Source organism: Sinohyriopsis cumingii, chromosome 11 (assembly GCF_028554795.1).
Source record: "Sinohyriopsis cumingii isolate HCF-2022 chromosome 11, ASM2855479v2, whole genome shotgun sequence".
Classification (NCBI taxonomy): Eukaryota; Metazoa; Mollusca; class Bivalvia; order Unionida; family Unionidae; genus Sinohyriopsis; species Sinohyriopsis cumingii.
The window spans coordinates 75,871,143-76,009,727 of NC_142971.1; the positions used below are offsets into that span (position 1 = coordinate 75,871,143).

The window sequence follows — 138,585 nt, forward strand, 5'->3', positions numbered from 1 at the left end:
GTCTCCTTTTTGAGACTGTATGTTTAATAACGTCCCGTCACTCATTGTATATATTTAGTAAAGTCCCTTTACTGATACAGTATGTTTAATTACGTCCCATCACTGATATCGTATGTTTCATTACGTCCCGTCTTTGATACTATATGTTTAATAACGTCCCGTCACTCATAGTATATGTCTAATAAAGTCCCGTTACTGATACTCTATGTTTAATAACGTCGCGTCACTGATACTGTATGTTTAATTACGTCTCGTCCCTGATACGATATGTTTAATAACGTCCCGTCATGGATACTGTATGTTTCTGAACATCCCGTCACTGATACTATATGTTTAATAACGTCCCGTCAATGATGTTATATATTTAATTACGTCCCATCACTGATATCGTATGTTTCATTACGTCCCGTCTATGATACTATATGTTTAATAACGTCCCGTCACTCATAGTATATGTCTAATATAGTCCAGTTACTGATACTATATGTTTAATAACGTTCCGTGAATGATGTTAAATGTTTAATTACATCTCATCACTGATACTATGTGTTTAATAACGTCTCGTCATAAATGCTCAGTGTTTAAATACGTCCCGTCACTGATACTGTGTTACTTTATGTTTAATAAGGTCCCGTCACTGATACTATAGGTTTGATAACGTTCAGTCACTGATACTATATATTTAATTACGTCCCATCACTGATACTATATGTTTAAAAACGTCCCGTCACTGATACTATATGTTTTGTTACGTCTCGTCACTGATACTGTATGTTTAATAACGTCCAGTGATTGATAACTTATGTTGAATTACGTCCCGTCAATGATACTATATGTTCAATAACGTCCCGTCATTGATGCTGTATGTAGGACAAGGTAGCATCTCTGATACTATATGCTCGGTTGTGTCCCATCGCTGATAATGTATGCTTTGTTGTGGTCCATCTCTGATACTATGTGTTTGGATGTGTCCCATTTCTGAAGCTATGTTTAATAACGTCCTTAGTTGATGCTCTCTGTTCGGTAACATCCCATCTCTGATACTTTGTGTGCAATAACGTCCCTTCGCTGTACATCCCGTCTCTGATACTCTGTGTTTAGTAACGTCCCATTACTGCACGCCCCATCTCTCATGATGCAAAATAAATCTGATATTGCTAACCTCTCATTTTTGATATCACACATATGAATGTATGTGATATTTTGAGATATTTGCTTGTATGAGACAAATTGATCTTGGTAGGACAATACTGAAACATAGGCATTTTAAAATGCATATTCTGTGAGACATAAAATGGTTAACAAAACAATATAAAGCCTGCAATTTATGGTTTGTGAGCTTGTTCATATTTACATTTTAAAGGCTTTGTCTCTGTCAGAATTGTGCTAAGACTCCATTGTATTATTTCTTATTGCTTTAATATTTAAATGAAAGGCCTGATAATTTTGTAGTCGACATATTTCAAAAGTGTTCTTTATTATATTATTGTTTCATGTTGGTTCTTTAATAAAATTCCCATGCATTCGTACACTTTGACTCTTTTCAGTTATATCAAATACACCCTGATTCAGTTATGTAATAATACGTTAATGTTTGTTACTTTAAAAAATTTATATTAGCAAATACGGTAAATGTATTCATATGGTATTTATACTAATCTTGTGCAGATACTAACTTTGAGCCATTTTATCTCTCTTTATAGGTCCTACATTGGATAGGTTTTCTTCAATTCAAAGGTGGCCGAATTAGAGCATATGCGTTTGGTGCGCACGCACATACCGTAATAGAAATTTTTTTATTACGTGCTGAGGGTGACTGCTGGTATATATATATATATATATATATATATATATATATATATATATATATATATATATATAAAATTTTCAGGCATTATATAATTTCACACATATGCGCACAAACACAAACACACGCACACACACACACAGATATATATATATATATATATATATATATATATATATATATATATATATATACGCATGTATAAGTATTTTGTGGTCTACTATTAACTCAAAACAATTCATGTTGATTGCTACGAAAGTGTAAATACACTTTAACTTTCATTTGTTTATATCAATGTCCAAACTCCATGTGGTCAAGTACCCTCTTCTTATCTCTATGGGCAGCATCCGATTTACACTTAGTCCTGCATTAAGTTTTCGCACTTTGTCACATCTACAGTTGCTACTTTATGGCCAAACATAACATGTCTATCAGATCAGAGGTTAATCAGAGAGTTTCGAAGGATACGAAATATGATAAAAATATGGCTTAAGATTTAAGCTGCAGTTTGGACGAACGTGTTCGAATCATTCAAAAGAAGCTGTTTCAAATAACAACTTTTAAGAAAAAAAACAAACCAAACAAAACAAACTCAGATGAAACAATACGGTGCATCAAAATTCGGATACATTCTGTGTCCGTCGTATGATATGGTCTTCCTCCTAAAGCAGGGCAAAATTTTTATTATATATACTAATTGTTGTTGTTGTTGTTGTAGGGTTTAATGCCATTTTCAGCACGTGAAAGGCTATACATGGCGGCCAGTATTAATAGTGGAGGAAGAACCCGGAAAAACACCGGAAAGAACCACCGACCCTCGAGAAGCTAATGGCAAACTTTCTTACATACCCACATTGGCTGAATCCGAGACTCGAACCCACGCAGACAGAGGCGAGATGGCAGTGATCCGTAACGGAGAGCGCTTTAGACCACTCGGCCACTCGGGTCCCCCTTCTAAATACTAAACTTTTATTCTTCCGTTTGTTCTGTATTCCGCTGACACGGCCGAATAAATGAAGTTCTCGTTTCATAATCACTTGTCTCTTTGAGTTTCCACACGGTTCGGGCCGTTCCTAATATCCACCTGTGTTACCTTGTGTTACCATTTGATGTGTAGAAATTGTCGGAAAGTACATCAATGAAAAGCCAATAACTGGTCTTTGTCTATTTTCCGCAATGTTTATAATTTGCAGTCACACATAATAACACACAACAACATGGACGTTGCTTATCTTGATCATGCCTGGTTTGGTGTGCTTGCTTTCCCAGATACTGTTGAATTCCGAAGTGATTCATATTGCCGTTGCTATCCATCTCGTGATCTCATTGGCTGATTGATTATTATTGTTAGCAGAGTGCAAAGATATTCGAATGCAACTACGTTTTCGATCGTGATAGTTCCAACATCCGACCTTTTTGAATGTCGTCTCGTCCGAACACCATGTGTTTACATTGTACAATTGTATTCTTTAGTCTGATGTTTCCACTGCTGTTTGTAAGGTATTCACATCCTCCTGTACTACTCTTCTTTGGTCCAATAAATGGTCCATTTGACCAGCAAGCCTCAGATTGTTCATGAAACAGCCATATATCTACGCTCTTATTTCTTTGCCCCTTATGTCATTCAGGACATTTCCAAGTATGTAAAAAAGTAGTTACATCTATCGGTTATCCTTGCCGTGTTCCCACTGATACGCTAAACCTATTTCCACTTGTAAATGCCGACCTCGAGGACAGCATCTGTATTAGTCGTCTACCAATACCGTATGAATTAAATGTTGCCCGTATGAAATTTTGTCGTAAGGAATAGATGTCTTTCTGGAAATGGATAAAACAATCATATATGTGTCTGTCCCTCAGCAAGACCTTTTCTGCAGTCAGTGTCAGAATCAGATATCCTTCCTGTTCGCTTCTCAACTAAATGTGGTTCAATTTTTGCTTTCATTCATTCAAAGATGAACATCAGCAGCTTGTTCAACTGGTCCAGTAGTGCTATCGTCGTATAGTTACTGAATTCGGCTGGGTGTCCTTTCGTGGGTGCTGTCGCTATTGCAGAGTGTGTTTACTTTTCTGGTTTCTTGCTTCTCGCCATTCTTGCTTGCACATGTTGTGGATTTCTCTAGTAAGTACTTCTCATACTGCTTGGACCATTTCACCAGCGATGTAATCAGTCACGTTATTATTCTTATTTCTATATTGATTTCTTTGCATTGAATATTGTCTTCGTCATCCGTGGACGACAGAGACAAGCATTCACGTTTTGCTGTTATTCCACTGCTGTTTCCATTATCTTGCTATAGATTACTTACAGTTTCGCAATTTGTGGCATCCTCTTGTATTTTTCATCCTCCTTGTGTCTTATCTCGGATAGCTAAATGCATCGGGTGCCACTTTCGTATTATAAGCTTAATCATTCTATATGCTTTCGTACATTTATTTCCCCAGCGTAATGTCAAGTGTCCGGACATTCATTCGGCGGACACGTCTCTTTATGTTGCCTAGTAAATTTCCTTACTTCATTACACAGCCGTCGGTATTCGGCATGCATCTGATCTGAGTATGTCTTAACCAAGATCCACGACTTGTGAGGCTCTCATCACCTCCAGTGTAGCTGCATTTAGCCTATGTATGTTTTTGTTCACCATCTTCAGTTTTTGTTGAATACCTGCCTTAAATGTTTCACTTATGATGCACCTTTTTGCTCCGGTTTATTGCTTCAGTGTCTGTCGCCGTGTTCATTTTTGTAATGGCTTCATTTTTGCATAGAACCAAACTATCATCTGATGACATCTGATGACATGTCTGCTCCTTGACAAGTCCAACATGTCTAAACAGATTTGCGGGAAGGCTCATCAACCATTACCAGAACAATCCTCTCGTGAGAATCCCATCGAAGGATATCCTATCCATGTACTCCCTTTGATGGATTATAGCTTCGCATATTTGCACATCCTTTCTCTATGGAAATTTCAGTAAGCGTTATATTCGCTCATTCAGGACACCTTTAAAGTTCGGTCGTCTTTATGTTTTAATAGACGATGATATATCCAACCTATCGGCCAGCCCTCACCCTTTTTGCCAGGCCTTGGCTCACATTGTTCGGTCAAAAGAAGGACCGAACCTTACTTTATCATATTGGTATAGCTTTATGGTAACGTTTATGAAAGATATTGCGTAGGGATAAATCTATATTATGCATTTAACATTCAGTTTTGGTGGAGTTCGACAACATGTTTGTGGTACTGATCAAAAGTGTTTCTAATACAAATCTGACAGAGCAACGGAGACGAATTAGATAAAGAGTTTAACGTTATCGTTGATGATTCCATATGCATTAACTGATGTTAAGAAATAATGTCATTAAATATATAAAGCTGATAACAAAGTGCAGTGATATATTTACAAATAACTTTTACTCATATAAACATCAAATTTCATCTGATTAGGAAATGGAACTACCATTCTCGTTGGGTATTAAACTTTGCAGTAATTAAAATATTAATCGGGAAAATGGTTTGTAAAAAAATCGGAAGACACGCCACTGTCGCATTATAATCGAAAGTTTGAAATAACAAAGCGTCCAATAGGGACATTTCCTTGTACTTGAAATTGCAATAAATCGACAATTATCGAGTTACGCTAACAGATAGTGTCAATACACCATACAATAAAACTAGCCATTCTTGACTTCCGCTAGTGTCAATAAATTACAATACAACTAGCCACTCTTGACTTCCACTAGTGTCAATAGACCATACAATACAACTAGCCATTCTTGACTTCCACTAGTGTCAATAGACTATACAATACAACTAGCCATTCTTGACTTCGAATAGTGTCAATAGACTATACAACACAACTAGCCATTCTTGACTTCCACTAGTGTCAATTGACTATACAATACAACTAGCCATTCTTGACTTCCTCTGCCGTTGTTCATGCCCTCTATACAAACATTTAAGAAAAACCATATTTATTTACCATTTTACCGAATACCAAGAAATTTCATATTAATAATGAAGCTGTACATTCATTTTGTATTCTTGCAACACAATATCTTATCTCTTTAGTATCAGCTCTATTGATCACTGCTGATGATGATGCAAATGTAATAGTGAAAAATATTTGAAATAAAGTGCCAGTGTCTGACCAAGTATATTTTTATATTGTAGATGGGTGTGATTGTTTATAAAACTAATTACTAACAATATCAAATATCATATGAATATACTAACAATGCTATGCCCTGAGTGAAATGCGTACGAGAAAAGAATTAACATTGATGCATATATATATATATATATATATATATATATATATATATATATGATTATTATAATAGGGTGTGATTATGATTTCTATGTAAATATCTGTTTGTATTGGTATGACACGGATGTAGTTTATTTAATATTCTCGGCGCTAACCTTGACCTTACCGAGCATTGTCTTTAGCACACTACTGATGTAAACATGTTGAGTGCGCGTTGATATCACGTGACTTTTTGCAATGATCCTCCAGCTGTTGTTTAAGTTATTGGAAAATCTTTTTCCTGCTTAGTTATTGTATTAGGTATCTGGTATATTAGATAAACTGGGAAAACAGTGGTACAAAAGGAAAATTAGATGACTTTTAAGGCATTTTAAAGTTACAAGCAATCCTCTCTAATTATTTCATTCTGGTACCACAGGATAATTATATTTCAGGTAAGACTTTCCATATATATATATATATATATATATTCCTGTGTAAGTGCTTTCACTGTAATAAATGAAGATAATAATAATAATAATAATAATAATAATAATAATAATAATGCTTTATTTATAGAGGGTGACTAATTAGTTAAGGACTGTTCTCCCTTGAGGCCCTCTTAAGGAGTGTATAACAATGTACATTATATGATGATATCAATAATTACTGTATATTTTAACATGTTTGGTATTAAAATACTAAATTCCATTTATGATTATTATTATAGTTATTATTATTATTATTAGCGCGGCATATGTAGTCTCCTTCGTCTTTGATTTCCAGCTTTGTAGTTATAATCATAATTATATGACAGGTAAGACAATCCACATTTGCATATAATCATGCTTAATTGTTTTATTGCGTTGCAGTGTAATAATTGTACGACAGGTAAGACATTCCATACTTGCATCTCATCAGTGATTTACAAGGCTTATTAAGGTCAGTTTGCATGGGCCAATATGAGCGGAAGTTAAATTTACCATTTTAAGATTTGAGCTTGCCTTAAACATGATATTTCATCGTTAGTAAGAGTAAAAGTAGAACACATGCTATATTTTAAGGAAATGATTATAATTATCAAAAAGTGTGCTTCTTTTATATCTCTTTTAGCACCTTACAACCATAAGCCGACATTAAAATTATATATATATATATATATATATATATATATATATATATATGTGTGTGTGTGTGTGTGTGTGTGTGTGTGTGTGCGTGTGTGTGTGCGTGTACAACATATTCTGGAGAAAGAGAGAGAGAGAGAGAGAGAGATAATTAAACTAAGTCTGTTTGTAATGATTTGCTACTACTTAATAACTGAAGGACTTTTGGAAGCTTATTTTGTCCATTTATTTAACAATTTCCATATTGTCACCCCCCCCATTCAGTGACATGCATCAACATATTTGAAAATCCAATTTTGAAGAGTAATTTGAGAATACTTATTTTGTCCATCGGATTGTTTTCCAAGCAGTATGTATCGAGTCTCTTCAAATTATTATGCACATAAAATATAATAAACGACCACTGTGGGTGGTATATTTCGTGACAATCAATCACGCTTTGAACTAGATCTACCTTATAGTTATCAATATAGACCAGTGCATTTATTTTCCTTCAAACACACATCTGTCAAAGAAAAACACACGATGCACTTAACAATTAACACCTACTCGCCTCCAAAATGGCGACACGCGTCTCCTGCGTGAGAAAATACAAGATGGAGCTTGAAATTGACTGCAGGATGGAAATGACATATACAATTGATAAAATAAATTGTAGCCATGCATGCAGAAGAGGAATTCACTTCATGTAAATGCCAAGTAAGGTGTTGATAAATGTGTTTACCGTATTTTCCCGCATATATCCCGCAGACGCAGATAATCCGCACCCTAATATAGCCCGCGGGTTTTGGGGTTTTGTGTAAAAAATCGTTGGAATAACCCGCACCTTTGTATAACCTGCAACCATAGATTGATGAACTTTTTTGTGTATGTTCACATTGTCTACCATTACTGTTTTTAGAAGGACCGAATTCGTCAATGCTCACACGTGGATGACGAACGATACTACAACTACTACATTTTCACTCACCCGCCCAACATGCAAATTTGTATATATGCTATCAAGTCAGTCGGCCTCGGTCCATATTCATCCCTCTGCATCAGTTCAAGTTAGTCACCCTGCCTCCACTATATTCCGGCTGGCAGCCGGCAGATTTGAATTTTGAAGCCAGGTACTTGTGAGCCGGATATGCAATGGTGTGAGGTCCTGAGGCTGAATGCCACAATTGTAAATTTCGAATGTAGCTCGCATGACGTCAATTAACTACCGGTATTCAGGCTCGGTACACAGTGCTTGTGCGCGTAGGCTGTCCATAGGAGCTGTGCCTCAACTACAGGCTACATAAACGCGGACATTTCTAAATAATCTTGTATTCTTTTTAATTGTAGATTCGAGTTTAAATAATTTCTTTCTGTTTAATTTAAAAAATGCCAAAACGAAAGTCTTACACAGACGACTTCAAGCTAACTGCCATTGCGTATGCTGAAGTGCATGGCAATAGAGCCACGGGCAGAAAATTTGATATTGATGAGAGTGTAATCCGAGGTTGGAGAAAAGAAAAAGGAACGTTGGAGAAGATGAATCCACGAAAACGTGCTCGTCGCGGACCTAAAGGAAAATGGCCTCACCTTGAAGCTGACCTGAAGCAGTGGATCGTGGCCCAGCGGGAAAACAACCGACCAGTCTCGACAGTTGCCATCAAACTGAAGGCCAAACTCATGGCAGCAGAGAAGCACATTGATGATTTTAAAGGAGGAGTGCATTGGGTATATAAATTTATGAAGAGTAACTAATTGTCAATCAGAACACGAACGACCGTCGGCCAACGTCTACCCGAGAATTGGGAGAAGAAGATGGATGATTTTCGTGAATTCGTCGCCAGGGAAATTCAGAAGCTTGACCTTCCCCATTCTGCCATTATTAATATGGACGAAGTACCGATGTGTTTCGACATTCTGGCAACAAGGTCGGTGGACGAAGTCGGCGTTAAAACCGTTAAAGTGGCAACAACCGGGCACGAGCGAACCTCTTTCACGGTTGTACTGGCTTGTGCTGCAAATGGAGTGAAAATTAAACCTATGGTGATTTTCAAGCGGGTGACAATGCCTCGTGAGAAACTACCTTCAGGCATTGTTGTCCATTGCAACAAAAAAGGATGGATGAACTGTGATGTAATGAAAATCTGGATCGATAAATGTTATCGAGCCAGGCCTGGGGGATTTTTCTCCCCGAGATCTCTGTTGATTTTTGATTCGATGGCGGCACACAAAGAAACAGAAGTTCAAGCAGTTATAAACTCTTGTGGTACGCATATTGCCGTAATCCCTGGAGGTCTAACGTGCAAGTTGCAGCCCCTGGATATTGCTGTCAACCATCCCTTCAAAACTTACGTGCGCGCGGAATGGGAAAATTGGATGGCGAATGGGGAACATTCGTTCACCCCAGCAGGCAGACAACGCAGGGCAACATATGTAGAAGTGTGCAAGTGGATTGTGACAGCTTGGAACAAAATAAAACCGGAAACGATGCGAAATGGATTCGTCAAAGCTGGATTGATCCCTCCTCCTGTTGAAGCTGCAGCAAGTTCCGACAATACTGACGAAGAAGAAGAGGATCAACATGTCACCGAGCTGCGCCTTCAGAATGCTCTTGACATTCTGGACAACGACAGTGACATTAATGAGGATTTTGAGGGTTTCAGTGTTGCCGCCAGTGATGAAGATGAACCAGATAATTAATTATGATATTATTAGTTTTAAATTTTATTATCAAGATTCAAGTTATTACTCATTAGTATACCCATAGTTTATAGCAAAATAATATCACCCAAAGAAAATAAAGTTTGATTCTTTGTCTTCATCTTTGCTATTTATAATGTCTTTGTTTTCAATCGTCGGAAGCGGTCTTTTTGAGACGAGTCGACAAGATAAACAACAAAACACGTGTTTTTAATTTTTATCATTAAAATATGTAAAATTAGGTAGTTATTTCAATTGGAAACAGAAAATATTGATTATGAAAACATGACGGATACGAAATTTTAAGTTTTTATCCCGAAATGTTGATTTGGTCCCGATACCGTAAGTTGTTGTGAAGTCACCGTAGTAGCCATAATATCCAACCCTAGCAAAACAAAACTAGAACAATATATAAGTTATGTAGTTATGTTTTTCAAACAATATATTGAAATATTATTACATGTAAAAAAATTTGTGATATAGCCAGCACCCTTATATAACCCGCACCCCCCCCCCCCTGCGGGGTTTGTAAAATCTGGTATAACCCGCGGGATATATGCGGGAAAATACGGTAGTTAGGATCGCATGGTTAGAAATTTGCAGAACATAAACATGAGATATTTAACACAACCCGGTGTTAGTTAATGTGCTCGAGAGTTTCTGTATTGTATCTATACATCGACGTTCAGTAAAATGTCGCGAATTTTACATCCCTCTCTCAGTTGTGTGGACCGCTCTGATGGTCTGACTGGTTAGAACATCTACCTAGGATGCAGGAGGTTGAGAGATCAAACCCGAAATGGTCATTCCAAAGACACAAAAATCGTACTAATCTCTTTCTTGCGTGGCGCACAACGTTTTAGAAGCTAATATCAGGACAGGTCGGCCTGGAATCGCGCTAATGTGACAGGTGGGATATTAGGCAACATGTCTGCGGCATGATGCCCCAGTGCTAGACATCTCTATGAAATGCAACACTGCAGAGACCATAGCGATATGACTAAACATCGTGAAAGCTACGTTAATATTCTAAATCACTCACACACACACACACACACACACTTTTGTGGACTTGCATGCTAGCTAGTGAGCAGCAGAGAGACTGAGCCCACCAACTATTTCGTCAAACAGAACCTTCTATCGAAAACACTCTTGACAGAAGTATTGTCTTCACAAAATAAACCCTTCTAGTCAGAAAACACTGATAAATAGGCTTTCTTCGCTGACCAGAAGGGTTATCTCATGAAAAATGTCTACCTATATAACTACTTCTCGATACAAGGGTCTACTAGACGAAACATTCGGTGTTGTTTCAGTCTCTCTGCTGCTAGAAATACAAAGTATTCTAAAAATCCTAGGATTTCTAACTAAAAATTGTATCTAACCCAACTCGATACCGTGTCCGAGGATCATGTAAATTTATCGTTACAAATCCGTGTGGTTTTGCCTGAGCACGACTAAAGAAATTTCTGAATTTGTTTATGTCCATGTCACCGCTGCACCAAGTCTGATGAATATTTCGTAACGTGTGTGCGTCAACGCCGTTAAATACCGCGAGAACGTTACAGTTATCTCTGATCACTTTTGGTATTTGTGTATACCGTTGAGTTACATAAATCACATCAGTGTTTTTGTGTCGTCCACGTGAAAATATCCTGGCAGGGTTTGATTGTTTGTCCAACATCACATCGTCGTATACGACTAAATTATCAATACTCCCATCAATGTCATCGATACTCGGTGCTTTATCAATATCAGTTATAAAATCAACAACATCTTCTTTACTTATCGATTTTGCGCTTTCGTTAAAATCTTTTAACACGCTGTAGCATCGCTGATCGTCCACTGACGGTGCTATCAAATATAATTTATCCCACTTCATCCACTTCGTTATTAAATTAAGTAACAACTGTGTCTTACCCGACCCAGATGGGCCTATAATAATCATTCGAACAGAATTTGGTAGTACTGAGTTATGTTTAATTGGCTCTCGTCGCTTTGACGCAGAAAAGTCAGTAATCTCCATTAGATATATCATAAAAATAATATGAATTTATATTGTGTGAAATGTCGTGCACGTACCCCAACTGCGGATATGACAACAATTACAACAAAAAATAATCGACAAGCGCTTACAGGCAAGTGTGAACGATGTTGCATAAAAAAGTTTAAATTTATTTTTTAAAAAAGGGAGGTGATATCGCAGCCAATTTAGCCAAGTTACCAGGAACACCGTGGGCTAAATACCCAGGAGAAAAACATCTTCCAGGATATAATTACTGTGGTCCTGGAACCCGACTTGATATCAGACTTGATGCTCAGGATCAGCCAAATCCAGGTGAGTATCCGATAAATGCTATTGATAAGGCGTGTCATGCGCATGATGTAGCTTACCGAAGTAAGGATTTGCAACAGCGCCATCTCGCGGACATGAAGTTAATTCATGCGTTAAATGCCATCACTGATAAATCTTTCAAGGAAAGGTTAGCATCCTGGTTAATAAAATCTGCAATGAAAGGTAAATTAGCGCTAGGTGCTGTAATATAATGGAGTCGATTTATTATTCCCCAAAGGGATATTGGAGAGGTAGCGCAGCAGTTAGTAAACTCGCTGAAGCAGCAAAAGTTACAAAAGTTACTGCTAAAAATTGGTTATCCCTACAGGCAATATGGCAAATTTATCTACCGCGCCCTAAACAAATTCACTTTGCGCATTTTGATGTTAGTGTGCCAAATGAAGTTCATCAGGCTGATATATTATTTCTGCCACATGATACTATCCGAAGACGTACATACAAGTACGCGTTAACTGTAGTTGATGTTGCAAGTAGATACAAAGATGCGGAACCGTTAACGACTAAAACAGCATCTGAGGTTGCTTCTGCGTTTGAACGAATTTATCAACGTGGTTTGCGATGGCCAAATCTATTACAGGTTGATCCTGGCAAAGAATTTCAGGGTGCAGTATCATCGTTGATGAAGCAACATAACGTCACCATCAGACGAGGGCATACTGAAATTCATCGCGATCAGGCAATTGTTGAGCGATTCAATCGAACACTTGCTGAGCGGTTATTTGGATATCAATACGCGAAGGAATTTATTCAGGATACGAGATCGTGCGAATGGGTTGCAAGATTACCAAGCGTGATAGCTGCGCTAAATAATGAGATTACACGAACAACCAACGTGAAACCTGCCATCGCAATCACGAAAACACAAGGTGTTTTTCAAAAAAAAAAAAAATACCACGAAAGAAAGAAAAACAAAAAATACTGGGTGATGTTACAGTTAGATATTTATATGAACCGGGTGAACTTGAAGGTGGTAAACTAGAGCGACTGATCCTGTTTGGAGTGTTACCACACAAGATATCCACCGTGACAAGATCTACTGGTAGACCAGCAATCTACAGGTTGGATTTAACTGCTCCTCAACGTGGATTCACACGTGAGCAATTACAGGTGATTCCTGAGGATACGCAATTACCACCGCGATCACTTAACTAGCGCTAGCGCCTCTACGTCGATTGCACTCAACACAGGTCAACATGATATTATCGCGTGTATGACCGCGATTGTTATCTTTTCTGTCTACGGTGAATTGTCTTGGATTATTACTCGAGTACTGCCATAGCATTATACAATTACAGCTCGCGCAGTGATTATTCTGCTGTTGTTTCAGAGCAACAACGAAGTCAACATCAAGGTCGAAGTCGCGATTATTTTTTTTGTCACTCTGTTTGTAACCGGCGAGTTTTCTTTTTATTACATCACCATCGGTGATGATGTTGTTTTCATTATTAATTTTATTAGTTACTGACTCTTCCAAGACAATTCTTCGCAGTTGAGATATTCTTCTGACTCTGGACACAGCCAAGTAGACTAGGTTTGACCATTCGATTCGATCATCAACAATCCAGACAGTTGCATCACTGATAGTTAGTCCTTGAGATAAATGAATTGTCATTGCGTATCCTAGCGTCCACGGAGATTTATTCATTTTTAGTGCGTCTTTGACAGCATTAATATTAACTAACACAATATCATTCAATACTAAATTCTGTTTCCCGGACTCTGACGCAGTCAGGCGCCCTGGTATATCAACATCTATATTTTGTAATCGCGTATCAGCTGGTTTACAACATAACGGCACTGGCAGCATTGGAAACTTTTCTTGTTGTAATTGAAATAACTGCTGTTGAAGTGTGTCTCTGACTATCTTTCTATTTGCCACTATCAAATCGTCTGGTTTCCACGAGCTCCAAAAGTCGCTCATTGAAGTTTCAGGAATCATCTCGCGCATAATTTCACATTGAATTTTATTTGGTTGTAATCTGATTAATGTTCTAAATTCTTTCAACGTTGCATCAAGTGCTCTATGATCATCAGACACTTCTTCGTAATAATCAACAAAATCTTTTAACCAATCATGTGGAGATGCGCCGACAAACGGAGGTGGTTGACCGTGATCGCCGCACATTATCACTGCAGTATTTTTCGTTAGCAGCCAATCAAGAAATGTTTTTAACGTTTCCAAGGGCACCGTACATATCTCATCCCAAATTATTTTCTCGGGAATATATTTTGTTCCCATTCGATCTGACGTCCACACACCGTCGCTGTATTTGAAAAAGCTGTGATAAGTACAAGAATTGACTCCTCGTTGCTTCATCTCCCTGGCAAGCCTATGTGTAGGTGTTAGCACAATCATATCGGATTTTCCAAATAATTCTATCGCTCGAGTTGTCTTACCAGACCCACCCGGCCCGTTTAAATAAACGGTTTTGTGTCTAGTGATTGGATCATACACAGATGGCAACATTGACTTTGTCAATGTCGTTGACATTTCTGATAATTTACAATAATCATCCTTAATTGCAACATCAGCGGATTCACAATATTCATGTAACATCTCCGCTTTTATTCTCCACGAACTCCATTCATCGTTGCTTGTAAAAGCCAGTGATTCTAAGTATCTTTTACTTAGATAAAATGAATCCGTTGCAACTCTAACTGCGGTGTCAGGAAATCGATTTATCATTGATAGCAAATTTATGGAAGCATAAGCCAGCATTGAAGATCTTAGATGTGTGTATTGAGGCGATTCTCCATCGATATAACTTACAATTGTGCCGAACTTTTTCCCGTCGGACAAGTAAGCGTCCTCCCGATTACAAAATATATTTCTCGCAACAGCGTCAGCAGTTATAAAATCCAATTCAGCATCATCGATAATCAGTCGCGAGTGATGTAGTTTGTGATCATATGCAGCACCTTGAGTAAATTTACCAATTATTCTTCGTCCAAGATCTTTTGCTGTTTTTTCACTATTGCTATGTTTGATCTTGAGAACTTTAGAAGCTTCTTTAATAATGACATCCATGGGAGTATTTGGACTCTCTCGTGCATACTCGCTAATAACATCATCGAGACTGATACGCTCCGGTGTTGGCAACCAAACTGAGGTCTGCGGTTGATATGATATGATTGCTTCACTGACAGTCAACGATACCAGTATTCGGCTGTCAAGCATATATCGCAATAACACTATTGGTACCCAGCGCTTTTCACTGAAGTGTCTGCCAAACCAAACATAACAGCACGGATGAAGTCCCACGGCGAATTCAAACGAAGTCACACGAGCAAATCCTGTCAAATCAAAGTCGGGTAAAGGACCGTTTATAGCAACTCGTGTCATCGAGTTCGTGGGATGTCCAAATCGCTTAAAGTATTCGCGACACTCGCCCATCCCGAGAAAGCTTCCTGGGTAGCAAGCAATCATATCCACGGAAATCATATCCCGGTAGTCATACCGGGTATTCCACAACCCGCCATGTCCATACTCGACACAACTCAATTGTATATCCGAAAGAAACTGACTTCGGGTTGGTCTCCACGAATTTCTTTCTCTTGCGGCGTGAGCGGCAACACTTGGAACTGTAAAACAATTAACCAATAACTGCTCAATGTTTTCTTCGATTTTCACATATTTCTCTGCGAGTTTTTTCATTTGTTGTTGCAACGACTCCGTCCAGTATAATTCACCGTTGGGTTTTACAAATTGATCATATTCGCCATCTTCGGAACTCTTAAATAACCACACTGACACAGGGTCGGTTTTACTCAGTGTGTAAATAACATCAAATATGTTTTCCGAGTAAAGTTTTACAACACGATCTCGTGGAAATATTGTAACTGCATCAGTCCAGGCATGAGAGTTATGATCAATAATTTCAATCGGCGATCCTGACTTTTTATAATGCTTCGAATTATGTAATATTTCCCCGGTTAGTGTTTTTACTGTTATTGAAAATTTTAATTTACTTGATAGCACAGCAACATCATTTATTGATGCCCCAGTATCCTTGACTTGCTCAGCCCATGCTGCTATTTTTTCACGTCGCAGATCGGTTAAACCGTTTCCTCGTTTTGCGTTTTTAAAATGTTCCATTACTCGCTCGGCTACACAATTTAACGCCAACGACGAAGTCGTTCTCATCGGGGTGAGTTTATCAATTTTTGGCTTTTTTACCGGATAGATTCCATAAATGACTGCGGTTACAGGATACGCTCGAGCGTAATATGGTTTATCAATCCCGGTCAGCATTCCTGGTTTGGAATCTCTACTTAACAGAATGGTCTTTCCGTTAGGAAGAACAGGGTCGAGTTTGTCACGGATAATCCATATATCGGAATCTGTTTGCACAATAAATTTTATTCTGAAAAAATATTTCTTACCGCGTTGATGTTTATCAAGGGGAAGATAATCAATAATTTTTTTCGCTCGTGCATCATTCATTGTAGAGTCAACAACATTGACTTCATCATCCTTGATTTTAACAACGACATTGACTTCATCATCCTTTATTTTATCAACGACATTGACTTCGTCAATGTTACGGATAATTTTAAATGACGACCATACATGAGATGCGCCGTCGTCGCGGAATTCTTTTTTGGCATTCCTGATAATATTAAATAGATCAGTTAGATTTCGTCGTCGTGAGTCTCTGTTTAGTCTGTCAAGATCGAATCTCCCGACGCCAAATAACTCCTTCATATTATATTTAAGACAAGTATTTAAATAAGAAATATTATATATACAAATGAATAACTGCAAGTGGTTAAACGTTGGATCTGTAACAGTCTGTAATAAGCCCTACAGGAAGGAATTCTGCGGTGAACACATACAAAGCATCAAACGAGGAAGCACAGGACCTATACCATGCCTGCGATGTGGCATTGGGGTCAGGGATAAAACACAGTTATGTGCAGGATGCGGAGGAAAGCGATACCGTGAACTCAATCGATATTACAATAAAAAAAATAATGGAGATGCGCTGAAATCCGAGAGTGATTATATAACTAAGTTTTCAGACAAATTATAAATTAGACAAATATATTATTATATAAATGAATCAAGAATTTGTCCCACATCCAACCATTAAGAATTATGAAGCATCTCTCGAGGGAATAGTGAGACATCGTAAATTGAAAAAACCAGTTGGTGTCGTTGAAAAATCTGGTTATCTAAGATTTACTGCTGGAAAGAAACGTTATTATAATCATAGGTTTGTGCACGAGTGTTTCTTTGGGATAATCAAAGACGGTCTTGTGATCGATCACATCAATGGCGTCAAAACCGACAACAGTTTATCCAATCTGAGGGTTGTGACGCAGAGCCAAAATTGTAGGGCTGGTAATACTGGCTGTAACAATAATAGCGCCAAGAAAGTTGTATCCATAAATTTAGATACAAATGAAGAAATAATATTTCAATCAATATATGTAGCTGCCAAGTATTTCGGTATTTGTAGGGCTTCGGTCCAACGTGTTGCAGAAAATATCATCAAATCAACTTTTTCAAGTAAGTTTGATAGCAGGATCATATTTTCTTATGTAGATAACTCTACAGCGACTGCGTAAAAGTCAATGATACAATTATTTCCCCCTTGTCACCTTGACAAAGTCAAGGATGACAGCGCGCTATAACATTTCCGCGTTCACAGGTACGAGCAGACGGTTTTCTGTGTACAAGGAAGTAAATAACTTCCCTTTATTTTGTCACCTTGATAAAATCAAGGGGGACAGCGTCAAGAATGACAAAGTCAGGGACAAACGCGTATTTATCTTTTTTTTCCTTGATGAAATCAAGGATGGAATCTTTATTTTATTACACTTGTTCGGGGTTATGGTACATCTGTATTTTCAACACGATCATATTTAAGAAAAAACATTTTAAACAAATCACGCTGAGCTATTTTTGAACTTCCAAGTATTAGTCGGTTTATATACGATATCGTCCGAATAATATACGGGGTTTCGAAACCCAACGAAGTTGCTCAACTTTCTCCGTTATCGCCCCGTCAGGGGTGGTCTTTTACCACCCAACGGGATTGATTTTGGGGGAGGGGGTGCAACTTTGTTGGACGTAGAATATAACTCCGCATCTGTCTGTGCTGTCTATATGTTGTACCGTCTTAAGATAAGTTAGAATTAAGTACCTAGGATAAGTTATATGTTATTTGTTGTCCCTATATGAACCTTGCTAGCATATCAAATGGTAAGCTAGGGGTTCACAAATGGGGAATGTCTCGTCGTTCGCAAACACACCCTCTGGGCTCTCTAGACTGTTATTGGACAGGTTAGGGGCTCATTGGGGGTCGTGTTTCCGCTCCTGAGTTAAGACACCCTAGAGACTCAAGGAGATGTGATGTTTTTTTTTTTATTTTAAAGATATAATATTTATATAAATATGAATCACGAAAATATCAATAATGTGATTGATGCTATTAAAAAATTAGAAAAACAAGGATTTAATATATCACTAAATCCTGAAACAATTCTGTCTGATTTTGAATCATTATATGAAGCTAAATGCGCAGGGCGTTATATTCTTCCTGCTCAATATCGATTCATAAAGATGATCCAAAATAATTTGTATAAATCGCTGGCCAGCGTAGAAGAAGCACAAATAAATGAATTTGTTCCATTGTCTCGTGCAATTGAAAAGATCAGGCTGGCATTGGCAGCCGAGTATGAAAGAAAAAAGATAATAAATAATCGCGTTAGACAATTGAAAAATTGTATGTCCCTTGACAAAGTCAGCGATGACAAAGTCAATGACGAAATTAAGGACGACGAGGAAGTAAATACCTCTCCTTGACTTTGTCAATTACTTGGAAGTGAAATCGAAAGTAAAAAAAAAATATATTACTTTTTTTTACCCCCCCCCCCCCCTTGACAGAGTCAAGGATGAAATCAAGGTGACAAAGTCAAGGAGATGAACTCAGGGTGATTAGTTGGTTGGGTTCAATGCAGGAATGTGCATAATTGAGAATTTGATCTCTGTCACATACTATTGCGGTAATATGCTCGCGTCTGAGACTATCTAACTGTTGCTGTGTTAGTAAGAAATCTTCTTCTCCGTATTCATCAATGAGCAATTTAACGTTAATTTCTTCTTGTGCAAATGCAGCCTTGACTGCTTGCTCGAGTGCTTGTTTGTCATACACAAAAACATTTATGTGGTTGTACATATTTGAGATTTATATAAATCTAACCATCTAAATAAGCATATATACTCGAGGATTTGATGTGCATCGCAATGCGCGATCACAACATGATCTTTTATGAATACTTTCAGTTGTGCATCAGTCAGTATAAAATCGTCATGACCGTATATATCAACAATTATTTTTACCGGGGTAACTTTTCCGGTTCTGACAGCGTTATCAAGAAGTACTTTATCATATACGAAACATTTCACGTGGTGATACATTATATGATACTTGCTTGATTAATTGTAAATTTCTGTGATTTTTACTAGAAAATACCCCATCGGGTCAAGGAAATCTGTCGCCGACGCTGACTTTTACTAGCAAATACCCCATAAAGTCAAGGAAATCTGTCGCCGACGCTGACTTTTACTAGCAAATACCTCATAAAGTCAAGGAAATATGTCGCCGACGCTGACTTTTACTAGCAAATACCTCATAAAGTCAAGGAAATCTGTCGATGTCATTGACTTTTACTAGTAAATACCCCATCGGGTCAAGGAAATCTGTGATGGCAGGAAAAGCATTATAATAACTGAGCTAACTGAAATGTCTCTGGGATTTCTGCGGGATTTGCAATTGTTTATTTGTATAGCATCAAGGAAATTTGTCGATTTCAGTGACTTTTGCTAGCTAAGACCCCCTAAAGTCAAGGAAATCTGTCACTGGCGATGGAAAATGCAAGGAAATCTGTCGATGACACTGTCTTTTACTAGCTAAGACCCCCTAAAGTCAAGGAAATCTGTCACCGGCACTGACTTTTACTAGCTAATACCCGATCAGGGTTGAAAAATTAGACGATTTCTGTGATTTTTACATGTAAACACCCTATAAATTTCAGTGAATTTGTTAGTGTTGCAGAAAATATATATATAAAGTAAAATATTTTTACTGGAAAATCGTTTCACGATTTCGCTTGCACAAAAAAAATACTTGCTTGTGAATTTCAGACGATTTCTGTGATTTTTACTAGTAAATACCCCATAAATTTCAGTGAATTTGTCAGTGTTGCAGAAAATATATATAAAGTAAAATATTTTTACTGCAATATCTTATTGAGACGATCTCGTGAAATGCATGAGTCATGTTATATTTTTTATAATTTATTGAAATATTTTTTATGTTGACGGTGACATTACTGCTATCGTCTTCGTCGTCGTCGGTGATGTCAGTGACATCATCGTCAGTTACATCAGTGCTATCGTCGTCAGTGACATCACTGCTGTCGTCGTCAGTTACATCACTGATGTCGTCGTCAGTTACATCACTGCTGTCGTCGTCGGTGATGTCACTGCTATCATCAATGAAATCATCATCACATTTTTTCGGAAATTCTTTGCATTTCTGGGAAGTCTTTGGAAAATGCTTTGCATTTTCGTTGAAAATCGAAGATTTTTGGGACATTATTATAATATAATATTATTAATTGAAAAATAGTTTTACGATGAAAGTCCCGAAAATCGAAGATTTTTAGGACTTTACCAGGAGACTAATATGTAGTGTTTCATTCCGTAAATCAAGGGGATTCCCAGACTGGTCTGTCAGTGTGAAATTTATTCTGGTCAGCCATGGATTATGACATCGTAGATAGACCGGATTGATTGGCTCTTGCACAATCAGAAATCCAGGTGGTTCTTTCGGAGTAAATGAATAAAGAATAAATCCTTGCTGGGCTTGATTTGATACTGTCGTGTCTGTGCTGTAACTGCCATCGATGACATCACACACAAGATTGACCGCGACCACTGAAGTTATATTTACGATGCCCGGGGATACATGACGGCCTTGCCCTTCGGTGTTATTGTTGTGTCTGAGGATAGTTGGCTCCGGTAGTGTTCGCCTGTGCTGTGCGAGTATGTCGTGAAAGAATTCATTGATGATTTTGGTGGTTGATTTTTTTAGTTCGTCTGCGTTGTACCAGGGGAATTTATAATTTGGCAATTCAGCTTCTGTTATTTTGTAATAATCGAGAAATCGTTGTTTATTGACAAGAGTTTCATCGTTAATTATTGCTTGAATTAATCGCTGGTGATAATATTCCATGTCTGATACAAGCTGATTTAATATTTCAATTTGTTTAATGATTTCAGCGCGTGAACTTGTTATATCAAAAAGATGCTCCTGGAAATGTTGCCGTAGTCGCGTTAGTTGTGTTTCATGTTCTTGATTAATGTTTTTAAAATGATTAATAATTATACTTAAATTAAGCGCATAACCTCTTCCTACGGGAGACCATACTATATCATCCTTGCTGCGAAATATAAACCCTGGCAACTTTGATCCTTTTATGTCAAGTAGGTCTTGCTTGTACGATGGATCAACTTCGCGATATGATTGTTTATCAGTGACATAATCAGATTTCACTGGCGCTGTTAGTATTGGTTCTGCCAGTGGAGCGACTTCAGGCCATCCCAATACTTTTCTGATTGAACTATTATATATATCCACGGCGTAGTCTGGGGTGTTTATTTCGATCGCAGAAGACAGCGTTGGCTCATGAACAGTTATTTCTATTTTGGATTCCTTTGTTGTGATATTTTTTATTCGACGTTGTAATTCCTCATTGATTTCTTCGATTTGATAAGACCCGGTTGGTAACCCAATGACATTCCAGTCAAGCGTGCCATCGGGTTTATTTTTATATGCAAACACAAACGAATTATTTGCTGGCAATCCACCAAACGATTTTGATCTGATATTGGGCCAACTGTGATATACTCGTAATTGCGCTAACGCGATTTCGCTTACTGGAATCGCAGTTGAAAAATTAATACTGAATTCTGGCTTAGTTGATGTTACTGTTAACAAAGATGTTCGCGCCGGGCTTGTATTTGCGACTATCTGCTGAAGTAATTCCGTCATTATTTATCTTTTGTCGCTTCAAATGACCAGTGTAGTCTTCGTACATCTTTGCCATTTCGGCGAATTCGGAATCTGATATTGTTGTATCGTCAAGACTGGATGATATCAACGACGACAATTTCGAATAGGTGCTTGTGGCCCCGCTGTTTAACTTTTCATACTCGTGCAATTTTGTTAACGCACACGAGGATATTTTTTTCGCAATAATATTAGCAACTCCTGCAATTGTCGCTGATGTTGAAACTGTAATTGTAATCGCGATTGCAGTTGTCACTGGTGTCAGCGCTGATAATAGCACCCCAGTAGATGCAACTACCGCGGACACCGAATACACTATTGTGTCTAATACAGTTACACGCCGTTTGTATTTTTTTATCTTTGTTGCGCATTTGTCAATAGTGTCTTTTAACTCTGACTGCCATTCGCGTACTTGATCATATCTATATTGCTGAGCATCTAATGTTGTCGTTGATGCTGATTTCATTTTATTATTTTACGCGGTAACCAATTGAGGCATTTCAGCTACAAATTCCAAACACCACCAGTAAGATGTTGCGGTTAATGTCTCATCAGCTGCTACCAACATAAAATCCTCTTCGGTTCCCTTGTTTAATATGATAGTCACAACCCCGGAATACTTGTCAGTGGAATGGCTTCTCCAGGGATATGTTATTGTAAAAATCTCAAATTTAGTTGCACTGAACACAGACAGTCTATACACGCCAGTGGCTGTTGCTGTATATTTGATAGTATTATTTTGTTTGGACCATGTTGCGAATCCCGATGATACCGTGTGTACGATGTTGGTGATATGCCCCGGGGTAACTCCAGTGGGGACTTTAATCAGACTGGTTTTGTTAACGATATCAGGAATACCCGATACGATATCCTGCTGTTTTTGTTTGATCGTGTCAATGTCGGTCTTGATATCAGAAAGTTTCATGTCGATAACTGGAGGAACCCCAAAGAACTTATCCACGGCATCATCAGTTTTTGCGAAGTTTCTTCGAAGTCTTGTAAACGCGCCCACGTTAACATCATACTCGGCCCGCAACGTGGTTAGTTTACCGTCAACGGCGCTAGTGCTTGTGTCGACACGAGTGTCTACATATTGTTTGTCTGCGGCATCTTCCGGGGATGTTGGATTTCTTAAAACCACTATTTTGTTGCCGTTCATGCTGAGTTCACCTGTCATTGTATCACCGGACTTACTTACACGGGCTAGTGCAAGTTTTTGCATATCATCTCGGAGAGCTGCAATTGATATCAGCGAATCTCTGATTTTTCCGCTGTCGGTGAACACAGGAAGGTTACCCGGAGTAGCTCCAATAACCCTACGAATTATTTCATACCATTTGATATCGCTGGTTTTTACTTTTCCGTGCCGGTCCTGAAAAATAACAACCTCATCTGGGTCTATCCCGGTCAGACTTAAAAGATTATCGATTTCATCCTTGGTCACATATCTTGATAAATCCACATCGGCGCGTTTTTTTTGTCTTTGTTTCGAGAAGAGATCTTCCGTAAATATCAACCATTATTTGATAGGAAACTGTTTAAATCGACCCATGGTATACTCGTGCACGATTTTGTGAGGAGAAATCTTTGATTTCGAGATCGCATCAAGAACATTTAATACTTCACGGCCACATATCGGAGGATCGGTCAGTGTTTGTGTTGGTAACGTTGAATACCAAACCTTTGTCGGGATGTTTTTTTGTATATCAAAGAAATTCAACTGGCGGTGCTAGCCCGTAGGAATCAAAATAGATAATTCCACGTGGATCGATCGCGTAAGCAACCCAGTGAGTTCCTGGACCATCGCTGTTATCGAGATTAATAATTCCGGTTTCTGGATTATTCGGTCGTGTTGGTAATTGATCTCGCATAAAGACGCCTCTGAAGTTCTTTATATTTAATTGTTTAACAGCATCGACCAAATCAAAATTAGAAGCTGGAAGCTTCAACATCGGTGTGAAAACGCTAGCGTTTTTCAGAACCGTTTTGGGTATCATGATGGTGGAGTTCCTGGAAGTCTTAGCCCTGATCCGCGAGCGGATCTCCCCTTTTGTTTTGTATCCTTTCCCTGTGGCTTTCTTTAATGCCATTCCAGCAGCTGTTCCAACTGCTCCTAACGCGGCTGCTTTTGCGACTGCGTGAGCATCAGCATCTATCAGTGCTGGTATCGCGGCGAGAAGAGGAAATATACCGCCAGTTTTAACTATATGTTTGACAGCTGCAGGAGAGAAATCAAGTTGAGTTCCAGTCGTTGCTTGCTTTGCTTTATTGAAATCTTTTAGTTGGGTTTTAGTTAATGACAGTTTGTTTGGACCGCCCATTAGCTGATCGTGTTTTAGTGTTATTTTTGTCCCACATGTGCTCGCGTTCTTCGATTGTAATTTCTTCACCTGACCAGGAGTCAGAGTGACATTAACATGACTGTATGACATTTTATTTAATACGAGATTGATCTAATTGTTACACATTGCTTTTAGCAATGTTACATATTTTCCACTGGTGCATCAACAACTCTCATTCGTCCACCAGCACATTCAAGTAGCATTGTTTTATTAGAGAGTATGACCGCGATTGCTCTGTAAGGGTTACCTGAGTTTACGTTAGCTCTGAAGTGTAAATCAACAACAGATTGTTTAGCTAAATCAAGATGCTCCAGCGAAAAGTAATAAATCGGATACATACTCGTAAAATCCAACTGTGATATTTGCAAACCAGTATCAATATTTTGATCACGTCCCATAAATGTCATCAAACGGTGATATACACGTGCTACATTATTAGTGCCAAAATTCAATATTATATCCTCGGATGGTACTTGATGTCCGTTTATTCGCAAGGATACTGCAGTGATACCAAGTTGATCAAATATCATATGAGAACGTTCTTGATTGTTTAATCGTAAATTAAGTTGAAATGCAGCAAAGACATGTCTTGGTGCTGCAACACCTTGCGGTGATGATATATGCCACGTGAATAGCCCATCAACATTGTTGTTAGCCACGACAGTATTGATTTACCACCTTGATCCATGAAAGAAATTAACCGCTGTTCTTCAGCGAGTGACGGAGTCATCACCGGCATCCACAGAGCAAGTCTTTTTATATTTACTTTACCGTCAGCAACGCCAGCTGCTCGCCAGATAGCATGATTGTCATCACCTTTTCGATGAAGAACAACTGTGTGTTTGGCTCCAAAAATGGCCTTTCTAACATTTCTGCAAAATCCAAAGACGTGAGACAGTGGAATCGCACATGAAAATTCTCTATTATTACCTTTCAACATTGATTTTCGTATTCCAAACCCTAAGTTGTACTCTGGGCTGGGTCTTAATATCGAAAATGCATCACCTGGTCTAGGCGGCATTTCAGCGGGTTGTGGATCAACCGCAGTATTTCGTGCTGTTTGTACCTCCAAATACGGTCTTCCATCAGGAAAGTTAGAATTGTCTTTGGCGAACATCATAGTTGGGCCATCTCATCTAGTGTAATCATCTGAATATCTTGCCAGCCCAATAATTGTCGTAGCAACATCAACATTATCTTGAATTGTCTCAATTTCTTTGCCGTCTATGAGATATCTGGCGCTGGAAAATAGTGCCATGATGCCATTATTTGCAAACCCAACTTGGACATCAGCTGCATATGGTGTATTAACGACAACATTTGTTACGATTTCACCTGTAACTTCAATAAATGCTTCCGCGGGCAAGAAATATCTACTTGTATCCTGCACTTGTAATTCAATTCTGCCCCGCTGATTTGGTTCTCGTGCTTCATAAGAATAGTACTGATAATCGCTCACAGACTCATCCTTGAGTACTGGTGCATCCATATCGAAAGCTGGATCAGACACGCGTTTAAACATTTTATAGTAAATCATAGTCATCTAAAACGAAAACCACTTCCTGATATCACACTTATATTTATTGGTTGATCCAGTATCTCTGCTAGTTTTTTATTTGCAGCTTGATTTATTTCTTTACTGACATCTGCAGGCATCTCTGCGGTGGCTGGTAATTTGACTGGTCTGCGTAATCGTGCTAATCTTTCCTTGATTGCAGTAAATGCCTTGCTGGCAATATTACCGATAGCACCAGGAGCTCTATAAATAGGTAGTCGTGAATTTATTACCCTGACCACGACGGGTCCACGGTGAGCGTTATGTATGATCACTATTATTTTTTTTTATATCTAACTCGATGACTTTAGGTCAATGATTTCATCGATAAGTTCTCGATACGCGTGAACATCCATGATACCACCCTGAAATAATCGCTGACAAATACCAGCTGCTTCATTAATTATTTCCGGTGAGTTATTACCAGCTCGTCTGCCTCCGCTGAGAACTTCTAACCACGATACATCATTGAGAACACTATCAGGACAAGTAATTTGACTACCAAGACCACTACCAGTAGCACCGGAAGGTTCCCCTTCTTCAAATTCCTTAGCTAACTCCCGCCGTCGTTTTTCTAATGGTGGCCGAGGTGTAGTAAGTTGATATGAAGACGGTAGAGGTGTATCAAGCTGATGTAAAGGCTGCAGGGATGGAATACGTTGAAGTGAAGGCGATAGCTGTCTTTCTACTGATGGCGGAGGTGACTGAGTGGATAGTTGTTGTTCTGCTTGTTTCACTTTCTCATTATAAAGTCTCTCTACTTCTTTAAAAAACCCTCTGAATTCTAAATCATCATCTCTGGCTTGCTTTTTATTTTTATTTTACGATATATCCATTTGGTAAGACTATCATCGTTTATTTTTTCAAAGCCAGGCTTTAAGATACTGGATTTATTAAATATACTAATTAATGTTTTTTCAGGTAGTTCCTCACTTTTAGTATTTCTAATATCTTCGACAAACCCTTCTCTAAATTTTTTAATCATTGCAACATTTTCTTTCATTGGTTTAGGAGTAAGTTTTTCTTTACTCCAGCTACTTCAGTACGAATTTCACTGACCCCTTTAAGTATTTCTTCACCAACAGGACGATGAGCTGCAGCTATATCAGTTGGAAGTTTTTGTAAAATCTTTTTTGTTTGTTTAGTTCTCCTTGCAATTTTTTCAGTTTGCTCAGCGGTTTGTTTTAGCGTTGGAAGAATACCTTTTTTCTTTCCTCTTCCGTAATATCTCCCAATTAAGCTCTTTCAGTTACCGCCGCAACCTTTTCAGTAGCTGTTCAACGGGTTTAAATAACTGTTCTGTACCCGTAGCAAATTCAACTTGTGCTTGCTGTCGTTGTTGAAGTTTTTCTCTTAAACTATCGCGGACAGGAAGAAATTTTTTAATTGCTTCTAATCGCTCTTGCGCTAATCTAACACTATATGCTTCTCCGATATTTGCCATTATTATTGATTTTATAATTTTTTAATTCACAGAAATCCTTTAGGATTAGAAATGCAAGCATTTCTAGCAGCAGAGAGACTGAAACAACACCGAGTGTTTCGTCTAGTAGACCCTTGTATCGAGAAGTAGTTATATAGGTAGATATTTTTCATCAGATAACCCTTCTGGTCAGCGGAGAAAGCCTATTTATCAGTGTTTTCTGACCAGAAGGGTTTATTTTGTGAAGACAATACTTCTATCAAGAGTGTTTTCGATAGAAGGTTCTGTTTGACGAAATAGTTGGTGGGCTCAGTCTCTCTGCTGCTTAGTGCCTTGCAAATTTGAGTTTGTCCGAACCAAAATCGACCTAGTTCCGGGAATCGGGCAAGTGGATTTGTAAATCCCCTGCATAAGTGGTAAGGCAGTGTAATTATATGACAGTCAAGATTTTCCATAGATGCACATAATCCTCAATACAAACTGAATCGCACATTTTGCTTTCAAGTTTGCTATAACTGCATTCTTATAAAAGGGTTTTAGAGTTTAAATTATTTTGTAACAATTATCAACCACTGTATATCTGACCTCTGAGCCACTCTTGTCGACGTATTATTTCTCGGTGATATGTATTACATGTACCAATATTCATAAAATTTGTAAATATCTCCAGAGCAAATGTGGAGAAAGTTCTGCTTAAGATATAGCATCTCCCGAAGAAAGCGAGAAGATAAAATAGCCATATGCTTATTCCATAATAATCACTGACACGTTCTGACAGTCCTATGGAGTTATGTGGTACTTTAAAGATGGTAAAGTGTAATCTTAAAGTATTGAATGGGCCTTAACTGGATTGTAAAATGCAAGCAACATGTTTCCATTATGTGACCAGGGACAACTGTACAACCTGACGTACCATGCACTGTGGTTACTCTCAATGGAACATATACATATTACATAGTGAACAAACGTCTGTAAAATAAAGGTTGGTCTGTTAATCATGTAATGGCTTATCATCGGATAATTACAGCAAATTATAACACGATTAACTGCTAATAAATTACATTACCATGCTCGCATTTCTTTTCTGAACTAAGTGAGTTTCTGATAACTTACCTTTCAGGCACTGACGTCCGCAATATTAAAATCGTACAAGTCAGATATATGAAGGAGATATAAAGTAGAGGGTAAAGGATCTGTGGAACACTTGCTTTCTCTCTAACATACAGTCTTAAAACATGTTTCACATATTGCACTGTTGCATGTCACAAAACATGTATGAATGTGTAGAAAATGACTTGTATGGTTTTGTTGTTGTAGCTTTCAAACTGTTACAAATACAAATAATTTCGTTGTTAATTGAGTCATGTTATGTACAATTGTGTAACAAACAATGGTGATTGAACTTCAAGAATAAAATTAAAAAAAAAATGTCTGTATCCAGATAAGAAGGTGTGGACATACTGATGGCGCAGAAATGGCAGTGCATGGCTAACATAAGAGACAAATTCATGCTGAATTGGTACACATCGATAATTGTCTTTGTTAACATATTTTGTCAAAATCCTTGTCAGACATGTTTACAATATACGTGTGTTCATCAACATGTTTATCAGCTGTGGCATCAGATCTAAACATGAACAATTACATTTTTCATCGCAGCCTCAATTAATCCACATTAATCCCAGATTGATAATTCATATCTAATCTCCAATCTTAATTCGTACCTCATTGAAAGGCCCACTCCAAAACGTGGGGTTTATAACAGGATATAACTAAGTAGTGCTCACGTTATGTGTGGAGCTAAAGTTACCTGAGTAAAATTTGTATATTACTGTTGGAATTAGAACACTATATTATCCATACCTAAAAGGCCTGAATCAAAGATTAAGTTCTTGACACATGTTCTTCTAAATGTGTAGCTCTTCTCGTTTCAGACCAGACTAGCTATATCGATATAAAAGAGTCCATCATCTGTCCGCCGTCATCATAGAGTAGAATCTTGTTGTCGCATTTAGTTGCATTGTAATAAAAGACCAATCTGATGGCCTAATTGGTTAGAGTGTCCGCCTCGGATGCGGGACTTCTCGGGTTCGAACCCGGCCGAGTGATACCAAAGACTTAGCAAAATGCTACTAGAAGCTGCCTCGCTTGGCGCTCAGCATTAATGACTGGTTGACCTGGTGTATGGAAAATGTGACTGGGTGGGACATGATGCAACATGTCTGCAGCATGATGCCCCAGTGCTAGACATCACTATAAATTGCCACTCTGCAGACTTCGTAGCAATATGACTGAAAACATGTTAAAGCTAAAGTTTAAAAACGTTTTAAAAATATTGAACGAATATTGACTATTTTTCTACAGAAGGTTTCAATCTGATATTGCATGACCTTTTGTGAATATTGTACTGTTTTAATACTTAGCTGAGCACATTATGCCGTACATTACTCTCATCTATCGGACAGCAAAGGTTTCGTAGTAGTTACAGCATCGGCCTCGGATGTAGGAATTTGGGGGTTCGAAACCCGGCCGCGTCATTCCAAAGATTTATAAAATTGGCACTAACATGTGCGTCGCTAGGTGCTCAGCATTAAGAGGTTAGTGTTAGGAATGGTATGCCTGGTGTTAGGATAATGTGTCGGGGGGGGGGGGGACAAAATGCTACATGTCTGAGGCATGATGCCCCAGTGCTAAACATCACTATAAACTGACACACTGCAGACATCGTAGCGATGTGACTGAAAAATTGTTAAAGCTACGCTAAAATTCCAAATGACACAAATTGATCTTATCTATATTGCATCTTTATTTGGTCTTCTTTCCAGATAGGCTTAGCAGGTTTAAAAGGTGAATAGAGAAGATAACCCAGATTGTTTATTTGCGCCTGGAGGCGGTAAGAAGACAGGTGATACAATGGAATTCAACTCTCTTTTTCTAGGCTGCTCTCTCCTGTTAGTTGGATTTGCAATTGGTAAGTTTAGTTATGCATTGCATAAATGAACCATATAAAAAACTTGCACAATAAGTGATGATAATTGAAACATTAGATCACGACTGAAGAAGCCATTAATTATTCGGACTAATCCTTCTTACAAACTCCCAAAATGTACACCAAACGTTGAATCGCAATCTATTAAAATGGATCATCCGAATGACCGATTTTCCTGAGACATCATCTCCCAATATCATTTTCAATTTGGTCATTGCTATGGTTTCTTTGTAAACATTGTCTGGAAAGAAGACGCTCCCGATTCCGGCACAGCATGTGGGCATTGACTAATATATATTTGAAGATAAATGCACGTAAAACACAGCCACATATAAGATTCATGACCATTTACGGGGTTGTGAAGAAAGATATGACCATTCGTTACAACATATACAGTTTGGCTCATGCCAGAAACCTTTCAGTGTACTTTCCATCTATCTTAGGGTCATAATTAACCTTGCGATTAAATGAGCCGAAGCATGCGTAGACTGTGTCTAGAATGAGTGATATGCATTGGTATAAGTATAGGATGGATGCAAAAATAATTACGCCACGGTCACTAAAATGCTTAATGTGTATTACCATCAATGAAAGACATATAGGGCTAATGTATGATGTCATGAGTTTCCTATATATTGTTTAGGAATGTCTAGAAGAGAAATATGTTACGTACTAATTAATAACACTTAATGATAACAAAGAATAACAGTTTGATAATAAAGTGCGTCTGGTGCCTTCCTTGAGATCTTAAATTTAACCTATGCTGTTTATTTTGACTACCATCCAATTTTAAAATTTATTTGTCAGATCTAGGTTGGAACAAAGTTCCGTTGCAACACGTATTTAGTAATCATAATATCCTTCCTACCTTGGCTGAAAGAAGCAACATTTTGTTTCATACTTTATATCTACCCACATTGCCTACCTGTCTATTATGTCCATGATACACTTATCAGCATTCGCATTGAAGTGACCTATGCGCTCTTTCTACTGTCACTGAAGGAGTTTTAAGACAGTGTACAAAAAGAAGAAAAGTGTTAGAAAATGTCAGTTATAGAGAGTAAGAAGGGTTCATCCAAAATGAATGATTATATTCTGGACAAGGATATCTTCTAAAGATAATTTAATAGTATCGGAAGACTCTGCCAAGCATTAAATATAACGACAGTTTGTGAAACACTACATCTTGACTCTGAGAGAAAGATGACACTGATTATTATCAAAGCAAGACAAAAATGAGGAAGCTTGATGATTCGATAGCGCAGGAATGTATATATTCTCTTGTGTTGTACATCTGCATTTGTCTTTGACCATGACAGTCTGATGACAAACCATGTTATAACTCATAAAAAAGGTGTAACCCCACACAAAAATCATCTTCTCATTATAGGGGCAGTCCCTCCCAACATGTTAACACGTGCTTTCAACATCCAGTATGTGAAACCGGGCTCCACTGCAACTGAAGCATGTAAGGCTACCGGAGATCCTAAGCCCACGTAAGTACCTCAGTACGACTATACCATTCGTGCATTAGTCCATATGAGCTGAAATATCATTTTATCAGAGCCTTATGAATGCCAGATCACTCTCTGAGGATATAAGTGAGTATCACTGTAATTTTTCATGGTCAGAAGTTACCTTGATACTATGCCAAGGCCATATAAGTAGCACTTTGATTTGTCATGGTGTCATACTATTTATTAGTATAATTTGTTATAACATTACTTTTTGGAAAGATCACATGAGAAATACAAGACTCAGTCAGTGCCTCTTGAGTTCCTCTATATCCAATTATCGCTTGATTTAAGCAATTGCATTCAGGTTTGGGTAATGTATTGGAACCAACATGACTATGCTATTAGAATGAGAGTAACCGTAACACGACGTTCTCTAAAACTTATATTAGGACCATAACACATTGTTACAATCACTCAATTACTATTATACTCCCTTATAACATGATTTGTGTGCTTGGAGTCGGTTATGGTATCGATGACGAAGTTTCAAAAGTGAGCTAATTTTGACCGGGGTTAATTGTCCATGATATCTTTACAACTGAATTCTATAATACCGTTTTGGGCCATACGGGTATCATTTTGATCTGTCAAAGTTACAGGTACCATTTAAATTAGTTAATGGTCCGAATGTATCATAATGTTGTGTTATGGCTATATCAGCACCACTTTGATATGTGAGGTTATACAAGTATCACACTAATTTGATACTTGTCCAGACTCCCAGAAAATGCATCTTTACTGCTAACAGGATCGATCAAACGTGTCAACGTACCAGCACATCATGAATGGTTGTGTAAAAAGACAAACGTTTCGTTCCAAGTTAGGGAATAGAGGAAGTATGACATGGTATGGCAATATGTCGAGGTCATCAGACCGAGTCATATTCAGGAACCTTCAATGACCCTTTGCTCTAAGTTGGAAATGTTCTTCGCGGCAGTAAAGACACCAAATTAGTTCCTATCTGGTATGCTTAACAGAAATATGGAACATCCTTATTAAACACATAAACATCTATGCAAGATTAAATGTGAATATATATATATATATATATATATATATATATATATATATATATATATATATATAAGTAAATTATAATCATATCTAATTTAAGGTATTAAGTATCGATGCATTTTATGGTGTTTAAAACTATCACGTGTAAGTACCAATAACACCATTGAAATTTGTATCAACCAAAAAAAAAAAAGAAAACTAAACGAAGATTTCACTGAGAGAAATTAAGATGTAATACAATTTATTGGACAGTATTTTGTTATAGGTATGCTTGGAAGAAGTATGGAAAGGTACTGTCCAATGATGCAAAATATGAAATTAACCCAACCACTGGTGTCATAAGAATCAACGGTGTGCCATTTATTTGACTTTTTTACAGGTACATATGGAAAAAGGATGGAATTGTACAGTCAAACGATGCATATTATGAAATTAATTCAAATACAGGTGACATAAAAATCAAAAGAATGACAGTTGTAAATGGAGAGGGAACGTACCAGTGTTTTGCTCAAAACAGCCAGGGAACAGCATTGTCTGGATTTTGGGAAGTCAGAGTGGCAAGTAAGTTTAATTTTGTATCTCCCTTTATATGCATCAGAATATGTCTTTGTCTCTATTCCCGAAGAGTCCCATAACTGAGTTTATAAAGGTAATACAAAATATTATCATTTTTCAGACAGCTGAGAAACATTTATCCGATCGATGAAACTGCAGAAATTATATAACCATACTAACACATTAGCATATATATATATATATATATATATATATATATATATATATATATATATATATATATATATATATATATATATATGGTTGCTTCGGGTCTTCTCAAAGTCAGTGTCATTGACAGGGCAGAGACGCCGTATTCCTTTTCCTGTTCCCTATGTCTCTCCATCCTCTTATGAACATCAACTGTACATGGTTGTGGACTGTCTTGTGTCACTACATGGTGCATATATGGAGCTATTTTTCCATGCACAGATAAAAGGCAACCTAAAGATTTGTCAAGGGTTACTTCTAGGATCTAACATTTGTTTGTTACATCAGTAAGTCAGTAAGTCAGAAACTAAGGCTTTTACGGGTCAGTTCTTAAACTGACGATAATACACAACCCTATTATCATAAGATTAATGTCTTTCCCTAGGGCTAGCCGCATCCTAAATGGAACCATACCATAACTAGACATCTTAGCAAATAGTACAAATCTCTGTGTGCTATAAATCACTAGCTGGTGGATGCGGTTCGGCATGCGCCGATTTCTCTATTCAAAGAATTCGGAACTTAAATGCTCAAATGAATTAATCGTCTTTACGTCTTGCGTTAAACATATTACTTTCTAACTAGCAATTCATAGCAATAATATATCTAAACATAGAAAAATAAATTCTTAGCACACGTGATTCACCTGATTTAAAACCGATACATTCAGACATTTTCAGAATGAAATTCCTATTACACACACACGGGTAAATTCAAAGAAATGTTTATGATATTTTTTGAATACACGAGTCGCACAATATTCAAGACAAATGAATGAAACATTCAACTTCCCAATTCACCGAAAATTGATGGATGAATTTACAACGAAGAAATTCGACAAATAAGTACAGACTTATACCAATGAACATCTTATAAGCGATTGAGACAAACTATGTTCTTTCCAAGACAATTCTTTTCTAGGAAGCCGAATCTGTCCTTTCCTTAAGTTCTCTGTCTCTCAACTTCCAGACACCCATCCCTTGTACAATTTAATAACGAGATAATACTTTATACTCCACAGTCAAGACCCGTTCCGCATAAAGACATGGACTTACTAATATCGCGAGGGAGAATACATAAAACATCGAATTTCTCCTGGAAAGCATATCCCTTTATTTAGCATTGCCAGTCAGGACTAACTTTAGCAAGCCCATCTCTCTAGTCTACCTTTATTGATAACCATTCTGGAAAATTCATTTTATTGCACCTATTTCAAATGGCCCAAAGTTTTCTCAGGATTATATCAAATTTGACATTTTTTCCGCTAATTAACCCCAGGTGAACATATCTGTCTGACCGTTATTCCAACTGATTCTAATTAAAAATTGACCATGCCCCTAAAGCAGAGCATCGATTCCTATCATCGGCTAGCGATTTATTGCGAGGCTATCCCATACGTCATTGTTAATTGTCACGTGTTACGCTGACCTCAATAAGATTCCCTCAGTTATGGGGCAATGCATATCTGAAGAGCAGAAGATTTATTTTGTTTTTGAAATTATTATCAATAAATTAGAGGCACATTCTAGGTTGATTTTTCAACTTCAATGATTTTGAGCTGATAAAGAATGAAATTTTAGCAAAAGGTTTATACATATTGCAGACCGACACGCTTGTTGTAGACAGGTAGATCTTCGGTATTCTAGTGAATTTCTGGAAATCATGCGAGACTGATTTTTTTACTAACATAAAAAATATTTAATCTGCAGGAAATTATTTCATGGACAAAACGTATCTATCCAATTATGGTATATTCAGTACATTTGTTGTGCCATTTGTATTAGTTATATTGTATTAGTTATATATTGTCTTTTTAATTACAATCATTATTGCCTATAACGTTTGATATTACCCATAGCTAGCATCAGTGTCTTCAATTCAACTAATTACATTTGCAAATTTAACTGTAATTTCAGCTTTGACTGGTTTTGAAGAAGTACAGACCAACAACGTATCGTTGAAAGAATACTCATATTACAGAATACCATGTGAACATCAGCCTAGTAGCACGCCAGCGTCAAAAGTAGACTGGCTAATTGGAACTGGAGATAACATTAATGTTCCAACTTCTGCAGAGGACAAACGTAGAATTGTCATAGATGCCGAGGGTGCTATGATTATTCTGTGTGTTTTTGCGTGTTGATGTTTAAAATAGGGTCGTTAAATGCCTTATGTCAAATTACAATAAGTCCATGTTTGGGGAACATTCCACATTTTGCTGATAACAATATTCTTGAAATTTGGAAAGGATGTTACTTTCCCCACAGAAGGAGCATTTTGTTGTGTGTGCCTTTGGATGTTTGTTCTCACCACGACATACATACAAATCTCACAGAAATTATGATTTTTCTGCCTGCTGATTTATTTCCCTCCACCTACTGGTATCTTGTATCAATGTCAATTGTAACATTTTCCTGTCTGTTCAAATATTGTGCTAAACACCGAAACTGAAACAAATTCGGTAAATTGACTTTCTTTTTATGGTGAATGCATAAACTTTGAGTCCTTATCTTTTCAGGATCATCGAAGCGCACTTTGATGCATACAGTAATTCCTTTTGCGAGAAAGTAATTTTTATATTTATTTTTGCCAAATAAATTTGCGAAACGTGTCGAATAATTTGAATTTTATGGTCATCAAGATTTGCAATATATTCAAATTAATCTGAATGCTACATGAAGTATGTAAATTAAAAGTTAATATAAAATCTTCTATTTATTCAGGTCAGATCATACTAGTAGTTCATCTAAGTAGTTCAAGTTGATCTCTATATTTTACTGTTATTCGCCTGGGGTTTTATTACTCATGTCAGTATATTGTTCTCCTTTCCTATTTGCAGGAACCCTTCATTTTCTGTTTGTGAGGGCTTCAGACAGCTCAAATAACCCTTACAGATGCCAGCTGTTTAACAGTGTTGTTAGTATTAAGGCCGTATCCCTGACAAAGTTCAATTTGAATGTTCAAATAGGTAAGTTATGACGTTGTGCTATTTTCTATAGATCAGTTTTTTTATTGTTTCCACAGCTTGGCTTGAGGTCTCCACCAGTTGCTGCTTGAAAATGTGCAATAGTTAGAGTCTTGGTGCAAGGAATAGATTTATTGTCTGTGGCTTCTATGGGTCAAAAGCTAACATTATGGGGATTATGTGATAGAAAAGGACTGTTTCTACACAATAAATGGAGTAGAATGACACTCAAAGAAGGTATAATGTCTTTGCACATCATACAGAGCTCGTTATTGGCTACTTAAATCAAACATTTTGGCTGGCTAGTATTTGAGGTATAAAAGAGATTGTTAATTTTGGAGGTAAAAGGCGATTTGTCAAGTTCAAAAAGGGAGTGAATGAAGGAACGAAGGTTGCTACATAATATGAAATGGCGGATGCATAATATTTCTGCGTTCCTGTTTTTAATATCCAGCCCGAGTGTTTGGAATTAAGTTATTTTTTATAGAACGGCATTATCAATAACGTCTTAAGGCTGTTTGTTAAAGTCCTGTCATTTGCTAAATCTTCATTGTACTTATCGTTAATGATTGTAAATTAAGATACGTTAATCTACGAAAGATTGCCCACATCTTTTACAATTGGGAAGAGGTACCAAATTTGCCCGAGATTTTGAATAAGTGCTTCTCTTTGTTTCTTCATTTCTAATAGTTTGTAAACCATCTTTTAGACTGTCATCTAAGTGGTGTTAATCATTGTTATCGTCAATATGCTTGCAGCACCCAAGCGTACAAAAGTAATGTTAGGGTTAGGATGATGCATCTAAATTTTACTATAATTTCCTAATCCCTGGATGTAGCCTGATCATGCTTGAGAAGAATTATAGTAAAGCGAAGTAAATTAATTTGATGACATGCCCTCTTGCCCCGTTGACCATTACGTCGATGTAACGGCTATGTAAATTTGCATTCACATTTGAGTTAAATGTTTAAATATTTATACTTTCTAAATTTCTTGATGAATTTTCTTTAGGCCTGAACTAAATCATCATCCGTAAGTGACATGCTCTTTTGTCCCTTTGACTGGGAGTACAGATCACAATCATATAATACTTATGTGAAAGATTCATCTCAAGTAATTTCCTTACATTTCAATAAACTGTTGATTGGTCTTTATACTTCGTTGTTCTATATTTCAGATACCAAAAATATTATCAACAATCACTTGCGTATCAATACATTTCTTCACTAACTTTTAGGTCCTGAGGTGACATCCGAACCCATCTTGAGATATGCCAAATCAATCGAAGGGGCTATTGGATCCAAGACCACACTTATGTGCATCTTTTCTGGAAAGTAAGTGAAGGCATCAGGTCAGAAATCTATCCTTTAGACCGTTACATCATTTCATGCCGAAGGAGGGTAAGAGAGATACTCTCTCCCTGACTTGATAGAGTCTCTCCGATTTAAACGCCTTTTTACTATAATTTTAACCGAAGCGTTTTACTTTAAATAGTCAAGCTTGTATACACTGGAATCCACCTGTCATGGAGTACTTGTTAATTTACTGTTTCGTAACATTGTCCATTTAACTACTGCGTAATCCAGTCAACATTTGAAGAATTATGCAATTTAAGCTTGATATAGTGTGTGTGTTTTTGGACATGAGCATTTAGGTGTTTTCATGATGCGCAATGTTCATTTATCATTGTGTGTAAAAGAAAAAAAATAAATAAGAGAAGAGTCACATTAAATATATTGCAGAGAGGCTCCTTTTTGTTTCTGAGGTGTCTATTTTGGCGCTTGCACACAGATGCGTTTGCGTTGCAATATTATTTGTTATTTTATCCTCCACTAATAATCGAGAGTAAGCGTTATTCCTCTCGTCATATGATTTTTCCGACCTTGGTCAGATTTTGCATTCAAGCAATTTCAGGTTATGTAGAGCGACATTCGTATTCCATGAACAAATGTTTGTCTTGTCACTGCATATAGAAGTGATTAAATAATCGGAGTTTAAAAGCAACATAAAGACAGGTTATATTGTGCTGAAGCAAGTGGTGTAAAGTTCTTGCCCATATATACACCAGGACCACTTACCGTGGTACTTTCGTGGCAGGATGCTGATTCACGGCAGCTTCTATAATGTAGAGTCGACAATTAAAAAAATGCAGTACATTATAGATGAGAATAGATGTATGAATTTTGTTTTGCATATAAATGAGGAGATTTATCATCATTCTGCACTCAAGTATTGCTTACCTAAAACATTTAACGCCCTATCTTTTATAAACTATTTTCAAAGAAGACAAAGAAACGGAAAAATGAATGTGCTAGTGGCTATATATTGTAATCATAACTTTGTACATTTAAAGCATATGTCAATAAACGTGTATTTCCTTATACATATCAAGTGAAATCAATAAAATCCGACCTAAACACGAGTGTCCTTTACGGACAGGTCTTATATCATCATAAAATGACAATAAGTATGACAATCAAATGTCCTTCATGAGAAACTCAATTTTTGTGGAGGTGTCCCCTAATGCACGTTTTACTGCACGTTCTGTTTTCATGACTAGGTCAAGTACATAACCTTCAAGTTTACCATGTGCATACAAAATCTTGTAATCCTTTGCCACAAACGTTTGATCTGTAGATAGTATCGTAGGAAGGACATACCTTTTTGAGATATAACTAAATTTTAGTTCTAGTTTCTCTACATCTGTAGTCCAATTCCTGATGTCGAATGGCTCAAGGATGGTGTAACGCTTCCAGATGGATCATCTCTGCCTGATGGAACTCCAAAGTACAAAATAGATCCAGAAGATACAACAGGACGGAAACTGATCATTTCCAAACTAGAAGTCAAGGACGAGGGATACTATATATGCCGTGCTAGAAACATACTTGGTGTTAATGAGAGCACTGTCGAGGTGAAGGTCAAAGGTATATAAACTAGAGGCCTAATATAATGAAACTGAACATTACTTTTGAACTGGTATATTTATAATTTGTGAGGGATCACATTATTGAAATGATTCTATTAAGAAGGAGCATCTTGCTTTCCATGCACCTGTGAATAAGGAAATAAGCCAGAGTTGAATCTAGAGTGCGTTTTCACTTGAAGGATGTAACAAAGCACCATGTCTATGTCACGGTATCCATTTATTTCACCGAATCTACTTTGTATATATAATAACAACAACCTGTCGAATCAAAGTACAATTGAATATTAAACAGATGCACTGGTCTTTGGGGTTAATTTTATATGTCAGGAGAGGCACTTAACATTGACATAAATGAACAGATCTAGAGAGGTTATCTCCCTTGCATATTTAACTCGTGATGAAGTAACGATTTGTGAAAATGATTTTATAAGGAAATAGCCAGTCATTCCTTAAATAATGTTTATTTTTTAAAATAAATTTTCTAACGATATTAGAAAGTAAATATTACGTGAATATTTTAAAGTTTACTTAGAGCATATAACGTGCCATGACTCTCTTGAAGTGTGTTATTCACTCCAAATCTTATGTAAACTGATATTATTTCAAATCTCCAAAACTTCAATATTTTGAATAATTTGCACGTGCATTTATAAAAGCATTGTGCAAGCTCTTCAGTCATGTGTATCTCTTTTGTCGTGAAAGATCCATTGCTGTTGCCAAATTATTCCAAAGTGTTGTTGATGTTCATTTTTATGATTTAAGCAAATATTATAGAGAAGGTTTAACCGCTGAAAATTTCTTAGCTATAACAGCATTTCTCAAAATACTGTACAATTTATTTATATCCTTCAGCAGTCTGTTGTATAGGTATATACTCGGGTTTCCCGACTTGCATGCAGTGACAGTATAGGTAGTGTGAACATTATATTTATGTACCAGTTTTTTCTAGCTATTTATCCACACACACTCCCTCCACAATGCAGGCAACTGCAGCAACAACACACTTTTAAAGAAGGTGCACAGTGTATTAGGTCCAAAGCTTCTCTATTGCACGGTTATATTTAGAACACTTGGATTACATGAAAATTTAGTAATGAGCATACATTTATAGCTTGTGCCTGGTGTGTTATCGGGGAGGGTGACGATATCGAAATTGCTGCCTCTTCCCCGGAATATTACAGTCCTTCTGATCATGTTAGCCATTTGGGACAGGTATGAATTTGATAAGCCCTCCTCTCTCATGCAGTCAGCAGTGGAATTAACCAACGTTTTGGCAGGCTTAAGAGGTGTTCCCACGTTCTTTAAAATTGCTCTGTGCAACACTGTATATCATTTACACCAGTCGCAGTAATTAACAAACATTTTGATATAAGATATGCCTACTCTTTTTACATAGGTAGAGAAGCAAATTATCTGTCTTGTCTCCTTGATACAAATAGAAAGCTAAGGTATGCCGAACAACGATTACAAAGTCATGAAAATTCTTACATTTTGGTAGTTACTTCAACGGTGATCTTATTTGAGATTCTTTCCAAATAATACTGGAAATCTTAATAAGCCTCATGGAAACGTAAAGGAATCCATGAAAAGTACTTGAATTTCAAAACGGCATTTCATTAGGAGCGATTATTTTACTGATATACGTTTGATCTTCATTTATTTTCACCCTTTTGTGCATGGTAGGCCTCACATCTGTTATAAATGAATTATCCTGTGTTGACTGGACTATTATGATTGACTAAAAACGTTCCCCAAGTACTTTGAAATGTGAATCAGCAGTTTCATATGAGATTGCCACAAATAAAGCAATCTGCAAAAAATAGCGTGTGATTGTCAACATGAAGCTGACCTTAACGATATTCCGCTAGGGTTGCGATATTACATGTACCGGCAATGACGGAAAAAGGTCGGACAAGTCTGAAGTTTACCGGTACAAATGTAAATGAGCCAATATTACCAACGCGTAATTTACCATTTGCACAAGTAGGTACAATTATGTAAGCAATACTTTGGAGAACGAAAATTAAATGAATGCATTTCCGACCTTTACAACAGAAACCTTGATGATAGACATCACAAGCCAACATCCTGCGAGTAGTGTAATCCATAATCTGGGTTTCCACTGCCTAACAGCAAATATCTTGAACATATTGTTATCTATACTCCCCTTAAAATGATTACCATACCAGTGCTTGTCTTGGAAAAATGACTTCTTATGTTGTCTCGCAGGTTCTTAGTGAAGATTTTGAAGTTCTGATATTCAAAATGGCCAGAACAACTCCTAATAGATGGAAAGCCATATCGTCATTGATTTTTCGCCAGGTTGTCTAGCTTTCCTTAATGAAAATATGTCATATGATATGAATAACATGATATCCATCTTGTAACTTTTGCTGTCTCTCCTCGTCTGAATAAAAAGTCATATTACCGAATTGTTTCACCTGAAGGTTAATTATGATATCTAGTTGTTCAAACTATCCTCCATAATGGAAAGACACGTAGACATGGAAACTTTACCAGGAGACTATTGTGGTGACTAGGTGGTCCTCAGTAACAATAACGCTCATCAAATATTAAATATTTTCATCATTGTTGCTATTGAGACAAACTTGTTTTTTCGACTTAATCAGATCGACAAAACATTTCCATCAATGCAGATATTGATTGTCCTGTATGGACTCGTGAATGATGGTGTTTAAAAATATTTTATCATTACTCCTTCTGAATGGCTGGTTATAATAATATGTATTTTCCTTTTCCAAAAGTCTTCAAATGATGCCTAGTTTGCCCTATTTGAAAATGGTGCTGATTTCATTACCAATATTGTTGCCCTATCTGCTTATTTTGAAAACCTGCTTGATAAAGAATTCCAGGGGTAAATTTAACTTTTAGCAGTTAAAATACTAAATAGTCTCATCTTGAATTCCTGAAAATTCTGTTCAGGAAGTAGTGCATCAGTTCCATTGAAGATCTGTATATTCTCCCAGTAGAAAATATGAGGTTAATATGATAGGAAGATTAGCATATTGCTTTCATATGAATACATTTGAATTGTAGCAGGAACATGATACATTATAATTACATTAGCTCGATAAGCCTCTACCTGAATAATTCAACTATTATTTGATTATATTTAAGACATTTGTTATACCATAGGCTAGAGCGCTGAGTGGAAATAGCATTTCGCCCATTATCGGTTCTTTCGTATGTGCATATGTTATGTGTTTCTTTTCGTGTAGTGCCCGTAATATCTTAAAGCGAATTCACCTATGATCATGAAATTTGATAATGCACGATACTAAAACGAGGAGCTAATTCAAACCAGAACTTGAACATCATTGACTAATTTGCATCTTGGAAGAGCTTTTCACATTCGGCTATCTGTTTGCTAGAAACCAGAAATTTGAAACCCTATTTGACATATAATCATGCAAATTGCGATATGAATTGAACTCGGAGTGCATAGCCCAAATTTGACAAAACTCGTTACCCTGATCCAATTTGCTGCTTAATCCACTGGTATAGTTTTAGCTATATGTTACTCACACCCTCACAAGCGTGAACAGTATTTAACTTACAAAATTAAGCTGCTGAGAGTTAATTTTTCCTTTTTGAACCAGTTCATATGTCATTAGCCATTCTTTGAATATATATATATATATATATATATATATATATATATATATATATATATATATATATATATATATATATATATATCGGTGACACTATTTTGACTGATTTGGTAAACTCGGATATGAGGATACATCTCAAAGAGAATGATACAAACATATGAAAGTTAGATCACCGTGACCAAATTGTTTTATGCTTGAGTGACTTGCACTTTCAGCTATCCATCTCTTGCACTTACAAAACCCTAAGTTCTTTAAAAGCATCCCTCTTAAAAGGTGGCATGTAGTTTCAGCCCAATAAAGTTACTTTAACCATATCCAATTATGGTCATTCGGATTTAAATGTCAGTCTGTAGTACGTTTTTGTATTTCGACTAACCCTTTCGTCAGACTCAATGCATTAAACCCTATCTAACACACTCTCATTAAAACTGGTATATCAATATAAAACAAAGTTAGTAATTGAACCATACCAGATCAAAATAATTCTAAGCTAAAGTTCTTGCTTTAAAAACTTTTTCATTTATAGTTTTTTTTTTATTAGTTACACTATGAGAATCTTGGACACTATTACAACAATGCATGGACGGTTACTAGGTTAATGCATCGCAATGAAAATAACACTATTGTACATGAAATATGTCACTGTGACCTGATCTAAGCGACTTTAAGTTTCTGTTGTTTCTTTCCATCCCTAATATCTTAGACGTGGCATTATTTAAATTAAAGTTAAAATCAAACTTTTAGTTTCACCATACACTGATGCAATTTTGTACGGTGATGCAAGATATGGACTGGTATTTAGCTATAATAATTCATATGTATTTAGTGAGCGCTTATTCAATAGCATAGACTCGCACACAGTGGGTAAAAAAGTCAGAAGAACCAGGGTTTATCTGTCATGGCACATCTCTTGGCAAGTTTCTCAACATCAATCCGCCATACCAGTATTTATATTGCTAGAACCGACCTATCATGGGAGTGATGTTTTCGAGTAAATACTTCATTTCTAATTTGGAATAATGTCTAACTGTATAGTAGATTTATCTCCTTGTGATATACCATAATTTTTTATAGTATCCCTTTAATAAAAGACACCTCTGAGGAATCTAAGAATTGTTTGGTAGATTTAAATAGCTAGCTATACATTAAAATGTACCATGATTCCAATAGTTCAGTAATTTTGATAAAATGTATTAATCTATGTAAGAGTAATTCGACTTAATTCAGATTATTAGAGCCCTTACTATTAAGTTCAATCACTAAAATACAAAAATGTAAATCATTTTGAGATGATTGCTAAATAGTTTCGATGACAGATATTAGAATAGATGTCGCTGACAATGGAAGACTATACGAGGTTTGAAAATGGGGACTTGTTTCGGAACTAATAATAAAGGTCCACCACATGTTATACTTTCATAATGTCTGTTCTTTATTGTGAATTAAATATGGTCACATCATTCAAACATAATCTCTTACACTGTACAGTGACTGTAACAATGTCGGTCATATCTCCCTCCCATGATGCTTTCCAATAAGATTTCACATAAACGAATTGCCATATAGAAATGAATATTTCGTACACATATTTATAAGCAGATGACAATCACCCGACTATATTGGACTTACGACTTTTTGCTTTAGACTTTTTTACTGGAAACACTGTTAGCAGGATTATACGAAAACCATATTAATAGACAAATACAGTTTGCTAAGTATGTTTGAAAGCGGTGGGATATGAACTGATTACATTTGGAAATCAGTAAATCTATTTTGCTATTTACTCACAAATAATTTTTGCTCATATGTTTTATGAAAATTTGTTACCAGGTTTGTGCGAAAAATAAATGGCATTGACAAATGGGATTTTAAGGGCTTGAATGTATGCATATGTACCTGAGCTCATTTTATTTTCAGGTTACTTATAGAGATGAAACGATATACATATCCCGCTTGTTTATACCTATGTACATATGAGTGCTGATTGTCTTTGGAAGAATTGTCAATCGTAGGAACTTGTCTTTTAAGGTGTATGGACATAATGGTTTTATTTCCAGCATTGCTTCTTGCAGATAGACATGGGTACAACAGCGGAGATCCACCACACTGAACTTTGATGCAGATGCACAATGGGCTGTCATGACCATATGCAATTGTTTGCGACTGTGAAAAGGGAAACAATTCAAGTATTTAAAATGATACTGAACTGATTTTCTTTCTCAAACACCATTATATATTTAATTCTGAACTGAAATTTGTCACATCTCGCACTCTCTTTCTCCATCTATATGATGGTAACTAACATCGTTCACTGTAAGAATGTAATTATTCTGGACTGCAGGTCCTCCACAGTGGAAAAAAGAATTTCTTAAATCAGCACGAATTCCAGTTGGAGCAACAGCTAAATTCCAGTGTGACACAGTGTCCTACCATGCCACCAACAGCTTACCCATGTGGATGAAAAACGGAGAGCCATTGATTGGTTAGTTCGTTGGTCAATTACATTTTAGTTTCCATCATTGGAACGTGTATTACATAATAAGCACTGTCTAGCCGTCTTTATCCTTTTTGTTTCAGTTGCTCTGGTATAGGTTGACATAGGGGTCATATTATTGATACTAGTGTTACCGATGATAAGGATTTAATCGATGTCAGTTATGCCAAATTGTGTGTGAAAGATATGTGATATCCATTGTGGAGGAATAATAAACTTATGGACCAGTGTAGGAACCTGGTGTCGTCGAGCACATATTATGACCTATTCTCTAACTTGAATGTAGAGAATATTTCAGAACTAAGACACAACTAGATTTCTGAAAATACGCTGCTGAACTCGTATTCAATCTTTGCCCCATTAATTCAGAGACACATACAGTAAATTTGGTAATTTTGTTGATTTTCATACATGCCATGGTTGCTAAAGTCAGCTAGTCTAAATAACTCGAAGATCACCCCAATTTAAAAGGTTCCTGAATTCGAGCGATTGCCTAAAAATCATTCTTTGAAACAACGACTATGAATTTGTCGAAAACACCCTGACATGATGAAAGACAACAAGATGTTACAATCCAATCAAATATGTATTTTGGAATAAATTTGTATTATTAACGTATTTTCCAAAAGTAATGAATTAAGTAAATACAATGGGATACCTTTTGTTATATCAAATTACACGATTCGAAATGGATTATAATTTCATTGCTACAATGGCGTACTAATTAGTTATATATAATTACGCACTTACGTGATCACAAAATGCAGTATGAGGAAAGTCCAAATTTCTAAGAAAATGAAATCATTGAAAATGTGAAGAATTCTAGTAGCACTCACTAACAAAAACCCCATGGGAAACACAAGCAAAGAACCGAACATATAAGGACGTTTCGGTCTTTACCACAAACTTAAGCACAGAGTATAATTTCACTTTTAGGGGAACCACATAACATGCTACTCATAAAATGGTTGAATTTTACAGTTGTCTACAACTGGTTGTGCACTAAGTCGTAAGGAAAACTAGTTGTACTCTATGACATACTATTCTCTTGTGTTTTAGGTCATGCTGATATCGTGTTATTCTTAAGATTATGTTGATAACTGTATTCTAGCCCCTGCTTTATATTTGTTTGTTGTGCATTGTTTCGGGTATCTAAACGTACTCAACACTGTATAGCTAGAAACGTGGTTGCAACAAAATTGGGAAATGTTTGTAAATTTCAGCAACCGCTGCCCAGTGGGCTATACTATGAAATGTGCACGCTTAAAATGAATGTAATCATTCGTCCATAACAAACATTATATTCCTGACCTGGCTAAAATAAGTGTATTACTGGATTTCTTTTACTGAAAATGTTAAACTAGGGGTTTGTTGATGTCTTCTGTGAAACTGAAAGACGTTGGCGCAGATATGATAGTTATAATATTACATTGACAGGTTGTGGTCCCAGGAAGTTTTGGTGTGGATCTAGGACAGACTGTTATGACAGCCAGATGAAATGTAACAACACCAATAACTATCCTGTCATTCCCAGTACAGATGAGCGGAACTTCTCAGGTATGACGAAGATAATACAGTTTAGAACTGCGATGTGTCACCATTTCTTACATGTCCAATATTTATAAACCCAGCATACCATCATCCCATATGTATGTTACCAAGTTTGCGTCCGCATAATAAAGCGATCTATTTTTAGTTCTCTATTCGCCAAGCTGTGCGGATGGGTTGTACATGGGGTTAGAAAGATCTTTAAAAAGCTTAGTGTGAGTAGGTCATGTTTTACGGTCACTGTGACTGAAAGACGAAAAATGGTTCCTGATACAATAACTCGATCATCTACATTGACTAAGTTTTGTGGATGACTTGCACATTGTGCCAGGAAGAAGACTATGGATTTCAGGGTTAAAAGGCGAAAGGACATAGTCACTGTTTAGAAAAGAGAAATGGGTTCCATAATACGTCGTGTTATTCGCCATCCGTAACCATTGTCGTTTGCACGTGGGTTTATGGAAACCCTGAGTTGCAAAGATCAAATGTCAATATCACTGTCATTGAAATATGACAAACGTTTTCCTCATAATATCATTAGCTGTATATCACTTACCTATACAAGAATTTGTAAAATGTCTTGCGTAATTGTCATAAAGAAGACTGTTGATTATGAGGTCGATAGGTTATACATCACTGTCACTGTACCTGAAAGAAAAAAGGCTTCCTCACAGAAATATCAGTTGTTGATCATGAAATGTTTGTAAAAGTTGTCGATGCCCTAATGATTTAGTACAAAGGGAAGCCCACTGACTATTGGTTCAAAGCGACAAAGATAAAGTTGATTTTGAACGGTAAAATTGACTTTTGACTGAATACGCGTTTTCATTTCTACATTGGTACACAGCGGATATCTGTAAAGTGCTTACAGCAGAAACTGTGTAGAAACAGAAGAGATGTTCTATAATGTGCCACCAGAAAATGTGACATATAATTAGATTGGATGCCCTATAATGTGTCTGCAGAGCAAACAGTGTAGCGTCAGACATGTCTTTAAATAACTTGTTGTCATTCCAACAGTGTGGATTCACATTTGTTGTCGTATCATGTACCGGCAGTGAAAACGACTAATAACATAAAGTGTCCCCAAAGCAAATCATCTGCTGACTTCTTCAATGCTAAGAACAGAGGGCAGATAAATAAATTTGTCTTTAAGTATGTTTGGCTTATTATGAGACTAATGCTGTCCTAACGTTTGGCGTGGCCTTATCTTCCAAAGAATATGAGCAATGGCATATTTAGGCCTTTACTATTTTGTCGGTCGGGTGCGTATTAATAATGGGCACATAAAGTATATATGAAGTGTAGTCTGGATCATCCTGAGAAAAGAAAACGTACGTTTCATTTGTCTGTGATTATTAGTTAATAATGACTTATTCAATTTCCAGCAGCGGCCGACTGCAGTGAGGGTATGTTTTCATGCGGCGGAGGCGAGTGTAAAACTGCTGCAACAGTGTTCACATGTGACAGAATTCCACAATGCCTAAACGGAGGGGATGAGACGGTTAGACATTGTGGTACGTGCCTCATTTATTAGCCAAAGAGCATATAAATGACATGAGAAAAGTAATTGTATTCTCTAAATATCTTAAGAATATTCTAACGTGTACTTAGTTTATAAAAGTTAAAATAATTCTATATTTAGTTATACTCTATTCCTTGATGTATACTCCTTCCACTGCCTTCTGTTAGAAACCTTTTTCGGCAAAGTTCCTTGAAGTCTCTAAGACAAGCAGTATATTCTCAGACACAGCTATGGCTGACTGTTACAGAACTTCAACTTAGCACACGTAATGTTTATAAGTAACTTTTCATGTTTAATCTAGGTTACAGATTTATTTACAGTTACTAACAAGTGTTAACTGTGTGCTAAGCAGATATTGTTTGTACACTCTTCATTCAGCATCCATTTTAACGTCTGGTGTCTCTCTCCTGTTAACAATTGTTTGTTATTGTTACTCCTTCAGAACTGACAGAAGAACCGTTTTGTAACTTGGCCGACATTTTTATCCTAAAAAGTGCAGTTAGTGGTACAAAAGTGGTTTACATGAATAAAAATGGTTCTGCTTAGACCTATACAACAACCGTTTCTCTTGAATTATGTTTAATTGTTACTTCTCCATAAGATATAGAGGTGTTGATACGTGGTGTCATTAAAACAGTTTATGCAATATTTAGTTATGCTAAATGAAACAGGAAGTTGATCTAATCAATAATATGGACACCATGAAGGTGATCTTGGAAAGCTTGTTATTGCTGTAATTACTAAATAAGCAATTAGATTTTAAATTTAGCACTATGCACATAATTTAATTGATCCTAACTATAAATGTTGCACAGCTGAAGTTCAATAAGACCATAACAGCAGTCACATTAGAAGTCTTCCTGCAGTGCCTGATCTAGGCAATAAGCTAAACAAGCTACGGCTTTCAGGTAAACTAGAGGTGCAAAGATTTGAAGTTTTAATTGATGACTTGATCAGCTGATAGAAAACATTTGTAAAGTAACTCTCAAAGGAAACGATTGTAAGAAGTACAGAAGTCAGAGTTATAGTATTAGAACTGTGAAAACTTGAAAGCTCATCTTGCAAATGTTTGTCCTTTTATTTTTTATTGATATCTTTTAATATTTCGATTCGTCGTAACACTTTTTGAATATGCAGCAGGTCCAATATTAATATGGCGATGATCTAGTCTCCAATATGGCTGCTATACATCTATTTTAATGTTTAGGTGTTTGACCTCTTGACCTCCTGAACCAATCGTCATATTTATAATGCACAACCTCCAACAAGTCTCATCCACAGCACATACACCATCAAGGCTATGTTGAAAAAAGTTTGCCAAGTTTCATCAAATAATTTGCACATGACTACTTCTCGACAATAGTGTAGATGTAGAGCACGCCAAAGTACCCAAACAGATCATGTTACGAATATTGTTATTCAGATAAGCAGGATGGGTCAACGTCAGATATTCACTCGTTATGACATTTATTTGACTCGTGTCCTAAATAATCTAAAATTAATATTTTGAATTATTAACCCCATAGCCGGTGATAATTGTTATAGATTTTAATCAAACTAAATATTTTGGAACATCTCTGCATTATTTGTTTTGTAACTATATTAGCTTTATATTATGGTCCAATTAGGTAAACAACACTTAATTAACAATTATCTTGTGATTGCAGTGTTTTGTAAATTTACAAGCAGCATTTGACAAAACATTAATATGTATTTAATCAAACTGTGAGTTAAACTTGTAGCATTCTAAAACAATGAATGTAAGGTTAAATTTGATAAATTATTTGTTTCCCCATCAGTGACTTTTTAGCGGGAAACAACATGGAATTATAAGTTGGTTTTTATAGAAACTGGTTCTTATATACATCTTATGGAAACCAGGAATGAGTACATGTTCATAAGTCATAAAATGGATTTGTGAACTATACTGCGTGCGTTCAGGTTAGATCGAAAAAGGGCGCATTCAATAGTCACATAATTGTTTTGTGGACTATATTGTATTAGAGATGAAATATGTACACATTCATCAGTACAAAATTGTTTTGTGTACCATATAACACGTGTGTGAATATGTTTTAATGATACCATGGATAAATTATAAATTCATTTAGTAATAAAATGGCGTAGGGAACTGTATTACCTTTTTGAATACAACAATTACAACAATTACAAATAATAAAGGATGCTAGCCAAACATTCAAATCGCCATTAGTTGCAATTATGAGATGCATTCAGTTCATCTTTGTCTCCATGGCATCAGTTTCAGGGTTCAAGGCCATGAAGTAGCATTGGTACTACGTGTATGCTGTAAACATGTTCATTAAATAATAAGTAATGCTTTTTGTGAAACAATTAATGACTCGTTGTTCTTGTTGAAAATATTTCATGCAATTAGAAAGAATAAAGAATGACAGAAACAATATATTTATGAATTCCTACAAATTCTTCTCATTTTGCGATTGAAACATAAAACTCTTCAGGGACTGTTTATTTCAGGTTGCAAAGCGAACACTGATTTTATGTGTGCTGACTTGAAGAAATGCATCCCTGCCAGTGAAACTTGTAACAAGATTGTAAATTGCAATGATGGATCAGATGAGAGAAATTGTGGTATGCATTTGATTTTTTTTATGAGCTTACCTGGCCATTAGGACATATAAACTTATAAGTGACTCTGCATTTTGGCTATCATTACTAAATATATCAAGTAAAATTATAACTATAGTTCTCACAAATGATACGAAGAACATTAATGAGTCTGTCTTTAAGGCTTTTCTAATCCAACCAAAAGAAGCAAACATTGTAATAAGTTTAAACTCAAACTTCAACAAAACGCGATCCTTTGTGGTGGAAAAAAGGCCGTACACGTCTGTTCAAACGATGTGGCTCTAAATTCAAATGTGATCTCGCCAGTAATAAAAACGGACAAACCGATATAGACTTACTTTTGGAAAAGAAATGAACGCTATTTGCCCTACTTTTCTCTGTTAAACAAGGACTAAGTTGCTACAGATGAGCAAGCAATTAAACGTAATTCTCAGCAGAATTGGAATCTGTTTGACGTGTCTAATTTTGTTTCAACTGTACGAAAAGTACCATCGCATAAGTCATTTGAGATATTTATAAATACAGATGTAAAAATAGAATATTGAAATGATCTCTCAAACACCACATACCAGACTTAAAATTGTTTAAAAAGGTTTCTTGCATAAGGCATTTAAGATATATACAAAAGACGATGATCAGCTATGAAATGATGATGCAGGTGCAAAATAATTACATGAAGGTTACCTACTACCTTTGTTGAAGAAAGTTCGATCAAATTTGACACAACGGATGCCATTGCCATTGATGCCATTGATATGTTTTATAGAATTCTTTCAATCAGTCCTCATCACGACTGACATTATAAAACAGCTAAAGGACATTTGAACAAATGCGACAGAATGCATATTACTGGTTTCAGTTTTTATAGATCTCTGGTCGTATATTTAGTATCAGAAAAAAGTAAAAACGAACACGTTTTGCGAAATTCAACAAATAGTTTATATCCCTAGAATAGGAAGCGAAAATACGTTTTTTTAAAGAACTTAGAGTATTGTGAATTAAATCCCAAATCATCCTGACAGTTATATCACAGATCCAAAGATATAAAGTTCCGAATGAATTCCTGTAGTGTTCCAAACAAATTTCAATATCTATTGTGCTGATATTACTGTAGTCTCGAACGTGCTAATGTGGCAATGGTAAGGAAGATGGCGATATGTAAATTGTTTTCATCTAACACAATAGTGTAATCTAAAATGGTCCTTAAACGATTTCAAAATAATTTAAAAAATGGTTTAATTCAAATGTTATTAGTTAGCACTTTGTATGTATTCAGGAAATACTTAAATAAATAGATCCACTCAAATTAAAAACTGAACATAATAATAAGACTGATTCCACTTTGGATGTTACGGTAGGAATGAGCAACGTTGAAGTAAACAACTATAATACAGAAAACTAAGACACAATAGTAGAGCAAAAATGTATGGTGATTTCCTTTCTAAAGCATTAAAAGAGTTTAATTGAAAGAATGTTCAGGATGCCTTCATTTAGATACGATTAAACATGTTTTATCTCCAGTAATAATGCTATGAATGTTTAATATATAATCATATGGAAATATTAGTTATGTATTATGATGTTTACAAATATCCGCAACTATTCAAGTAGACCATTAACTTGATCGTGGACAAAGGTCAGTTGCAAAATGCAGACCGACACATCATATAACCATTGAGAAAAGATATCACACAATGCAAATTGAATATACATAACACAATTCAAAAATAACTACCCAAAATAAATTGAACAGCATATGCATATGAGAAATAATTATTCATGTCATCAAATGCGTCTAAAATGCCACGATACCATCAAATACGGCCACATTTACTAAATATATAAAACTACATTGTAACAGCGTCTTTCATAAACGTCTAGAATACATACTCTGTACAGAATACATCTGGTCCGCCATCAGGATCGGTTTCATTTATTTAAAACAGGGAATCTGCAGTATTCAGTTAGTAGAGCTTTACTTCCTAATATAAGAGTCGAGGGTTCAATACCTGTCGACGTCAGCCTGTGTTGGCTGCCTCAACGTGTCCTTGGGATAGGCACTTATCTTCCATTTTCGCGATAGGATATTGTGTTACAAGTGCCACGAATCAAAACCAAGGAGAACTAAAGATTTTAATAGGTTTCCCAAGTATTGCTGAACAGTATTTTTCCAAATTTGATAGACTGTATTCAAGCTGCACGGCTTTTCAAATCAGTAGCGTCTATCCGCGACGTACATGCTAAGTGCTATACTTTCATCGCTCTTGTTATCACCACATATATAAGCGTATATATCTTTATAGGACCTAATCAGCTGATTAGTGTAGGTTTGAACTTGCTGGATTGGGATACACTTTGTAAATGTAGTATCTGTGTACAATTGTGGTTATGGTTTTTATTAAGCTACGGTTTTGCGCACATGGCATAATCCAACTTGGAAAGGGGATAAGAATTGCTAAGAAATGCAACTTCTTTGCGAAACTCTTTTACTGTTATTATACAAATACCGTCGGAGCCGAGTGCACATATATTAAAATGTGCTTCTTGTTATGAGTGATTTTATTATCCATCGTTTATAATCACATTAATTTAAAACAAAAAAAATAAACAACAAAACAACAAACAACAAGTAGAACTTTATTCGTATATGGTACAACAAATTAGCACAAGTTAATTTTAGTGCACATCCTTCCCACTGTCTCTGGCCTAGATGATACAGTATTCTCCTGCAATGATAATTGTGTTCCACAACATGGTAACGCTTGTAAACTATACTGACATGATTTAGTCACATTATCGTTTTGTCCCAAGTCACAATGGCTCTGAAGAACAGTACAACAATTATATGAAAGATTTGTCAGGCTTCCACTACAGGTCTTATCTGGTATCCCATATCAATTCAAATTCATCAGTGTTCCACTAAAGGCCAAATCCGGTATTCCATATCTACACTCATTTATGATACATATGCTCGGTAGGTTAACGGTGTTGTACATGTGAATCAGTATCGAAATGTTATATTATGCCGCAGCTGAAATGGTTGTTACTGCAAGAGGATATAAAACATGAGACAATCAGTACTATAGTCTGCATCTGGTTGGTGATGGACACGGAATACAACTTTGCAAACAACGACTTAGAAAAGGAATACACAAAATAAATATATGGATATTATGAACTCGTTATATTAATTCCGCGTAGAAGTCATATAAACTGTTATCCTTTGTTATCGATGTATGTCCTTTTTGAGCTTATACACAATGAATAATCATTAAAAGAAAACCTTGCCATCAAAAAGAACATGTATTCATCTTCCAAATGTACTGATCAGAAATGTGTAGTCTTGGATGCAGAGACAATATGCAGGTCACGAGACAGGTAAATGTTCTTAAGATGTGTTACTAAAAGATAAAAAATGATAAAATAAATCTTCCCCAATTACATAATGATACAAACAGTTCTACAATTGCAATTACTAGTCAGTAATCAATGGATTATATTTTCACTGTCGTTTACAATGTCATTTGTGTTGACTTCTAATACATGTACGTTAATGCTATTAAAGGACTTGTCACCATTTCAAGTGAACGTAACGGTGTATTTAGATACAACCTTATTTAGATACAACATTTTAGATAGAACCTTATTTAGATACAACCTTTCGTGACAAAATGCTGAATCTAATGTAATTCTGTTTGCAGTGTGAACAAGTTAAACTTGACTTAAAATTTCGTATTGCTTGAGGACTGCAAAACCACCACTGTCATCATAATCTCTTAGTAGTCAGTCAATGTTGGTTTATATTAGTTTTGTTTCGTGTCAGCATCGGCAGGTTTCATTATGCAATATTTACGTACAATCAAGGGTTGTTTAACTAATCATGAAATAAATCCAGGTAACTTGATCTCTCTTAATTACGATCAAAACTTGAAAAAGAACCACATCTTGACTAAGTTAATTCTGGGGAATTGGTTAATATTGTATCTTTTCTTGTTCATACAGCATATGACCCGGAGAAAGTAATAGGTAAGTTTATTTTATATATATATATATATATATATATATATATATATATATATATATAAAATCATATTGTGCTACACAATCACTATATGACATGGAATTGTAACATTCATACATTATATAAACCCATCGAATTGTAACATTCATGCATTATATAACCCCATCGAATTGTAATATTCATACACTATATAACCCCATCGATTAGTAGTCAAGGCATTATCACAACAATAAAATCGTTAGGCCACTGTCTAGTAAAGAACAGGCACACAGTATTACATTGTACGAACTAGGAATCGTGGGGTTTTCACGTTAATTTCATTATGACCTCATTCACTAAGAGACATGGAATTGTATATATTGAGTGAAATAACACAATCATATTACCATAACAATCCCATATCTTCAGGTGACTAGGTAACATTATGTTACCTAGTCACCTGCAGAGATCGAATTGTTACTGTAATTTGATTCTGTTATCTCACTCACTAGTATAAAATTCTCACGCACTAGGATATGTGAAATTGTCACCGCATTAGCATATGTTTCCACCCGTAAATGGAATTTTCCTAGTAATACATTTTGTTATGCAGCTCACTAAAGGGCATCCGCTATATTTTGGGATAATTGATCTTTTGGCCGAATGGCATAAATGTCGGGTCCAAACCACATAATTACACATTCGTCTTTAGTGACATATTTTGCTGCTTGTCATTTTTACTTGTTCCATTTAACTCGTTTTCATTTACTTGTTTCAGACAACAAGTTTCATTTCTCAGCTGATCTGAGGCAGCTGACAATTCCAAATGTTAAGAAGTCTGACACAATGTGTCTACAGTGTCTCGTGTATAACTTCCGAGAGTATGGCCCTAACCCTAAACCAGACATCGTAGGGATCATATTTGGAGACGCATGCCTTACAGTAATTGGTAAGTTTCGGGTGCAGATCAAAAGGGGGTGGGGTGGGGAGTTCTGGAACCACTAAAGTCTCTCGTCATTTTCAAGTTTACAAATATCCACTTTGCAAAAAAGAAAAAAAAATAAACATAAATAGACAGGAAAGTGCTATAATTTTAGTAAGTCATATAAAAACACTTGTTGCACCATCACAGAATACAGGTAAATTGCTAGAATATATCACAAATATATTTTTGTTTTCGTATATGCGATACAAATTTTCATGGATTTTATCATCATAGTAAGCCAAATATTCAAGGAACTATTCAATAAGGATATTAGTAGTGAATGGGGATCCTATAGGGTCTATGGGACTTATCATTAAAAATACCCTTGGGACAATATAGGGTCTATGTAAATTTAACATGGAGAAAAATCGTGGGACAATATAGGGTCTATGGGAATTAACATGGAGAAAAATCGTGGGACAATATAGGGTCTATGGGAATTAACATGGCCAAAAACCCCTGGGACAATATAGGGTCTATGTAAATTTAACATGGCCAAAAACCCCTGGGACTGTATAGGGTCTATGTAAAATTGAAACAGGGAGGGTCTCTATCTCTAAAAAATAAAATAAAAAAAGGGGTAGGCAATGGACAGGCTATCTCTTTTCGAGAAATATGGCTGGCCCTGAAAATGGCCTTTGGTTTATGTTAATATGCCCTTAACATAAAGGGCATTTGCGACATCTTCTTGTCCTCAAACTTCGTCTTACAGCAGGGCCATACATCAGAGTTCTCTTGAGAAATATGGGGGCCCTGAAAAGGGCCTTTGGGTTTTTTTCTTCTTCTTTTTAACTTCTTAACTTCTTCCACCATCCTCTTATTTTGTCTATGATTCCTTTCTTCTTTTTCTTTTCTGTTTCCGGCAGCCAGTCCGGGTGACCCATGGCTCGGAACTTAGCCTGTATTTTCATCCAGTTGTTATTCAGTTGGTCGAATTCTAATTTCTTCTTCTTATTCTGTTCTTCCTTTCTTTCTTTAGTCCACCTTTCCTTTATGTTCTCTACTTCTTTGGTCAGCACTCGTTTCATAAGTTCCTCGGCTTTTATAAGTTGGTCAACACCCCATTTCACAAAAGACCACTCACTCCAAACTAAGATATCTTGTAGGAAGCATCTTACTAATGTTGTATTATCTAGAGCTTCCTTTAAGCTACCTACTCTTACATAGGGAGGGTTAATTAATCCTCTTATTTTCTTCACTTCTTCTTGTAACATACTGTCAAGGAGATCCATAGCTAGTTTCAGACTCCTCACTTGTCTGGTCACAAAATCCCTTGTAACTGGATATTTCCATTCCTTTTCTACTCTTTCTACAACATATATTTCATCTACTATCCAGTAATAACAGTGTCTCAAGTTGTTGAACAGGTCAGATACAGCTACCATTTTCTTTCCGTTATTCCGTAGAATGGTGCGAACGACCAACACTGTGGGTTCTTATAGTGAAAGCGCGTACGTGAAGGAAAACATCCCCCTACTTTCTCATTTCATATAATATAACCCTAACTATACTCTCTACATACGCTAAGAATCAATCAATAAACCATTAATCTACTATCCATACCAACTTACTTGAGCACTTACAAACACACACACACACACACACACACACACACACACACACACACACACACACACTTCCACTATTAATAAAGAGTTAGTGTTTATTTTCACACTACTCTACCTACACACAATGGCAATTCGATAGTTATTTCTTTTCTGGAGTATTGGGTAGCCCTTAAAAGGGCTGTTTTTTTAACTCCTGATGCACCTATCTAATGGTTGCACCTTCCTGGCCTGGCGCCACACACGCATCTTCTTCCCCAGTCTTCTTTCACCTCTCTTCTGGGGAGCGCAGAGGGAGGATGATTCGCTTCAACACCCCAATCCTCTATCTCGGGAATATTGAACGACATCCTCTCTTCTCTTTTCTTTTCCTCTTCTTCCCTCTCTCTTCTCTCCTCCTCTTCTTTCTTCATTCTTGCTTCTTCTATGATAGCCTCCGCTGATAGTTCGTTTACTATGCGCCTGGCATATTCCAGGTGCATCTGGAGTTCTAACAGTTTCACTATTCTGCTATTCATTTTTCTGGCTGTGTTGATCAATCAACAAGGGTAGCTAGACTGCCCAGCGAGTTTCAATTTATAGTGAAAGCGCGGACGTGATGGAAAACATCCCCCTAATAACATAAAATTGATCTTACCTAGATCATGGCCCAAAACAACGCGCGGACCTAAAAGAAACACTCACTCACTTTTTTATGCTACCCATCACTATTGTAAAATTTTTATAAATCACTTCAATAGACTATCCACATACGCAAAGCAATCCAATCTAACCCCTAATATACACCTCTAACAGCCAAAAAAACATGATTTTAATCTACTATCCATACCAACTTACTTGAGCACTTACAAACACAAACACACAAACACATACACTTCCACTATTAATAAAGAGTTAGTGTTTATATTCAGACTACTCTACCTACACACATTGGCAAATTAATAGTTATTTCTTTTCTAGAGTATTGGGTAGCCCTGAAAAGGGCTGGTTTTTTGTTTTGCTATGGCATTCTTTTTTAGTTTCTAAGAATGCGATGTCCTCTGAGGATAGACTTTCTGGCGATAGGTCTGCTTCTTCGGAAAGAGAAGAAGAACTCTTTGGTGTCGATACGGCAATCGGCAAAGCCTCTGTCAGCTTCAGGTTGCTGCTGCTGTTGTTGCTGTTGTTGCTGCTGTTGCTGCTGTCTCTGAAGTCTGTACTTCTCTGTCCATTCTTCTTTCTCCCTGTTCATTTCTTCTCTGAAGAGCTCTTCTATGAGGTCTTCAGTGATTTTTAACATTCTCACATTCTCTATTTCTTCTGGCTTCGGTATCAGACTGTGTCTGACCCTATGCAAATTCATGTAGGCTTCGTTGAGCTTAGCTAGTTTGGAGCACATCTTCTTAGGAGGATGAGTCGACAATGGATTGGTTAGACTTGAAACAACCCCCGGTTCTTAAAGTCAAAGCGCGGACGTGAAGGAAAACATCCCCTACACGGTTTTCTAGACGCAACGTTCAGTGAGTGTCATGAGAGGGATAGTAAGAAATCAAAGAGCATCAATCCAACATTCTTATAGCTAAACAAAAGACAAAGGCATTTTTTTCAAAACACAACATTTTTTATTCAAAAATCACTTAACACTGAACAACAACTCTAACATTTTTTAACAATAATAATAATAACATCAAACAATTTTTTTAAAATACAATCTACTTTGAACAGGGTTGACAACGTTGTGAATGAAATTGTGATTTCCACTGTTGGAAATCATTAGGCCATTGATGGACACTACGTTTCCTAGCTTGAGACAAAAGATAAGCATAATGGTCACAAAACCATCGATCTACTTTCACATCATTTCTAGCAGAAGAACGAGGATCGAAATGAGTCACTAAATGTTCTAAGGAATAGCCCAGGCTGCGATGATGCAGAAAATACACACAGTACTGTCCACACACCAAGGAATCTGTGCCTTGTAATTTCACATTATTGAATCGGGTGGTTTGAGCATTTCTTCTCATAAAGTCGATGATATCGTCTTCCAAAGGGGGCAATCCGTACGAATCGAAATATTCCACACATCCTTCTTGAGGAAAGTAGACGGCTACCCAGTGGGTTCCTGGGAGATGACTGTCGTCCGTGTTGATCACGTAAGCTTGATGGTCTTTAGGTTTGCGATGAGGGAGTTCATCTTTAGCACAGACGACAGGATTCCAAGAAGCCGTATACGAACTGTGGTTCAAAAGGTAATAAAGTTCCCAGGTATCCATTGATTTGTGTTTTTTTTTTCTTCTTCACAGGTAATAATAAGTTGTCAATTCGATCCTGACTTTTTGCTTGAAAATGTCTGACGAATAAACGGTTATTCGTTCTGTTTCCTCACTCTGATTCAGGAGAGCTTCGATATGATGGATCTCTTGAGTGGTTAATGGTGGACAAGAATGTTCACGCAAGTCTTTATACCACTGGTGCAACACGTCTTTGTCCGAGATGAGACTCCAAGCTTCGTCCAGATACTCATCCAATTTTTCTTCTTGACTCAACATCAGGCATTTATCGTGTTGAATTTGACTGGGATGATCGTTTTGACATCCATAGCAATTTTTCTTGATCAATTCCGTCATTTTGTCGACCAAGTGTTTGGCAAAACAGGAGACTAAATGGGCTTCTTGTTCTGGCCATCTCGACTTCATCATGATTACTTCTTCTTTTTCCAGGGTCTCCTCACATTCCATGTCCAAAGTTTCTCCACTAGGTAAAGAGGGATAACAGTCTTCCATGGTTTCTAGTAATCTAGAATGACTTCTCTCAAACTGTTGATTTCTATGGTGTTATCGAATTCTGCATACAGGATGACGTTCAACGTTGGATTATCTTCAGCACCGAGGACTTTGATTGCAAACTGAATTTCCACACGAATCTGGCCGGATTTTATAGGGTGGAAATGTCCCTCGTCGCTGCCTTGGTCTGGAGTGAAATCGAAAGCCCACAAAGCGTAGCCTCCTGCATAATCGTCGTACGTAATGCCGTGACTGGTATTGGTTCCTAACTGTCCGGTGGCTTCGTACAGGGACAAGTACGATCTCAAGTAATTCTTCTTGGTAAAGTCAGGTTCGAAAGGTCGGGTACACAAGGTCTTGCCATCGCGACTGACTTCGATCTTGGACACGTCAAAGTGTTTAAAGTTGAACGGATTTTTAGCGATAGCTCCGTTGAAGGCTTCATTCTCGACGATACCAATGATTAAACGTTTGGGTAGCTGTCCTTGGAACAGATGATCTTGGATCATGGATCGCTGTCCCTTGGGAATGGTGAAAGTTTTCACTTCCACGCGTCGGATCGGATACTTGGCAGTTGTTCTGCTCAACGTCTGACTGATGTCGTTTCCCACTTTAGGTAACACTTCCACACGGCGTACGTAGAGTCTGGCTTCTAGGATTTTGGTTTTTTACTCGTCAGCAGCAGCCAATAAATGGAAAGCGGTACTGCTCCGATTCAGTCTCAGGCGGACATCCACTCCGTTTAGCAAATATTTCTCTTGCAACCACATGTCCAAATGCAAACGATCCATCAGTTCTAAACTTTTGTTTTCTATGATTCTGTTTCTTCGTTCTATAAATCCGTCATTGTTTGGTGTTTTTTTGCATCAATTTCGAATTCTTCAAACTGGCCTGCTTCGTCAGCTTCCCATAGCACACAGGCATTGAGATGAGTGTTCTTGGCGTCTATTCCGTACGTCAAGAGATTTTCCAGGTACGCTCGATAAGGGTAAGTATCCATGCTGCTGCTGACTAGTTTGTTATTCAAGTACAAGTCCACTCCACTGAACAAGGAATGCATGAAATTGTTGACGGGAGCTACCGCTTCAGTGTCTATAGCACCTCCAGTCTTATCTTGAACTTGGACTTTCAGGTACAAGTAACTGCTATTCAGATCGATGTAATCTTCGGGCTGTCCTTTGATTTCAAACTCGATGGGAGCGGAATCGGTCAATGAGGAAACGGGATGAAATTCCACCCATTGGGATTCTTGCATGGTCATCATGGTAGGGGGCATGGCAAACAGATCCAGTTCCGTCTTGGAACAAGCGCAAGACTCTCGGTGCATCATTTTTTGTTCTGTTCTTTCTCAATAATCGAAAACGTCTAAGTCTCGAACGGTTCTTCTTTTCTTGGCCTTTCACGCTTGAAGTCTAGTGAAAGGGTGTTTTCTTCTTCTTCGTCGTCTCTTTCTGCCTTGTCCTTGCTGAATGCCTGACTCGGTAGCGTGCAGGGCATTTATAGGTGTGTCTCGTCGACCCAAAATGTCTTTGCCCGTTTGCAGCAAGACATTTTTGCCAGCCCTCATGAAGGCTTCTTTAGGGTTTTGTTTGTCAATGATGACATTTTGGAGAAATTCTTTGCCTTGCGTCAGTGCCGCATCTTTCAAGGCGTGCAATCCGCGTGTCACCATCGGTTTCAAGACTGGGGCCACCAAACGAAAGGGCGATTTTAACATATCTCCTAAGCCGTGTCCTCGCTGTCGAGCAACCCCTCGGTACACTGGATACATAACTTACTTACGAGTCGTGAGAGAAGCGTTTTCGAAAATGGAGTTTCACCGTGACTTTTCCTTTGGTGAATGGAATATTTTGTCCCAGATCTCCTTTTATAGCAATGTTGACCGTGTCCAAATACGACTTACTGACAGGCAAATAGTGAGGATGGACAAATTCCCGGTGGACGTGGTAAGTGTTTCCACCTTCCTGGTCACTGGTCGTGGTACTATCCACTTTGAAAGGAATGACACGCAGTAACGGTACGCAGGTGTGTCCCACCACGTTATATTCCACCACATCGGAATACACGAACATCAAATTCAGTCCTTGGTTCAGTTCTACCGGGGAACGAAAATACTTGTAAAAGTCCATATTGCTGTTGATCTTCGGATTTTGAGCTATTTTTGTGTCTCCACCTAAAATATCAAACAAGTCACGATTGAAACTGATGGACAACGTTTGGTTATCCTGAAATTTCATCAGTAAGCGACGAGCCACTTTATGGTACTCCAGGGTGACACTTTTTTTGACTCTGTTCAGGGCTTTGCCAAAGACTAACTCGAACCTCTCCGCAATAGTGTCCACCAAATGTTGGCCACTAAAATAAAACCCTGCCGGAATTTTCAAGGTGTAGATTTTGAAGTTTGAATTGATGGTGGATGTTCTTGTGATCCCTGAAAACCCGCTGATTTCATTCATGGTGTCTTGTAATTGTTGGTTCAGGATTTCGACCTCAAAAGTGTTTTGCGTTTCAGTGATGTTTTTGATTTGTGTAGGGTGAATCATTTCTACTAAAGCCACTTCCCAATGGGCTTCGTGATCTAAGGGGATGGCTTGAGGTAATTTGGCCGTGTAACAGCACAACGTGTTGTGGGGAAACACCTCCATGGAACTGTCACTGGGTAAGGTTAAGTAAAATTGGTTTTCGTGACTCATAATTCCAGAGTTCTGTGGCTGTCCGAGGGGATATTACTGGATGTCAGAGGCGTGTCTCCGCCCAAAATGGGGTTCTGGTTGTGGTTGTTGTTGGAGTGGTGACTGACACTGGCACTGGACACAACGTTCCCGTTCGAGGAGAATTTCAGGGAGGGATTGGGAAGCAGGTAACCGATGCAACTGCTCAATAAAATGGTCCACAATTGTTTGTCTCCTTGTTGCAAACTCAAATTGGCGATGGCTGCCCCGATGACACAATACACCACGAAGATTTGGCAGAAAAAGACGATTTGCGTTTTAGGCACACGTTCTCCACACCACACCCACAAGGGTTGTTTTTGTAAATCTTGCACAGAAGAACTAGGTGAAGAAGGAGTGGTCGACGTAGCTGCGTCTGCTGTGTGAAAGGGCATGATGGTCACTTCTTCTTTTTATAGTCGATGACTTGCGAAGCGTCGATCCAAGAATCGAAACTGGGTGGATATCCTTTCCAACGTACTTTGACTTCTTTGACACGTCGTTTGCCCACTTTACGGGTTCTGCGCTCGAGAATGCTTTCGATGTCGTACACGTCGTCTTCTTTTTTGGTGACACGTTGTAACTCGGGCAAATAAAACGTTCCTTTGAGTACTTCTCCGTTCATGTCTTCCAATTCATAGACGGCAGGATGACGGCCGTGCACGCGTCCAGTGACGCGAAACAATTCGGTGGTCCAGTTAGGTAAGTAACCTTTGTCGAAAGTGCGTTTGGTTTTGCCAATGCGTACCCAATCTCCTACGGTCAACTCTCCACTTTTCTTGGGGACAGCCCTCGTCGGGGACGTACCAAACAGGCGCTCAAACACCAACACTTCGTTGTCGGGAGTCACGTCTTGCGGGGCACGTCCGATGCTTCGATGGTAAGATTGGTTGTACGCTTGCACCAGGTGCGGTAAGATGTCGATGTACTTCAGAGTGTGGTGATGCGTAAAATATTTCCACATGCGTTCTTTCAAAGTGCGTTGAAAACGTTCCACGATGCTGGCTTTGGTTTCGGGATTCTCGGTGGTAAAAAAATGAATGTCACGTTTCTTTAATTCTTTTTGGAAAGCTTGGTTCAGAAATTCGGTGCCTTTGTCCGTTTGCCATCGAAGAGGGTGACGACCGCTTTGTTTCAACACCCGTTGCAGGGCTCGCACTAACTCGCTGCTCGATTTGGAAGTCAAGGGCACGACCCAGGCAAATTTGGAAAAGACGTCGATGACACAAAACAAATATTTGTAGCCACGATTGTAGCTGGTCAAATGAGAGACATCGGCTAAATGGGCTTGCCATTGATGATCGATGCCTTCCACTAAGGTACGACTTCTGGCAAACTTGCGTCGAATGGGTTTGTGCAAAGTGTAGGTAGCTTGTTCTTGTAACCATCGTTGCACTTGAGGTAAACGGAGACTTTTCAGTCGAGTTTTGGCAGCACGATACAATTTTTGAACTCCTGCGTAACCTGCAGGATGGGAGGGATCGTAGTAAATGCTGGCTAAGACTTTTTCCATTTTTTGTGTTGATTGGTGTCTTAATAAGGCACCCACTCTTGGAAGAGGCTACTCTTTTTCTCTTGGGGTATTTTCTTGGATTGCAATGCTTTGCGTGTGCGACCGGCAATAGGTGTTGAAGAGGAGGAGGATGTCTGAGCGGGGGATATCGGTTCTTGTTTCACTTCTGTCTTCACTTCTGTCTTCACTTTCTTTTTCTCTTGTGATGAAGAAGGGGTGGCCATCATCTTTTTAATCCATCCAATTCTGGAGGTAGGTGGTGTTGTTAACTTGCGTACTTTTTCTGGTGGAGTTTGAAAACCTTCTTCTTCTTTTCCTTTTTCTGTCTTGGTCACTGGTACTGGTGGGACTGGTACTGGTACTGGTGATGGTGCTGGACTTTTCATCAAGGTCTAAAATCTTTCAAAGTGGGTAGAGCTGTTTCGTCTAAAGCTTTCTGGTGAAAGAGTTGCAATCGTTGCAAGAGTTGACCGTACTTTTGCGATTTTTCTGTTTCGGACAAATCTTGGCGATCCATCAAGGACTGCAATTCGTGTTGTAACTGGGACATCTCGCTCAAATTGGGATTGGGAGGTAAATGCGGGGTGCGTTGTTCTTGCCACCGATGGTATTCCATCCATCGTTTGTAAGGCACTAAAGCTAGTTTTCGTCCTTCCATGGGGTTGTCAGGAGTCGATTCTGAGATCTTGGGACTTCCGAGGGCCTTTTTATCTTGCTCCCACCAGTCCTCCCAACATGGTTCCCAAGACTCCTTTCAGTATGGGACCTAACAAGAGAGGTAAAATGCCTCCACGTTGCACTAACATCTTCTTTTTTTGACGAATGGGAATTTTTTTTCGAACCATTTGGCGAAGAACGTGATGATGTTTGCTTAAGCATTGTTTCTGGTGTTTGGACAAAGGAATCGTGCCTTTCAAAACGTTCAAACAACATTCGCACACGGTATCGATGACCTCTTTGGAGGCCGTTTGAATGAGTTTTTCTCGTAGGGGTGGAGAAGCTTTGGACAGGACAGATAACAGGTCCCCATGTTTGGCTAAACGTGGTGGCAGTCCTTTCCTTTTCTTTCCTTGGGGTTTTCTGGAGGGTGACATCTTTGAGTCTTCAGGAGCACCTAAAAACACTGATACCCTACTCGGTCACAGGCCTTTTTTACACTGGAACGCGTCGCCACTGATTGTCTTTACGTCGTATCAGTTTGAGGACAGGCATGACACGTCGTGCAGGGGTACGCAACGGACTAAATCGAGCCAGTTCTTGCTTGGACAAATCCAGTAAACTTTGTAACATGCCCGATCTTTCATGGACTTTGATTTTGGGAGAAGGTACTTTGTGAGCAGCAGACACTGCCACTAAATTGGAGGGTCCTGCCACTGGGGAAGTTCTTTTGGGGGTCATCAACGGAGAAGTTCTTGGTGTGATCAACGTCTCCAAGTACTCTTCAGTTCCTAGGTGACATCAACGGAGAAGTGGATAAAGGTGAGGCTGCCGGAGACGCAGTCACCGCCGTGGCAGGTCGTGGTTTGCGAGTGTAAGGTTGCGTCCTGGCCGAAGTGCCTCTCTTGCGACTAGTTTTCTTCTGTGGACTTTTCTTTTTCTGAGGACTTTTTCTCTGTTTCTTTTTCTGGGGGCTTCTTTTCTTTTTCCGGGGTGGTGTCTGGTAAGAGGAGGGTCCCGCCACTGGAGAGGTTATTCTTCTTGGGGACCTGGTCTTTTTCTTTTTCTTCTTGGGGCTTCGTTGGACTTTTGTCTTGGGGATAACTTTAGGGGCATTAGGATCCCATCTTAAGAGAGAGCGAATGATGACCCCTCCTAGAGTACCGCTCCCGCCAGGTTTCAAAATGATTTGTTTTTTGGTTTGAGTGTCGATGCGGGGTTCGGCCAGTTGGACCAAAGCGACTTTGTTTCGATCGAAAAAGCGTTTGGTTTGATGAGGAATCTGAATGATTCCTTGGAGTAATTGACGTGCCGTCACCGTGAACCATCGTAAGACTTCTTTGAGACTAGCTTCTAAGACACGAGCTCGTGTTTGTGGATCTTTTTCTCGACTGATGCCATACAAGGCACGAATCAATTTGACGGGAAGATGCGACTGAAGGGACGTCATGTTCGCACTGAGAGTGAGACAGACGAAAAAGGGTCTGAGGTTTTTATAGATTTTTTGATGGGGAGTGAAATGAAGTCGAGGACGGAGACGTGTACAGGACAGGCCCTCCGTCTTGGCACTAGTGGTGAAACAAGTGGGTACGAAATCGCAAAGCCTCGGGTGTCGTAGGTTTCAAATCGACGAGTAAATAGGCGTGTGGAGTTTGAGTGGCATCGTCGTACGCCTGAGTCAGCCAAGGCGTTCCTAACTGTTTGGCTAAGACTTGCACTTGCGATTTATCTCGAGGGCTTTTAAACAAGACCACGTAATGCGCATTGAGACTGATGGTGCGATGGGCTTTACTTTGTTGAAACAAATTTTGGGTGATGTAAACGACACTGGCATTACGGTGATGCCCTTTGCGCGTGAACCACAATTTAATTTCTTCTTCGTCTTCTCCTAACATGTCGTCGAAAATGACCAAATGGGTTTGACGGGAGTCAGAGACGATGCCGTCGTCTTCTTTAGGAATGCCTTCCACAAACACGATGGAATCGCCTTGACTTTCTCGCAAAAGGCTGTACGCCGATTGCCACTCTTTGTAACACCACACGATCCGTTGAGGGGGCCGATCGATCAAATGATGTTTATGTTCGATCAAACGTTTGACGAATTCGGTTTTGCCTGAACCGCTAGGTCCAGCAATGAGCATGTTAAAGGGATGGCGAAGATACAAAGCCTCCCAACTGGCACGATCTAAGTGCTCGTCGATGACTTTGACAGTAGAGGAAGAGGGAGCAGAGACAGCAGAGGTAGCCATGGTGTGAGAAATGTCACTTGTGACACGAAAAACAAACAAGACAAGAGTTTATATACTTTTTCAGAACACGTTTATTGAATGTTTCAAATATGAACACGAAAGACAAAAATACATACAACCCAAATAGTGATGTACAGGAATATAAAACACAGCAAAGCGATCAAAGTGGAATATAAACAAGTGTCTGTACAACATGTTTTGGGTAACCAAGATGTCCTAGGGACAGTGTGTAATGTTCTCACAGTCTCTACATGAGGTATTGTCACACAAGTGTCCTCCCGGAATGACCTTTCAGGAATGTCCATGACAGTCCTGTCCTGAAGCGAGTGGTTGTTCTCGGTGACGGGTTCTTCTGGCACCGTCACTAACACAGGTTGAAAAGTAACTTTTTTCCTTGAACAACTCTTGTGCATACTGGGCCACTTCTTGGGTCCAAGCCTCAAAACCCCCCTTTTTCCAGTCACGAACATCTGTCCAATGAGGGTGTAAGTCACAAGCTACACACACATCGTCATACACGTCTTGGGTAGCTAAAAGTTGACGAATCTTTTTTTCCTGTTGAGGTCGAGAAGTATCCAGATGAAACCGCAAGGCTTTGAGCAAAAGGAGTTTTTCGTGACCATTTAAGGCCATGGAGGTGGTAAGTACTGATCGTAAAGAGTCCACAAAGAATCGGCTGGTAAACGAAATCCCAGAAAACAAGTCACTAAGACACACACCACTTGTCGTCCCAAATTGAATGGATAAAGTTCTTGTAATAATCGATGGTAATGATCCACGGTTTGAATATGGTCATTGAGTTCCTTCCACGGAATCTGTTGGATTACATACGACATAAGTCGTGGCATAGCTGCCTGTTTTTATAGTCTCTTTGTTTCGAAAAGAATACACGTACTTTCTAGCCAGTGATGTTCGTTTTCCAGTTGGGAATGTAAATCTTGCATACTGTAACCGAAACTTCAGAGTTCGATTAGAAGTTTCCTCTTCCGCTAAGTAGATTCCACGGAAAATATGTTGGTAATCCTTTACCTCGTCTTCCTCAATGGGTTGCTCTAGGTGAATCTCGAAGTAACCAAAATGATCAACACGTGAATCATCGGGGGCCTGGAAGTATTGAACAAGGCCTGACCATTGAAACAATTTCTGACGAATCAGTTCTCTTATACCCTTCAGGTACCAGTGGTTCAAACACCGGTGACGTAACGGATGCAATTGTTCTTTACGTTTCACTTGTATTTTGACCAGCTCTCGGTAAATGCGTTCTCTCAACTCCACAGGCAAAGCACGAATGTTCTCTAGCAAAGTATCCATGAATAGGTCATACTAAATCCTCTTTGGTCTGACACAAGAAATGTACTCTTTGCACAAACATGGTTTTACTTCAGTGTCGAATTTAAATCGTTGAGTCACTAATCTACACATTACAATTTGTTCAGAAGTTTCCTCTTTCACTAAGTTGACATTGTGTTGAAGATGTTGGTAATTCGTTAACTCTTCCTCTGGAATTCGATGCAGTAAGTTTACAGTGATGTAGTAGATAGAATCGTCCATACCAAACCAATCCTTTTTAAAACTAGAGGATCGTTCATCAATGTCCGTCCGATGGAACACTTTCAATTGAATCAGTCCTTGTATAGCCTTCAGGTATCAGTGGTTCAAACACCGGTGACGTAACGGATGCAATTGTTCTTTACGTTTCACTTGTATTTTGACCAGCTCTCGGTAAATGCGTTCTCTCAACTCCACAGGCAAAGCACGAATGTTCTCTAGCAAAGTATCCATGAATAGGTCATACTAAATCCTCTTTGGTCTGACACAAGAAATGTACTCTTTGCACAAACATGGTTTTACTTCAGTGTCGAATTTAAATCGTTGAGTCACTAATCTACACATTACAATTCGTTCAGAAGTTTCCTCTTTCACTAAGTTGACATTGTGTTGAAGATGTTGGTAATTCGTTAACTCTTCCTCTGGAATTCGATGCAGTAAGTTTACAGTGATGTAGTAGATAGAATCGTCCATACCAAACCAATCCTTTTTAAAACTAGAGGATCGTTCATCAATGTCCGTCCGATGGAACACTTTCAATTGAATCAGTCCTTGTATAGCCTTCAGGTATCAGTGGTTCAAACACCGGTGACGTAACGGATGCAATTGTTCTTTACGTTTCACTTGTATTTTGACCAGCTCTCGGTAAATGCGTTCTCTCAACTCCACAGGCAAAGCACAAATGTTCTCTTGTAAAGTATCCATGAACAGATTATTATGGTAAGAAGTTACTTCAATGTCTCGGTCCCACTAAGGGTAAGTAATGACAATTCGGTGACCATCGAGCATGTTCTACGTAGGCCGAATCTTGCGGTTCCCAGTGGTGAAGTGACACACCACAACTGAAGCACTTGACTTTATCTCCTTCGCCCAAGTAGAAAAATCCGGCTCTGGCTAATTCTTCGGGGGTCGGTCCTCCCAGATACTTAGGCCATTTTCCTTTGAACGATTGAAGACGATTTTCAAAGTCGCAGTATTCCGACAAACGCACAGGGAACGAATATTCGTCTTTCACAGGTTCGTTTCGATGAGGGTTGAGTGACATGGGTAGGAGTTTGCTCAGGGCTGGATGACATCCGTAGGGGGGTAGACGTGAAGGTGAACATTCCCCTTTAAAACGAAACCCAGTAAAATGTCCAAGAGGACGAGCGGCATCACTTTCGCATCCCACAGGTTTGACACGCACAGCATCCCTTTCCATGATAGGGGTAGGGACACTAAAGTTCCCATGATGCTTTACGGCATCACTCAGGTCACAACGTACAGCATCGTACCCATCGCAAGGCTCACAATCGCATTCCACTTCCGAAGCCTCACACTTGAATTGTGCCTTTCTAAATAACTTGTTCTGTGTTTCTCTGAAAGTATTCATCTTGTTCGCTCGGTCTTGGTAGTCCCAATGAACTATCGATCTTGCCTAGGGTTCCTTTTTATATACAGACCAATACCGACGTGACCGTACGGTAACGTAAAGTGATTGGGAAGTCGCACTCGCTTCTGGTACACGATTTGATAGACTTTTTCCAAGGGTCGACTGACGATGTGGTGAGTGGGTAAACGTACAATCTTGTTGGGTTGATAGGTGGTCACTTTAAAGTTTCCATCCTCTCCCGATTGCAAGGCTTCTTTCAATACCCCAAAGTTGACCACACGACTGGTACGATAATTCAGAGTCAGTCCTTTCACTTTGCACGTCGTGTGCACTTCTCCTTGTTTGTCCCGGTATTCGTAGCCGTAATTTTTGGGACCGCCACTGACGAAACTTAGAATCTTGTCGTCGGGATGCTCGTCTGTCCAGGCTCCTAAACGGTCTCCTTCGATGTTAGGGTGATGTTGAATCGGGTGATGGATGTAAATGCAACTGTCCGTGTCAAAGTACAGGACGCGTTCCCCTAAGAGTTCTAAAGCTTCGTACAATTTTAAGCGAGCATGAGCTGTCACGTAAGCCGCAATGATGACATTTCCAAAAGGGTCGTCTTGTACAAAGTCCAGATCTTCTTCGTAATTGACCAAGATCAAATTCTCTCGAACGACGTCCACGTGTTTCATGTATTTGGTTTTGTCGTGAATCATCTGGAAGTAGCGGGAAGGTTCTGTCAAATATTCCGTCTTGGGTAAACACGGTCGTTGTGCCATTTTGCCCCACAAGCAATTTAACATCACTTTGGCAAACGATCGCCTACCTTCGTTTTTCTCGATGTGGTCTAAAGTGATGCCTTCTTGTTCGTAGTATTTCTCTTTGAATTTTATTTGGTCTTCGGGAGTGTGACACCAGGAAGGATAGCCGCTGGCTTCTTGCTTCAGTTTCAAAAAGGCATCCACGTAATCTGCGAAAATGCCTTTCTGCGTGGGGTCACCCTTGTGGTATTGTTGTGTCTTGGGAAAGTGGCAAATTTCGTACACTTCTAACAGTTGGTATCCCATGTCCAGAGCTTTGAACAATTCTACGCTGACCCAGGTTCCCGTCAAGGCCCGTTCTTCCTGGCTGTGATGGCAAGGTTGGTCTTGGTTGCACGTTTCGGCACAAGTACGGCACAAGGGAAACATCAGTTTGCCTTGACAATGGTGAGGTAAGACGGGATGGTATAGGTTCGTGGGAGGCAAAACTTTACACTTGATCAAGCCTTCGTATTGTCGAATGTTTTTCAGGTCGATGTGTTCCGTCAGCAATTGCGGGTGCACTACAGGAAAGCGACAATATTTGCACACGTAGGGATACAGCGAACACACGTCCAAGTATTTGATTTCTTCTCCTTTCTCTTCGTCGGCTTGGTACAGCAAACAGGTGGCATTGGTCCTTCCTCCGTACAAACTATCCCTCGGGTTCAGCGGGTCCATGAACTGGTAACTTTCCACGAGACGTTTAAACTCGGGATCGGTTTTCATACGGTGATCGTACTCGTGTTACCACATTTCCACCACTTGGTATCCTTCCTGTTCTAACTTTAGGCGCCGCTGACAAGTGTCCTGGTACAAGTCTTCCATGGTTCGTTGCAAAAACTGATTTTTAGTGCCACGGTCAGGGTAACAGACGGGACATCCGTGAAATAAGCAACCGTTAAACTCGTACACGATCTTGGGGTTTTCTAAGTCCCAGCCATCGACCGAATACGTTCCGATGGTCTTTTCGCCCCCTCCGTTGCGGGCATGCTGAATCCACTTGTCTTCCTTGTCGCACAAGTAATGTAACCAACGTAGGGCTTTGACCGAGTATTGACGTTTGACAAAGTGGGTCGTTTGAGGACTGATGACAGCCACGGTCTTTTCAGGCATGAATCGTTGTCGGTACACTAAGGAACACGCTTTGGCAATGGTGCAAGCTTCTTTCAAAGGATCGACCCCTCCGTGTTCCATGAACAGTTCTCGAAATTTTCCACAGCAACGCCGTAAAATGTCCACGTCGGAACGACAATACTTTAGCATTTCTTCCTGAAAGTCGAAAGGGTCCGAGGCGTGAGCCTGGTACCAAGCGTAGAAAACTTCTCGTTGTTTGGTACGCATGTTGTCGGGGTCGTAATAGTGAGCCTCAGGTAAATGGGGTAGAACGGCATGTTGATTGGCTTCCGTATTGAAAAAGTGTGGAAAGTACCCTTTAGCCATTTCTGTCATTCCAAACGTTTTAGGCATTCGACTCAAAGGCATGGCCAAGTAACTCATCGAATCTTTAAACTGCACTTGTCCCACTTGCATGAAAATGATTTTGGCTCCGTTCAAAGTCACTTTAGGACGTTCGGTGCCTTGTTCCGTATAGTACCTCAAAAGAAACTGTCCATCGTATCCGGAGAAATTGTGAGCCATCACCGTGGCATGACGATGACAATCTCCGTAAAGTTCGATGTCCTCTTGGCTCCACGTCTTGTCGATGGGGTCTAAGACCCATTGGGCAAAATCGGCTAACGTGTTCGGTCCCCGAAAGATTTTTTCACGCCCTCCAGGAATCTTGCTACAGTGAGGGCAATGACTGAAGATAGGTTCTTGAATGCACTTCTCGCACGCTCGATGAGCCACGCAGAAATTAGGAATGTGAATGCCGGTCTCTTGCATGCATTCGAAATCGAAAAAGATGAAATTGCCTTTCTTCTTGTGACCATCCTCTTTCTCTGGTGGGGGTTGGTATTTTTGCACGTAACATTGGTGTTCCAAGTCCACGATGTGGTGACAAATGTGACATTTTTTCTTTCCTCGACATACGTGTGCCTTGGTACTATTGGTACGTATGACTTGTTCACACGTAGGGCACAATCTCAGGAGTTGACAAGCACATTTCTGCTGTGAACCTTGCGTTTTCAGATGTTGTTGGTAACAGGTAGGGCTGACAAACGTGCGCAGACAAGTTGAACAAGGCACTGGTTCTTCGCTCAGACAGGGTGAAGAGGCCAAACATCCTGAGCATTTCGATCCACAATGCTTGTGTTGCTCTCGATTATTATAACCATGGTCACATTTCTCACAGTAATAACCGTATCCCAGGAATCCGGTGATACTGGTAATGGTATCGAAATGGTCATCGTGATGATAAACATGAATGTATTTTCCGTCCTTAAAATCTTGCCCTCGAAACAACAGAGACCCGCGCACTTCTTGAGGGTGCACTTTCAAAGTGTATCGTGGAGCTAGGGCATCTTGCAATTTTTGCATCTCAGGAATGCCACAGGGTGTGTCTTTGGACATGCCAGCTTGTCGTAACAGGAGTTCTGCTTCACTTCGTTGTTTGGCTCGGTCCGATTGTCGAATGTTCTCCCAGTCTCTTTTCCATTCTGCCGTGTCGTTCTTGTTGACATAGGTTCGTCCCACCACGATGGCACGGGCTAAACACATCTGGTCATGAGGATTGTGAATTTGGACAAGGCTACGCTTAATGCTGCGAAGGTCGTTCACCAATAACATCTTTTTGCGTCCAGTCCCTTGAGGAGGAGAGACGTGGGTCATGTCCAATGTGGCTTTTCCATCGGTGATGTCAAACTGGTCATTAGATTGTTGCACGTGTTGAATCTTGTCCATGACTTTGGAAGCGGTCAATTCTGCAGGGGTGCTAAACTCGATCCAAACAGGGGATTTCAAACCGTCGTGTTGTATGGAAAGTCTCAAGCGATCGTCTTCTTTGGGTTGACATTGTTGCTTGAGTGAAGTGAGCAGAGAATCCCACACTCCGGTGATGAACCCTTCTGCTTTCTCTAACGGTACTTCGGACTTGAAATCTTTAAACTTTACCGTGTATTTGTAAGCCGTGGTTCTAAATTTTCTAGAGGAACGCTTTTCCGTCTCTCGAATGGAATAGTATTTTTCAGGGTTGACTAAGGGTGGTGAAATTGGTTTAGAGGTTTCAAATTCTGGTTCACTCATGTCCTCTTCAAAATCACTGGCATGAATTTGTGCCAAAATTTCAGCCCTGGTACGAGGCGATAGATCACGTTTCTGCCTCTTACTTTCTTCTTTCTTCTCAAATGAATTAGATCGTTTCATCTTGAAAGCAAAAAGTCAAATGACTCAAGTTCAAACACCATGAGCTTCTTTATATAAAAGGGTGTGTGTCTTGTCCTTTCACTATTCATTTCACTCTCAAGCCGAGCACAACGATGGAAGAGACTAACCAGATGGAACGTTTCGTCAGAGCTTTGCGAGGGGTCATTAGAAAATTTTCTTCAGACCAGCCTACGGACTACTCTCCTTCCTTTAGAGATAAAAGTCAAGATACTTGCTATATCTGTCAGAAGAAAGGGCATTGGTCTTCAGAGTGTCCAGACCGTCAAAAAAGAACAAAAAACAGGGACTAAAAAAGACAAAAGTCAAGATACCTGTTATTATTGTAAAGAAAAAGGACATTGGTCTCCAGATTGCCCAAAAAAGAAACAAGAGGAGTCAGAAGAAAAGAGGAATTCTTCAGAAGAAGAGAGGGATTCTTCGGAGGAAGAGAGGGATTCTTCTGAGGAAGAAAGAAGACAGGTGAAGAAAAAGAAACAGGAGAAAAAAAGAAAAAGGGAAGAAAGCGAGGAGGAAGAAGAAGAGGAAAAGAGTGTGACGGTGAAAAAATTCAAAAAACAGAGAGACTAAACAAGGAGACAGAAGAAGTCAATGAACTTTTTAATTAAAGTGCTGTGTTGTGAATTGTGAATTGGATTGTAAAAAAAATGGAGAAAAGAATAAATTAATGATATAAGGTAAGTGTCTTTGAGTTTTGATTTTAAAATAAGAAGCTACACTCACGCACTCATACACAGACACGTACTATAAGGTACAATGGGTGGGTTATTTTTTTTGGAGTTATTGGCAAATTGAAATTGTATTTCTTTTCGAGAAATGTGGGTGGCCCTGAAAAGGGCCTTTTTTGGTGTAGGGGTGAGTTTAAGCAATCAACTTTAACTGCCTTAAGCCTTTGCCACGGCCAAGGCCTACTTCTGGACTACGTAATGTTGATGATGATGATAATGATTGAGTTGAAATCACTAAGGGTGGTACGGTAGGCTTAGTCACAGGGTTGACGTGTTTAGCTCGGGAAGGTCGTATTCTCTTCGGTCGTGATAAAGAAGTCTGATACATTTGTTTCAGACTTCTTAACTCCGCTAAAATGTCCAACAGTACAGTGACCGTTTGATTTTCACCCTCTTGTTTCTTTGCTGCTACTTCTTCTTGCTGTTGTTGCTGTTGTTTTTTTCTTACCTCTTCTTCTTGTTGCTGTTGCTGTAGGAGAAAAGCTTGTTCCGCTTCCTTTTGTCGTTGTATAAATTTCTCCAATTCTTCTTTCTGTCTCTGTCTAAAATTCTCCACTTGCGGTAATGAAGAAGGTAACGAAGGTTCCGGAACAAATTCTTGCGAGGAAAGAAAATCCACAAAATCCCAATTCACCTCTTCTGAAAGTAAGTCCGGGTTCCCTTGGGCGGTCTCCCCTGCTTGTGCACCCCATTGGATCGTTTTCTGAGTTTCCGTCATGTTGAATCACTGTCGCATAGATTGACTGCACACAAGCGCTAGCGAATCTCTATAGACTACGTGACGTCACAGACTGCTCTCTTCGGATTGGATGCGGGCTGACTGAATTCTGTAACGCGTGTTCGGATTGGTGAATGAACTCAATCCGTTTCAATCCTTTCTGTCCCTATAAATAAGCGCAGTTCACTGCATTGATTCACCTATTGTCGGAGCCTCAAGATGTGGACAGACGTTGAATCTTCAACCCTTGTGTCAACAATGATGTTCAGGACGGACATGCTCATGTATGTCCGATCCAAGTGGACCGTTGTCCACAGGACCAGCAGGAGCCTGTGGATAAGAAGAGTCTATATAGAGAGACAAGGTTGCCTCAAGAGAACTCTGATGTATGGCCCTGCTGTAAGACGAAGTTTGAGGACAAGAAGATGTCGCAAATGCCCTTTATGTTAAGGGCATATTAACATAAACCAAAGGCCCTTTTCAGGGCCAGCCATATTTCTCGAAAAGAGATAGCCTTTCCATTGCCTACCCCTTTTTTTCTTTTATTTTTTAGAGATAGAGACCCTCCCTGTTTCAATTTTACATAGACCCTATACAGTCCCAGGGGTTTTTGGCCATGTTAAATTTACATAGACCCTATATTGTCCCAGGGGTTTTTGGCCATGTTAATTCCCATAGACCCTATATTGTCCCACGATTTTTCTCCATGTTAATTCCCATAGACCCTATATTGTCCCACGATTTTTCTCCATGTTAAATTTACATAGACCCTATATTGTCCCAAGGGTATTTTTAATGATAAGTCCCATAGACCCTATAGGATCCCCATTCACTACTGATATTTCAACGACGACAAAATATTAAGACTTGGGAAAATATTTTTACTACTACTACTACTACTACTAAATAATAATAATACTAATAAATAATAATAATAATAATAATAATAATAATCATAATAATAATAATAATTCATATGTTTATCTGGCAAATAAACTTATATTTAGGATTTGGTTTATATTATATTTACAGTAGTACTACTACTACTACTAATGATAATAATACTAATAATGTCTACATTTCAGGTTATTTTCAAACGTTACTAGTATTGTTGCATGCGAAATACTATTTAAATATAAATTAAACATATTTATTTTAGTAAGAATCTTCTGATGATAATACATTTTTGTTGAATCTTTAGCATATAACATACAAAAATCGTAAAATGTTTTATTTTACCAATATGACGTAATGATGGTTTAGAGATACGCATGATTTAGAGGCTGATGTTACTGTTTTGTGTGTCTATATGTGTGTGTGTGTGTGTGTGTGTGTGTGTGTTTGCAATTCAGATTTGTAACGTAGCTTTAATAATGTTTCAGTCATGTCGCTACGACGTCTGCAGTGTGGGAGTTTATGGTGATGTCAAGCACTGGATAACCCAGCAGACATATAGCATGATGTCCCACCCAGATATATTATCGCGACACCAATCCGACCACTCCTAACACTGACCTCTTAGTACTGAACGCCATGCGAGGCAGCTGTTAGTACCATTTTTATAAGTCTTTGGTATGACTCGGCCGGGGATCAAACCCACGACTCCCGCATCCAAGGCGGACGCTCTAATTACTAGGCCACCTGAGCGGTCCCCTGTTCTGATATATCCCTTTATTATAACTGCAGTACTTGCAATGGTAGGTAATCAGTATAGAACTCCAGCACAACTGTACACCACACCATTACACCATTGGTCATTATTTTAAAATATTATTTCTATTTTCTTTTATTTATCATTGATTGGTAAAAAAATATTGCCATCTGAATATTGTAAATATTATTTTATATGTGGCGTAGTCAAAGAACTAAGATGTTCAAAGCTACTAGATTGTGAATTTTACAGAAACTATTGGTCTGTCGTTTTTATTGACGCTGCATTGTATGAATGTGTTGCTTATATTCAAGCAGATGATCACGTATATATTCTGCTATTATACCTTTATGAGTTAGAGAACCTTAAATCACAGTTTCAGCTACGTCATTTTCAGGATACTAAATATAACGTTTATTCACGTCAAAACCAAGAGTATTACAATGTGCAATAGACAACAAAACATATCACATCTTTGCACACGTATTGAGGACTTTAATTTTCCAAGTTAAAGATGTTTTTCTCTGATGGAACAAGGTCCGGTTGAAATTTGTAAGGTTTGAAGGGGTTCAGTAATCTAGATTCAAACTTGAAACTTAATACCTTCAAAGGCAGGAGGTTGGGTACGATTCATAATGATCCTGAGAATGACTGTATATATAGCCTACCGAATATAATTTGAAGTTCGGTATGAAAATAATTTATGCAGTTGATAAAATGAACAAAGATACGAATTTAGTGATGATAATTACAAATAGTAACCTATATTTCAAGGTCGTTGTCGTTTCAAGAACCATATATTGGCATATGGTATGGTGTTACTTTTATGTAGGTCTATATATGGTGAGGGACATAAAGGGTGATTAGAGACAGTTTTTCTTCATTTTCTTTCTCTATAACGTTGAATAAAAACAAGAAATGTATGAAATTTGATTTCGTCTGAGTAGGTTACAAAGGCGTCATCTGCAAAAATATCTTTCTCGAATGTGCTTTTAGGTTTTGAATACATAGAACATACGGAAAGAAGACCAAATTTAACTTTTAGAGGAATATATTTAAATGTTAATTTCACACCACTTCATTATGTCACGTGTTCATATGTGGCAGTTGATATATAGTGTATATGGCATGGCTAAAATCAATTCATTTACAAACACTTAATTTATCACATATTTCAGGGTCATAATCCGCCCTTATGAGATATGATCGTGTAAGTATTGATAAAAATCTTGCCTAGAAAACATGATGCCCACAAAACTAGACTTGAAGTTTGCTCTAAACAGCATTAATTTCATCATTTTATAATCCATGTTACTTGCAACATACCCCTTAACCATTAAACTTACATTCAAAGGTATCTCCGCCCTCTAACTACTTGTTTATATATGGTAAAGGTTTTGTGTGCATCTATGGATTTTAGTTTATTATTGCTTGTTATTATCTTTTTCACTACCATTGTGGGTATAATCATAATCATGAATGCTGATTGGTTTTATTATTATTATTATTACAGATCCAATCAACATCTTATCCGGTTTACCAGAAAGGCAGAATGTGGAGCCAGGTGACATCATCAATTTTACGATCTCAGCTCAAACAGATCCTTTGGAACAGGGAAACCTTCGCTATGACTGGTACATTGGAGGAAAAAAATACCCAGATCAGTTCCCATTGGGCACATGGTCACACATAATAAAGCTCAGCATGGGTAACATGCATATCATTATCGACACAAGTACACTTAAAAGCCGTGATGATATTCTGTTCCAGCAACTGATGGGGAATCTATCGGTGAGAGTGTACCACGAATTCGACCAAAGAACCATCAGCACAGAACTCTTCACTGATGTTACCATTTACAGTAAGTAATATGAAGTGAAATATTCAGAAGTGAAATATATATAACTGCAGCCATTTTACTCATAGCTTATGGTCTAAGTAAATGCAGCCAGTCAGAGTTATTTGAATGTATATGCATCTATTATGTTCGTTCTACCTATGCATGTACATGTTACTTGAACTATATATATATATATATATATATATATATATATATATATATATATATAACATTGATATTATAATAACTGTCATAGCAATTTTTTGTCAACGGTATATGGATTTTGGATTCACTTTTAAAGATCTCTCCAAAAAAGATTTGGCTGTTCACTGAAGGGAAGAGGAAATCATAAATATAAAGGCGCACTGTATTAATTGTAATATTTGTTGAAAACTTTAACTTTGCACTACCGTAAAGCAAGAACATGGAAAACTGTTTGGATTATATCAGCAAATTTCTTCACCCATTCAGCTTACATGAAATTTGTCATAAGTTCAAAGTCAAATGGCGGTGGACGGCAGTAAATTTAACCTGAATTTATCATGTACACTGTAAGGATGAACGACATGGCATATATTGCCTGTAGCTTAGCATAGCATTGGAATAACATTTCATCCGAATATTTCCTAATGATCTCAATATGATGCTTGCATTCCTTATTACAGTTAAGGAATATAAAGACTCCAGTCAGATTTAAAATATATTGGTATAGCCATATAATGACATGAATGATAATAATCTGGTAATGTGACATCAAGCATATTAATACGGTCATATGACATTGATCACATTGACATGGTCATACAATGGCATCATATTGATATGGCGATGTACTGACATGAAGCAGATTGATATGCCCATATAATGGCATCAGCTATACTGACATGGCCATATAGTAATGTCAAACATATTGATACATGAAGGCATTAAGGACACTGATATGGCCATACAATGACATAAACTATGTTGACATGGCCATATAATGACATCAGGCATATTGATATGGCAATATAAAGATACGAATTATATTGATATGGCCATATAATAACATCAAGTATATTGAAATGGCCATTTAATGACATCGTGCACATTGCTATAGCTATTTAATGACATCACATTTATTGACAGGACCATATATTGACATCAAGCATATTGGTATAGCCTTATAATGACATCAAGCATATAGATATGACAATATAATGACATGAAACATATTTATATTTCCTTATAACGACAATAAGCATGTTGAAATGGTCATATAATGACATCAATTATATTGATATGTCCATATAACGACATCAATTATATTGACATGTCCATATAATAAAATCGAGCATATTTAGTCAGTTAACCCATTTAACTGCACGTTTATGGCACGAATCTAATATCATACATTTCTCAAGATTAACAAATATAGGCTTAATATAATAAATATACCTTTTTTATTTAGTTTTTAAGTCGACCTACAGAAAAGAAATTAATGCATATTAGTTTCATAAAATGACATGTTGATTCCTAATGGATTTCTTGTCTGATATCTACTATTATATTTACATGTTCATGTCATGGAGATGTAGTTCATGTAACTGATGTAAAGCCTAAGTCCTCCGTATCCGTTTCATATTTTACTAATGTCATTTGCATCTTCCTAATACCACCATAACACTCTCTCAACCCGCTCAACTTGCCGATCATGCAGATTTTATTTCCTATATATTTCCTCAATGTAAACTGTGACGACTTTGCCACAAATATCACCACTTCTGCCATTATGTCAAATCGTTGATTAAGCCTCATAGTTAAGAATGTCGAACAAGCCAAACACATTACGTTATTCTGTGTTTGAATATATAATATATTAACTTCCGTTAAATTTCCATATATCAGATTGCGGTCATTGTGAAATATTTTCCCCTCGATAACCAGTCATTCAGCAGATTTAGTTATACAGTTAAGAATGGCGTCAATGCTATATCTATCTATCTATCTATCTATCTATCTATCTATATATATATATATATATATATATATATATATATATATATATATATATATATATATATATATACACACACACACAAAATGAAGCATTTGCCATATACAAAATTTAGCACATTATTTCTTTCTTTTCGAAAGTAATGCTATAACAAAACTGGCGTACAGTTCACCTGTCCGTCAGTCCATCTAGTGATATATATTTCTAGGCACCTGTCCATTATTAACTTAAAAGGGTTATTATGTAAATATTGCGTATGCAATACTTGTTGGAGTATAACAAACTGCAGCTCATTTGGATAGCCATCAAGCATTATTCATAGCACAGTCTTCCAAAAAACAACTTTGCAGATTTTCGTTGAAAAAATAAGTCAATACTGCAGAAATAATTTGTGATCAAGCAAATATTAAAGTTGTAAACGTTTTGTTTGTTTATTCGTGTTTCTGTATTTGTCTTTTTTCTTCTCATATGATGTACTAATATTTCTGTATATTTTGTCATTGCCAATACAGCCAAGACAACCATGACAACTAGTGGATTTAACAGATCGTCGTCAGAATCTGTAGCTGGATGCATCATCATTGCCTCGATTGTACTCCTACTCAGCATATAGTAACTATAGTAACTGTATACGGAACCTCTCTAAAGTTCTCCTTAATAAATACAATATTACCTTTCTTTGTCAAACATTCAAGGCCATCCAAATCATATATACTCTAATTTATATTCACCCATTTCTCAACTGTTCCATTGTTCCATATTATTGACATTATTGGTACCTTGAATCCTATATACCCACCCTTGATTGAATTGTCGGACCTAATCGGGAGACGGCGTGGGGGGGGGGGGGAGGAAGAAAGAGCTTCTGAGAAATTCTTTCCTTTTGACAAATAGTTCTAATATATAATGTATCCACCTCAGTAAACATAGGATAATGATTATGTCAGAAGCACAAGAACGCCAAATTTAATACAGTATAGGATATATACAATGCTACTTGACAACGTTCTACTTCCGTAATTGTTTGTGTTTGTGAATTACCCTCTGGTAACCTTAATAACGTTAGCGAGTTCACATAGAGCTCAAGATAATCCTGCTGAGCTCTTTTATGGCTGTCACCCAAGGTTACAGTTGTAATTATTAAAATTCACTTTTCTTGCAATATAAAGCATTTCGGAAAATGTCAATCCGTTTGGAGTTATTGGCGTGAAGCGTTGAAGAAATTCAGACCTGGTGTAATTTTACCCAGCTTTATAAAGCTTTTATTTTTGGCGTCCTAATGCCATTGGTGGGATCTGTAATCTATTACTATAACTAATATGTACGTTTGCATAAATTGTAATGACTTTTTAGGGCTTGTGAATGTAATAAAGTCGTTTTTTGCTTTGTAATCGTTGAACTCTTTGAATAAAAAGGCATTTATCCTTTTTTCTCATAGTTCTTTTTTCCTTATCATTTCCCCTTGGGTCATATATTACTTAAATGTTATTTATTATTCTTGAGCGTCGCCTACTCATCAAATTCTTTTGCACTGTTTGTGTCGTCCTTGTAAGAGCAGTCCATAGTTGCAAAGTTTTATTGTTTTATGTCTTATATTGCAACACCGTTTCGAGGTACAAATTAATTAGCTTCGATACTGCAGTTAAGTGTAAAGATACTGTCATGCATTATTATGCATTTATCCCACGGATTGAGCCTATGTACTACATTAACGAAACAATACTTTATAATTTCAGCTATTGTCTATACGTACTTAGAACAATACAAAAATGTTTATCAAAGAAAATGAGATAGGATAAGGTAATGACAGACGTGATGACATTTTTGACTCGGTTCATGACAGATATTACGGAACCATGCCTGATGAAGTCGTGGTAAATGTAAAATATGCAGAGTGGAACGGAACGTTGCCCATACCCATTAGATAATAGCAATAAAGAAATTGTATGTTTTCATACGGGGTGAGTAGGCGGAGAGTGGTCTTCAGTGGTATTCAATTCTGATACAAAACTGCTCTGTTCTAAGAACATACATTGGTGATTGGTAAGGGTGAACGTTCTGGAAAAATGCCCTCCCCAAAGAATGGCTATAATGTAAATCTAAATTACCTCTCGCATGATGGAATCCATCCTAATGGAGATAATGCATGTGAAATGATGGAAACCATAGTTATGGAGGCAATCTATGTCAAGTAACTGAACCCATAAATATATTATGAATAGTGACCAAAAGAAAACCGTTTGTGGGTGTATGTATATTTGTCTCAAGGTTTTCGAAAATATACCAACGCAAATTAAGAGCAATTTGCAAATAATTTATTTGGCATCATAGGAGCTTCCTCTACATCTAAACACGTGACATAAATATATTCACGCAAACTTTAAATGGAAAATAAAATGACATACACACATACATACATACAAACATACATACATCCACACACGCACACACATTCATACATACATACATACATACATACATATACGCATACATACATATATGTGATGTGATTTTGATTTTTAACGTAGCTTTAACAATTTTGCAGTCATATCGCTACGATGTCTGCAGTGTGGCAGTTTATAGTGATGTCTAGCACTGGGGCATCATGCAGCAGACATGTAGCATGATGTCCCACCCAGTCACATTATCCTGAAACCAGGCCGACCAGTCCTAATACTAACCTCTTGATACTGAACGCCAAGCGAGGCAGCTGTAAGTACCATTTTTTAAAAGTCTCTGGTATGACTCGGCCGGGGATCAAACCCACGACCTCCCACATCCGAGGCGGACGCTCTAACCACTAGGCTACCGGAGCGGTCTACATACATATACACATACATACATACATACATACATACATACATACATACATACATACATACGCAACTTATTCCATGTAGGTTTATGCAAATGTAAATTCTTTTCAACATTTCGATACTATATATGTTTTGCCTGGAGCAGTATTTTGCCACTCATCAGTAATGACTGTATTTGTAAATGTGGTAGTCGTTATCAAGGTGGATAATAACAAGACTATAGTGCTTATTTGGTTCTTTGAATTGATTTGCAATGATTGTGCTTTCACTTTGTTTAAAGGCTTAATATGTTTTAATGCTTTTTCTAATTACGTAGCCTCGAACCGTTGCGAGAAACCTTTCGTCAGTCTATTCTAGCTTGTCCAAATAAAAACGCAATTCAATTTGATATAATTCACTTAACGTCCTAAAACATGCATTACACACTATTTATTCGGCAAATATAATGCGAAAAGAAAACATGATTTGCACAAGAAAACAATAAAAAGCATGGGTCATGGGTCAGTGTATATACATTACTGTTTGACCTATATGCGAAAATGTTCAAAATGCTTTTTAAAGATTCAAAGAATAACTTTGTTTCATTTATTGGTAGCATTGATATGTGATATCTCTTATCTATGTCAATGTGACATCACCTAAAATTAAGGACGAACTACATTTAAGACATGCCAATCAACTAGAGATATTCTTTTATTATGTTTGATTCAGCATCAATAGCTACAACTATGTCTACATTGGACTTTTTTAAAGTACTTAAAGTGGTCCTAATCGTTTAGGTATTTGTTCCGTTATTTGCTCCCAGTCAGACCGTAATTTGGTCTGGGTCTTTGTATTTCCATTAAATCATAAAACATGATATAATTATTAGCTACCATGCATGCTTGTTCTTTTAAATTTGTTTTTACTATTTCGTCTTATAGTTTTGTCTCAATTTATAAGGAAAATTAATCCTTGATAAAGAAATGAAACTCTCTGAGGTTGTTTCCCCTTACTTCCTTGACAACAGCAGCAACCCTCTGTGATGGATTGCAGAATCGAATTTCATATTTTCAGATCGGGTCAAATAGTTTATAAAATGACAAATATGTGATTTACTGCGACTTATTAAGTCAACTAAATCATACCCCGTTCTTAAGTCACGTATGTTTATATGAACAGGCTATACAAGAGATGCGTTCAAGACAAAGTACTTGAGAGAGGGTGAGGAGTGGGTTTAATCTTGTAAAAATCGGTTCTGGAACAATTATGGTATATACTACATTTTTACCATCAGATATATCTAATCTTGTGGTACCAAAAGCTTCATACGTTAAGTCATATCTTCGAGACTCGTTAAAATGTTTGGTATATCCGGTATTAATGTAATGATGGAACATATTCACTATGTGTTAGTATTCATTTATTTATCTGTACGACTGATACAAGAGTTTACGCCGCATGTATACAAGATGAGGGAACGGTTCTTTATTTAATTTTGTTGGTATTATATAATTTCTTTTAGTAATGGTACATGAACACACAAGCAAATACATGTTCATTTTATAATTAATATTTGCTTTTTAAGGAAAATCAAAACAACATACTATGAATGTGTGATTAGGATTTAGAAAGGGGATATACAGCCAATTACAGCATCCACTATACATGTTATCTTGCATAAAAATTTACCTCTTTTGTCATTATTTCAGCTGAATTCATTACATTAAAAGTGGAAACTGAAAGTGTCATTGTTTTAATCGATGCGGTAAGATATGATTCCATACAAGTCATGTGTGTTAGCTTATTAGAGTCTCTTAATTTATAATTTCACACATATCATTAGTACGAGACTCGAAACACAATAATACAGCTTAATATAAGCCAACGGACGGATAAATTTGAATTGTTCTAAAGCCGTATGTTACATGTCCCCAGCTATCTTGTTAGGTGAAGAAGCAATACAATACAACGAAGTTCTGATGCAGTATGATCTACTTCGTATATAAATAAATAAATAAATAGATACATAAATAAATAAACAGATTACACTTACGTCCAGTGGGCATTGGTACTTTACATTTTGATCCCTGCATATGGAATTGCATACATTGTTCGCAATCATTATTATTATATTGTAATCAATAATTTCCTTCAAGATTATTCAACCACGTAGGATAATATTTAAAATCTTTGCATTGCTATTTGTGCTGTGTTAATCATGATCAGTCAGTCTGCACAGCTAGGTGTGTTGTATTAAGCACTGGCAGTCAGTCTGCATACCTATATGTGCTGTGCCTATCATAAGCAGTGACCGCTCCGGTGGCCTAGTGGTTAGAGCGTCCGCCTCGGATGCGGGAGGTCGTGGGTTCGATCCCCGGCCGAGTCATACCAGAGACTTAAAAAATGGTACTAACAGCTGCCTCGCTTGGCGTTCAGCATTAAGAGGTTAGTGTTAGGACTGGTCGGCCTGGTGTCAGAATAATGTGACTGGGTGGGACATCATGCTACATGTCTGCGGCATGATGCCCCAGTGCTAGACATCACTATAAACTGCCACATTGCAGACATCGTAGCGAAATGACTGATAAATTGTTAAAGCTACGTTAAAAATCAAAAATTACATCACATCACATCATAAGCAGTGTGCCTGCATGCCTATGCGTGCTGTGCTGTATCAATCATAGGAAGTATGTCCGCATACCTACGTATGCTGTGTTGATCCTGAGCAGTGTGTCTGCATTGTGTGCAGTCCATCTGCATATATACGTGTGCTGAGTTGATCATGGGCAGTGAATCTGCGCCAAGTGATGCAGCTGTAAGTATCGTTTTAAAAAGTCTTTGGTATGACTGGGCCAGAGTTCGAATCCACGACCTCCCATTATATATATATATATATATATATATATATATATATATATATATATATATATATATATATATATATATTGTGGTAAGCAGAATCGGTGAGGCTGCATAATTATATGTGTTGTGGTGATCATGGTCAGCACGTCTAACATACTTATGTGTGGAGTACTAATCCAGGACAGGATATCTTCATACATATGTGTGCTGTGTTAGTCATTGGCAGTGTGTCTGCATACATATGAGTAACGTGTTAATCATGGGCAGTATGTCGGTATACCTGTGTGTGCAATGTCAATCAAGTGCAGTAAGTCTGCATTCCGATATGTGCTGAGGTAATCAGGGTCAATTAGCCTGCATATTAATTTGTGTCGTGCAAATCATGAGCAGTGTGTCTGCATATTAATTTGTGTCGTGCAAATCATGAGCAGTGTGTCTGCATACCTATGTGTGCTATTTTAGCACAATGCATGGTCGATTAAATGTAAAAATGTCCCAGATTTGATGTTTAAGATTAGTTGACTGGTTAGACATTGTATGCCAACAAATATTTATAAGAACCCGTATTTAATCAAATGTTGTTACAGGAGAATAGTATGACTGTATGTATGCAGATTGGGATCATTCCTTCAAAGAGCATGATAATTATACACTATTCCTTAAATAGATGGTGTAATAATTCATAGTCATTGTAACACATATACTTTAAAGAAAGTTTAATATAATAAAACCAAAGATGTTCAAGTTTCTCAAAGTTGAAAACAATTAGATTCTCTGACGGGAGCGCAAGATAAAATTCCTTTTTTATTGAACCAAAGATCTTGTATATATACAACTTATAATGCATATTTTCTTGAAACTAGGTTATGCAGCCTAATAACATGCCGTTGGCTATCTATTGTTTAGATTAACATTCGATGACCATTTGAAACTGATAAAGTGACATAATTCTTCGAAAGACAGGGTATGTGTGTTATTTGCATGTTTCCTGAACACTGCGGTGGACGACCAGCTAGAAACTCTACTCTGGAATATGCAAACTATAGACTAAATTGCATTAGCCTAGAGATAATGTTGTTTTATTCCGTAGTAATGTATATTTAGGACGCTTAATAATACAAATTGTTCTTAAAGCGAGATTCAAAACGATTTTGAATGTTTTCGATACTAATATCATTTTTCTGACTCTTTGTACGTCTGTCTTTTTTTGTGTGCATATCTCCTTATGGTAAGGGCAGTTCTATTAAAAATGGGTTTACAATGTTTTTAACATATCAAATGTGGGAACATGGATGCTATATCAGGGTTGGTAGACACTGTAGTCCACGGCACAGTATAAAGTCCTAAGAAAAGGAGACATCGTGCGGTTTTCCAGCGCCCTAACAGCACAATAACTTCTCTAGCATGATGGCAGCTGTTCTACTTTTTGTCTTGCAACGTGCATTTAGATGAATTGTTCTACATTTAGGCAAGACAAAACGCATCTAGAAACAGTGCTTAAAGCACACCAAGGCTTTTAATATTAAAATAAATTTGAAATGTATACGAGAAGACAGATCCATGTTAACAATATGCACTTGTCTGACATAATGTGTGCTATTCTGTTGCTGAGTTTTGTAATTGGAATTCCTGTGGACAACAAATTAAAAAATAATTTCAGAACGAGGAATTAAAATTTGTAAAGTCGAATGCTGATTGTCTAGACATGAATTATTTAGTTTGCCTGCTCTCGCATACTCCCAATATATCCCACACATTATAAATTTAGAGATTTAGTTCAGGCTAATCAGACTTGTAGATAAAGCAAAGTTATGTTCAACATGTTTTGGAAAACTATCATTTTGCCAATAAATTAAGGTCTCTTAAATCAAGTGGTATCTCATTACAGGACAAAATGCTATAGAATAAATCAACGTGTGTTTTGAAAACATAGTCTCTCAAGACAGGCAGACTTTTATTACAGGTTGTAAAATTATGTAATCCATCAATCAATCAATTATTTGTTTCCGCGCCTAGTCGTGCTGAACTCACGACCCAAAGGGTGGGGATTTCGATTCTTATTATGAAACCAGCTTGTAACTAAAGGCAACTTATTTGTGTCCTTGAGTAATTTACAACAATGTAACCAGCTCCAAATACCCTTCTTGTGTGGCTGTGTTTTAATTGCCACATTTAACATGGCTATCTTCATGGGGGAAATGGAAGGTACTTGCAACCCGAAGGACAGAGAGAACATTCGTCCCTTGGTTATGAGTCTGACATTCCGACAGGTAAAATACCATATCCTAACGCATCCAGAAAAGTACACAAGCGTCAACGATACAGTGGTTATGTTGATATCTAGTGACTGGAAGGCTATGGTTCTAATTCCCACCATTAGATCAGGCCGGATAAGCTGCCAATGCTGTGTTCTGTGCTAAAGCGCTTTACTTTTCTCCGCATGATATAACTTTGATTATTTTGATGTACTGTATCACTTCCCTTGCCAGCTAAGCAGAATATGAATTATCAGCGTACACATTTACGCATTGTTTATGTAATGCGAGAACATTTGGGTAGTAATTTCCCCATTCTGCTTTAATTAAGAGAAGCTTAAACAGACGAAACACTATCTTTACTGATGATGATAAAAATTATAATTGATGGCGATCGATTCATTAAAAAAAAGCTATGTGATTTTTTAAATACAGTGCTTACTTATTACATACAGTGCTTGCTTATTACATACAGTGCTTACTTATTACATACAGTGCTTACTTATTACATACAGTGTTTACTTATTACATAACAGTGCTTACTTATTAAAACGAACCATTTCATTTCCACGACCAGGTTGTTAGTGGGAAAGTCATGCCAATTACTGGCTTGATCTGATATTTTTATGTCAGATAATGCGTAGCGACAGAGTTGATAATAGGGTTTATTGTAATATCAGGTTTGGTAATGAGGTGTATTGTAATATGAAGGTTTGGACTTGGATATTTTGTTATATCAGGTTAGTAACATAGTATACTATTATAATTGTAAATTCAGTGATTTATATAATCAGTGTTTGTAATACGATTTTTCATCATATCAGTGCTGTTAAAAGTGTATATTGTAATAATAGGGTTGATATTATTGGGCATTTAAAATGATTTGGAATTGTAATGGAAAATAAAAATGATATTAAGTACTGCGGGCGGTATACTTTATGCACTGAAGGTACTGATTGTTTGTGTAGGATGCCAACAATTACTGGATGGCATATTTTCAAACATCCACCAATGTCACAGAAACAGGATATTCGCCAATGTGACCCATTGTTAACCACATCCTTGTCTAGGTTAATACAAAGATATTGGTTCTTTTGATACATTATAACACAACTGTAAAAAAGCGCAAATTGAAGTGGTACGGTCATGTTTCTATATCATCTGGACTGGCAAAACCAATCTTCCAAGGCACAGTGCGAGGTTGCTGCAGAAGGGGTAGAGAGATTTCTATCTGACCTGGGCATGCATGTTATGTAGAATAAACGTTGTTTCTGTATTTCTAATACTTTATGCATAACATATGAGGTGATCACAAGTCACTCATTTTATTCAATATGGCAATATATTGGAGGTTCCTGCAGCAACGGTCCTCATTCACAAGTTAACGATACCGAAATTCAGATTCAACGGAAATGAACAAACTCATTCCACACGCAACACAATACATTCGTTCTTTGAAGATCGCCACTGGGGGCAAAGTAAAGTTAACATTAACAGTTGTGAGACGAATGTATTTTTGAATAATTAAAAACAAGAGAGAGACAAAACGGGGGAAAAATTAACAAAATACGAGCCTCCTTAAGCAGTTACAATTGTTTCATCAATCAAGTGACTCTGTGACCATCGACAATGCAAAGAAAGTGTACATAATCACTTATTAACATGAATCTATTTATCAACGTTATACAGCACACTAGAGGGTAAAACAAAGTGGTACTACACTGTAAGTGGTGTCGCATTTATTGAAGTGGGCGATTCTTGTGACTTCCTTCCTACTGTAGGTTTAAAATATGCACTTGAAATCTTGTCGCACATTCAGGTCCTATGGTCTGACAGCTAGCTGTTGTTATTATATATCATTTGGCAAATTCACACGGCAATAACCTGAACATGTTACAAAATGTTTTAATGAATTTTAAATACACTTACGGTATTTATTTTTCGTCTGGAACACTAATTGTATAAGATAGACAGAATACTATCTTGAGCTGATATGCTAGAATGAAGAGTCATGTTCAGGGTTGGCATGTATATATAAAATACTGTATTATTGTGTTATTCGTATTTTGTTTAAATAGCTGGATCCTAAAAGTTGGTAGACGTTTTACAATTTAAAGTTGTCTAAGTGTGTCTTACCAATATGCGTACAGGCAAGCTATCAACACTACTGATCTGTTCGAGTGTTTACTCATATCGGTACATGTTATCTTGCAATACAACCCTGATCATGCATGGGATAATTTACATACTTTATAACAGTAATTTAGTCTCCCTCACTGTTACCGTCTCTCCTCCCACCCCCACCCCCTTATGATCAATGCCACAAATAGCAGATAACCATTGCTGGACAGTACATACTCATGTAACCTTCCCTATCCTTGGAAATAAAAAGAAACCCAAATATCTTCCATGCGATATGTCGTGGTCTTTAAGAAAACAGTTGTTCCAGTTATAAAAATGTTCCTTATATCTACTGATCGTTCACCAGAACAGGTTATGGGATGGGATGGTGTCCGTCGCTTGCCCATCAACATAAGATTTTGTCCGTCCATTAGCACAAGTTTGTTATCGTACCTCATAATAAATAGGTGGTCATTATTACCTGGGATTTCACTAAAAGACATCTTTAGATGCTGAGCTGATGTCCAATACTCCCCATACCATAAAAAAACCTGAAATTCTTGTTATTGTTCATAAATGGGTGGTCATATAAACATAGAGGTTTCGTTACAAAGCTTCATGTAATGTTTAGTTTTTCTTAAATACAAATTGTGTCGAATATATGTCAATTATAGCCTACATGGCATCTATCTGGAAAGTATCATCACACCTTCCCCTGAATGGATTGTCATCTCAGCATGGAGATTTCACATAATAAAATGTCTCATAATGTTTAGTTGGTCCTATAGAAATTGTGCAGATCTGATGTTCAACAACGCCAACGTGGTTGCCGTGGTAACGATTTTGTTATGACCACTCTTCTTGAACAGAAATACTTACAGACGTCGGGCATTCTCCAGACGACTTCTGATGATGTACATGCTGACAATGACATACAGCGTGACGCCACATCACTCGTCTTCATGTTTTGTTATCACTACTCATTCTGAATGGAAAGTCATATCTTGCAAATAACGTTTTATTTACTAGTCATACTAGAGGATGGGAATATAAATATGGGGTCTTCACTTCGGACGATACCTTGTAGATCTTTTATGAAAATAATAACGATAGAGACTTCTCATAATGTATACATTTTGATACATGAAAATGGTGCCAAGCAGGTATTCCGTATATGTACAACAACATGTAATTTGAAAATAATGGTATTCCTGAAGAATATCAGAAATCATTTTGTAAAACGGAAGAACTGGTCATATATTCATCTGAACCAGTATGGACTCTTGTATTAAATACTAAGCGTATGGGTGACCCAGAAACAATATGACTTGATCATAATCCTACAGTGTTGCATGCCTGCAAATATACATCTGACAATTATGGAAATTCTTTTAATTGCATTGCCGCCACAACTAAGCATTCCAAATGTACATGGTATTTATTATTTGATTGATGATTAGGATCTGGTGATATTATTACTAATATTTCAGAGCTTATTTGAACTAAAGTAGTGTATACATTTGCAACTCGGTTTTGTACTGGTGCATACTATTCAGTGAGAATTGCAATAATTTGTCCGTCTCCTAGTTCCATTGATATTGTGTTAATTATACAAACCAAATTTGTATAAATGGACGTCTTTGTGTTTAAACTGAACTCAATTTTATATTATTTCTTGAACCTCTTTGCTAAAGACTGCTATATATATTTAAACAGGTTTATAGGATAAACACCTCAACATGTCCATAAGTCCCTTCCAACTCATCCAAAGGGACACCGCATCAGGGCATGGTTAGTTTCAGAAATAGAACAATTGAGGCCAGCAGACTAAATCTAGGTCATACTGTGCGTATATTCAAACAATATACTGATTGTTTATTTGTTCACAAAAATTAAAATAGGAGATAATAGGAGATAACCAGCTGCCATTCATCTGCAAAATGGTTTTAATTTCTCTTGCTGAAATAATAAACATGTTTTCGATGCAAGGTTTTGAATTCATCGTGCTTGAACAATTATTAACCTTTCTGTCCAATTAATTTAAATAATCATCCTTGAGTTATGATTTATTTTTCTGTGCATAAATCGGAATTCTCCATGCCCTGGTAATTATTTATCGGTGCGATGATATGAATTTATCATGCATAATCAACTACGTCTTTTCTGAAAAAGCATTTGAATTCATTGTGTAATGGGTTCCAATTCTGTACATGTGTAAAAGATCATCATTCTTGAGCAATTCTATTCTAAATGTTAGAGTCTACATATACTGGATGTTGGTTCCTGATCGCTGCTTTCAATGTAGTGAAATATTGTCTTCCTGGTAGTTCCTTTCCATGAGCATCAACCACGTGTTTCGAGTTGCAGAAAAAGCTAAGTTAAATCAGAAAGACATTTAAATCAGTTGAAACAAATGATTTTCCTTTGCTTTTTTGATAATGAGTGTATGTTTACCATTAGGCTAGCTTGAGGTTCATTAAATTCTGTCATTCTAAACTATGCCATAACGATCGTTTATTTTTATTTTTCGGTGTAGTTTATTTATGCAGCCTATGAAATGATACACTTGTTTCGGATAACAATTCGAGATATACAAGGTTCAAATTAATGGTCGATTGGTGTTGTTATCAATGGCAATGTGCTGCCGTTTTAGATATCTATATATGTCGTTTGGTTGTATTTAGAGCATGATGTATATATATAGTTGACATTCACATTCTTGACACGATAACAAAATACTTCCTTACAGACTGTTAGATGTGAGTGATGTCAGTATAACTTTGTGGCCCATGTCAGGCGCCGCTATCCGATAAGTTGCTTGACTAAATCTTGTAACTATGCGTTTTATTTGACACTGCACGAATGCCTTATTTCATATTACCATTAAAATTCTGAAGACATGAAGATGTTGTCTTCAACGCAGAAGAAACAGTGCAATTTTCTCGCCAAAGAAAAACAAATCTAGACCAGGTTTGAAAGCGGGTGCTGTGATGTTTAACAGTTAGTTCTTACTAAAAATACACAGAACTGTCGTGGCCACATGCATTCATTGCTGCCATTGATAAACATTTTTATTGACAACATTTTTATTGATATCATCTTCCCTTCTAGAAATGAGAAAGGTAAATAAAGATCGCGAGGTCTGCAATCTGGTACGTAATCAATTCTGTGTTATTGTTTCGTATCTCGCCGGTACGTTTCTATGCTGCTTACATATATCAGCTTTAATGCAGACACTCGAAACTTGTTCCCCTTTAAGGCCTTCAGCTTTCTTTTAATAACAACCGTTTGCGCAAAGCTTATTTGTTGTTTTATATGTATCTGGATAGGGATTTAAAGCAATGCTTCCGGTATGTTACACAGCGAAGTTTCTATTGATTTTTCCAATAATTGGTTATTGTTGTAATCTATAATTAAAAAAATAGCCAAACACCAAGACTGAATGTAACATATTTCAATGTCTGATATACTAACATACCACAACTTATATCCTTATTAATCAGATTCGAAGCAATGGAGAAGCGGTGAGTTAATTTGGTTATTGAATGACCAGTAATGGTATTACAATCATTAACGGGGAACAAGTCTTGAACATTTAATTTACGTCGATGAATGTTTTCAGTGGTTGACGTGTTGTCAGGATAACATATTTAGCATGGAACTGAAGAGGCAGTTCAGATATTGAACCACTTGAATTAGTCACCTGAAGTTAAATTTTAGAAGGGAAATATGTGGTTTTCTTTCTACTAATTTGTCAGAAATTATTGCATACACCCAGAACTGCTGTCATTGATGAATAGTCAAATCAGAGAAAAAAGCAAACAACTAATCATCGTTCACGGCATAGGAAGATTAAAATAACTAGTATAGTGTAAGAACAGCTTCGTTTGTTTCTTCCCCTCTTATTTCGACATGGGTAGCTATGTGGTAAACTATAAATACATTTTTATATGGAGAAATATTATATACCTATACCATCTCCTAGGTTGCATGTAACGGAATGTGAATTTCGTTCCATCAATTTAAGAGACTGAAGCTTTAGATGATTATACACGCACTAAGGGGTACCTTAATACACTCTTTGCAAAACGCAAGTGTTTATATATATATATATATATATATATATATATATATATATATATATATATATAACGTTTGAACGTATCGTAAATTTTGGTTGTATTTAAGGTCATGCTGAGATGCGACAGAAAATTAGCAAGTGATTCATGATTAACACACTCTTTGCTGCATTTTTCTGACTCGATGATAATCAACAGAACCAAAACCAGATGCGAACAACCGCCAGACACTCAGTGTGAATATATTTAATAACGCAGACTAAAGACATTCATTGCCTTTATTCGATTAACATATCATACCCGTAGGAAAAAAGGAAACCAGTGAATTTGTTCGCTTAGCATATCAGACCCTAACAAATATATAGATAGTGCTTTAGTAACTAATTCAACAGTTCACATAAAATGTAAACGAACAAACAATGTAGCGAACCTAACATATAATAATAGTTGTTGTCACGGAATTTTATAAATCCCTTTATTTATTACATATATGTACTCGCGTTTCGTTTTTTATTTATAACGACACTCGAGGATGATTTGTGTACATTGTACAATATTTCGAAACATTGAATTCGGTTCATCCTATGTCGCACGTGCGAATTGCTTTCAATGGGAAAATGTACCCTTCCAGCGCACTAACGCTGCATCGTCTGCGTGTAAATGCCTCGCTGAAAGACTACATCTTCCCATTACGGAACATCTTGTCAGTGACTAGCCAACGTAAAGGACTTGCACATCGTCAGCTGTAGATGTATTTGTTTTATTTATGTATTTCTTGTGTAAATGTTATAAATATTGTACAACCACGTTTAATTTTATATAATGTCTATGTAGCTTCTATTTACCTAGTATAATGCAAATATATTCTTGTTTGTGATCTAGCAAGAGATTTATGTGAACAATATAAAGTTGTATTTTGTTAAGAAACGTTTAGTACGGTAGGATTCTTATTGAGCACGGGTAGGTTCACTTCTGAACCTGTTTATTATTTTATAATTATTGTTCCGATAATATAATCTCTATAGCTTACCGTATATAACGTACTTACGTTTTATCGTATATGCCCGTGTCATGCATAGCACACGGATTTATATACATTTTCAGCTGATCGGAGTGGACGTGGTACCAGCTGTAGAGCTGATCGGAGTCGACGTGGTACCAGCTGTAGAGGTAACCGTGGACGTTGACCATATCAGCTATAAGGCGGGACAACAGCGACCGTAGAGCCGAGTGAAAAGTGGTGCTGGTCGAGTAGCTGGTGACCGGGCATTACCATACCGATTGATGGGTGCTGATTGCTTGATTGATCAAGGACTAGAATGGTGGTCGGTGACTACCTGGAAGCCTGACTGCTTGATTGACCAGTGTGACTGGTACCCACTTGGTCTGGTGACGGAGCGTGTAACTCCATGCATGTAATCTTTTAGCCGTGGGCTGATTTTGAGGTTTTGAAATACCCAGTGTTTTGGGATTGTAAGATATTTAGCATGATATCTGTACCTTTTGTATTCAACATTTTACTGTTGGAGTAAATACCTGTTTTCTTTATTTGAGTGAATTCATTTTTACTATTTGAGTAAGACGCATCATGTCTTTCGTCGTGTGAAATTTCTTTGAATCATTCACTTTGTCCTTATTCTGTGTAAGGTCGTTTTTTGTATTTTCAATTGTTGTATTATTAGGTTCGTGCGGATTATGTTACTTTGTCCAATATTTGGATCTTTTACACGCACGTATCAATCATTAATCTGTTCTCATTCAAGTCATTGATCATTACATTCTGTATTTGTATCACCAACAAAAGTGTACTGTTGTAAATCCGAAATCCAACCCTGTTATATTGATACAGCTGTATCACTCAAAATAAAAAGTAATTTTAATTTATTTGCGACGATGTTCCACGTCGCGGGTGTAATATCAAATGATCCCGTGAGTGTTTAGCAGTTTACATTGTTCTGGTCTCCAAAATTTACATTTAAATGTAAAGAGTTACAATTAAACACGCAACAAACCTGACCCCAACACCCAACATTATCTTACTCGCGAATGAAATTGTCATAGATGTTTATAATTGTATGATCACAAATATATATAATAATAAAGTGTCCTTAAAATATGTATTCGACGGACGCATGGCGTTTAGCTAATTACGGACGTCGAAAGGCGACGGAATGACCATATGTATGCTTTGCTAACTCCTTTAATCATATTAACATATAAAACTTGGAAAAAATTTTAGTTGGTTCCCTTACTTGTACCAAATGGTGTTTTCCTTCAATCTACAAAGTTATAAATTTTATATCAAAACCTCCAGTACTACACGTACTGCATAGTGCTACACGTACTACACAGTACTAAACGTACTACACATACTACACAGTACTACAGGTACTACACAGTACTACACGTACTATACAGTACTACACATTACTACACGTACTACACAGTACTACACAGTACTACACGTACTACACAGTACTACACGTACTACACAGTACTACACAGTACAACACAGTATTACACAGTATTACACAGTACTACACAGTACTACACTTACTACACAGTACTACACAGTACTACACGTACAATGCGTATTTTTAAAATCAGCAGCAGCACATTATGCATGTAGAGAAATTAAAATTATAAATGAAAATAAAGATCTATTGCTTACTTAGACTGATTTATACTTTGAGTTCCGCATCTCTTGACATGCGTACAGTTACACCAATAGACTAAACAAAATATGTGATTGTAGTGAATGTATTTGAACATAGACGGCAACATGTTCTCTTCCGGTAGTAATTTATTTTTATACTTTTTAATCATCGCATTTGTTTACCATGGTGATAAGATCTTATGAATAAATGAGACCTTGAACCTATACTGTATAGGCGCTGTTGATAAATGAATAAAATGATCATTCAATTTGAATGGTTTCCTGATCAGACCTTCACTACATGAAGGCATATTCAATGTTTATGAATATGCATTAACTTATGTTGTTTGATGCGTGAAATATATGCATTCATTTTGAACGCCGTATGTGTTTTTTTTTTATCACTATACCAATATTAGTGTTAAGGATTTGCAGCCAATAGTCTTAAATGTAATGCCAAAATATAGGGCAAAGATTAGAATTGAGAACCATTCAAAACTACTTGCAAGTAAATTTGTAAATTTTATTGAAAGAATTAAGAGAACAACATGCAAATTTGATTCAGGATATAAAGTCTGTTAGCAAGAGCAAATATATTTAAGTTCATTTCAAGCAGCATAAATTTTGATCCGTGTCATATCAAGCATCGTTCTGCAAAGAAAACGACAACAACGCATTTAATATGATATTGAGCCGTTAAAACTGGCTTTCAATTTAAGATGGATTAAAAAGAGTTATACAACTATAAGTTACAGTAATATTTTATATTTAAATAGTTGATTTCTCTTGCAATAGCAATATAATTAATGTCAAAGTGAAGTGATCTCTTAACATGTTCTTGATATAATTATTTTTCGCTGAAATGTTTCGAAAAACCATAAGTATGGTATTGTCCATAGTAACACAATGCTGTGCTATACAAAAAATTGTAGATGTCAGGGTCTCGTGTATGGAGGAAGGTGTTTCCATTTACGACAAAAGGAAGTTGAAATGTAACACAATTATTTCTTTAAATGGCGAGTTATATGGTTTATATGGTCTTACCATCCGAAGCAGAAACGCAATCATCTGTTTTCTTCAAACTTGAGAGGGAGATATTTATCAAGACGTCTTCATAATTAACTGTATATAATAATATCCCGGATGTTGCCTGTTGTATGTTTAAATAAACTATTAAATGGAGTATTGAACACATAGTATAGAACAGAAGCCAAATAATCTCGCCAGCTGTCAACTAAAACAAATAAATCCAACCAAACCATATTATGTACGAATGGTGCTTAATGGAAATATTCACCATATGACAATTTCTCATGAATGGACGAATTGGCTTCTTTCCTTTATTTTCCAGATGTTTTCGCAGGAAATAATTCATGAAATAAGTTACTGCTTCTGTTATAATGCTATCTGAGATAATGAGTAGAATTTTGCTCGAATGTGCTTGATGTATTTTCCAGTTGGATCTTGTGCTGCACCAGAGACTTGAAAGTCTGGCTTGAATGTTTATTTTTGTGTTTATGCATTATTCTTCATTTAAATTTGAACAACAACACGCTATTAATGTCGCTACAATTTATGTCATAAGTTGAAGGCTATTTTCATACTCGTATATTTTGCTGTGTTAAAAACTAATCTCTCGATATGATTATAATTGTGATTAGAATAAATCTGGAAATATGGTAAGAAGATTTAACACACGCTCTTGCAATTAGTCGCCGGAACAGAGCGTGCACTTTTGAAAATACCTTTTGAAGTCCTTTGACGCAATTTTAGCCCTAAATCATTCATGAAGTAATGTTTCAACAATGTATATGCTGAAAGTGAATGAATGTGAATGTGACATGCATTGCCAGAGAATATATGTGCCATGTGTTGAGTCGTTTAAATGGCGACGGATTGTCTACACATTTCATAATACCATGAACTGTGGCAATTTATGAAATTGAGTACGACATCATTATTAACGTATGTTCAGGATACATTATCCACATACAACAATGGAAATATGGTGATCATACGTACCATGATATTCTTTATTTCTTTCAACTTCTGAAAAAAAATCGCTTTATTTTAAAACATGTGTATGAAATAAATAAATAAACTACCATTCTGATTAACTGTTTAATAGGAATGGTATCATGAAACAAATAAATATACATATCCACTACAAAAATGAGAAAGGTTCTTCCTAACTCACCGTCTGTATAACTGAATAACTAGGAACAAAGAAATATAAAAAATGTAAATGCAATATTAAATATAGTTAATACAAATATAACATATTTATTTGTTTAATAGAATTATCGAGTATGTCTTTATAATAGCCAAGTACCAGATTTATTGAAGTACCAAATACGACAAAGATTATTCCGAAGAAGATAGATAGACAGACATATACAAAGTAAACGACAAACATATATATATATATATATATATATATATATATATATATATATATATATATATATATGAAAGAAAGTAAGAGACAGAGATACAGAATGAGAGTTACAGGGAGAGAAACATAGAGAAAGAAGTACCTGGTTCATCATTTTCTTCAATTTCTGAAAACCAATAAGGCAATAATGTTAAGCACAGAGCAGCATAACGTTTCAGATGAAGGTTATCTCTCGTAAAAGAAAATTATTAAAGATAAATACAAATTGCTTTATTTTTATTTTTCTTCTATCTCTCTCTGTATTTGTATGTGTATATATATATATATATATATATATATATATATATATATATATATATATATATAATTATTTACGATTAATAATGCTATTTGAACTGTATATATCAACTTTAATAATATCATTATAAATTTTATTTTAAGTTTCGAAGCATTGTATTCACTAATATTTGTTATTATTATATTATTATTATTATTACTATTTTTATTATTATTGATGTTGCTGGTATTATGATTGGTGTTAATTTTAAAAATCTTAGTATGGTTATTATTATTAATATTGATGCTACTATTTGTATAGTTATTATTAGTCTTATTATTGATATATTTATGTAGTTATTATTATTATTATTATTACTATTATTATTATATCAGCGTCTGTGTCATCACAATAAATGTTCTTTCTTCATACTGAAATAACGTATTGTCGAGGATGGAAATATGCATGTTCCTAACTAATATCATAGTTTCGTTCCTCATTTCATGTCTTTTCTGGATTTCGGATTCAAAACGAAAAAAAATTATGATATATTCCGACTCTGAGTTACTAAATTACTGATAGCACCAGTTTACCTCCAATTCTTCCATTCCATCTTCTGGCCATCCGATATTTTCTGCATCCTTACTCATATCCTGAGCACTTGCCGTACAAAACCTTTCCATTTCTTTTTCCACGTTTATCTACAGCAAAGCAGAAAGCAAGAGGTATAAACAGAAAATATCAATGTAATCACGATCATTATAACTTAGGGAGAATAAAGTCCACCCTAAGGCTTAATCCATAAAAGCCGTGTTATAAACTCCATTACAAACTCCATTGCTCATTGCTCTGATATCATGGGCCTGTATAATACAGAAAAACAACGACAATGTCAAAGGCTTTCCCATATTCAATAAATATCTTATACAACTGATGCCTCTGTGTTTTGTAAAAAGAAATGTTAATCTGAAATACACAAATTTAATATAATATCCAATGTGGAATATGCAAATTCGATGTCAGCATTATATTTTCGCCCAAATACCGACTATATGTATGTATATATAATCTTGTGGCAGTAAAAAGGGTACACGAAATTAGAAACATGCAATCGTTTTAAGTGCATGGTTGCAACATATATGCCGATCAGTAAGTGTTGTAAATGATCGATATTCGTTAATAATGTGCATTCGTTTGTCCAGGAAAATATTCTGGGAAATTGTTACATTTCATTTAAAATACATATAAAGTCAGTACTCACCCCTTTTGGATTCTCAGCGATTGGTTGTCCGAACCTCTTCTTTATCTGTCGCATTATCTTTAAAGGTGGCAATCGTTATATTATATATACACACTAATTTAGATTTCCGAATAAATGTTACTAAGTATGCCTACAAATTAAAACAAATTATTAATAAACTAAACTTTGCAATATATTTAATTTTAGTTGCGTAATTTCCTGTATTGTATTATGAATTTCCCTAAAACAAAGTGAGATCAGCAATAATAGAGGGGCTGTATTTCATGAAGTTGACCCATTACCTGACATATGCATTAAACTTAACAAATGTAAGGTTGTAATATTGAGTTACATAAGTTTTCTTTGCCTTTCGTCTTTATTCTAAGGCAAGTAAAATGGCAAATGATTAAATGAAAGATTACAGTTTCGCTATCAAGAATTTTGACAAAGGTTTCACCAAGTGAACAATATTTCACACTACATTTGGTTATATATAGGTTTTAACCTACACTGTGATTGATTTATCAAAGCATATTTGTTATATACCCTGCTATAAAACAGAGACACGCTTACCATATCTTTCAGGTAAGGAACCAACTCGACCTTTAGCTCCTTCCATACCTTCGACAGAACAAAAATATTTATTAATAGGAAATCCTCTCTAGAAAAATAAATGAAACAGCAACCTTCGACGCAATGTACATCTTCATACTTGCATTGCCATTCACAGACATTAGCTGGAGTTTCGAGTGCTAGCTATCGATATATTGGAAGAGGTATTAGACGGATGGGTAGACTGATAAAGATAGAACAGCGAAATGTTGGTTTTATTTATGTCTTCTCTTGAACAAGTTATTAATAGATATTGCACTTGGTAGAAGTTATGATAATTGTAGATTACATCGGATACATGTTGATATTATTTTACTATAACAATATACAAAAATTAAATAATACAAGAAATCACTACTTTCCGGCCTTTTTCTTAGTTTATTATCTCATTTAGTATTATATTTAATTGTACTTACATCAATTGTGAAATCTATTCCAACCTATAAACGGGAATATATATATATATATATATATATATATATATATATATATATATATATATATATATATATATATATATATATATATATATATATTTGTATTTTGCTGTATAGATACTAGCTCTTCTAAAGAAACAAACTTAGCAAGTAAGAAAAGTAAAATGATGAAAAATGCACATTTCTCTAAATATGTATCTCCTTCTACACATATATGCATCGATAAATTCATACGTTTATACAATTATACATACATACATACATACATGCATACATGCATTATAATGACCGTAATTTCACGAGTTGAAGCTGAAAAGTCACTGAGTGTTGTCCAGTATTTATAAAACATATTGGACTTTGGTTTCTAAGTTGAATATGTACCAACTGTATGCTTTTACTTTGCATGTTAAGCGTTCTTCTATTCGCAAAAGAAGTTGCTACACAGTTTATCTCAAACATTTAAATTTAATTAGCGCTATTATTATTATTTGCATTATTATTATCATTAGTAGTAGTAATCGTAATAGTACTTTATGTAGTTTATGTAGAAGTAGTAGTAACATTAGATGAATTGGTAGTACAAGTAGTACTCGTTGTAGCAGTCGTAGCAACAGTAGTTTGATTTGGTAACCAAGTAGGTTATTTAGTGATGAGGCAAACTGAGTTAATTGCCTTGCCCAAGGACACACAAATTCGATCTGGGATGGTGCGATATGAGAATTCGAATGTGTATTCTTTCGAAGAATTAGTACTGTAGTTATAAAACCGATACTAGTAGTAATGGAAGAGGTATTTGTTGCTGTGTTATTATTCGAGTGTTGTTTTAACGTTGACTGTATCAAGAAGTTGTGAGCATATTTCAGCGAGCTTAATTGCCACAACCGTTGGATTTCCAAGCAAAGTATCCATGGTTATATTGTGAAGATTATATTCAGATCTGAATTTGGTCAGCTCGTCATTTATTTTCATTAAAGAGGTCGTAATCGGGATGTTGCTGTTTTCCACGTATTTATTCGCTGCAGCGTCAATGTTTGATTTCGGTTTTCTCAAATTAAAATGCTGTTTCCGCTCATGTTGACATCGCTAGTCATTGCATCACCGGCATTAGCAACTTATTTACTAATCTCAGCTTTGACCATGGCGTTGCTTCGGTCCAAGTGTTTTTGTTGCCACGTGATCGTCTGAGTTAGGTTCTCTCACATTGATAATTGTATTTGTGCTCATGTTGAGCTTTCCATTCATAATATCTCCAGTTTTTTCTAATACGTAAACTAATTTCTAATATGATTGTTAGAAGTCATTCTTCCGAGTTTTTAATTTTAACCGGTTTTTAGTAAACATCACTATGTTATCTTCGGTCGCGTCTGGAACTCGCAGAATAATATCTGACAACGGAATATTGGTCATCTTTAACCGTCCTTGATGATCCTGAAAAAGAATAACTTCATTTGAAATGCAATTACATGTCTGGTCCATTATGAGCTATTTACTGACACTTTAGATTGAATTTCAAATGAACTGTTTACTTACAACCAGACTTTGCCCTTGAATCACCCGCCATGCCTGCAAAAGATGCGTTCGTGTTATTTTAAGACTGTATGATCGAAATAAAGAAATTATTTACTATCATAATCGTAATATATTATAACACGTCTCCTATCTATCCTTCTATAATGTCCTGCTGGTTTACAAATAATATATGTATCTTCTACATGTGATCATGTGACCTATTTATGTGTAGCGAGCTGAGGACCTGTTTCATACATTTACGTTTTGTAAATGGTTTCATCCATAACTTATATCTACATTTAAGAGAGAAAACAAATATAGGTAAAATCTCATTCGATCAATTTGTGAATTTATTACAAAATAAAAGCTAGTGTTTAAAGAATATATATATATATATATATATATATATATATATATATATATATATATATATATATATATATATGTGTGTGTGTGTGTGTGTGTGTGTGTGTGTGTGTGTGTGTTCAGTATAGAACTGTCTATATTGATATATTGGATAATTCCTGAATGGATGGCTTCCATCAGTGGATTGAAATATACGTTTATGTATTTCTAAATTGTTTATTCAAATTGTGCCCATGTTTGTTCATCGAAAGCGTCATTTATAAACAATATACAACACAGCAAAAAAGTATGATTGTAGATTATTCTTGAAGAAAATAATTTGTAGCCATGTTTTTTGGATAGGGTTAAATACATTGTTTTTGTTTTCACTTGAATTTTATGATCAACTTGTTTTTGGGGCAGGTTGTGTGCTTACATGTGTATAAATATACCCGATGTTCTTTACGAATGTGTTAGAAATTTCGAATGGAAATTAACTAAATGTTTACTCTTGTTGTCTTAAAAAGTAGGTGACTGTATCATCATGTGCAGTCTCTATAATCGTTGTTCCGATATAATGTGAGAGGAAACATTTCATCTTCTAATTAAGGTTTTTAAGTAAATCATTGTTTGGAGATTATTGTAAATTCATTCAAGGGTATTCTTAATTTTATCATTGTGATAGAGCCATTCAAGACGGTTGATGTAGTAATACTGTTTAATCCTTAAATTCGTTCGGACTACTTTATTTTGTTTTGACTTGGAACAACACGTTTATGATTATTAGGGATTTAATTCATAAAACGCTAATTGCCGTTTAGTGTTCACTGTACATTATATGGAAATGCTTTATTTGTTGATGTTTACTAAACTTATTGGTTTTTGCATTTTCCTGTTACTAACTTAACATGGTAACAATATATTGAGGGTCATCTGGTAATAATATAAAAAGTCTTTATCTACCTCAGTGAGAAACCATTTTTTCGCCGCTTCAGCCTGTTGAAATAACAAACACAAAATCTCGAGTTAGAGCATCCTTAGCGTAAGAAATAAAAGCATGTGACAAATGTATAAGTATCTGGTGAAAAGCCGATTTCAGATTAATAGTAAAAAAATATCCAAGTCTGTTTGAGTCATATATAATTTGGCCTTTCACTATTAGGGATATATTAGTGAAACATGAAATATTATTCCAAACGCTCATAAAATTTGAAATCGCACGGGTATCTGGTTAACATTTACAAAGATGTTCCTGCTATGATAGTTCCAAATATATATCATAATATATATGTAGACACGAATGCAGGCCTTACAAAGTATGTCAAGTTTAAGTTCAGGTTTGCTTTTCGAAACTCCCGCCTTTATGTTAGGTGAAGATAATCGCAACCAACATTCTGAGGGAAGGAAGTAATAAAGTCTTGTAAATTAACAATTTCAACTTTTAATGGAACACAACTGAAGTTATATATATATATGGGGTGATTATCAGTTGTTATTAATATAAATGACATGCTTGACAAAATAAGATAGTATTTACATTCTTAAAGCAAAATATATAGACGCAAATTTCAATGCGATAGCTAATAGCAAAATAAAATGATTATAAATATACATTTAGGTAAAGGTTTCTGCTTGCACACATCCATGCATACAAAGATTCATACATAGAAAAACCAAATATACATACATGCATACACACACATACATACCTGCATTCATACATATATACTGTGATCGACATCAATCGCTATTTAAGTCTTTTACCCGATGGTTTCATTTCGGTAATACATTCATTGTTATGAAATTCTTGCTTCTAGCGAATGAGGGATAATAATAATCAATACATTTTGTTGAAGCAAGCAAAATGATTCACTCTGTCTCAAAACTGCTGGATAACTATATCTTGCTAAAATATTCACATCGAACCCTTAAAAGTCGTGATACACAAAACTCGGCATTATATTGGATATAAAATTAATTTTTTTTCAAGTAACCAAAAATGATATACATTTGAAATTTTGAAAACTGATTATACGTTACGATGTCGCTGCAAAGATTAAATAGGTTTCCCTAGAAATCACATGAGACTTATCCTGACTTTTAATTCAGAACTGCCGGAAAAACCATTAATTTGTGTTAAAGTAGAATACATCATACGGCAATATATTTCTAAGTCTCACCTTTATGGACATGATAGGTCAGTGACATATTTATCTTTTCGCATAATGTTGGGTAATTTATAAAGGATCATTAAATTTACTTTAAAGATGTATATTAGTAAATTTTCCTTAAATCGTAAATCCTCTTGTTTTATAGACGCCTATTTATGAAAATCATTTTGATGTCACGGGCAGACACTATATGGCCTCCAATGGTTGTGCAGTATTTACAAAACAGATCGTTATGTGGTTTATGTTTTCTAAGTTGAATATTTGCAAATTGTATGCTCTACGTCGCATACTTCCCTTTCGCAACAGTCATGAAACATAAAATGAAAGACCTGTATAATAAAGCGATTGATGCACATAGCTTATATCAACCAAACTTTAACTAGCACCATTATTATTATTATTAGTAGTAGTAGTAGTATTAGTAGTAAATGTAGTAGTATTATTAGTTGCAGTAACAATGGTAATTGTATTATTTATGGTAGCAGCAGTAGTAATATTAATTTGACTTGGTGATTTATGGTACCAATTATGTTATTTAGTGCTGAGGCAATTGGAGTTAAGTTCTTTGTTCAAGTACTCACCAAAGTATCTGACCAAGGAAGGTACGATAGCAGGATTCGAACCAGCAACCGTTCGAAACATTTATATTAACATCAGCTGAAACAGTATTATTATCAGTTGTTGCTGGGTTAATAATCTTTGTTTGACATATTCATTGCAATTACATTTGGACTATATTTACTATTTACTGATAGTCCAGAGTGAGTTTCAAATGAACAGTTTACTTACAGCCAGCATTTGGTTCCGATTCACCTGCGGAGACTGAGAACGAAATACAATCTTGTTATTTAAAGCACTTATGAGCATAATCAAGGAATTATCTACTGTCATAAATGTAATATATATGGGCTACATTTGAGCTTGCATGTTTACAAACATGGCTCCTCACCTATCTATCCTCCTATGTAACAAATTCAAGCCCTTATACTACAATAATTCTTCTCTAATCTCACATGATGTATGCTTATTTCTGTTTTATACATTGGAAGGTCTCTCCTTATCAAAATAAATGGCTTGTTTTATGGGATTAATACGTAATGTTATTTATATATAAATTGTTTATTCGACATGTGTCCATAAATGTAGATTAAATTAGCCATTTGTAAAACAAACAATTGACACAGCTAACGTTTGTCCGAGATCAAATATTATGCTTTAAGATAATGACAACTTTTCTTGTCTTTGTATTGGTTTGAGAACGTTGCTGTTTCCCTTGGAATTTTCGGATCAACGTTCTCTTCTGACCAAGCCATTGGCTACCATGCATATATACCGACGTCCTCTTGTTTACGAGTTAGTCTAAAATATTGATTTAAAATGTATTGAATCTGAGGCATTTTGTTGTCTCATTAATTAGGTGAAAGTCTTTATATACTTTGTAGTAAACACACCATTTTCTTTCCTACATTAAGTTTAGTATATAATCATCGTCTGTTATATAATCTGGGAGGAATCATTTAATCTTCTGCTTGAGGTTTTCCAATAAATCGCTATTTTTTTGTTATTGTGAATTCTTTAAGAATATTCTTGAATGTATTATTGTAATACATTCCATTGAAATCTATTATTACAATAGCACATTCAGTCATGAAATTCGTTCGGAAATCTTCATTTTATTTGGACTTGGCATCTTTATGATTATTAGCGATTTAATTCGTCATGCACTAAGTTCACGTTTATAATTTAAATTTCTAACCTTGGGGAATATCTTATTTGTTGCATTTTACTAAACTTACTGGTGTTCGCTTTTTCTTGTATTAATTTAACGTGTTTACAATCATAGAGTGGCAACTATACGTCGATGTTCATATTGTAATGTAATAAATGGTATAACACACCTTAGGGAGACACTATTGTAATGTAATAAATGGTCTAACCAACCTTAGGGAGACACCATTTCTTCTCCGCTTCTGACTGTGGAGAGAAAAGGCACACAATGTCAGAGCAGACCGTTTCGATAAGAATATGGTATTATCAACATTGCATCACATTACTGAAACAAATATGAAGCTATTGAAATGTAAATAAATTTGGAATCGTTCGAGATTTTTGGTTAAAATTTCAAAAAGAAACGTTCCTTCCGTGGTCAATAACATATATAAAGAGCTAGGATAATGATTGTGAGGAATAAGATTGCTGACGCAAAAAATTGTCCAAGTGCTTGAGTGTTATTGAGAGTAGGAACAATCTCGATGACAATTTCCACAGACATGTAATAAATAATTCCTTAGTAAAATAAAGACGTTCGACGTGGGAGCGCTGTCCTAGTTATCAAATAGCTGCTATTCATAGAAATAACATGCATACCAAAACAATGTAGGAGTTTTATTCTAAAATCCAGGGCATAGATGCAAAATGTAATAACATGGTACAATATTATATCATTGTCTGGTCTTGTTAAGACTTTTGAACGATTGTTGTGCAGATCCTCATAAAACTCTTGTCACCAGTGTTGTGAAAAGCCAAGTAAAACTTTTGTTAACACTGATATGTGACGGCATTTAAAACCTTTGATTTACAGATCCAGGTCAAGACCGTTCTGCAGAATCAGCTAAACGGTTTTTAACTTTTTTGAAGAAACCAGGTGAAACATTTGATACCACGTTTCTTTAGAGCCTTGCAAAATTTATTTCTTAATAATGTTGTCTAAGGTCAAGTGTAACATTTTCGTTGAGCGTTAGGGCCGGGCAATAATTTTGATCATTGTGTTATGCTAGGGAGAACGTTTGTGTCGACTGTTTTGTAGGGCCAAGGTAAATAATCTGTTACGATAGGGCAAGATAACATGTTTGAGGTGTAATAGTAAAGTATAGGTTAGAACGCACTTTCATTCTAGAAATGCTAAAGAGTTTGTGCTAGGCATTAGAAGACATTGCTTTGGATAGGCAACTGAGTAAAATACATTTATATTTTAAGCATTCAGCAGCAAAGTAACTAAAGCTGGTTTGCTAAGATGCTAGTCAGACATTAGAAATATTAGCAGAAGATATGTATACCTGCCAGGTATGCTAATTGTGTGAGATATATTCAGGTTCGCATAGTTTCCATGACTTATAGAGTTTTGAGAAAATCAACAAAAGGTATAGCTGTCATGCCTTTATCAGCCATTATATATAAATTGCATGTTTGCACCTTTCCATATCTTATGTGAAATTTACTTCAACGAATTGTTTCCATTAATTTCCATTTAACATTATGCAGAACTTGGATTGTTAAAAAAATGGACGTATTGCATTATCTCCAGGAGGAGCGGTCAGTTTGATGTTACATGTGCGGTGAAGGAGCTAACTGGTCGCGAATTTAGAAGCACATGAAATCCCGCTCATTGCATGTAAACAATGAGGAACGTTTGATGCACCTTTCACACATTATGATAGAAAACAGAAAATATAAAATATTGCCCTTGAAATATACAAATGACGCGCGTCCTGGAAGTCACGGGTTAACATATCATAATTTGAGAAAATGATGAGATTGTATTATACATCATTTAAGAATAAACATTCCCGCATAAGCTTGAAAAGAAGATAGTGTCATTGGTAATGCTTTTAATGGTTATATTATCAATTAACATCAAATGATTCAATAGAAATTGAAAGGACAATAAGTATTGGAGTAACAAACACATGAGGTACAAAATTATGTTTCAAAAGAAACTTTGTAAACGACCAATAATGAGAAATTTGATTAAGCGTGTAACACTTGGATAGCATGAAATTTCTCAATAAACATTTGTTCTGTAACAAAATTAATAAATCCGCAATTCGAGTTAAATTTGTTTTTGTGTTGTTTTTTCCTGTGCAAATGATTGTATTTGTATTTTTTGCAGGATAGTGAGGCCCTAATATATACAGCAGAAAGCTCTACCCAGTTAAAGTAAACCTCTCTACCATTTTATAGTATATATATATCACTACACACACTCCCCAGCATATACGCACACACACCCTCACACACCCACCCACACACCCACCCACATACACACACACACACACATATATATATATATATATATATATATATATATATATATATATATATATATATATATATATATATATATACATATATATATACATGTATATATATATATATATATATATATATATATATATATATATATATATATATATATATATATATATATATATATATATATATATATATATATATATATATATATATATATATATATATATATATATATATATGTACACGTGTGTGTCTGGTGATATATTTATCAATCAAGTTCGTCGTTTATGTTAGGAACTATATTATTTTCCTGGTATCAGTTGTTTGCTTTAAAGCAGGTCATCACAAGTTTGTGTCAAATTAATATTTGTTCAATTACAATTAAATAAACATTAAGGTAATTAAAAAAATGAACCCTAACCTTTTCGATTATAATTATTATTACACATATCCAACCACACAAAAACACAAAGACACACATATTCGTGTGTGTCTTTGTGTGTGTGCGTGTGTATGTGTGTGGAGTGATACATATATAAATGTATCATATTTTATTACACTTACTATTTTTTTAATTATTCAAATTACTTCCTTAGGTTACATATCATTCTTCGTTCACTTTTATCATTTTGCTGGTAACGGTTGTTTAACTCAATGAGTGCCATGAAAAATTGATGTCATAGTGAATCAGTTTTCAATTACAATATAAATAAACATCTCAGCAATGAAAGTGATGATAGTTTCTTTGTTATAATCGGATAATCTATTTACTCATGTACAAAAAAGCACTCGCCACACGCGCCTCCCACCCCACTCATAATATTTATATATCTATCTATCTTATATATATATATATATATATATATATATATATATATATATATATATATATATATATATATATATATATATATATATACAGACATAAACAGAACAGCGAACAGAAAACTTACCATAGTTGTCGTTATCTGGAACAAAAAATTATAGATTTTATCACACTGAGATGCTTCACGATTTCCACCGTTACATCCCTTTGATGAGTTGATCTATTGGATATGCAATATATTGTACAACTGTATGCAACACATTATTACATCTGTGCATTGTCCATGTTTCTAATTTCCTCCACTACTACTTATAAATAAATTTTGATGTATTTCTTGCAGTGTGGAATCTTATAGTGTCCAATAAATATATGGACGCCGTTATCATGATATGTATATTTATCACCTGAATTGCGATGAAGTCAGCTTTAAAAAAGTATGAAACAGATTGGCAGAACATTGAATTTCAATAATAGAAACATAATAGGAAATCCTATGCTCCGTAAACTATAAGATAACTCTGGCATGCATATGCTCTTCTTGTCAACAATATATAAATTTGGTAACATACTAATTCATCCTCTTGTTTAAGGCTCTATCATAATAACCATGTTATAAACAGTATGCAGTGCTATTCAAACTGCTACATTCTATTTTTCCGTGCATTTTGAGCAGGAGAAGATATACACAAAATTGAAGCACCTTATGTGAAGTCATGCTTGTGAAAATCACCCACATAGTTAAATGTAAAACGTATTTTTAAGTCCTGACTATATTGTTGCTTTGAAGCTATCAATATACCCAAATACGTAAATTTCTTTGCAAGCTAAAATATTAGTCATTTAGTCAAACATATATATTTTCTCGCTACATGCCACTATTTAATTAATATTGCAAGTTTGATTAATGAATCAACCAGAATCGTATAATGTCATTCATTGTCTGGAGGTTATTGACAGATTTGAAAAGGAGACAGGGCTACCCATTTGATCAACATCATTTCCTTGATGCAGTGAACAGACACTGGCGGAAAATAGTCTTCAATACAATGTCGACGAATTTGGTCATTTGAAAAGTGTCATACTCTCAAAACATCTGCCATTTCCTGAGTGTAGGAACGAAGTTACTGATTAACATTTTCCGTTTAATATGCCTAACACGTAATTGTTCATATATAATTTATAATGAGGAACATTTGTACAACAATCGGTTACGGCCAAGTGTGCTCTACTTTCCGATTATCCGTTTCGTACAAAATCTATTCATCTTTCTTCAAACTTAGACAAGACATTTTAACGAAAAATCTCCTCTATGAAGACAAGATTGTCAAAAGCTAATAACTGCTGACATTTTTTATTGTAACTCTTGATATTTTTGGGGTCAACGTGAAATGACTCCGGTATTTAAATCTCTGACAACCATGTAATTACCGTGCATAGATGATAACTACAATATTATTCTCGTCAGCAAGATCTGTTCAGTTGGTGAAATATCTGCTTTTCACACACCTGATAGTCTATCATAATTGATATGGATCGCAGAAATATTCATAAGTAAGATGGTTCCTTTCTTGTTTTCTTTTTAAATCAGATGCAAATGTTCGGTAATGCTCCAACGCATGGCTGCAGTACCAATAAAAATGCTGCTAAAAATCATAGCAGGGCATCTGTTCTTGATCTGATTTGGACTTGCAATGTATTATTCTCCATGTACAACTGAATCAGTGGGGATGCAAGGGCAGCCCAGTGATCGAACATAATTAGATGTCTGAAAGTGCGTACAACTTGATGTCAAATAATATTTCCCACACCTTTCTGTATAAACTGAACATACTTAAAATGTTCCGAAAGTTAATTAAAGGTTAATAAATTACACCTAAATGGAGAATCTTAATCAATATGTAGCATAAAGTATATTCGTCTCGCTAGGGCTAACAGTTCTTGAATCTGGGACAATACAGACATGCGTATAATTTAACTTATGCCTTTATGATAGATATGTATGAAATATTTTTGCTTTTCTTTGAGTCCATAATCTAGACAAAAACAAAAATGATACTTACTGTGCACTGCGTTACACCACCGTAAAAGTCTAACCTTCCTATTACACAACTTTATTGGAGCGGATTGCGCATTATGCACTCGCAGAATGATTTTATACCGTCCAGGTGACCCAGTGTGATAAATTTCGTAGAATCCGTTTTCTAAGTGACATACTTCATATAACTCATAATATTTCAATTGAGGAAATTATTTATTCCTCTTTTGAAAAGTAACTTTAAACAAACATTACTGTGTATTTAACCATATTATTGGGGGCCTTTTATAACAATATTGTCTATTTGCACTAATGTTTTGGTACTGGTCCAGTAATAAACAACAACTTAGCAGATGTACATCAGCAAGTGTACAAATTCTTGGGATCAAACCCAAGTTTTCCTGAAAGAGATTGTTGTGAATGGATAATAATGTTGCAAATTAAGAGACGCACGGGACTGATACCAAGTTTGCTTTTAAAGAGATATTTGGGATGAGTGCCAAGCCTTCCTGAAAGTAATTCTGAGACTGATCCCAAATTTGCCAGTGAAGCAAGACATTGTTGGAATTATTCCCAAATTTAAATATTTGAATTCGATCCCAATTTTCATACCGATCCCATATTTGCCGAGTAAATTACTTTTTGTCAACGAACCCAAATTTAGTAAGTCATTCTTGGGATTGGTCTCAAGTTGTCCTGGTATGCTCTACAATAAAATATTCGTAAATGCTGGTGTGTAATGGACTTGGATTTTGTTAACAAGCAAGTTTCAATTTAATTTTCACTGCTATTGTTGGCTACGAAAGAAGTTCTGTATTGATTTGTTCAACTAATAAATAATTGAAATAAGCTAAGTCTAGAAAAAACTTTTTAAAATAGCTCATTCCGCTCACAAATTAATTCTGTACTCAGTCTTATTTCAATTAATGCATATTGTTAGGAAAAGATCAGATAAACTCAGCATGACAAGATCTAGCAGGTTTTAAATTTATTTCATTCCCAACAAGTAACAGAAAGTGTTTAGCAATCTGCTAAAGGGAGACATTGAAAAGAACTAGCAAGTTAGATCCAGTTAAAGTGTTTTTGTAAGCATGATTGTTTCATGGGACTGTCTACTGACATTGATGCAATTCAGTGTATTCTGTCAAGCACGATATGCTCCTAGAACTAGTATCTCAATTAATTTGTAATACGTCAATACTTTGTAACATAAACTGTAAGAAACCTGTCATACATACCAGATGAACGACATTTTAGAAGGTTTTATCCACTCCAGAGACCACTTCACTGTTGCATTTTCCTGTGTTTACAAAGGGATTTATCAGGCATCGTGAATGTACGCAAATCACTTGAGATAATGCAAGTTTCGCAACATTATGCAAATTTGATTGCCATCTTGGATAGAACACAGCGTTCATGTTCTAGAAATTCTTATAAAATCAAGGACAATTACAAAAACAAGGAATTGCAATGAGCATATTTACATACGTCTATATGAATCATAGTAGAACACATCTAAGATGTCATGCGAAGCAACCATTTTGAAAGACAGGAAGGATGAAGCTTTGGCGAATCAATAATATACCGTACGAGTATATCGGATGATCTGTTGTACGTTGTCCGTCCATTTGCACAAGCAGATTATTGCTACTGCTCTTAAATACTTGGAAGATTAGCCATGAAACTTTACACACACTTCCATCATAAGGTTTAACTGGTCTCCTACAAGAAAACGGTGCTGTTCAGACATCTAATCTGGTGGTCATATTGAAGGTCTTGGCATCGCTATTCCTGCTACATGTATTGTCATATCAATTTGGGGTTTCACCAAACCTAATTCTCATGTTGTCTAGTTAGTCACAAATACATATCTGATATCTAATATGGTTACCACGGAAGACATCATGAAAACCGTTCAATTTCTACTCCACACAAATACATGGCCTTATCAGTATGCAGTTTATACTAAACGACTTCCTATAATATCTGGCTGGGCCCAAATTGAAACGGTGTAAATATGGCTTCAAATATCACCGCCAGAACAGCCAGTGTGAAAATCCTTTTATTGCTCCTCCTCCTCAGTGAAGATTCATAACTATGAGGGGTTTTCACTCAAATAATTCTCACGTTGAGTTGCTGGTCTTAAATGACAACTGATGTTCAATAAGGCCACTAGTTTAGCCAACTTGAAACCATGCTATTAATACACAGTGGATGCTGAAATCAGCATGGGTTTTTACTTGAAGAGTTCTTATTATGTATAGCTGGTGCTAATTGAAAACGGTACCAATCTTCGAAATAATGGTACATCTATGACGATATTAGGACAGGGTATTCACTTGAACACTTCTTATGATGTCTAGCGCTGGTCCTAAATAAAACTTGTGCCAATATGATATCCAATATGGCCGGCATTGCAATTATGTTAACAATCTCGTGATCGCATCATTACCTGAAGTGAAAGTAGTGATGATGTGGGATTTACACCAGAAGAATCTTGTTATAGTTGCTTCTCCTCAATGGATGGATATATCAAAAATGCGGCATATATTAAACGATTTATTATTATTTCCAGCTGATCTTAAATGTAAATATGCCGATATGGTGTCCTATTTGGCAACTACAGCAGCCATCTTAACAATCTTGTTGTTGCCACTCCTCCACTGTGGAATTACATATCTTGAAACATTATGATCTTTGCTCCTCTCCAACTGAATGGTTATATCTATATGGGGTTTTCACAAGTAGACTTCTGATGATACCGACTTAGTACAAAATATATATGGCGACAGTCGTACATACAAAATGGGTGTCGCGTTGATTGTCTTAAAATAATATTTTTGTCACTAGTCCAACTGAATGGATGATCATTGTGACATGGGGTTTTCAATAAATGACTTCTAATGATCTCCAATTACCTCAGCTGGTAAAGGTGCCAAAATGACATCCGATATGTGCACCACATCAGCAAATGTGACAATGTTGTCATCTCGGAAGGATATCAAACACATTTTTACCACTTAGCAGTTAAAATAATGTCATGGTTTAATGCATTCTTGGAATTTTCTTTCGGCAAGTAGAGCGTCATTCCCTTATGGGAACTATCAATTTATACACACCCACCTAATGGGTAGAAAAAACACAGGAATACTCCATCAACATAATATATTAAATGTATAAATAGTCATGTAAGAAATGGTGTGCAAGAGATCACAATCCAAATCTATAATCATGGGTTTTAATTGCAACACTTCTTTTTTATACGTTTTATTGATACTTATATAATCAAAACTTTATTTCTTCTAATGCTTTTAGTGAAGTCATATACTTTCATTTACAACATTAACATATTAGATCCATATTGTGTAAGAAGTATTATGGTTACAGCATTATGTTTATAGATTTAAGCCGTTTTAATGGGTATATCATAACGTTTATGACCACTTTATTTTATGATTATGCATATTATAGATGTAAATCTTTACCACTCATCAACATTTCTTATCAACATATAACAGATAAAAGTTACATATTGACTTATAAAGACCCAAACGGGGATATGTTAGTAGCTGCTGCTGATAGATAAAATAAATGCTTCCTCGCACTTTATAGTTCACAATAAAGTGGCCTGCTTTTATACAAGTATATCAGCTAGCTTCATGTTCATGTTAGTGACTATAGATCTGGGAAAGTAACATATGTACCAAAGAGGCCAAACATCCACCCATTCTCTAGTACAATACACTATGCAATGCATTATAGAGGACAATCAAACGTAATGCCCCAGGTTTATAAAGCTCACTCACACTACTGTACACATAACTATATCAGATAACTCTAAACTACACAAATAAACACGATGCGAGAAGGAGAATTATAGTTTGATAGTGAGAGGGAATATCCTAATAAGAATCTGAACACCATTACTCCATACACAAAACAAAGAATAACAAATAAGATAAAATAAATAGTTTTCCAGGTTTCAACTTCCAACAGTTATAATATCCGTCAAGTATATAAGATATTGCACTGATAAATAGTGCAAAACCCAAAACAACAACAAAAATCACAAGTTCAAAGTCAACATTGAATACCATTACATCAATATCATGACCTAGACAGAGACAGAGAGAAACAGAGAGAGAGAGAGAGAGAGGGAGAGAGAGAGCGAGAAAAAAAGAAAGAAATACGATAACACTGACTTGTCACCGACCGGGAATTTGAGAGGACCAGAATAGAATGTTTCGGCCGGAAATTCGAGTTCGACCAGTCGATCGATTCTTTGATGTAATTTGTTTTGTTTTATCAGTGTAACGTAACGGTGAATTGAATTTATCATATAGTTTGCAACTCTGTTTCTTTAAGAATCGAAGCATTGAAATGTCTTGCTCGATTTTAGTTTGTTTATGTAATTGATTAATTTGATATATTTTACGCGTGTTCTTCCATTGTATAGCCTGCTCAGATATATGCTATTCCATCTGTTATTTTCATATTTTATTGCATAGTCTATTCGATTAGGGCATCACATAGATAACGATACCCAAAGTAGGTATTGGGTTCACATATTCCGTCCTAGACAATCTTTATCGGGTCATTTTTAAATGCGCCTTTATAAATAGATTAATTTTATAAAAAGACACGTTCCGTACCAACAAATGGATCTATAGTTACTAGTTATATGATCATGGTCAAAACCTTTAATATCTTTTGTTTTTCATTACAAATATGACACGTATTTATTGACTCAAAATATTTACCATCATTGTTTGTGATCACATTTTTCATTTGTGGTTTTTAATTGGTCATGTATTAGTTTTACTATAATACCTAATCACTTGCCAATCAAACAGAATCAGTGCCTCTGTAAGTGGTTGGTTTGCGAGCACTTATATATTTATGTTTGCTCTCTACTAGAAGTACTTGCTTCAAAATGTTACCGGAACTGATTATTCTCCTTCGGTTGACTTGAGAAACGTGATTCATTTAATGTGCGAATTCACCATCAAAATATATTATTAAATGTTAGTAACAAAGTGTGATACGAATACTTAATTTATATTGTGTACCTGATGTTAGCATAATCGCAACTGAAGGTTGAGAAAATGGAACTTTATCTTACCTGACACTTTGTCTTGTTTTTTAACATATATATTAAAAGTTGAGTTCGAGGCCTAAATGTGTTTACGAACTTATAATGTGCTGGATGCGAACTTGTTTTGAACTTGTTGAGATCTATCATTTCAAATAGCTCACATCATCGGAATTGGAGATCAGTCTATTGCATTGTAGGTCGAGTGGATTTTAAAGGATATTTGGTAAACAAATGTTCATGCATGTTTAATATCAATCTTTTGGAACCGATAATTATAGATTGTTGTCGTGTTCAGACACAATTTGAGAGGAATGATTCATTTAACTTTTCTTTGAGCTATAAAGTGAATATTTAATTGTTTTATTAAAACACTATTTTTTGGTTATTGAGAACTCGTTCAAAGACCTTATGTATTACATCGGTTTGGTACTACGATATATTCAAGATTGGTAGAATTCATTTGGAACATTCTTTACTTTTGGACTTGTGATAGGACATTTAGGATTATTTCGAATTTAATTCATACTACTGTAAGTGTTGTTTGAATTTTATATTTGCGTTCTAGGCAAATAAATTGTAATAAATATTACTTAAATTGTTGGTTTCATGCCATCAAAAATGTAGCAAGTGAAAGAAAGGACGTAAACAATATATGACTTGTTTCTAATACTGACAATTAATGGTCTTCTATGCGAATTGCTACGATAAGAATATCTTTCCCACGGGAAGCATTCATACATACCTACATTGACTAATGCTGAGACGCGAACCCCCGCAGAGGTGAGATGGCAATGATCGGTACGAGTGAGCTATTTACACCAGTCAGATACCCAGGTTCCTAGAATCTTTGGCAGAATCATTATATGCACACGATTATTGGGAGTATAATTTATGAAGGTATTTCTTGACCAAGTTGCCAAAGTTCATAATCATGTGTCAAACTTAACAAATAATTTAATTATCAATGTCACAAATTGAAAATTTTGGAGGAACTGACAGTATTATGAATTAAATCCAAATTAATCCTAAAGAGTATTTACAAGTCCAAAAGAATAAAACGATCATAGCACGTTTCTGATCCTTGAATATGCTGGTCGGTCGTCAGCACTGATGCATCATAAAGGCAGGACTAATTTAAATAAATTCAAAACATTGATAGAATAATATTGCAGTACAATAAGCACTTCATACTTCCAAAGAATACTCTAAACAAATATCTCATCGCAAATTATATATAAACACAATAGTAAACAAATCTGCATACTAATATTAACACAATAACATGGTGAAAAAAAATCCGAAATGGGAATAAATTACTTACTCGGTTCTCACTTTATATATACGCATACCTCCATAAAACGCAATTCCTTCAAAATATGTGCCATCTCACAATACCCAAACATCGTAAAAGATCCCATGTGATCTATCGATCCAATGGAACTAACTTAAATCTTCTAAATGCCCACCTGTCCGATCGTAACAACCTATTAACAGATCCTACGATATATCTTTAAAACAGGACATATACCCATTGACAAAAATTGACTATATAATTTCTTATTTATAGATGACCACAACAAGCTACAGCCGGCAACAATAAATACACTCAATATAGATATAGACATGTACCAAAGGCTGAACAAAATATAGCTATGCATAATATATTATTAGGATTAATGCATAATTTGTGTATGTGTTTTTGCACTCGCATATAATCAATCAGATATGACCTTAAATCACAAGAAATATAGATATATATTTTTTTATTCAGATCTTCAGAAACTGTGCTAATTAAGACTGATTCAGTAACTTTAAAAGTGATATCGTGAATAACAAGCTAATTATTTGGCAAGTTGCCATTGTATCATATTTATATTGCAAAGTTAACTTAGGAAAATATATTGCTTGTGTGCATGTGCATACGTGTGTGTTATGCATTGTCTGTCATACAATTGTTCAGTTGTATTTATTTACTCCGAACATTCAGTATCTGTATGAGCATAATAGTATATCTTCACAAAAACGATACAAGTTTTCAATGACTTAAGTACTCAAACATCAGTTCATAAATACCATAGAGAATACCTTTTTACTAAATTCGGTAGTACGTGACTGTGTTTATTGTTGTGATTTAGTTAACAGTCAGAAGTTCAAGTATCTGGAATTTATATTGCAGTTAGTCAGTGAACTTAATTTTCTTAATTACATCCCAAGTAATATTTAAATATTCATGATGCAGCACGATGAGTTGTTTAGAAAATACATAGCATAGCAAGTTTGTGGATTCAAATGACTATCATAACTGTTTCACATCTAGAATATATAAAATGCATGTTTGGTTTTCCTAAATAGGACGATAATCTATTCATTAAAGCATGATGTGTCAAAAATAGAAACTATGATCAAGTACTGTTGTTATTTACATCCAACTGAAAATTTCGGAGTTTTAAATTTCATCTTTAATGTTTTACAAGAATCAGTTGTTTACATGGAGCTTAAGTTTAATGGATTTTATATGGAAAGAAAATATAATTGAAGGACATCAAGAGGTTGCTTTTGTGTTGCAATTTTAATTACATATCTAGTCATAACCTCTACACAGTTCTATGCTCAGATGTGTATAGTATATATTAATCTCCAATTCTGGTCTCCACACATCTGTTGAAAAAAAACATTGATGGATTAATTAAGGAATTTAAGGAATAGACCATGACAATGTAAGCACAATGCTTTTTGAATCTTATACTTCTGGTTTTGATTACCGCCTGATACCAAAATGGTCATGTTGCTAGAGAGGTATAAGGTTAATGTTGTTCCTAATGGCTTGGGTTAGCAGTCTTCAATCTGATGTTCTCAATTTATTTGAGCGATCTCACCACTCCTGAAAAGAAGGTACAAAGAGTGTTTATATACATTTACGAAATCAATTTGAAAGAACCTTCTCTTACAAAATATTATATTTATTAAATATTCAATTGTTCTCCAAGATATGTACAAATTACCATTGCTTTTCAATCAAATGTCATAATGTATGGATGAGTACAATTGAAATTAAGGAAAATCACAATAATTTCTTAAGAAACATCTCTAGCAAAATTAAAATGAGCTTCCATGCCAATGTTAAGTATATTCGGTTTCAAAAATAAAACAAATTCCCTTATTAGAGGGCAAATGCTATTTATCACATTCTTGTGCGTCTGTCTGCCCAGATGTAAGTGTATAATATCCTTAATCTCATCTTTAAAGCAAGACACATCGAGCCGTGGGTCACGGTTGGTCCTATGAGTGTAAATTATGTGCAAGCACTCTTGAAATATTGATTATGCCAATGAGTCTAGGCTCTTTTGATTTAATTAAAAAAAATTGATTCTTTAGTTGTAAGTCTTGCATTTCTGATCATTTGCACTGGTGTCAACATAAATAACATATATCCATAGGTCATAACTGAAGCTATTAAAGATCCCCACCCTATCATTATATATACATTACGATGGTTTCTTATTACTTTCAGCTGGTCATACACCATTGGAGTTTGTGGGATGGCACATTCGTCTATCACACTTCGTCAGTTAGCATAGCACAAACTGCTTATCGCTACGCCTCTGAAGTCAGTTTAAGGATTGCCACTTGATTAACCCATATGAAAATGGTGCTGCTTGGATACCCAAAATGGCTGTTATTGTGGCGTGTTATTGCTATTCTCTTGAACGGACAAAATGATTTCGTCATGTCACTTTCACTGCAACATTCTTTATAAATTCTCTTTGGGCCTAAATGAAAGAACTGCCCTTTGGACATCCAGTATGGCCTTTATAGTGGATATAATGACAGCTCCTGTTTCTTTCTGAATCAACGGTCATATCAGCATGGGTGATTTTACAAAAGAATTTTGATGATATCTAGCCATGATGAAAATGATGCCGATCTAACATGAATTATTGCCGTCTTGGTCGCCGTTTTGGCAGCCTTGTTATTAGTAGTCCTCAAGAACTCAAAGCAGTATTAAGCAGGTGTGTTTACCAAGAGACATTTTATGATGTCAAGTTAATGACAATTTGTACCGGTATTGTAGAATATTTGCCATTTGGAAGATTACATCTCTCTCTCTCTCTCTCTCTCTCTCTCTAGATAGATAGATAGATAGATAGATAGATAGATAGATAGATAGATAGATAGATAGAAAGATAGATATGGCTTGGTGTGCTCGTGTGTGTATGTTTTAGTTCGGGTCGCCAAACTGCTATTATTATCAAATTCTCTTGTGCTTTTTGGTTATTGAATATATGAAAAATAATGTGAGCTTGCGAGGTACCAAACCAGAAGTGTGCACGGATGCATGTTTAACATTTTAACTCCATGTCAGTACAATGCTGCTTACGAGTGTATGTTAACATTAAAAGTAGATAAGGGTAAATATAAAGAACATGCAGAAAAATTGTATATATAAATCATTCTTTAGTAAAGTACTCCCAAATATATTTGAGTTCTTCAAAATGTGTGTATAATAAAAGAGTACAGTATAAAGTTAATAGCTAAATTATAATGACTACGCTCTTAATATGCCTCATTTCCTCATACATTTCAAGAGTTGCACAGGTGGTAAACATTTTCACCAATATTCATAAATATGTTAACCGCAGAAAGAATGTCACACGGAGCGGAGGTCGACGCAATCGGCATAAATGATACGTGAGAAATTAGGGAATGCATCTCATTCATCGGCATTATAAACTATTGTGTGTGGAAAGTATTATAATTCGCGACGGTAAATCACAAGTTGAAAATTATACCTGCGACCCAGAGAAAATCTGTTTCTTGATACTAGGCGTCGCTACTGGTCAATAATTATTATATGCCCCACCTTTATACACGGTTGTTGGGAAATAGTGTTTGTTCTCGCGAATGCCCTATAGTTCAGTGTTTATAATATTCGTCATTAGCATTGCAAGTTGCGTGGCATGCAATATTTATCTTTAACATAATTATTTGGATATACTGTAACCAAAGGATTCTTGGACGCATGTAGTATAACGAGAACTCTTTCATATCTATTGGGCAAATACAAAGATATGTTATGGTATGTGCCGAAACATGCAGATTATCAGTACAGTAATTTAAGTAGTACTTGAAATTTATTGGTTTGATATCGGAACGACGTTTTATCTTGGTAGACCAGATGGGCCAAGCGTGACCAGATGTTCTTCCGCTATCACAAAAATACTGGATGCAGGCACACAAATCAGTTTACTCTATCTGTGACGCCCGCTCTTTATCTCTAAAGCAATAATTTCCTAATGAAACGATTTTGCTTTCGTTGTTGTTGTTGTGGTTGTTTTTGGTTCGTTGCCTATTTGACACCATCCATCTGCTCAATGTGTAGTACACTGCTTCTAAAATATAGCCAGCTATAGTAGTCACTTCGCTCAAATTTTGCTAGGATGTGTCGTCCGTCACAGTGAAGAATCTAAATCTTTTTGTATATGTGCGTCATTGGCACTATTCGGAACATCGACGCCAATCCTGTTGATCCTTAATGGGTACAATTCGGTTATTTACGAAGCAATGTTTGGCAGAAAATTGCGAATACATTGAACTAGTACATTGAACTAGTTTTCCATTCGCTACTTCTCGATCAGTCTTACGATCAGCCTAATCGTCGACATAGCATTGGTGGTCCATATTGATTGCAATGTATGTGTTGATGAGTTTAGTATACGTTTTATGGAATATTCTATGCCGACATACAACCGATTCATACTGTTGTCAGATCATCCTCTGGGTCATGTAGCCGTGATCATGCACTACATAAAGAAGTGTGTTTGTATATATATATATATATATATATATATATATATATATATATATATATATATATATATATGTAGGTATACAACTCAAAAAAATAGTATTATCCCGCGAAGTAAATATATATATCGTGTAACTATGTGTAACTGGAAGATTAGAAAAGCCTAACACTGACTCGACAGGTTCGATACTGTAATTAAAATATAATAGGAGTGTTTCTACCAAGGAGGTCAGTTTGGATCATGCCGTTGTGGTAGTTCGCCTTGTAGTTAATTTATCTTTCGGCAAAGGTTGTAGTTGACATTGGGTGAGCACGAAACTGCGTATCACGTGTGCTGGAGTAGCATAAAGTATTCATGTTTAGATCTTCATTCTCCAAAGCACAAAAACAACAAACAGTAGAAACATACATCTTAAGAATAACACAGACATCAGTTTGATTATCTATGCACGGTAGCCCTAAAAATAAAAAGAAATGAAAACAAATTGAAAACGTATATAACCGTCTAACTTTTCATTCCTTCCATAAAATCACAAGCATTTATGTCTATTCTTGATATAAAAAAAACTAGTATCGATATTACTATTTCCACATAGCTTTTTAAAACAAGCCTTCGCACATGCTTGGACAGATGTGTGAGTGGATATTACCATATTGTACCCGTTTTGAACTCCAACATCTGAATTGCGAAATGTGCTGAATAAGCCTAATCTAATATACAATATAACGAAAGCATCTTAACTGTCTCGCATACTGGGATGTTGACTAAATACATATTTGTTTGATTTGTATTAAATTCAATATCAGTATTGTAGACTATTTTGCGTCACAAAAGGATCGTCTGACATTAAAACAGGTGATATAACAATTTCCGTCACAACAAATATACGGTTTTGAGAAGCATTATTTGTTTGTTTTCAGACAATGTCAGACATCTGTCCATTATCAAGAAAGAACAACTCAGCTTGCAAGAAGCAACAGGTATTATTTCCATATAAAAAAAATTAATTATCAGTGGAACATATACACGAATAAACACTGCACAGAAATAATTTAATGTCATCAAAAATATTTGCTGCATAGTAATTAAAAGAGACATATGTGCGAACAGTTGTTCGCAAACTTGAATAATTTCCTGTTTCAACATTTTGTAGTATATGTTGGTATACAAGTGAAGATTATATTAGCATGAGTTCATTATATTGATACACTGAGTCAGTGATATATGCACTAGTGCGTAACAGACACTCGCGTGGAAACTTAGTAATTAAGTCTCATCTATCTATTTTGTCTATCACAGTTCTGTCTGGCGTATATTGTTAATTCTCTATGATCAATCATATATACCTGATTTCTTTCATATGAAACCGGAATGACTGTGTAGATGTGTGAAAATTAATTACTAGGTCGCCATGCGTGCTTGTCTGCTACACAGTAGTGCATACAAAACATCCCTTTTAAAGTGGTGGTATACAGCGATTTCATATACCAATCCTGATTAATCATATTAAGAAATTAACGGTACAAAATATGAATATGAATACTCCTCGTGTTGTCAATGAATTAAACATTATACACAATTGTATATCAATCATTTCTGCCTTATCTTTCCCCGATTTCCTGCCCATTCATTACGGACGTAATGCTCAGAAATCTGGACTGAGAGAGATCAAATAATTTGAGCTTCGCGAAAACTTTGGACATGGATTTAACACCAAATAACCTACAAGAAAATGATTCGTCGTAATGGCATGTGTAACCTCTTCTCGAGATTTATATACAGAAAGCCTGTCGACAGCGTGTGGTAAATTTCTTGGTTCCGAGGCACGCATGCTGTAAACAATTAAATGCTTGTTCCATCTTGTTGGTGATGGTAGTATTGTTGTTGTTGTTTATTCTTGAAACTATAATACGGTTAAAAAACACTTTAATTTTAAATATGCAAATGTCCGAAGGGCGTCCCTTCTGTTACCAAACTTTCTCTCACTGTGTTTGTTGGTCAGGCAGAAAATTGATCGACCAACATAGAAACAGGAATTGACAATTAAAAAATGCCCTTTTGGTCATTTCCTCTTAAGCCCTCAACATCTTTCTCTCTCTCTCTCTCTCTCTCTCTCTCTCTCTCTCTGTGGACCATTGTATCAATATACAAATATAAGTTCTCACGTGTTACCTGAGGGAGGAAGTCATAACAATTTAGATGATTGAAAACCGTTATGCAACAGTCGACGGTGTGGCGATTCAGCTCAATAAGTAGTATCATTATTGTGAACTGATTTGATTAATTATGAGCTAAAATCAATGAAAATGCGGAACGATATGGTACCAAGTAGGGTAAAATCAAAACAACAGTATATACTAAAGGCAAGGGAGATAATTCTACTGGGAATTATACGCTCATCAAAAGGGATATAATCAATGAGGGGTTTTACGTTTAGGAGGCAGGGGCCAGATTTTATGTACGAATTTAATGCAACAATCAGTGACCTAGTAAAAAATAATCATGAAAACTCAAAAACACAAGTGAGGTAAAAAAGGTCCATATTTTTTCGATACCTATATTAAAACAAAGCATAAGAATATTATCCACTTGACCAGAAAAGTCAATGGCAGTTCATATCAGAAGTTTATGCATCCCAAACCCAAATTTATACCTGACATTGTCATGTCCGAAGGTCATTTTTGACACCATGTGATGCTCACAGTGCAAACACACGCCCTTTTCCTATATATGAGAGTTCTGCAAAACCGTGTGTACTAAACAGGCTGATGCAATTGAAAATAGCTCTCATCCAAGCCGTTTTTGAGATATTCTATTTGCTCTAAACCCACGTGTTTAGTGCTGTCTGAGGCTAGCTGTTCTTCCTAGCGGACTGTTGCTATTTCACTATCAACGTACTGCAGATTAACTATGGAAGGCATACATGCTTGACATCAGTTTCAAGAACAACACAAGCCCGAAACATCTAGTTCAATAATATATCCATATATTTAATTAGTAAACAAAAAAAGCTGAAAAAGTCACACCATAGCCGTAAGTTAAGAAATTTGCCAGGGCCAATTTACGAAACTATACCCTACCACCTTAACCCAAGTGACTGATTTAGTGAGGAATTCTACGCTCAAAACCAGGAACGGAACTCTATGCTAAAAATAAGGAACATAATGATAAAACAGGGGTCGGCAACCTATTTTACATAGCGTGCCACTTCTTCTCCGGAATAATTGCAAATGAACGAGCGCGTGCCACAAGTAAGAGAGTAACACTAGTTCAATCGAGATTTTCGGCTGCCATTCGCGAGCTACACAAAATCTATTTACATCGCGAGCAGTAGGTTTCCGATCCCTGTGCAATAGCAAAGGACATAATCAAAGCTGAATTGTATGTTTAAATCATGGAAGAGAATCAATGGAGAATCATATGCTAAAATAAGGAAGGTATTAAACACTATTTATTTAAAAAGAAAACGATATTTAAGATCATAAACTGCAGTTTGACAAATGAATATACATCAGAAAAGTAATGCGTACATATCATACTTTCCACATATGTAATGATAGTATTTTAATTAGATACCAAACAAGAAATAATAATAATAATAATAATAATTATAATTATAATAATAATATTCTTGTTGCTGTTCTTCTTCTTCTTCTTCTTCTTCTTATTTTTATTATTATTATTATTATTATTATTATTATTATTATATGTAGAAGAATGAGAAGAAAAAGTAGTAAAAAATGAACAATACTAATTGTATATAAAGTTTCAGGAAGTACTTACATGGGTAAAACTATTTTGCTTTAAGATCATAAAGGATGCATGAAATAAATATTCAGAAGTCAATATTGTTTTTATATCAGTTAGTACCTCCATGTGTTCTCGGTTGGAAAATAAGGTATTTTTTCTTACGCATGATTTCAATATCAGTCTCCTTTGGGTCAGGCAAAATCGACAAAATCATCATGAACTGAATGTCCTATTTAGACGTGGTGTTTGGCTGGTTTCGCATTGATTTCGTTATGCTAGCAGATTCGTAGGCTTATTTGTTTATTTTTCGATACCAACCGTTTCTCCAGAGAAATGAATGACAAGGATAGTGCAAATAAACAATATACTAATTTATAGTGAAGTTAACACATGTAGTAGAACTGTGGAAGGAGCTCACCTCGGAAAATGCGTACAAATTAGGAAACGATTGCATTTGCAGCTTATGTGCCTGCATCTCTGCTTTTTCTCCGAAGTTGCTATGGCATTTACCAGATGATCCTGGAGATTATGTAGGTCTACCGTACACACCCATAATAACTTTGTTAAATATTTCTTCAAACTTTCGGAGAAGTAGAACCTTGAGACAGTGTGTTCAAATGGTAATTGTAAGTTTGGGGATAGAATGGTGTGTACTCACGAAGGGGTGCGTATATTAACTGTATTGGTTCTATAAGTCAAGAAAGCATTTTATAATGTGGGTTATAGCTTTGCTCATAGTTACGACAATGTATCGATGTCTGTACTCTCTTCTGTTAGCATAATCCTTGAGATGTCTCAGTCCCTGTTTTGTAATGATAAATTAACTGGAGCAGACGTGCAGGTTCCGAATGCACGGGTCATACGGTAGATTTAAAAGGCTATTATCTGAACTTAATAGTAAATTCCCAGAGCGATTCACAGTGTGTAAATTCGCATATTAATATTTACATTAGTGTCACCGAAGTATATCCGATTTATACTTACATGATGATGTGTGCATTTTCTAAAGCGGAGAGTGTTCCAAGTCCTAATAGTACAAACTCTCTAGCTTCAGTATATTTCTGAGATGCTTTATTTTGAATGGTGTAAGCGATCCAAATATTCCGTTTTGTGTCTATTCCAAAACATGTATTTGTATACCTCTTGAATAAATTGCACAATATTTGTTGCAGATAAAGATGTACCTGTTTATTCATATAACTATACAACGTATATGCTTAAATCATTACGACTATGATTATCATTCATAGTATTGATCACGTTGGCCTAAGAGCCGATACATAATCAAAATCACAGAGAAATATAATATAGATACTATAATTCAATTAAAATAAAACATGCACGGAGAATCGTATCACTATCATCATCATTTTCTGTTTCCACACCATCTTAGTAACATATATTATTATCAACTACTTAGTTGATTGTCTTTTGATTTGAAACTCATTACTTAATTCTTGTCTTGCACATGCGCAGATTCCTTGTGATTTGCGCTAAAGAATGCTTCAAAACCCAACCAGAAACAATAAAACAAGACAAATATAATATTCCATAAAAACATCAACCGATAGATGAACGTCAATTCCGTTTAAAGAACTAGAAATTGGCATTTTACATTACTGTGATATAGCCTAATATATGGCGACCGGCAAAGCGTGTGATACAAGAAACACAGCTTGTCTTTATTTTGTGATGTATTTAAACCAGAATATGTATACAATTTTCATTGTGATAGGTGGTAGCAAAACACGTCTTTTGTCAAAGTTCAAAAGTGTTTTCTTATGCATAGATCATCATCCAGTGTCTCATCAATTGTACGCTGATGACACGCAAATATACAAAACTACCGACCCAACTGAAGTTTATGCTACCATCCAAGGTGTAGAGAGGTGCATTTTTGATGTGAAATCATGGATGACTTGTAACAAGCTGCAGATGAATGATGATATAACTGAGGACATTCTGATCACAACACAAAGACTTTCTCATTCACATTCTTTACCTAAAGCAATAAATATCAGCAACACCAACATTAAATTCACACAATCAGTACGAAACCTAGGTGTTACTCTGGACAGTACTCTCACTTTGCACCAAAATGTCATGAACAAATGCAAGGCTGCATATCTTGAGCTGAGACGCATCAGATCAATTGGCAAATTGTGTGTTCATTAGTACTATCAAGACTGGCCTATTGTAACTCAATTCTGTCTGGTTCATCTCAATATCTACTCCAGAAACTTCAAAATGTTTAAAACACAGCTACTCGGATCATACTTAGAGTACCACGATCAGAGCACACCTCCCCGCTGCTCTGTACCCTACACTGGTTATCCATTCGATCCAGACTCAAGCACAGAATTTGTTCTCTTTGCTACATTTCACTGTCGGACTCTAGTCCAACATACCTATCTAACCTCACTCATGTGTATATACCAGCAAGATACTTACGCTCCTCGTCTGACAATCGTGTACTCATTATTCCAAGTATGAAAACAAAGTCATACCAGGGCCCAGCAACGTGGAGTGAATTGCCCACTGAACTTAGACACAAAGACACAGTGATCACATTCAAGAGGGCTCTAAAAACTCACTTATTTCAACAGCAAGAACAAACTTAAAGACCCAATAATGCTTCCTACCTGAAATATTCTCAGCATGTTTTTATATTTGTTTTAATGTTTTTCTTATTTCATGTTGTTTGTTTTTGCAATAATATTATTATGTTTCTTATCTTATAGGTGTTGTATAGAGTTGTAAGGCGCTTAGAGCTTCTAAAGATTAGGCGCTATGCAAAGTCCTCATTATTATTATTATTCTTATTATTATTATTATGCCATATACTTTTTGAGGACTTCGATTATACTGCAATCTGGCAAAATGTGATTGTTTAATTGAACACAATCATATTTAGGAACAAAATTAACGGTGAATTTATCTATTTTGCATTGCCATGTATACATATGTTGCAGTTGACATGTATTGGAATTGACATATCCATAAAAAATACCTTTACAATCTTTTAAAAAAGTTTTCTTGCTAATTTGTGGGCTAATATAGGTTTTTATCAAATCCTGTCAATATTTATGTGAATGTTATTGTTTGGAGAACCCAAGGATGATACCATCAATAATTAACTCGAACATAGTGGCTACGCAAAACATGATCTTCATGTATTTGTTATATCTGCACCTTGTGATAAACCACCAGACCGTTAAACGTACATGCAAAGGTGTATCCGCTCTATAACGCCTTGTTTTGTTTAAGGTCTTCTGCGCATCTGTCTATTCTTGTTTATCATTGTTTGTTAACATAATTTTCATTACCATTATTGTTACGATTATAATCAACTATTATCCTTAGTGTTCTTTATCTTTTTCTTCTCTTTCTTTTTTTTTTCTTCTTCTTCTTCTTCTTCTTATTGTTATTATTATTATAGAGCCAATCAACATCTTATTTGTGCTCTCAGATAAGATTAAAGATACTACCGGGAGATGTCGTCAACTTTACGTTCTCAGCTCAAACTTATCTTCTGGAGCAGGATAACCTTCGATACGACTGATACGTCGGGGGAAAATGTATCCAGATGAGTTTCCGTTAGGCAAGTGGTAACAAATAATTCAGCTAAGCTAATACGCAATATCGACACCAGAAAAATTAAAAGTGATGCTACCGGTCTATTCCAAGAACTGATGGGGAATCTATCAGTGAGAGTGAATCATGAATTCAACCAAATAACAATTAGTACATAAATCTTTATTGAACATCTTGTTCCTGTTCCGCTAAATTATATTCATTCAATTTTTTTGAAGTTTCAGCATGTTTATAAATAATGCGTGACAACAGAAAACAATGTAGTCCCAGGTCTGCATCCGGTCATTGTCTGCTCTGCTGTATAAAGTGCTTTAGCCTTTATACATATATGAAGACGTTCAATGCGTAGCTTATAGTTCACATTCATGCTGCCAGTCAGTGCATAGCTCATGATTTTCACCAATGCAGCTCTTCAGTGTATAGTTCATGTTTTACATAAGTGCAGCCATTCAGTAGCCAATGCTATACAAAAATGTAGCCGATCAGTGCAAAGATTATAGCTTACATAAATAGAGCCATTTAATTGATTGCTTATGGCTGACATGAATGCAGCCAATCGGTGTATAGCTTTTTGTTTGCATAACTGCATATCCTATGTCTTACATAACTGCAGCCATTCCGTGCATATCCTATGTTTTACATAACTGCAGCCATTCCGTGCATATCCTATATTTTACATAACTGCAGCCATTCCGTGCATAGTTTACGCTCCACATAAATGCAGCTAGTCGGAGTCTCACATGTTTGCGAAAATATTTTAATCCATTAACTCATCAAAAGCCTGACCAATACATGTGTCAAGAAAAGAAATAATTTTCTGATCAACTTCATTCCCAATAGCTCTTTTTACCATAGCTCTAGAGTTACGACTCTGCAAGGAACAGAAACAAGCAAAACCAATTTAATTAACAAATTTGAGAACAACTTACAGTGTCATGAAATGAATCCAACATAGTAATTAAAAGGTTATATTTAAGTCCAAAAGAATGGAAAAAGATCCGTATAAACGCTAGAACTGGAAATGTAGTGGCCAGCCAAAATGGGTGTTGTCCAGGATTCCTTTAAATAATTCAGAATAGTTCCAAGATAATATTAGAGTGCAAATAATGAGCACTTGTAAAAGATACACTCATGTGACCCTCATGTGACCGATCATACTACTCAGTTTAGATCGAAATGCCTCTACCTGTGACCAAGTCCAACCAATGGGAAATTACCAAATTCATTTTTCTAGAACCGCCTAAACCCCTACAGCCAATGAGAAATTAATACAATGTAATAAACAAATCTTGTTAGAAAATGTCAACACATATGTAATCATATATGTGTAGATCCTATGTAACTGAACGCTCTTAATATTCCTATTAGAGATCCTAGTCTCGTAGACAAAATCTAACTGTAAGTTAGAGTCACAAACAAAAATTACGAAAATTAGAGAAAGTCAATTAACGATATACATAAGACTAGAAACTGTACAAGCATGGTATAAATCAGGGATATCATTTTCATCTTTATGGTCCAAAGAATGCTTGTCAGATACAAGTGGATTAACCAGAACCTAATCTTCAGCTATGTCATGGTCTAGCAATAAATGAAAACCTTCAATGCGCAAAGAATTCACAGAGCCAATTATCACTGGTCCTGAAACTAAGTCTGATACATTATGGAATGGCATTCAAATATAATCGCACTCTACTCCCTGAATAAGAACACTTTCAGAAGAAGAAGACTTCTCAGACAAAGGCAAAGTACCTGATAATAAAATACTCTGAAAAACTCCTGTGTCCCTTCATATTTCAATAGGGACCAGATTGGCAGACTCAGCAATAAGTGATATAGAACCTTTCGACATTAATGGTTCATAATTCTCCATAACAAAATCAACTTACAATCAGATATATACAGTCCTACGTTAAGATCTGACAGCAATCGATTTGGGGTCGTGTTCAGGCGACCTTTGAGTTAGTCAATGGAAATGCAACTTTAAAAATCTGAAAGTGATTCAAATCATTCTGTACACAATGATGCTCTTTAGCATAGCTCACCAGTCTCTCAAACGCTTAGATATAAGACTTCAACTGATTGGCTGATAAAATAAGCGACTTTGGTAATAGCGTGGGTCAACTGAACATGACCCTAAGTGGTCGCTGTCAGATCTTCACGTAGAACAGTGGAGATCTGATGTTAATCGGATTGTTTTTGACCCAACAAATGTATTGTTTCCAAGACAAGACCTTAATTGTTGAGCATTTGGAATAGGTCTTATTTTTTTTGGCTTATTAATTAACTTCAAGCAATCAGAAATAAGGTTCTTGCAATAAGTGCACTTAGGAAGAGATACGAAGTTCTGATCAGTATTGTCAGACGTTGGATTCTTATAAGTTGCACCAACTTGAACTGTGTAAGTACTCGCTTGAGGTGTTTCTCTACTAATCATTAGATGACAGTAAAACGTATTGACAAATGAAACTTAATTCACAGAATCGTAATCTGCTGGATAGCTATTGTGTAAAAATGAGACATAACTGAACTTTTACTTGGTGAGCGATCTTCGCTTGCCTGATACAGTTCTATAACTTTTGATTGCATGTTCATTTATTTTTTATTTATTTATTTGCAATATCAATTGATATTGCTTCTCTTTTTATATGTATTTGTTGCTGTTCCATCTCTCTTTACTTTTGCAATTGCAACTACAATTCCATGTCTTTTTTTTGTAGCTGGATTTGTCTCTCTCTTCCTCTTTCTGTAACTGCTATTCACTTTCTTGTTTTTGTAACTGCTATTCACTTTCTTGTTTTTGTAACTGCATTTTTCTCTCTCTGTCTTTCCTCTTCTTTTCAACTGCAATTCTTTTTCTTTTTCGTTTTGACGTTCAAGTTCACTTAATAATAATTTCATCACTCCATTAGTCGACACACTAAACATACAATTAGAGAAACCCCGACACCATAAACTCCGTCCTGGCAAGGGTCAATTTCATACCTGTACCTGCATAAACTATCAAGTGGCATTATTTCTTGTGGTCTTGATTAATTAATTTGCCTTAATTTCTTTTTTATTTCCAAGACTCAATGCAAAGAAATTATTGAAATAAGCAATGCATATAAAACTAGACAAACCAATGACATATTATTTATATAGGACAGGTACGAATAAAGAACACTGGAACGTTATGTTATAAGGATCAACATTCTTTCAAAAGTATATTCTAGAAGAATAACGTCGCATTGTATATTGAGACAACTAAGACAAATGAGATGTGATCAGAATGGGTTTGTCCTAGAATTTGAAAATAATATTGTTGACGAGAAAATAAGACAATTATTTTAATACACGGAACTCTGTACACTGTATTGACTATTGCACGCTATCAATAGCTATTCAAATCAGGGACAAAGTGAGTTCTATTAATACAAGTTCCTTTCTGTCCTGATTATCTTAAGGAAACCTACATGGATCACCAGGTACTGACTGAGGTGGTGAGATTCTGACTTCGAAGTTAGTCGGTACGAATGCTGCTTCCTACCTCAAGTCAACAACAGTCCATCAGCAGAAATCATACAATACCAGCTACTGTTTAAGGTTCGATACTTCAATTGTTCATTAACTGTTGAATTAAACTTCCGCAACAACACACAGTTTAAAATGAAAATGATGCTAGTTTGTGAAAAACAAATTCGACCGGAGAAACGCACTTGATGTGAATTTCTGATAGTATTTTGTAAAACAGGACTCTAGGGTTGAACTTAAACTGAGAAAATGTGTAAAAGCCTTCGTGTTTGTTGTTGCAGTACACTTTGTTCTTTCTTTTCTGAACATGCGAACAAGTGTATTTGCTTCAAACTATATCCCATACCTTCTTTCTTTTTGTCTACAGGCCTGCAAACAACTCGTTAGCGTGATTAGCAAATGAGCTGAACCTTACATGGCTTAAATTACGGTAGTTCCAACCAGCCGGTAGTCAATGTCACGTTTCAATGTTTCAAAATATGTAAACACTGTTGAAAGAAACTATTTATTTTTGTCATGAAATCAAAGTCTTTAAAATTAAGTTGATATTATGGATAATATTTTAATACACTGAACTGGTCTAATCTGTCTTTAATGCTACTATTTCCAGCCATAAACCATGTGATATTCATGAACAATGTTACTTTCTTTTTCACTTTTTCTTGAATCTACCTCCAAGCTTCAGCGGCAGGGTCACATATTTAATTTGATGACAGCCAATATGCTAGTTAACAATTACCATTCATGATGGTGATGAACTTCAATAATGTATTTTAATATTGATATTTCAAATGAAACAGTACATTTTGAATGAAAATAGGTTTGTTGATAGTAGAAAAAGAATGTTTACCTTGTAATATGGACTCATCAACGCATGGTGGTTAAGTTTAAATAGTTTTGCACCTACCGGTAAATAAAGCAAAACATATAACATTTTTATTATTGACTAGATCATTCAACACATCACATATATGCAATGTGATTAAGATGGGACATTTTTTGCGTAAAACTGGTTTCTAACGGTACATAAAACGAACCACATAACATTTATATTATTCCATCGATCATTCAATGCAGCGCATATATGTCTATCCCAGCAGCACACATTTGTTACATGTTTATAAAAGATGTATCTCACTACATGCATATTTCTTTGAAGTATAATGTGTTTTACATGTAAACACGCGAGAGAGTAAGAACCGGAACGTTCAATAGATTTTATCCGTAGGTATTTATCGCCGACATAAAAAAGGCATTGATAATTAAAGGCCATTTAATTTTGAAATATGATAGTTGTCTTCATTTTGGAATTCATATAACAAAAGTTTGAAATAAAATTTTGATTCCCCTCTTTACTCGAAGAAAGTTGATTGCTGCTTGGCAGTTCCTTTTGTACTTTAATTGTAGTTAATTAATTTGGCTATTAACACGCAATTAGTGTACTTTTCTTATTTTCTGAAATTGCATTATCTAATCGGGACATATTAACATGTAAAAAATAGAAACTTTATCAATGTAATAGATTGAAGTCGAACGAGCGAAATTTACCAGAATGATCACAATCAACACAATAGGAATATTTTGGAAAGGTTTAAGATAAACAGGGCATAAGAGGGATATACATCCTTTGAAGCCGAAGTCTCGTACACATGCAGTTCTGAGTAGTTAGTGTAATTCTACTGGATATAACTGTTTAAAGCCGTGAAAAATAGGAAGCCACGTATTAATAACAACTGAGACGGATTGTAGAGCCTTGTCAAACATATGGCATAGCCATTTCTGGTCATCGACGAGGTATTATTGAAACATGTGATGTATTCAGCTGCTGCATAAGACCGTATAAGTTAAACAAGGGGGGTGGGGTATGGTGAAGAAGAAATTAAACATGGATAAGGCGGAAACGAAAGGCACGCACATTGTAATAAATTACGGTTATTACATGTAACCAAGTGAGAGAGAGAGAGAGAAAGAGAGAGAAAGAGAAAGAGAGGAAGAGAGAGAGAAAGAGAGAAAGAGAGAGAGAGAGAGAGAAAGAGAGGAAAAGAAAGAGAAAAAAGAGAAAGAGAGAGAAAAAAGAGATAGAGATAGAGAAAGAGAGGGACAGAGAGAGGAAGAGAGAGAAAGAGAGAAAGAGAAAGAGAGAAAGATAAAGAGAGAGAGAAAAT

General features: G+C 36.2%; 2 protein-coding genes across 8 annotated transcripts; one reads left to right on the forward strand and one right to left on the reverse strand.

Moving 5' to 3' along the window:
* The first annotated feature begins 6,305 nt into the window (after positions 1-6,305).
* On the forward strand, positions 6,306-83,441 carry LOC149788776 (contactin-2-like). 7 transcript variants are annotated; one of them, XM_089974872.1, is made up of 18 exons: positions 6,307-6,510; positions 12,052-12,199; positions 28,740-28,803; positions 30,445-30,590; positions 31,999-32,104; positions 33,519-33,700; positions 35,821-36,012; positions 36,744-36,872; positions 38,107-38,203; positions 39,579-39,796; positions 45,775-45,915; positions 47,365-47,484; positions 48,864-48,992; positions 51,497-51,610; positions 55,610-55,633; positions 56,386-56,556; positions 79,689-80,036; positions 82,524-83,441. In XM_089974872.1, the coding sequence occupies exons 4-18, from the start codon at positions 30,533-30,535 to the stop codon at positions 82,622-82,624; spliced, it is 2,130 nt and encodes a 709-aa protein (XP_089830998.1). In that variant the 5' UTR covers positions 6,307-6,510; positions 12,052-12,199; positions 28,740-28,803; positions 30,445-30,532; the 3' UTR covers positions 82,625-83,441. The 7 variants fall into 7 exon arrangements, with proteins under 7 accessions (XP_089831002.1, XP_089830998.1, XP_089831000.1 ...); XM_089974874.1 differs by lacking the exons at positions 12,052-12,199; positions 28,740-28,803 and adding an exon at positions 6,928-6,946; XM_089974871.1 differs by lacking the exon at positions 28,740-28,803.
* A 15,850-nt stretch (positions 83,442-99,291) lies between these two features.
* On the reverse strand, positions 99,292-112,804 carry LOC149788777 (uncharacterized). Its single transcript, XM_089975780.1, has 11 exons — positions 112,754-112,804; positions 109,710-109,742; positions 108,558-108,590; positions 106,561-106,593; positions 105,274-105,306; positions 103,268-103,315; positions 102,716-102,772; positions 102,048-102,155; positions 101,320-101,343; positions 100,805-100,831; positions 99,292-99,433 (listed from the first exon to the last, which is right to left on the reverse strand). The coding sequence occupies exons 1-11, from the start codon at positions 112,754-112,756 to the stop codon at positions 99,422-99,424; spliced, it is 411 nt and encodes a 136-aa protein (XP_089831906.1). The 5' UTR covers positions 112,757-112,804; the 3' UTR covers positions 99,292-99,421.
* Between the last annotated feature and the right edge of the window lie 25,781 nt (positions 112,805-138,585).

What these genes read in the sequence shown, in the direction of transcription:
- LOC149788776 (XM_089974874.1), top strand. Translation starts at nt 30,533, where the DNA reads ATGGAATTCAACTCTCTTTTTCTAGGCTGCTCTCTCCTGTTAGTTGGA. An exon ending in TTGGGAAGTCAGAGTGGCAA is followed by an intron (nt 33,701 to 35,820) that starts GTAAGTTTAATT and finishes CTGTAATTTCAG; the next exon opens with CTTTGACTGGTTTTGAAGAA. An exon ending in ATCAGATGAGAGAAATTGTG is followed by an intron (nt 51,611 to 55,609) that starts GTATGCATTTGA and finishes TTGTTCATACAG; the next exon opens with CATATGACCCGGAGAAAGTA.
- LOC149788777 (XM_089975780.1), bottom strand. An exon ending in AGAAATGGTGTCTCCCTAAG is followed by an intron (nt 108,591 to 109,709) that starts GTTGGTTAGACC and finishes TTTCGTTCTCAG; the next exon opens with TCTCCGCAGGTGAATCGGAA. An exon ending in ATGGAATGGAAGAATTGGAG is followed by an intron (nt 101,344 to 102,047) that starts GTAAACTGGTGC and finishes ATTGGTTTTCAG; the next exon opens with AAATTGAAGAAAATGATGAA.